Source organism: Lampetra fluviatilis, chromosome 1 (assembly GCF_964198595.1).
Source record: "Lampetra fluviatilis chromosome 1, kcLamFluv1.1, whole genome shotgun sequence".
Classification (NCBI taxonomy): domain Eukaryota; kingdom Metazoa; phylum Chordata; class Hyperoartia; order Petromyzontiformes; family Petromyzontidae; genus Lampetra; species Lampetra fluviatilis.
The window spans coordinates 4,913,886-5,057,639 of NC_136275.1; the positions used below are offsets into that span (position 1 = coordinate 4,913,886).

At 51.5% G+C, this 143,754-nt stretch overlaps 3 protein-coding genes, 1 long non-coding RNA gene and 1 other non-coding gene across 8 annotated transcripts; 4 read left to right on the forward strand and 1 right to left on the reverse strand.

Annotated features, from left to right (window-relative positions):
- Nucleotides 1-10,087: 10,087 nt before the first annotated feature.
- LOC144955621 (vasoactive intestinal polypeptide receptor-like) lies at nt 10,088-55,176 on the forward strand. 4 transcript variants are annotated; one of them, XM_078885820.1, is made up of 13 exons: nt 10,088-10,399; nt 12,381-12,510; nt 25,550-25,651; nt 30,098-30,201; nt 31,497-31,594; nt 32,482-32,614; nt 38,724-38,877; nt 40,482-40,542; nt 49,008-49,077; nt 49,946-50,037; nt 51,481-51,619; nt 54,313-54,354; nt 54,886-55,176. In XM_078885820.1, the coding sequence occupies exons 2-13, from the start codon at nt 12,414-12,416 to the stop codon at nt 55,129-55,131; spliced, it is 1,338 nt and encodes a 445-aa protein (XP_078741946.1). In that variant the 5' UTR covers nt 10,088-10,399; nt 12,381-12,413; the 3' UTR covers nt 55,132-55,176. The 4 variants fall into 4 exon arrangements, with proteins under 4 accessions (XP_078741946.1, XP_078741997.1, XP_078742033.1 ...); XM_078885871.1 differs by having other exon boundaries at nt 12,403-12,510; XM_078885907.1 differs by having other exon boundaries at nt 12,406-12,510.
- Nucleotides 55,177-67,567: 12,391 nt separating this feature from the next.
- LOC144930981 (uncharacterized) lies at nt 67,568-72,672 on the reverse strand. The gene is made up of 4 exons (XR_013636482.1): nt 72,654-72,672; nt 70,482-70,562; nt 69,668-69,742; nt 67,568-68,020 (listed from the first exon to the last, which is right to left on the reverse strand). It is a non-coding gene; the product is annotated as an uncharacterized LOC144930981 (long non-coding RNA).
- A 132-nt stretch (nt 72,673-72,804) lies between these two features.
- On the forward strand, nt 72,805-84,440 carry LOC144930976 (uncharacterized). Its single transcript, XM_078854802.1, has 7 exons — nt 72,805-73,061; nt 73,996-74,054; nt 74,677-74,804; nt 77,551-77,702; nt 79,051-79,146; nt 79,621-79,800; nt 83,677-84,440. The coding sequence occupies exons 1-7, from the start codon at nt 73,017-73,019 to the stop codon at nt 84,232-84,234; spliced, it is 1,218 nt and encodes a 405-aa protein (XP_078710928.1). The 5' UTR covers nt 72,805-73,016; the 3' UTR covers nt 84,235-84,440.
- Nucleotides 84,441-90,947: 6,507 nt separating this feature from the next.
- MALRD1 (MAM and LDL receptor class A domain containing 1) lies at nt 90,948-143,047 on the forward strand. The gene is made up of 29 exons (XM_078885929.1): nt 90,948-91,116; nt 95,499-95,636; nt 97,215-97,373; nt 99,127-99,232; nt 100,300-100,417; nt 101,470-101,719; nt 102,806-102,993; nt 103,577-103,810; nt 104,911-104,998; nt 105,973-106,146; nt 106,589-106,757; nt 107,904-108,060; nt 109,043-109,153; nt 109,892-110,105; nt 112,011-112,264; nt 112,458-112,911; nt 113,366-113,617; nt 116,214-116,371; nt 117,056-117,239; nt 131,184-131,309; nt 131,984-132,145; nt 134,060-134,217; nt 134,786-134,987; nt 136,589-136,840; nt 138,296-138,362; nt 138,973-139,070; nt 139,824-139,914; nt 141,886-141,958; nt 142,649-143,047. The coding sequence occupies exons 1-29, from the start codon at nt 90,978-90,980 to the stop codon at nt 142,835-142,837; spliced, it is 4,965 nt and encodes a 1,654-aa protein (XP_078742055.1). The 5' UTR covers nt 90,948-90,977; the 3' UTR covers nt 142,838-143,047.
- TRNAG-CCC (transfer RNA glycine (anticodon CCC)) lies at nt 126,596-126,668 on the forward strand. Its single transcript has one exon. It is a non-coding gene; the product is annotated as a tRNA-Gly (tRNA).
- Nucleotides 143,048-143,754: the final 707 nt, after the last annotated feature.

The following is a 143,754-nucleotide window of genomic DNA, read 5'->3' on the forward strand; positions in this document are numbered from 1 at the left end:
CCCCGCTCCCGCGTCGCCCCCTTCCTCTGTTCGTTCCCGTTCTGACCACGTGTCGTTCGTCTCCACCCCTATTTAATACCCGGGTCACGTGGTACGTTTCCGCCAATCCTCGTTAGCCTGCATCGAATCTTCCAGGCTCCCTCGTCAGCTCCCGGGACCACGCCCCTGACTAATCTCCCCATTGGCTGTGGCCAAAGCCAGCAGAACCAATCCTTATAGCTGTCACCTTTCCATCACGTCAGGGCCATGCCCCCAGGCTTCCCCCCATTGGCTGTTAACCAGGACCGGCAGAGCCAATCACCATGACGAGTTGTGATACGTCAGTGAGCCGGATATATCCTCATATTACACGTGCATGGGGGAGCGGTGATGCAGTGGTTAGCGCACTGCACTACGAGCCCGGCGACTCCCGGCCAACGGATAACACGAGTGGCGAGTGACATCTTAACATTAGTCGTGGGCCTCCTCTAAGTCGACTCAGCCTTACACGAGTACTCAGAGCGATGTGTGAGCATCAGCACTGGGGAGATAATGTTCACCGTGCTGCAAATATTACCGCCGCGTGCGCCATTCCGGATGTAATAGGCGCTCGCTAACAGCACGTGTCCTTGTGTACATATACGCACATCTATAATAGAGGGGGTGTGGGTTGGGTTAGATAATATTGGTCGCGAAAGCCTACGTGTTAAACTGACTAACCTCTGCGGGCGCGATACTTTTCTTCAAACGAGAATATTGGAGAAACTCTGAATCAAGCGGATGAAGCTGATGTCTTCGCTGGCAATTCGTCAAAAGATGCAGAGATTCGTATGGATATTATTGGTCGCGAAAGCCTATGTGGTATATACGCTCGTGTTTGTCGTTACGTGTATCTGTTCACGCGAATATCTTATACAGAATCCTTGCGTATAAACCACGCTTGGTTTTTATTAGATGTTTTTTTGGCGATGCTATATAAATTCAAATGACAGCGCGCTAAAGTTATTGCACCTCCCGCCCCAGACTTGCATCTCCACTGTGATCTAATTAAGCTTGGCGGCGGTCTGTGAGGACGATTCCCCATTGATTGAACAAAAGCTATCTTCCTGCTGCTGCTGCTGCTGCCGCTCCACCTGCTCCTCCTCACTCTCATTCACACGGGGGTTCAATCGGATGCCATCCCATTCTCACCTCCGGTTATACTGGTAGGAACCTCCTGGTTACACCAGCCCACAGGGGGTGATTGTGTCCGTTCGTCCGTCGTGCATCCAAAAATGGGAGGGGTGGGGCTGGGTGGAGAAGGGAGGGTGGGGAGGGGCTGGGTGGGGAGGGGAGGGGCTGGGTGGGGAGGGTGGGGCTGGGTGGGGAAGGGAGGGTGGGGAGGGGCTGGTGGGGAGGGTGGGGAGGGGCTGGGTGGGGGATGGGAGGGGTGGGGCTGGGTGGGGAGGGGCTGGTCACCCCGTGGTGCCCTTATAAAACTCAACGTTTATCCTACTCCTGTGCAAATACCCCACTGGGATATTTGCACAGGGTTGGTGTACGGTGATTTTTCTGCAATATTTTGCTGTCTTTTTTTGGATTTTCTGTTTGCGCATAGTCACTTTAAGATGATTTCAAGTTCATGTTTTTGTTTGTTGCGGTTGCGCCCGATTCAAGAGCCGAATGACTCACAGGGCTATACCTAATAAATGAACTTTGAACTTTGAACGCCGGCTTGTGCCCGCCCTCACAGTCGGGCATATTTGCGCAATACACCACGCCGCCGTTGACCCTGGCCATTGACCGAGCAACCCAACGTTCCTACCAGCTCCCTCCGCAGGAATGTGTTTTCCACAGCTATCTGTGGGGAGAAAAAAAGGAAACTGCCGGCCGTCCGTCGCGTGCAACGCGCGAGGTCACGAGGAACATTTCGGATTTTCTGAATTTTTTTTTCTTTTGTTTCAATGCCAATTTGTGATCTTGATTTTCAGATGAAATTCCCCCATCGCGCAATTGTACACGTGAACGCCACCTTCGTGCTGACAAAAGTGACGTCACTCGACGTCGTGTGACTTCCGTCGAAGAAAGAGGAAGTTGCGCAACAATCTTAATAAGTGACTTTCCTAAAGCGCCCTCAAACAATCGTTGTCAGGGCGCTACGCATGTAGAGGCGGGAATGGTTTAACGTCGACCAAGGATAGAAGAAGTGAGAAAGATGTTTGAAAAGAACTCGACAGAGAGAAATCTATTTTAAGCAGATACACGTTTTTTTGTTACACCCCTCCCCCCCCATTCCTGGTGACGTCATTGCTTTCCGAAACAAACCAAAATTTATTCGCCAAGCATCTCGTTTCGTGCCGATGCCCGACTCTCGGGTTTCTGCAGATCCATTCGTAAATCGCGCCATCCGTTGATGTGCATGGTCACATGAACCCCCCCACTCCCCATCTCCGATTAGCACGTTTGGCTACGTACGGTGCAAAAGAAGTTCAACATACATGCATTATCCGTCAATCAACCGCTGAATGATTCCATTCCACAACTGCACTCCCAGCGCCTCTGCATCTCACGGGCGTTACGTGAGAGAGCGGTGGCGCAGTGGTTAGCCCGCGACCTGCGCTCACGAACCCTGGCACCGCGAGTTCGATTCCCGCTCACGGCCAACAGTGGTTGACGAATATCCAGACCGGTCCCGCGCCTCGCCTAGGTCCACTCAGCATTATGTGGGATGCAAGTGTGATGCGTTAAGCATCGCTAATGGGGGAAACAGCGGCGGCGGCGGCGGTGGTGGGAGGGGTGGACTACGCCCAGATCACTTCCCGCGTGCGCTGCTCTCCGGCCTTCAGCGGTGCTCGCTCGCAGTCCGTGTAAGGCGACACGGGGAGTGGATCTTTGTGCTGCGTGCGTAAAGGGTAGGAAAATGAGACGTGTAGGAGGGTCTATTTCTCGTCTCCTGTGATGTCTCGGTGAGGCATTGGCCACCTAAATCCTGGTCGACTGGGTCCGTGTACCCCCTGCCTGGCACGCTTCTTTTTCTCTTTACGACGAGTGAGATTTGCGGTTATTCCTCGGCGAGATTAATCCCGCGCGGATGAATGATGCCTCTTTGTGAGTCATGCCCAGGGTGTGAGTCGTGGAGAAGGCCATGAAGAAGACGCATAAACTCCTTCACCCCCCTTAACTCCCCCCCCCACCCTATCGCCCCATATCCTCTGGAGTTTACGACGCTCCGGAGAGGACACATTGTTGCTCGGTGTCGATAAAGTCATCCTCATATGGGCGCAACCCCAACCTGATTGTAAGACGCACCACCTTGAAATTAGTTTCAAAACTGCAGGAGAAAGCTGCGTCTCTTATTATGGAAAAGACGGTCACCCTGCCTCAGAGGTCGCAACCGGGTACCCGATACCCGTACCCTACCCGATACTCGGCTACCTGTACCCGGCCGGGTACGGGTACGGGTACCCATTTTGCGACCCTGGTGCGGCCGGGTACGGGTACGGGTAAGGAATCAAAACCCGTTTGCGACCTCTGCCCTGCCTCCCCTGCCCCCCCCCCCCCACGCACCCGACTCGCCCGAACCACTCCTCGTCCACGCACGGTTGGTCACACCCGCTCATCCAGCGCTTAGGAGGCGAGGGTTGGTGGATCACGTACAGATACGGGAGACTGCAAAACGCGCTTGGCTGCGAGGTGGTGGCCAGCAGATAGCAGCGCCGCAATTGGGTGTCGTGAACCTGTATGTGCGGACACTTTGTGAGTGTCAGTTGAACACGAAGGCTTTCGCGACTAATAGTGTCCGTAATCAAGTTTTTTTTGGGGTTAGATCGTGTACATATAAATGTGTGGTTAAACCCGCCGCCACCCGACACAGCCAATTAGTGAGGTTTGTCACGTAAACAGAAAAATCAAGGGTTGCCACGTAAACAAAACATGCCCATGTTTTAGTAAGTAACTAATTGGCATTTTTTATTTAAGTGACAAACCTTACTAATTAGCTGTGTCGGGTGATACTGGGTTTTTTTAGTGTTATCCCATCATTTGCGTGGTCAGTTTTCTCGGGATTTCCGGTTTCCTCCTACATGTAAACACTCATTCATTGGCCGATGACACCTTCATGTACAGAGGCCCGCAGAGCTTGAGCAATTGTTGGTAGCGCCGACTCACCAAGTGCTCGTCTGTGGTCCCTCCTCGCGCCTCTGAGTCGTCCTCTCGACGAGAGTGAGCGAACACCGTGCACGTTATACATTGGAATAATTATTATTCCACTTATGCCACATGATCTCGCCCTGGTTACTTTCTTTTTGCCAGATCCTCTCGTTGTGGACACTGACTCGTCACCACCACTGGCTTAAGGTCTTCCCATCGTTTTTTGCAGTTGATAAGTCCTACAAAGAAACATATTTTTTGGTCTCATCAACACCTTGTTACGAAGTTGACACGTCTATTAAGGGACATCGTTACATTCTGATCATCGTCATCACCATCTCATTTCTGGGTGCCACTCACGTCCCGTGTCAGTCATCTGCCCTCTTCCATCCTGGCCACGAGTCCCACCTATCGCACCCTCCTCATTCTGAAGGCATCTACGAAAGTTATTTGCCATGTTAGGTTCAAAACTTTAAAATAATTTGCCCCTTTCATTCCAGGAAATTCCTATCATCCATCGCATGCTATATATTCAAAGATCATATGCTTTCAGTTAGATGCTTGAGTGGCGTGAATTTCACGTTATGTAATATTCAGACAATTTTTTTTTACATTCATGATGCTGTGGGACACATCGTTAAATGACGGCGGTGTTAAAATATTTTCGGCTCATGTTTATCCGCCTCTGCCAAGAACAGCCACGGCAGATTTACCGTCGCTTGTGTTTTGGGGGCTCTATTCCTTCCTCGTCTTGATTTATTCGTCGAAATGTGTTTTGGCCATTGCGTCAAGGGTGGAATGCGGACCCCGAAAAGTGAAACGTCCTCTTGAGCCCTTCGTCTTTGGAGAGCCGTGTAAGCTAAAACGCGACACAACGCCGATGCAATGGGCGGCCCCTTTGGCACTCTGCTGGATGAAGCCGACCGGAAGTGGTCGAAATTAATAATTTCGGTCGGATCGCCCACATCGGGGAATTAAATTAGAAAACAAATAAACGTTTCATCAATCAACCCCGCGGGGAGACCTTCCCGAACAGCAGCAGCAGCAATTTTAAAATCGAACAAAACTCTGCACTCGTTTCTAGATTCTGGGTCTCATCAGAAGCGTCAGGTTTGTGTTGCAAATGCTGCTGTTGCTGCCGTTGCAGTGTTGGCCAGAACACTCCACCTCAACGCCCGGGCCCCCACTTCATGAAAAATAAAGCTATTTGATATAAAAATAAACATAACTCAATCTACGCTGTTGTGGAAAATTACGGGTAATTGACTTTGTTAATCATTATTGTCTGCATTCGTCGCTGCCAGACTGATCAGTTTGTTTTTTCACGAAAGCGACTGCTATTGACACGTGCGTTCTGTGTGTAAAATGCAAAACACAAAACACCCGTTTTGTTTGATCGTGTGGACTCCCACTGCTGCATTTCGTCACTAAGAGGAAGCCAACGGGGGGCCGGCCTCTTGCTATTGCATGGAGCATAGGTCACTTGCGGAGAGCTCAGATGTTGCCCAGTGATATCTTGTATCAGCAGCAAGGGTTTCACAATGCCCTGCCGCGTGGACTATTTGTCTCCTCGTGAAACCGATAACACAATCAGGATAAACTTGGGAGGGAGGGGGTAATGACGCAAATAACATCACAATCTGGCAGCCCCGTCAACAGCAACCCTCTTCATAGCAGACCTCATCATAGCAGCCCCGTTCCCCAACAGCTCCCTCCACAACAGTCCCCTCCACAACAGCCCCCTCCACAGGTGTTTAAACGTGAACCCCCTCCTCCCCACTACAACCCCTACCCTCAACCCCCACCCACCCCACGCCCCAGTCACGCATTCTCACGGATCAATTCGCTACCAATGCAGCCCCCGACCCTCGCCCTTTTCGCAGAAACGTCTCTCTTTTATCCGCCGGCTCGATAACTCGTTTCGCAACCGCCTGCTTAACCTCCTCCTCGTAGTGCTACCTACTATGGGAGAGAGAGGGAGGTTCCGATTGGCTCTCTCACAGGCGAGTTATTCCCCACGGTGGCTAGGAGATGTTAACTACCTCGCCTGGCATACAAGAGGTCGTGGGTCCGATCCCGACCCTGACGCCTGCTGCTGTATATTTGGAGTTTGCGTGTCTCTCTCGCTGTGGTCGCGTGGATCATTCTCCGGATCCTCTGGTCTTTGCCTCCACAGTTAGAATCAACATCACGCGTTTAGAGTATCTGGCTCCTGATTTCCATTTCCACGTGATACGCCACTTGGCTGAGCTCTCATTTGTGGTCGGGTTGCTTCTGAAAAAGAGCTGTTTAGCATATTGGGCCTCATCTGGTAAAACACGACAGCGCGCTGCCAATTAAAAAAAAAACAGCGAATGGGGACGCGACAATCGGCGGCGTTGCGGGCAGGAGGTGTAATTGCGATGTCACTTAATTGAATATTTCCATTTTTTCTGCCTAATTGGCCGGGCGAGTAGAGTAGTGATGTAATGCAAGCCAATTATGTAATCGCCCCTTTCCTCGACGCTCAATGTCCCCAACTCCTGATTAACCTTGGAGCCCGGCTTCGAGGAGGAAGAGGAGGCGACTGGCCGCCTCGATCCCAGCGCCACGAACGAGAGACGACCTGCAACTGAACGAGAACGGATGAGGAGGGGGGAGGTGAGTGAGGTGGTGGTGGGAGGGGTGGGTGGGTGGAGTGGTGGGGGAGGTGAGTGAGGTGGTGGGAGGGGTGGGTGAGGTGATGGGAGGGGTGGTGGGAGGGGTGGGTGGGACGGGTGGTGGGACGGGTGGAGGAGTGGTGGGAGGGGTGGAGGGATGGTGGGAGGGGTAGGAGTGGTGGGTGGGTGGGGGATCGCACTGAAAAACAAACACCAGCTCTAGATTTGAAGCTTTCGTGACTGCAAGGATTCATACTCTTTGTTTTTTTCGGTAAATTCACGTAGGTATAAAATTTAAATTAAATTAATGAAAACAACTAAATTAAATCACGACGTTTCGGGCGCAACACAAGCGTCCTTCTTCAGGTGAAGACAAGGTAGCGAAAGCACAACCGCTTAAGTGTGAGTATAAACACCAACTCCACAAATCGTGTGATGATGCTGCTGCTGCGGTGGAAGAAGTGGTGGTGCAAACGCACACGTGACAACACATTCGTCAATAACACTGCCGCCGCGAATAGGGGCAACGTGTCATAGGTAACGTTTCGGGAAACGACCCTTCTTCAGCAGCGCCAATCATCGCCTCGGCACTCCGCATCTGCCCCCGCCCCGCCCTCTATCCCCCCACCTCCCATCCCCCCTCCACCCCCTTAGGGTCGCGTTGGGCTTAAGTGGGCAGAGAACCCATGGAGAGCAGGAGGGGGATACTCTCGATTCGACCTCACCGCGATTGTTGCATTGTGACAATTCGCTGTTGCTGATCCTTTCAATAATACAACAATAATAGACTGCAGCAGCTGAGTTTTAGGATTCCGATATTAGGAATCCGCTGGAGCTATGCACTTGCAAATCTAAATTGTAAAACGCATTTCTTTAGAACGGATTGTTTGGCGTTTGGTTTGTTGGCCTTCCCCCGTAACCGCCGATTAGCACCGTTGGCTGCGTACGGTGCGATGAAAGTTCGACGTGCAGACGGAACATGCAATAGCTGCCATCGTGGCTGCGACATATTTGAGCCCCGCACTCAGCGGTGAGAGGGAGGGAGAATCGCAGGACGGTGGGGGTAGAGCGGGTGGACGGAGGGAGGGATGTGAAGATACAGGTGGAAGAGATGAATGGGAGGGAGGGATGACGAGAGGGGGGATGGAGGGATGACGAGAGGAGGGAGGGAGGGATGTGAAGATACAGGTGGAAGAGATGAATGGGAAGGAGGGATTACGAGAGGGGGGAGGGAGGGATGACAAGAGGAGGGAGGGAGGGATGTGAAGATACAGGTGGAAGAGATGAATGGGAGGGAGGGATGACGAGAGGAGCGAGGGAGGGATGTGAAGATACAGGTGGAAGAGATGAATGGGAGGAAGGGATGACGAGAGGGGGGAGGGAGGGATGACGAGAGGGGGGAGGGAGGGATGACGAGAGGAGGGAGTGAGGGATGACGAGAGGGGGAGGGAGGGATGGCGAGAGGGGGGAGGGATGACGAGAGGGGGGAGGGGGGATGACGAGAGGGGGGAGGGGGATGACGAGAGGGGGGAGGGAGGGATGGCGAGAGGGGGAGGGAGGATGACGAGAGGGGGAGGGAGGGATGGCGAGAGGGGGAGGGAGGGATGGCGAGAGGGGGAGGGAGGGATGACGAGAGGGGGAGGGAGGGATGGCGAGAGGGGGAGGGAGGGATGGCGAGAGGGGGAGGGGGGATGACGAGAGGGGGAAGGGGGGATGGCGAGAGGGGGAGGGAGGGATGACGAGAGGGGGAGGGAGGGATGACGAGAGGGGGAGGGAGGGATGGCGAGAGGGGGAGGGAGGGATGGCGAGAGGGGGAGGGAGGGATGACGAGAGGGGGAGGGAGGGATGGCGAGAGGGGGGAGGGGGGATGACGAGAGGGGGAGGGAGGGATGGCGAGAGGGGGGAGGGGGGATGACGAGAGGGGGAGGGAGGGATGGCTAGAGGGGGGAGGGGGGATGGCGAGAGGGGGAGGGAGGGATGGCGAGAGGGGGAGGGAGGGATGGCGAGAGGGGGGAGGGAGGGATGACGGGAGGGGGGAGGGAGGATGACGAGAGGGCGGAGGGGGGATGGCGAGAGGGGGAGGGATGACGGGAGGGGGGAGGGAGGATGACGAGAGGGCGGAGGGGGGATGGCGAGAGGGGGGAGGGAGGGATGACGAGAGGGGGGAGGGAGGGATGACGAGAGGGGGGAGGGGGGATGATGAGAGGGGGGATGACGAGAGGGGGAGGGAGGGATGGCGAGAGGGGGAAGGAGGATGACGAGAGGGGGGATGACGAGCGGGGGGAGGGGGAGAGTGGGGAGGGTGACCGATGGATTTGACGCAGCTGACCGCTCTGTAAACCTCGCACTCCCTCGGGGTCCGGGGTTCCCGCTCCCCTCGCCTTGTCTCCCTGAGAATCTTGAAAACGCAACCGAGGTCGTGAGCGCCAGGGACGTGCGGTTGCTCGCTGCTCACCGCGTGTTTCTCTCCATACATATACTTCAGTGCACCGATCTCTCTCCCTCTGTATCGATTTGTGCTTCCCCGTGTGTGTATCTATGCATATATGTGTGTGTGCCCGTGTGTTTCTCTTCCCGCCTGTCTCTGCGTATCTCTCTCCATCTGTGCGTCTCTCTGCTCACGAAGACTACATCGAGCGCTCTCGGTCCACGCTCCCTTCTCTGTCGTTCACTCAACCACGTCCCCACCGCTCTCCAACTTCTCCCCACGTCTCCATCATAATTCTCATCGTCATTCAGTCCCCTTCATTTCATCATTATAATTCTCCATTCGTATTCCTCTTGCATTTCATCTCGATCCCTCCCCCGTCTCCTTCGCCCTCCCCCTACACCACCACCACCACCACCCCACCTCTCTCCTCGGGAAAGTCGAGCGCGCTCAGAACGGTCTCCGGTGTACACGTGTGTGTGTCCTGCACACCGCTCGTGAGATCAGCCGGGCCGAGTCGCTCCCCCTGGCGGACGGACTGTGAACCCCGGCGGGCTGGCTGGCTGGCTGGCGTGCTCGCGTGCGTGCGGGAGGAGAGTGAGCGTCATTCGAGAGAGAGTGGCACTCGAGTAGAGCGGTGAACGTGGAGGGGAAGTGGTGTTCGGGGAGAGAGAGCGAGCGAGCGCGGTGGAGAGAGAGAGAGTGTGGGGGAGGGTGAATTAGGATCGTGGTGTTTACTGAGAGTGGTGGCGCGCGTCGATCGAGTGGTGTCGGGGGAGTTGTGGTGGTGGACGTGAGCAGTGGAACACGTGGAGGGGGAGCGGCGCGCGCGTGGAGAGAGACGGAGTTGTGCTGACGGGTAGTGATGAACTAGGGGGCGGAGGGGGGGGGTAGTGGTGGACCAGGTGGGGAGTGATGCGGAGTGGTGAGCGGCAAACTCGCATCCGTGGTGTTTAAAGGGAGTGGCGCGCGAGCGTCTGGGGGGGGTAGTGGTAATCGGGCTGAGATATGGAGAGTGGGGAGCGTTGAAGGAAGGGCGCAGTTGAAATCGGATCGTGATGAACTAGGGGAGTGGTGCACGGGGTGGTGAACTCGGTTAGCTGTGTACACGGGGGAGCGATACGCGTGGAGACGAAAGATAGACGCGAGAAAAGTGGTACCCGTGGAGAGAAGAGGTACCCGTGGAGAAGAGCGAGACGCGGAGAGAGCCGAGTGCACTGCAGAGGTGAGCGTTTTCTTGCGATATGGCGATACGATCATTGTCACCGTCACCGTGACGGCTATTGTCATCGTCACCATGACCATGCGTGTTCTCTAATGTGTACTGCCTTCTCGTGCGTACTGCGTGCCCCCCCCCCACGGTCATGCCGTTGGTCTGTGCGCTCTCTGCTTATCTGTACTGACATGCGTCGCGCTGCTGCTCATCATCATCATCAGCTGTTCCGCGTACTTTGAACTTCATCGTCGTGGTCATCATCGTGGTCATATGATAACTACCGTGATCATCATCTGCTGTTATGTCTGCTCAACATGATCATCATTTCATCATTCTTTCTCACCATCATCTGCTGCTCTCTCTCTCATTTCCTTCTGAGCTGACGAAATTTCATTCGTACCGTTTGTATATGGGCACTATTAGGAATGACGCGACAACCTTTTCCATGGATCAAACTCATCATAATCGTCTGCTATGCCGCGTGCTACTGTCAAATTTATCATCATCCGTGTTATCATCTGTCGACTCAAGTATTATTAGCAAAAGCATCAATTGCGTCTGCCCGTAGCGCTGCACAACCCATAGATGGCAACACGTAGCATTATTTACATGGCGAATAAAGATGATTATGATAACCTTTTAAAAGATCATCATCACCATCTACTATTTGGCGAAACCATCCTCAAATCGAGTCGTGAGTCTCCGCGAGGCTTTCCTGGTTAAATACGCGTAATAATAGTAGTAATTAATGTAATTGTGTGTTCAGTATCACAGCTGCTATCTTCATCTGAGCTTCTGTGTGCCCTATGATCATCATCTTTTACATCTGGATTGAAAACTTCCCCTGCACCTCCGATTAGCACGGTTGGTGGCTACGTAGGGGTGCGAAAAGAGTCGACACACGTGCATCGTTATCATCGTAGCCAGGCTGCTGGGCCACAACCCTGGACCGCCGCATCCACTGCACAAACCATGGCAGAAGCAGCAGATGCGGATGCCTGATTATGATGTGGATACTTGATGATGATGATGAAGATACTGGATGATGATGATGATGATACTTGGTGATGATAATGTAGATATTTGGTGATGATGATGCAAATACTTGTTGCTGATGAGGATACCTGGTGATGATGATGATGCGGATACTTATTGATAATGATGCTGCTGCTGCAATAATTGATAATTTAAAACTGTCCTGCATGCGACTGTGTTCACCGACACAACTGCGAATGAGGCATCGTCACAGCGAGGATTCACAACTCCGCTACCCCTGACGCAATCATCCGGCTCAACTCCCTCCCTCCATGTAAATTACATCTGTTGCTCATCCATCACACGACAGAGAAAGACGGAGATCCATAGAGTCACACTGAGACTCGTAGACTCGCACAAAGCGACACGTAGACTAACGTAGATATCTACATGAAGGAGGCATCATCACAGCGATGCATTCCTCTATTCCGGACGCAATCGTCTGGTTGAACCACCTCCATGCAAAACTACAGTTGTTGCTTAACATCAACATCAGCCGTAAGAAGATCACATTATCATCATCATCGTCGCTGTCATCGCTAACATCGGCGATTGCTTGTGCTCTCTGCTCCTTCTCACGATCATCATCATCATCATCATTATCTGCGTTCCTGAGTGCTATCTGCTGTGAGTTTTCTGAGCCGTAAAAAGATCACATCATCACCATCGCCATCATCTGTGGTCCCTAGTGCTCTCTGCTCCTTCTCACAATCATCATCATTATCTGCGCTCCTGAGTGCTATATGCTTTGAGTTTTCTGAGCCGTTAAAAGATCACATCATCATCATCATCACCATCGCCTGCGGTTACATTGTTTTCTCTGCCCCGTCTCACGACTATCATCATAAAAATCAGCATTTATGACCACCACCACCATCATCATCGCCACCATCATCCGTTGTCCGCACTGCCCGCTCAGCTATTCCGCGCCGCGCTCCGTTCACCATCCCGGTAGCGGTAGCGGTGTCTCCCCACAGAAGCAGTCGCCATGTACCCCGAGTGCGAGACGAAATTGATGCTGGAGCTGGCCATGGAGTCGTGCCTCCAGCAGCTGCGCCACGAGTGGAACGCCACTCGAGGGCACGGTACGGACACGCGCTCAACAAACACTCGGCTCGATCAAGTAATTTCGGTGCTTGTTACATGAAAAAGACTTCACTGTGTGTGTGCTTGTTTGTGTTTTTGTATCGTTTGTTGTTGTAACGTTCTGACCTGCCCCGACTGGACACCTGTGGAAAAAGAGCTTCATAGCTCATCGGATTTCTGCAGCATAAATAACTATTCTGATTCTGAACAGATCACGTGCTATTGCTGTTGCTGCTGCTGCTGCTAACGCGGTGTGATCGATAGCACATCGGTCACCGGTTCGATTTGATCTCTTGGCGCGGCAGGTGAAACAATAATGCGAGTATCTTGAACGCCCCCTCCCTCCCTCCCCTCCCCCGCACCCCGCTCCCTCCGCCTTTATAAATGAGTTCACCACAGTTAGTGGGCAAATCGGCGAGTTACGTGTGATCGGGGTTACGTGTTGGCTACCTACGGTACGAAATAAGTTCAACATACACGCACACCTAGTCCAAGCTCTTGCAAGAGGTTTGCCCATTGTGGAAGATTATGGCAAAGTACAGTCGAGAGGAAGCTCTCCAGAGCCCTCGACTGGAGGACTCTTCTGCTAGCAGGGGTGTGAGCGAGACATTGCAGGGCCTGCTCCTTTACCCTTTGTTCCGCAACACAAACGGACACCGTGCTGCGCGTCCTTGTCACTCTTTTATCGCTGCCGTTCTCATCGATTTCACGTCTCGACGCCATCGCAAACGCCGTGGACATTGACCCACTTGCCCCCCCCCCCCACCTGGTCAATGCCGGCTCAAGTAGCGTTGTCTCTCTCGCAAAGTCGCCTCCCCCTTAATTCTAGATTTGTCACAGGCTATACGGGGGATCTTTGTCTTTTTCTTGCCGGTCATCTTAGTCAAGTCAACTCATTGGCACATGGCCAGCGAGCCTTCGACAGACACTTCACGTGGCCTCGAAGTGCACCTTGCCTGGCACAAGCGCCGTGGTGGCGTCCGCGCCACTTAGCGGCGAACGGGACCCTGTAGTTGTTTGTGACCTGTGTCTGTGCTACGATGTCTTTGCTGTGCGCCTGCTGCGCCGTGTCTGCTGTGCTGTTCCTCGTGCTGTCCGTGCCGCTATCGCTTTGCCTTATTTGGCTGCAAGCCCGGCGCTTCGCAACTGAACCGAGATCGAAAACTCGACAGGATTCGTTGCCGGTGATTCACTCTTCCGGTAATTAGCTGAATTGGTAAGATTTTGGGTCACGATTAAAGAATCGATTAATGTGATTTCTATCGGACTCTGATAACTATGCTAACGTAACGTAAGGCGCCGTGGTGGCAATGAGATGTCACCTCCCTCGCCTGGTATGCAGGAGGTCGTGGGTTCAATCCCGACTCTGACGCCTGCTGCTGTATATTTTGAGTTTGCTTGTCTCTCTCTCCTCGTGGTCGTGTGGTTTTTTCTCCGGGTCCTCCGCTTTTTAAATCCTTTATATTAAGATCACTTGCTTGCGCGCTTACGACCGTGCAAATTTTCGGTCGTTTTTTAACCCACTTCCCGTGATCCAATCGAGCTGACATTTTGCACACAGACTCGTTGTGCGTGACGATTTATTTTCGTGAAAATTTTTTTTCCAAAATGTTACACTTTTTAGGATTTTTTTTTAATATTCAATTACCAATTGCTTAATGGTGGCAGGCAATCATCTGACCCATAGGTGGCAGCCATCTCAAGCCAGAGGACGAGAGGACTCTAGCCGCCCGTTTCAAAGACCAATGTGGGCTGGGTTGTGGCCCATTGAACACGCATATAAAGGATTTATAGTGAAAATCTTTGTTTTTACGGGTTAATTTTTTTCCCTCCACATTTAGAATCAACATCACGCGTTAAGAGTATTTGGCTGCTATAAGTTTCCACGTGATAAAAAAACCGTTTCGTTGAGCAATAATTTCGGATGGCCGGTTCGCTTCTGAAAGAGAGCTATAGAGGTCAATCGGCTTTACCCGTTCAAATAAAAATCGTCGAGTTCATAGTTTATTATACATCAGGAGCTCACAACTGAGTCTCACGACTTTTCCCATGGAGGATCTCGCTCGCGTCCTTCTGTGGGAAGTCGACACGCGGGCGCGATCTGGACGGGGGAACGTCTGTGCCCTGCAGTGGGAGTTTTTGATATCGCACGCTTGGAGGCGAAAGGGTTGGTGAATCGCGGACGGATTTGTTAAAATTCGCAAACCCCCGTGGGCCGCTGCTACGCGGCCACGTGACGGCAGCGGAATCGCATTGTGGACCGCGAACCCGTCTGCGCGGACCTCGTGTGAGTCACGGCATTATTGGGGTCATCCAGTTTCCTGCCACGTGGAGCAAACCGGCATTGTCTCAAACATCCCAGTGCCGGACCGTCCCGAGAATGAGCCACGCGATTGAGTGAAACTCTCCTGAATCAATATCACCATTGGCAGTAGGGGTCGGCACGGTTTGGCTCAAACCACCAAACCGCGGTTTGAACCGAACCAAATCGGTTTGGTTTGGCTCTGTTTGAACTGGTTCGGTTTGGTTTGGGGCTACGAAAACCGACTCGGTTTAGCTCGGACAGGGTGGAACCGGCTCAAACTAGTTTGGTTCAAGCCAACTTAAGAGGTTTGGTTTAGCTTAGTTTGGTTTGGTTTTGGTTTGGTTTGGTTCAGTCGTCGCTGGTTTGGTTTGGATTGCTCAATTTGAAACCAGTTTGAGTCGGTTCAAACCGTGCCGACCCCTAATTGGCAGTACTCACTGACATTATTTGCGTACGGTCGAGAGGGTGTTTGGTCTACTCTTCTACGCAGGCCAACGCGAGACCTGCCGATCGACTCTGCCGTGGTGCACCCATTAACACGACCGTCGTGACACCAACAGGGCAGTTTCGCGCACGTGTAAATGTTCGCGCGCAAGGCGAAGCGCGCTTTGGAGAGAGAGCGAGAGAGAGCGAGAGAGATGGGGAGCATAATGAAGGCGATGACGCCGTCAGACGCCTTCTCGCCTCCCCTCGCCACCCCAAATAGGAATTCTCTGGACTCGACTCTCGACTTTGAGAAGTCCCAGACGCCAGGGATGTTTGCGTATCGCGTCTCGCCCACCAGCTTCCCGTCTGCGCTGCGCTCTGCAGCAACGCGTGGCGATCTCTAGCGTGGGCACGCCCTGCGATCACGGCCTCGCTCCTCCTCCTCCTCCTCTCTCTCTTTTTTTACGATCAGTGGAAACAAGAAGATGCTCGGTGTATTCGGCACTTTGTTTCGTTCATCATTTCGTCATTTTTTTTACTTAGCTTTATGTAAACCCCCACCTCTCGCTCACTCTCTCGCTCACTCTCTCGGTCACTCTCTCGCTCACTCTCTCGGTCACTCTCTCGCTCACTCTCTCGGTCACTCTCTCTCTCTCTCTCGCTCTCTCTCTCTCTCGCTCGCTCGCGTCAGTGTCAGCCCTGTTCATATTTGCTGGGCTCGTGAACAGCGTCGGCTCGTCTGAGACTTTATTTGACATTCGCATTCCATTTGGACCGCGCCTGTTCGAGGCTAAACTCGTAATTTCTCCCTCCGCTGTCGCCAGAGTGGCGAGCTGCCTTCCACCTGCTGTTAAATACCACGCTCAATGCCTCCAGCCCTCCTCCCCTGCCCCCACACCTCTGCCTGTAACCCAACCGCCTCGTTCTTAAGACAGGTATAGTATATTGACACGAGGTTTTGGCTGGCTGCCGAACTGCCTGGCTGACTGGATGCTTGGAGAGAGGGAGGGAGGGACACGTCCAGAGGACATGCGCGTTGTTCGTCTCTCTTATATATATCTTCTCGCGATTTCTGCGCAGTGTCTTGTTACGCAGTCGCGTCTATTCGCTATGTAAATCCACATCGTGTTGCGCGTACAGGTCTGTGCATGCCGTTGTTTGTGTATTTAGGCAGTGCCTGTTATAATCCGCTGTTGAACCTCGGGTGTCCGTGGAAAGCAGAGGCTTATGGGTAGAAATCGGCGACACAGAGCGACCCGCACGCTCAAAGGCTCGCCCCTTCCTCGTGCCCTGGATCTTCCCGTCCGTGGGAGGCTCCTCGATTCCCAGACTCGGCTTGGTGACGAGTGGCCGCGTGAACTACCAATTGCCCTTGCCGTTTTAGCCCAGGCACGGTGCGATGGCGATGTGGTTAGAGCACTGCACGATGAACCCAGCTTTTCCGGGAGTTCAATTCCTGGTCGAGGCCAACTAACTAAACTAGCATCAGTGTGCAAGTGACAATAATCGTGAAATCTGAGCCCGTGCTGATGTATGATCAAATGAAGTACGGTCAAACGACACCGCGTGGGGCAATGCCTTCATCAAGCCGTGGTTCGATCGAGGGGCTGTATTGCAGTGCGGGTTGTGTGTGTGTGTTAATTTGCGCGTGTTAGTAGCAGTCGTGTAACTGTTAGCGCACTGCACTACGACCCCGGCAGTACGAGTTAGATTGCCGCTCAACGCCAATAAGAGCGACGATAATCTGAATCGGTAATGGGCATCCCCTAGGTCGACTCAGCCTCAAATGAGTACCTGATGCGGTGTGTAAATATCACCGCGTGGCGTTGGCCACCTTGTGCGCCGTGCCGGCCTTCATAGGTGCTACTCGCTAACAGCACTTGCCCCAATAGTCTGTGTCGGGCTATACGGGGGATCTTTGTCTTTCCTCAAATTTAGCATTCTCAGGAAGAACGTAATCAACCAGATAGGGTGTTGACTGTTATGTTATCCGACTCTCTGTTGTATTACATTACATTTCTAAGTATACTAGATTTGTGTTTCTATTTAATTTATACCTGATGATGATTTCTTGTGTTGCAATAGAAACGTCGTATGCTAGTATTTAATCTAATTTATTATTTTATCTTTATACGTGACTTTACCGAAAGAACCAAATAATAATTCCTGCAGTCACGAAAGCTCCAAATTGAATCTTTGTCTTTGTTTGAAGCACTAAGTGTAATTGGCTCGCAACGCTGTGCTACGAACCCGGGGAACCGCGAGCTCAGTGCCCATCAGCGTTGAATATCTGAACCGGTCCTGGGCTTTCACGAAGGTCGACTCAGCCTTAAACGAATACCTGGTGTGGTCGGTGTGCGTAAACATTACAACAGCGGTCGGCCCGAGCGTGACATCTTCTACTTGCCCCCCTCCCCTCCTCGTGTATCGTGCCCAGCCTTCACAGATGCTCGCTCAAGGCAACTTGCTCCAACAAGTCTGTGAAGGCTATAGGGTGGTGGTTATGGTGGTTATGGTGGTGGTGGGCGGGGGAGGTCTTTACCTTTGTCTTTGTGCATTGCGCAATGCACGTTTATTCCTCCAATAATACATAAAGCATCGAAGGAAACCGAGAAGCGACTTTCACGATCGAGCACGCCACCACTCTCTGCCACCGACCATTTGGTCTCCCACGAAGCTCATGGTCCACCCTAAACCACACGCTTGTCGCCGATATTCAAATATGCTCAAAATGCCCCCCCCCCCAATATATTGCTATAAAAAATTGCGATACTATGTAAATAAAAACAATAATTTGCTAAACCTTGGCCACAATATCTGGACTTGTCTTCATATAAATCAATGCATAGATTTATGTTTATATGATTGTGGTTGTGGTTGTACTTTATTAATCCCTAATCTCTGCCATTACATACAATAAAACAAGAAATGGTAAAAAAAAAACAGAGCAATCTAATACAATACACTATTAGACATTATTGTAAAAAATAAAAAATAAAAGTCCATCCAATGTGTTAGTGAATTTTTTGATATTTTAGACAGAAAAATTTTCAATTTTGCTATTTTTACGGGTTGGGACCCCCAGACACCCTGGAAGATTTGGTCCCCCCCCAATGTTGACTCCATGGCTACGGCTACGGCCTTGCTTGTCGCACAAACCGAACATGTAAAACCCTCCAGTCGTGTCCTACTGCCGTCACCCAGAGCAGAGACCGTGCAACGCGTGACGACGCAATGCCCCGATCCACAAACACCGAGGAGGTGACGTCACAGCGACGATACACTCCTCCTGCTACAACTCGTGACGCGGCCGTCGTTTGGCTTGAGACTGACTACCTGCACGTGACAGTGCAAGTCGTTTGTTCTGCATCTAACAGCAGCAGCAGCAGCAGTACGTAAGAAGAAGACGAAGGAGAGCGATCGTCCACGCTTCGCCGCACACCGGTGTCGCCATCGGGCGTCTTCGATTGGGAGCGGGAAGATTGTGGAGGGGGGGGGGCTGGAGATGGGGGGGGGGGTGGTGGGAGAGGGGGGGGGGGTGGTGGGAGAGGGGGGTGGTGGGAGGGGGGGGAGAGGGGGGGGGGTGGTGGGAGAGGGGGGGTGGTGGGAGGGGGGGGGAGAGGTGGGGTGGTGGGAGAGGGGGGGTGGCGGGAGAGGGGGGTTAGTGAGAGAGGGGGGGTGGGAGAGGGGGGTGGTGGGAGAGGGGGGTGGTGGGAGGGGGGGGAGAGGGGGGGGAGAGGGGGTGGCTGGAGACGGGGGTAGGAGAGGGGCGGGGTGGCTGGAGGGGTAGTGGAAAGAGTGGGGAGTGGGACGAGGGGGGAGTGGGAAAGGAGGGGGGGGTCGTTAGTTCCGTTTAGCACACAAAGAAGAAGAATGAGACACTTTTTCGTGTTTTGTCTTTCACCGAAGTAGTTTCGAGAGCCGCATCACACACGCAGAGAGGGCTACGTGTGCACAAACAAAGCAGGTATACAGCAGGTTACAAACAAATTAGGACTTCCATAATATAGGGGGGGTTTTTTTTGGGAGTTAGATCGCGTAAAAATGAATGTGTCGTTAAACCCGCCACCACCCGACGCAGCCAATTAGTAAGGTTCGTCGCGTAAACTGAACATACCAATTGGGAACTACGTCAGTACTTCCGGTGTGTGTTTGGACGGTAAACACACAACATGAACAACTCGAGTACTGTGACGTTTCGCTCGTGATGACAACAACCAGCTTCATCAGGCGACGAGCTGCAATGTGAAGAAGACCTCCTCTTCCGGTCTTTAATCGAACAATGGTGATGTATTTACACCATTGGATCCGCATTTGCCAGTAAAAAAATTATGATAATTGTTTTTTTTTTACCCTTCCATCTGGCAACAAAACTGACGCATTTTTTTGCATTATGGCTGCAGGTATTGTGGTCTATGCAAACATGACTCCATGTAAAAAAAGGCGTCAGTTTTGTTGCCAGATAGAAGGGTAAAAAAACAATTATCATATTTTTTTACTGGCAAATGAGGTTCCAATGGTGTAAATGCTTACCCCGAGCTCTCATACTCTGATGGTGCATTGTCTTTGAGTTGTGCGCCTTTTAGCATCATCTGGTCCAACCCATGTGAGAATAGGCTCTAAGGAAAGCTGTCTCGGGTGTGGACCAATCAACTTCAATGACAGTGCATACATTATCAGAGTTATGTTTTTTGTTTGCATTATGGCTGCAGGTATTGTGGTCTATGCAAACATGACTCCTTGTAAAAAAGGTGTCAGTTTTGTTGCCAGATAGAAGGGTAAAAAAACAATAATCAATGGTGATGTAATCAATGTTAGCCATGCAGGTGCGAAGACCAGAGGGGGGAGGTTAATGTAGTTATAATTTAGCTGCGTTTTGCTAATTGCCTTTGAATCTCTGCATCTTTTTAAATCCTTTATATTAAGTTAACTTGCTTGCTTGCTTGCGTGCTTACGACCGTGCAAATCTTTCGGTCATGTTTTAACCCACTTCCCGTGATCCAATCGAGCTGACATTTTGCACACAGACTCGTTGTGCGTGACAATTTATTTTCGTAAAAAAATGTTCCAAAATTTTCAACATTTTAGGAATTTTTTTTTATATTTAATTACCAATTGCTTAATGGTGGCAGGCAATCATCTGACCCATAGGTGGCAGCCATCTCAAGCCAGAGGACGAGAGGACTCTAGCCGCCCGTTTCAAAGACCAATGTGGGCTGGGTTGTGGCCCATATAAAGGATTTATAGTGAAAAACTTTGTTTTTACGGGTTAATTTTTTTTTGTTTCGTTTAATTTAACCTATCGTGAACGAAACTACATCACCAGCAATGCTGTTGTTGTTCTCTGCGCTTTGTTGCACCACGAACGACGGCGTCATCGAGCGGGCAGAGCGGTTTAGTCTTAAAAGGCGCGGAGGATCGAGTGTGATCTCGGAAGCTAAGCAAGCTGAGCCTGGTTAGTGGCTGCATGATTGACCACTGGGGCTTGCCAGGCGTTGTAGATGTGGGTTGGGCGCCGAGGTGTTGCCAAGAGATGGCGGCGGTGGTGGTGGTGGTGGGATTAGCCGTGGCTGGGAATCGAACTTAGGTTGCCCTGTTCATAACATGGTTTGCTAACCACTGCGCCACCGCTCCACTCCAAATTAGCAATGGCGATGATGATTATCACAGTGGCCTAATCGCCCTGCCTGTGCGCAAATGCGTTTTATCTCAGAAATCTAAGTGGGTTTTGAGCCTGGTTAGTGGCTGAATGGGTGACTACCGCGGCTTGCCAGGTGTTGTAGGCGTGGGGTGTCCAGGTATGGCCGGAACACGGTAGTGTTTAGGGTCACTCCTCTCGTATCCATGGGGGGTTTTCCCCAGGGATCTTCGGTTTCCTGCCACGGTGGCGAGATGTTAACTACCTCGCCTGGTATACAGGATGTTGTGGGTTCGATCCCGACCCTAACGTCTTTATATTTGGAGTTTGCATGTTCTCCCCGTGGTCGTGTGGATTCCTTTCACATTTAGAGGCATGCGTTTAGAGTATTTGGTTGTTATAAGTGTCCACACGTGCTTGCGAAAAAATAATAAACTAACGGAAATTGACCTTTGGGAGGCCGGATATTGATTACGTGATCATAACTCTCCAAAAGGCAGGCGCAGCATTAACATTCGACATAAGCTGACACGGACACGTTAATACGGACACGGTACTGCTGTACACGCGTTTACGTAATGCATTGCCTCAGCTAGAGAATCAAGTCAACGTTAAACATTGACGGTGACAAGTGCAGTCGAGAATCAATCATGAGCTATGACACCGAGACGCCGCCCCGGATTTTCCCGTATCGGGTGATGCGTGTGTGCGATTCACCGCTAATTTGAATTTCAAGCCAATATTTGATGATGATGACGACGACGATGATGCTACTGGTGACGATGCTGGAAATGCAAATGATGATGCCGGTGATGATAATGGACTGTGGGTTGTATGAGTCTATGGGTTTAAGTGTGAGTTTATGGGTTTGTGTGTGATTATATCAGTTGATGTGTGAGTCCATGAGTGTATGTGTAAATGTATGGATTTATGTGTGAGTCTATGGGTTTATATTTGAGTCTATGGGTCCATGTTTGAGTCTATGATTTTATGTGTGAGTATATGGCTCTGTGTGTGTTTGTACGGATCTCTATATGAGTTTGTGCGTATATGGGTCTCCGTGTGAGTATGTGGGTTTATATGTGAGTGTGTAACTCTGTGAGTCTGCGGGTCTTTATGTGAGCGTATGGGTGCGAGTGTGTGTGTCTCTGTGTGGGAGTGCGTGGGTCTCCGTGTGAGAAAGCGCTGATGATGAAGCCACTGCGTGTGCATTCCACGACTCGTTGAACCCACAGGGAACGCGTTGCTATCACCCGGGGGAGCAGAAACGCCGGCGTGGACTTTGTAGCCGCTTCTCTGGCCGTGTCTCGTTGCCCCGCGCCCTTGCTCCCACGTACAGCACACGTCCAAGCCCCTTTGCCAATCCACTGCTGGGGCAGTTCGACTTCCAACGCCGTGCGGGACGTGGAGGGTCATATGACCATACTTCACCACGCTGGTCAATGGGAGTCTTGGGGGTTCCCGTCGCACCTCTCGTCACACCCCCCCCCCCTTCCACCCCCCCGCGAGGAGCAAATCATCCAATCAGCGGAGAGCTCCAACTCTTCGGAGTCCCCGGCCTCAAGCACGGAACTCAATAAATAAATGCGGGTTTTGCGAACTTGGAGAGCGTAGAGTCACATTATAGCAATGGGGGCAAGCTGCACGGCACTCTGCTGCCCAGAGCGTCGGCCCGCAGCGTTGTGCCAATGAGAGCGGTGCTCTTCATTGCAAGACCCCCGGGGGTCACTGTCGCGGCCCCTGGTGGTATCTCGTGCGGCTCCCAAACATCATCGTGCTGCTGTCAAACCCCCAATGGTGTCAAATGTGCGGCGGCCCTCACCAACGATCAGAGGTGTGGACTCGAGTCATGTGACTTGGACTCGAGTCAGACTCGAGTCATGAATTTGATGACTTGCGACTCGACTTGGACTTGCATAACAATGACTTTGTCCCACCTATGAGATGTGGACTCGAGTCATGTGACTTGGACTCGAGTCAGACTCGAGTCATGAATTTGATGACTTGCGACTCGACTTGGACTTGCATAACAATGACTTTGTCCCACCTATGAGATGTGGACTCGAGTCATGTGACTTGGACTCGAGTCAGACTCGAGTCATGAATTTGATGACTTGCGACTCGACTTGGACTTGCATAACAATGACTTTGTCCCACCTATGAGATGTGGACTCGAGTCATGTGACTTGGACTCGAGTCAGACTCGAGTCATGAATTTGATGACTTGCGACTCGACTTGGACTTGCATAACAATGACTTTGTCCCACCTATGAGATGTGGACTCGAGTCATGTGACTTGGACTCGAGTCAGACTCGAGTCATGAATTTGATGACTTGCGACTCGACTTGGACTTGCATAACAATGACTTTGTCCCACCTATGAGATGTGGACTCGAGTCATGTGACTTGGACTCGAGTCAGACTCGAGTCATGAATTTGATGACTTGCGACTCGACTTGGACTTGCATAACAATGACTTTGTCCCACCTATGAGATGTGGACTCGAGTCATGTGACTTGGACTCGAGTCAGACTCGAGTCATGAATTTGATGACTTGCGACTCGACTTGGACTTGCATAACAATGACTTTGTCCCACCTATGAGATGTGGACTCGAGTCATGTGACTTGGACTCGAGTCAGACTCGAGTCATGAATTTGATGACTTGCGACTCGACTTGGACTTGCATAACAATGACTTTGTCCCACCTCTGCCAACGATGATGTCTCATTGCCGAAAGTGGGCCCCCCCCCCCCCTCTGAAAACTAGTGAACAACACCGCATTAGTAGAGACTCGCGTTTGTCAAGTGAAGTTTCATTCGCATGGGAACTTTGAATTAATTGGACATGGTTGATGCTTGCTTGATGTACTGGACAAGTTAGCAAATTAAGTCCTGCACCCTATGCGTCTTTCGGGAAGAATCGGGTGCACTCGCCCACGCTCAGTAATGGATCTGGCCAAACATTCCTAATGCAGGACCCTCCTGAACAGTGTCTTTCCAGCAGGCGTCTTCACTCAGTGGGACGTCATTGGTTCTCGTCTGCTGCCCCTATTGCTCGCCCCCCCCCACCCTCTGCGTCTCCCAGTCACCGTTAAACTCCGGGCTCAAGACCCGCATCATCTCCTCTGCCTACAGCAGTGCCTGACCCTCTCTAAAAAAGTCAAAAAGCCTGCCCACTGTTTTCGTACAGGGTCTTGAGATGCAGTGTCATTTATACGCTACATACATCCACAGTTTGATTTGTAACTGAAAATTGCAGCTTTTACATTAGTATCAAGCCCGTGAATGACACATATCAACACATATCAACAGAATCGTTTTTTTAGACTGCAGGAATCCAATGAGCCTTGAACCTCTTACTCACAGATGTCACGTCACTCATACGCTGTGTTTGCCAGCTGCTGTTATTGGGAAGGCCTGTGATCACAATGCCTGCAATGCGCCCGATCTCTTCAGATGTCGGAAGCTAAGCTGGTTTGAGCCTGGTGATCGCCATACATTATGAACACGTGGTGTAGGCGGTGATGGCTGACTGCCTGTGATCCAGCACTGTGGAAGAAGCAGCGAGGGTTAGTGGATCACCGCGCTGATGGTGTGAAACTCCCTTCCCGTGGGCATCGAGGAGGAGCCGTACCCAGGCTCTCCAGGAGAAGGCCGTACAGCGAGTGGACTAATCGCCATATGTTTCCATCTGTACGGGGATAGAGTTTTGCTCCGTCGCGCGCACATGCTTTTTCTCCAGGTGCTCTGGTTTCATCCCCCACGTGTATAACAAACACTCATCATCGTTATTTGGGTGAAAACATATTTCATTAAAAAAAAAAAACAATTTGGCAGCAGGACCCTTTTTGAAATAATAGTCCTACGACCAAGTGTGGCTCTCCTGGATAAATAAGTAAAACCAATAAAAATGCTCCAACGTCTACGCTACCAGACTTCACCAACCCACGCGGAGCAAAGTGGTGAAGTATGGTCAAACATCCCCCGCGAGCCGCACGGCGTGGCGAGGCCCCGGACAAAGGCGCTGCGTACATTGGAGGGGACCGCTCCGTGAGTTGCAGGATTGCCGTGAAAACGGGCTCGCAATTTAGACTCCCTCGATATCAACGCAAATCGCCATCGTAAAACGCCGAGTGTAAATCACGCACTCGGTTCTGCTGAACACATCGCCGTCCGCCTGGCAGCTGCTGTTCTTCGGGAAGATTTGCGCGGTTGGCTACGTACGGTGCGAAAGAAGTTTGACGTGCATACACACGGGGGGGGGGGCGGAATGGGGGGTGCCTGGAGGCGGTGACCATGTGTGCTGTTACAAGCTTCCAATAATAACTCCTAACAACCACGACTGCACATTTCGACTTAAAGCTTTCGTGACTGCAGGGATTCATCTTCTTGGTTCTTTCGGTAAAGTCACGTATAAGGGAAGTAATACAATAATAAAAATAAAACATAATTAAATAATTCTCACGACGTTTCGGCCACAACGCAACCAAGAAGATACGACTGCACATTTAATGATGGCGCTGTGTGTTGCTGGCCGCTTGACGTTTTCCCCCCACCCCCTCCGCCCCCCCCCCTCCGCCTCCTCCACACCCCCTCCGCCCCCTCCTCCCCCCCGCCACCCCCTCCGCCCCCTCCGCCCCCCCCCCCTCCGCCCCCTTTGCCCCACAGGCTGCCCTGGAGAGTGGGACCGATTGATATGCCTCCCGCCAGCAGCGCTGGGGGAGTCGGTGAACCTCACTTGCCCCGACATCCCCATCTTCACAAAGAGGGGTGCGGCGCGCATGAGGTTACCACTACGTCCCGGTTCGTCCGGGACAGTCCCCCCCGGTGGTTTCAGAAAGACTGCTTGCTACCTTCCCCCGACGAAGATCTGTTTTGAAAGTCAAGATTTTATCGCCGGTTCTCATACGTCTGGCTCCATCCATAGTCGACTCTAGAAGCGGGCTAAAGGGCGGGGCTATCCGAACAGTGGGCGGAGTTACCTGGATGGGCCGGGCTACGTGGGTGGGCGGGGCTACCCGGGTAATGGGAGGGGCTACCAGGGTAATGGGCGGGGCTATCTGGGTAATGGGCGGGGCTACTTGGGTAATGGGCGGGGCTACCTGGGTAGTGGGCGGGGTTATCTGCGTAGTGGGAGGGGCTGCCCGCCCACCTTGTGATGAGCCTCCAAGAAACGTGGCGGCAGCCTTAGTTGAGCAGCCATTTCTCCTGCCTCCAGTTATTTGTGGATAACAAACTCCACCTGTACACTTCCTCCTCAGCCACCAGACACGAACCGACACTGCGAGCATGATCTGTCACCACGGTTCGATTACCTATGATGTCCTCAGACGCCCCCCCACCCACCCCTCCACCCACCCGCACCCTCCCTCATCCATCCTACCCTCCACAGCACAAAGTCAATTAATCAGACCAGAAATTGGTACCGCCCGCCTGAGGTGGCAAAACGTTAGTGCTCCTGTTTTAATATTGCCATTAAAAATGCATTACTGGATGTAATAGCCTTTTCAGTAAATCATCGGCAGCAGCAGCAGCAGTTTTGTCATCAATATTATCAGTAGCTGTTTCATCAACAACAGCATTATCAGCAGCAGCAGCAGCTACACTAAGGAAACAAATGTGGCCATGGGTGGTCCTGACCACACCAACCCTAAAGGACCTTTGTCAGCCTTAATCATCATCAGAATCATCAATCATCATCATTAGACGCTGCCTATCCACTGCTGGGTGAAGTAAGGCCTCTTCTCACGCGCTCGCCATCACTCACGGCCTCATAAAGCCACAATCCATCTCGCTCCTGCGCGCCAGCTGATCCGATTGCTCCATCTCCGCTGCTATCGTACCCTCTTGGGCATTCAGTAGCCTCCACAAGTAAATCTCATCTCGGGTTGATCATCGCGATCCATGCATGGACAGAGAGCCCGTCGGTGTCATTTGTTTCCATGTTCCTCTCTGTATTGTGACAGTGTGCTCAAGTAGTTCCACCTCGTTCTGGCAACAATCTCTTAAGTCGTCGTCGTCAAGCGATTCTCTGTTAAGTCTTCCTCTCTTTCCAGTTCCTTGTATTTTTCCGAACAGCACACGTTGAATTCTCCTGTTGTTGTCCATCACTGCCTGCATCACCAGGTCTTGTTCTGTATGCAACCTTTATTATGCTTTTACGTTGGTCACTCTTTGGGTCAAGCTTAGATGCAGTATCCTTCTGTAGCAATGCATCTAAGGTTAGAGACGTTTAAAGCAAGAAGAAGAAAAACAATACTAAGGCGCTAAGATGTGCAACATCAGTTATCAACTCAACATTGACCACCAAAGCAGAAAACTCACGAAACACTCTAACCTAACCGCTCATCCACTCCCTCTCCTAAACGTCCTCCGCCACTCGTCATTCATGACCAAGTCACCCTGGACGTGACTCTCTCACAAGCTTAGCAGGTTGGAGCCTGGTGAACACTTGGATGAGAGAAGAGACTATCAGGGAATACCACGTGTTGTAGGTCAACGCTGCCCGGTTGAAGTATAGGAAGTCGCAGCATAGCAAGGTCGGTTCGTGAGCTCCGTCCAAACAGAACTTGTTATTCAAGTGACACCCCCCCCCCCCCCCCCGAATGCGCCGTGGTTTTTTTTCCTCCCACACGAAGCCAAACCCCCTCGCTTTTTTTTACGGAACAGGCCAAACATCGCAATGCGGGAAAACTCTCCTGACAAAACGAGTCTTGAGACTTTACTGCGTATACGAAGCGCAATAGTAATTACAACGTCAAAGTCCTCTTTGAACGCGACACGTTCCGTGCGCTACTGGAATTGCGCGCTTAGCTTCCCCGTGGGATGAGTGTTTTACTCCGCTCTTCGTGAGGAATCGAATGGGGAGGCTCGTGGTTGAACGTGGGACGTTATCCCTGCGCGTTTTGGCAGCGGCTTCTGAGCATGGAATGGTCGCGCCAGAGGTCGCAAACGGGTTTTGATTCCTTACCCGTACCCGGCCGCACCAGGGTCGCAAACGGGTACCCGTACCCGGCCGTACCCGTACCCTACCCGTACCCGGCCGGGTACGGGTAGGGTACGGGTATTGGGTACCTGATTGCGACCTCTGGGATGAAGCCATGTTGCAGGCGCGGGTGGGTTGATTCTATGAACTTGAATTGTGAGAATAGACAAGACGTTGGGAAATGAGTGACAAACGGTTACTCACCAGTGACTCACGGTCTACCCGTACCCGTACCCGGCCGCACCAGGGTCGCAAACGGGTACCCTACCCGGCCGGGTACGGGTAGCCGGGTATCGGTTAGGGTACGGGTATCGGGTACCCGGTTGCGACCTCTGGGTCGCTCACATTCGAGACGATTGTCGCCAAGGTTATTCACGCGCCTCGCCACTAACGAGCGACCCACGAGAGGCTGATCTGCCCCCAGCGTCTGACAGTTCAAGCAGAGTCTGACTCTGCTGATGAGACACTGCACGCTGAAACCGGGCCTTGCTTATAAATAGCTGATCGTTCAACCGGCACTGGTTCAAACAAGCCTGGCTCTGCTGATGAGACACCGATTGTTAAATAGATGTGTAAACATACTTTTATATGGTTTATGTTGAGAGACAGATACGTGAATGAGAGATGAAGTCTGATAATTATTCATACGTAGTTACGAGTGTGTGTCTCTCCAGCGCTGCCGCGGTGGTCCACTTTCTGCCCCACCTCCTTCCCCCCCCCCTTCTCTCTCCGCCTCCCCCCTTCTGCCGAGGCCTACTATATAACCTCGTGCCACGGCAGATCTCTCGCCTACTTCAGACGTTTTTTCTTGCTGTGGTTGTCCCACCTGATGACGATTGCTTGTGTTGCGATCGAAACATCGTGATCTATTTACACTGGTCAACAAAAAAAAACATTTTTTCTGGCCTGGACTTTTGCAGCTGTTTTAGACTAATTTCAGGGTGCTGATTCCAAATCTGATCTCAGATTTGCTCTATCACATCTCATTTTATGCTATCGGCATACCCCATTTTAATTGATTTTACCCGAAATTAACTCTGTCACTTATGATTGCAAGTTGTTGCGAGTCAGTGACTGCTTTAGTGTTAAAATATGATGCTGTATTTTTAGGATAGTGTGTTTATAATATAATTTTATGTGGATATCCACATTTATTTAATATTTTTCTTCTGCAGTTTTTTATTGAAAATGCAATATTTGATATCTCAAAAACCTGATGTGATTGACAAAAACTGATGCCAGATTTGGAATCAACACCCCAAAATTACCTTAAAACCGTTGGAATACCTTATGGCAGAAAAAGTGTGTTGACCAGTGTTATTTTTCTACCTACGTGACTTTACCGAAAGAACCAAAGAGTAAGCTAATTTCTCACATTGACATCACTAGCCCTTCCCACTTCTTTTATGACCCTTGGGCTACACCCATTTTAGACCTTTAAAACAGTCTGCCTCAGCAGCGTTCCCTCTTCTTTTTCCCTCCTGATGACGATCGCTTGTGTTGTTATCAAAACGTCGTTTTTTTGGTTTATTTTATTTTTATTAATTTGAACCCATCTACGTGACTTTACCGAAAGACCCAAATAATATTGGCTACATCAAGAAATTAGAACCGCTAAATATATGCCATCTGAGGGTGGTACCGACAAGTGAAACATTTGGGCTCGTGGGAGAGAGAGGTTGGGTGAACGCGGTGTGTCTATGATCAAATGCGAAGAGCGATCGTGTAGTGAGTGAATGGTTAGCGTACTGCGCTACTAATACGGAGTTCAATTCCCTCTCACAGCTAACATAGCTGCCAAATCGAGACTGTGTCTGTGTGAGATTGTGTGCGAGTGTGGTTGTGTTTCCTGGTGTGTGTCTGTATGGCCCAGTGTGTGTGGGGGGGGTGTGTGGAGCGGTGACGCAGTGGTTAGCGTGCAGCACCACGAATCCAGCAAACCCCAGTTCGATGTACGCTCACGGCTAACTCCCAGTAACAATTATCCAAAACCGGTCCTGGGCCTCCCCTTAGGCCGACTCAGCCTGAAATGCCTACCTGATGCGGCGTGTCAACATCAGCAATGGGGGGAAAACAAAGGCGGCCGGGCGTGGTATTGGTCACGCCCACCACCCTTCTCGTGTGCCATGCGGGCCTTCATAGGTGCCGACTCGCTAAAAGCACTTGCCCCAACGGTCCGTTAAAGGCTATACACGGAGACGGGGGTCTTTGTCTTTGCTCTCCGCGCGCAGGTGTGGTGACGCACACGTGCACGCGCGACGGATGGGACGATCCGCAGCCATCCTACATCCACGCGTGCGGCTACGTCTTCCATAACGAGGAAGGGCCCGACCGGGTGAGTACCCAGACTCTCACCCCCAGGTCCCTCCGTGGCAGAGCGCGAGAGAGAAAGGGAGGGAGCGCACACAGCCTCACTGGCAACTCCTCGCGATGAATCGAAACCACGGATCCTGAATCGCCGCCGACGCCGCCGCAACGAGGACGTCGAATGTAGCTACGCAGTGCTGAGCCTGGTGGATATAATCGGATGCCAGGTGTTGTCCGTAGGGCCGTCCATTGGGTCGCTGTCATTGGGGCCGTTGAGTGGGCCCTTGGTGGGCAAGGGTGCAGTTGTTGAGTCTGTCATCCGTTGGTTGCTCCACTCCACAGCCGCAAGTGGAAGTCTGTCGTTTATACTCCACAGTGGTTTAACATCCGTCCACACGCATCGTTCTCTGCCTTCGTTATCTTTATTTAGCTCGGAGCACTCAATGTTGATGATGTTGACGATGTTGATGCTAATTGCAGATGCGCCAGTTGTTCGAGGTTTGTTGCGCCTAGTTTTAACGAGCCACGCAACTCGAGTTGAACTCGAGTTGCCACCTCGGTAGCGAAGGTCCCATATTCCCTTTTTTTATCGACCGCAACTATTTGGGCCGCGATCCAAATGAATGATCCCCCCCCCTGCACGTCGGGACTTGCGCCAAGTCAACATTTGTCAACAAAATGTGACCGTCACAGGTGCTGCAGGTGGCATGAACGTGGCATTTTACGTCTGGGTGTAAAATTGTACGTTTAATGTTGTCAGCTACGTGGTCTGGATTTATTTCCGGGCAACGCGCCCGTTGGCCCGTCTCAAAGAGTCAAACGAACCACCTACACGATCGTGGCAACGCCACGGGAATGGGTTACCAACTCGATTTGCATCTTTGCCCTTTGATTGATGGGAGACATCGAACCAAATCAGACCAACTCGAGTGGTCTCAGGTTAACTGTTCCACGAAAACGATATAGAGATGCGCCCACAAAGACAAACACTGTGAGTGAGCACCTCACGAAAACCGGCACTGTGCACGAGGGGGTGCCGTGCCAGCATCACGCCCGACCGCCTTTGTCTCCCCAGTGGCGATGTTTACACTAGGGACTAATTGAGACTGATTCGATCTAAAATAGCCCAGGGCCGGTTCAGATACTCGTTACAGGTCGCCGGGTTCGTACCGCAGCGCGCTAACCGCTGCACTACCGTTCCCCCCACACACACAGCGATACACCCAAGCAGACCTGCCGTGCGGGGAGGTGATGTGCGGTGAGGTGTGTGGCAGGGCGGTGTGGTGACGTGAGGTGTGTTTGTTTGTGTTCTTGTGTTCGCAGCAAACTGACTACATGACGCTAAAGACAGCGTACACTGTGGGCTACAGCTCATCCCTCACGTCTCTGGCCCTCGCCATGCTCATCCTCTGTCTCTTTCGGTGAGTGTCCATGAACGTTGGGCAGCCCCCATCAGTATCATCATCAGCATCACCAGCATCATCATCGTCAGTCGCATCACCAGCACCATCATCAGCATCACCAGCATCATCAGCATCCGTAGCATCACAAGCATCATCAGCAGCATCACCAGCATCATTCATGTACATCACCAGCATCATCAGCATCATCAGCATCATCAGCAGCATTAGCATCATCAGCATCATCAGCATCATCAGCAGCATCAGCATCATCAGCATCACCAGCATCATCGGCTGCTCGCTCCGGCCACAAAACACTGATAATAATTCACGCAGAAAACTTTCGTAGCCAATTCCAGTTTCCCGTCAACTCGAGTCTTGGGAGAAATGAAGCCAACTTAGGCAACAACTTCGAGTCGACTCAAGTTGGCTGTCCCGTGGAAACGCGGTGAAGAATTCTCAATGGATTGATGACGATTTGTTGATTAAATGGGGGCGGGGGGGGGTGTAGAGGCGGTTAGGGTCAGGTATCTTTGCACACGGTGCTTGTGACAGGTCAGATGCACACCGAGGCCACGTGAGGTGTCGAAGGCGCACGCCGACAGGTCACGGGACAGACCCAGGCGCCGTGAATTGACTGACTGAGATGACTGGCAGATGCATGGGCACAATGACAAAGATCCCCCGTATAGCCTGTTGGGGCAAGTGCTGTTCGCAAGCAGCACCTGTGGAGGCCGGCACGGCACACGAAGGGGGTGGGTGACCAGCACCACACCCGGCCGCCTTTGTCTCCCGAGTGGCGATGTTTACACACGGCACCAGGTACTCACAATCAAATACGAACGAGAGAGTTGGACAGTGCATGTGCCTACTTGTGCGTGCATGTGCGTGTTTGTGCGCGCGCCCAGCAAGCTGCGCTGCACGCGCAACTACATCCACATGCACCTGTTCGCCTCGTTCATGCTGCGCGCCATCTTCGTGTTCATCAAGGACAGGGTCCTCTTCACGGGCGAAGCCATCGACAACTGCGCCCCTGCGCCGGTGAGCAAACGCGCTTTCCTCTCCCCACTCTACCCTCTACCCACTCTACCCTCTACCCACTCTACCCTCTACCCACTCTACCCACTCTCCCCCCTCTCCCGGCTCTCTGCGGCTATCACGGCCCTCCGTGGTTTCTGCGCCTTGAAACCGTCGACCCGAGTTCGATTCCCAACATCCGTGGAGAGTGATGTATGAATTGTCTCGGGTCTGCCAGAAGTCTACGGAGCCTTCAATGCGTAGCACGTGGTGCGGTGCGTGAACATCGGAAATAGGGAGACAAAGGCGGCCGGGCGGGCGTAGTGCTGGCCACCCCCCCCCCTCCCTCGTGCGCCGTGCCCGGCTACTCGCGAACACCGCTTGCCCCAAAAGTCTGCTCAGGACATACGGCACTTGGAGGGGGGGGGATCTTTGTCTTGGAGACTCTGTGTGTAGGGAGCGGCGGTGCTCGTGAGCAGCGCTAGGACCGTGCGGGCCGCGCGGGAAGGGATCTGTGTCAGGCGCGGATGCGTGCAGAGCGATGTCGCCTTCTCTCGGGGGGGGGGGGGGGGGTGATTGTGTTTTGTTGAAAGCTTCCACGTGGTCGTCACGCTTTCATTAAAACGCAGCCACTGCTGCAGCCGTCTCGTTTCCCCGGGCCGAGTTGAATTCTCCCCCCAGGGCGCCCGCCTCTGCACGGGCGCTCGTTAAAGCGCATTCGTACCGCACAAACGCCGCTATTTATTCCGTGCTGCCACGGAAGACGCGATCCATTAATCCCGTGTGCAGGCAATTGCGTCGTAAATTCACTTCCATGCACTTCGGCGTGCATGTGTGTGCGTGCGTGCGTGTGTTTGTGTGTTTAATTTTCGTTCGGGTACGCGTCAGTCCTGTTTAATGTTCCGCGGGGTTTATCGTTGAATCTCAATGTGATAATTAATCCAGGGGAAAGCGCAGATTAAGACATATGTACCAGGGCGGTCCTGCATCGGGATGTTTGGTCCGTTTTTTATATTAATAAAGAATGAGCTGTTTGCTTAGCGTGTGAGGGAACCGGAGAAAACCGAAACACACGAGGAAATAACACTCACAAGATCCGCACAGATGTGTTCACGAACCCCCCAATCTGCTGTACTGCCACCTATTGACCAGCTCCTTCCAATCCCAGAGAAAATGCAATTGGCGATCCTCCGCTTAATCACACTCGGCGCACTATTCATCACGTGAGACACACACACACGCACATACACACACATCACACTCTACGTCACGTGGGACCTATTTACCAATCATCGGGCGCGTGCGGCGTGTAACGACTTAATTTGTGTTCGGACACGATTGGTAAAGGTGGAAAATCTGGGAAATTCCACTACGGCGGTCTGCTCAGGGTTTTAGCGGGTTGCGCTCCACTGTTCCGTTGAGCGAATGACGTTCCTGCAAGAGCTCCCGGCACGAGGAGAAAAACGTCGGGCCTCGTGCCGAATGACACGCGGTGTCACACGCGGAATGTGTGTGAACCACTGGAACGCGAGGAAACGTGACGCTCGGGCACGGGCGTCAGGTCGGCCCACGCCTCGTCTCGGCCTCACAGCTGTCAGTTAAAAAACAAACCCAAAAAAAACAATATTTAGATTTTACCAGGTAAGGCCCGCTGAGCTGTATAGTTATTTTTAAGCAGCGACCTGGCCACAGATTACACACAGCTCAACGAAGTGGGCTCATCGTGAACAATCCACGCGACCACGCGGAGAGAGACATGCACACTTCAAATGTTACTCGCGTCAGGGTCGGGATGAAATCCCACATCCTCCTGAATACCAGACGAGGTAGTCAACGTCTCGCCACCGCGGCGGCGAGCCGTGGCTGTCACGTCATCTGGGAAGCCGTCCAGCCGAGAGCGCATGTTGGGAAATGATCGGTCCAAGGGGTAATGAAGTTCGTTGCGAACGGAGGTTATGCTGTGTCAATATTGTATTGACATTCATAGTAAATGGTGCTGGCTGGCCCACGCGTGTGGCAATAGACGTTGTGTACACGCACGTGCGTCCGTGTGTGTGTGTGTGTAGGTGTGATTAAGGTGCTCGCTAACAGCATTTGCCCCAACAATGTGTTATGGCTATATGGGGGAAGGGGGGGGGTTGTCTTCGTATGTTGGTGTTGCCCTGATTGGATGTGTGTATGACTGCCTTGGCGCGGTGCATAAACACCAGCACTGGGGAGACAAAGGCGGTCGGGCGAACAGCACTTACCCCGCCAGTCTGTCAAGGCTATACGGAGGATATTTGTCTTTGGATTTTTTGGCGCCCCGAGTGCAGTTCCCGCTTGGACTGGCCTGCCTACAATCCATCCAGGGTCTAATCAGACTGGATTGTGCAAGGCGCTCGCAGACGCTTGATGTATCTGGACACATTTCCTCCAGTGAGCTTCTTCGACAGGCGAGGTTGCGTTGGCTGCGTCATGAAGCATGCATGCATGCCCAGGACGCTTCCATTTTGCTAAGCACTGTATGATCTGGAACATAGATGGACCGATTGATTATGGGGGGACCTCGGAATGAGTGCAGTTGCCTATGACTAGCACCAGCAATGCCAAGATCAGGCTCTGTGGAGGAGGGTGATGAAGGACATTCACTTGGCATTTGGAGGCAGCCACCGTCCAGCAACAATGGAAGGTGGAGAAGCGACGCTCACAACAACGAGCAGAGCGCCGGGCGGCTAAAACAAAGCAAGTTGGCACGGTACGGGGCACAGCTGATGCATCTGCCAGTCATCTCAGTCAGCCAACCCATGGCACCTGCTGCGTCTGTCCCGTGGCCTCGTGTCAGCGAGCCTCAGACACTTCACGTGGCCTCAAAGTGCACCTGGCCTGGCACAGGCGCCTTGATATACGTCCCCACCACTTAGTGGCGAATGGTGGCTATTGTTGTTGTGCCTGTGGGGAGCGATAGTGCAGCTGCAAGACCCTAAGCAACATGCCAGGCCACCCAAATTCGATTCCCGCTCACGGCCAAAAGCAGCGACGATTACCTGAATCGGTCCTGGACCTCCCCGAGTTCAACTCAACCTCGAATGAGCACCACGTTGACGGTGTGTAAACATCGCCACTGGGGAGACAAAGACGGCCGGGCGTGGTGCTGCCCACCCGCCCCCTCGGTGCTCGCTCACAGCACTTGCCCCAACAGTCTGTAAAGGCTATACGGGTGAAGCTTTATCTTTGTATGTTGGTGTGGCCCTGATCGCACGTGGCTATGACTGCCTTGGCGCGTTAGGTAAACACCAGCACTGGGGAGACAAAGGCGGCCGGGCGCCGTGCCGGCCTTCATAGGTGCTCGCTCACAGCACTTGCCCCAACAGTCTGTAAAGGCTACACGGGGGTTATTTGTCTTTATTTTTTAATCCTTTATATTAAGTTCGCTTGCTTGCTTGCTTGCGTGCTTGCTTGTGTAATGTAGTAACTTGACGGGAGACGACCTTACGGGTAGCACACTCTTTATTAACACCAACTTATATTACACGAGTGGCTAACTGCAGCCTAACCCACGGGGTTCCCCTGGCTACACCCACACGGGCTCTTACGCCCCGTAGCTTCTCGGAACCCACCCGGCTGGGGTGTCCGTCTCGACTCTGGGTCCCACAGCCTCGTCCCACATGGACGTCAGACCACGGGTCCCACAGTCTCGCCTCCGAGCCACACAGGGCCCAGGCCCTTACAAGGACAGCGGGACTAGGGGTCTCAGGGCCCTACCTCTTCAACTCCGTCTTCGATCTTCAACTGGTTTAACAATTCCCCGAGTGCTCCCGCGCGTCCCCCTTTATAGTCCCTCATGCGGACGTCGCTGAGTGCACCCACCCCAGTTGACCAATCACTGCGCGCTGCCCACGATCCTATTTCCCACCTTGTGTCAGCGCGCACAACCACGCACCCCGCGCCGCCCCGTGATCTCTCACTGTCGGCGCGCGTCAACACCACCACTACACTTGCTTGCGTGCTTGCTTGCTTGCTTACGACCGTGCAAATCTTTCGGTCGTTTTTTAACCCACTTCCCGTGATCCAATCGAGCTGACATTTTCCACACAGACTCGTTGTGCGAGACAATTAATGTTCGTGAAAAAAAATTCCCAAAATTTTACACTTTTTAGGCAAAAAAATGTATTTTACATATATTCAAATAGAACTCATTCATGGCTTTGGCTGAACGTCACAGTGTAGGAGACCAGAGCGTAACCCCTCCACAGGCCGTGGCAGAGTAGCGCAGTTGGTAGCGCCCTCGCTTCCCATGCCAAAGGTCGCGGGATCGATCCCCGCGTCCTCCACAGGCGAATATATTTTTAAATCCTTTATATTAAGTTCGCTGCCACGCATATAAAGGATCTATAGTGAAAAACGTTGTTTTTACGGGTTATACTTATTACGTATGTACCGAGCCTGGCGCGTAGCTTAGATTGGATAACTCGAGACAATAGCTGACGTTTGTACTTTGTTAGAACCAGAGCTGGAGAGAGAATGAGAGCGGCTGGTAAATGTGGAGGTGGCGTGACTCGATATTTCACTCAAATAGAGGGTGGAAGAGTACTAAGGGGGGGGGGGGGGGGGGTGGGAGAAACACGGCCTTTGGTCCTTTAAATTAATTACGTGTTTAATTGCTACATTTCAGCACCGCGCACGCACGAAACGAGAACGCGTCCTTGCTGCTCATGGTATTCATGGGCCCACTTGTGGTTGAGTGAGGTCCGTGCGTGTGTGTCTGGCGACGTGAGTTCGATTCCCGCTCACGGCGATTATATTTGAAACGGTGTTGGGACTCCCCCTAGTTCGACCCACCCGTAAATGAGTACCTTGGGCGTGTGTGTGCGCTGCGTAAATATCAGCGATGGGCAAACAGAGGCGGGTCGGGTGAGCGTTAGCCATTCCACCGGTGCTCGTGTATCATGCCAGCCTGCATAGGTGTTCGTCAATAGCACTTGCATCAAACTATCTGATAAAAGGCTATAGATGATGATCATTGTCTTGGTTGTGTATCTGAGCGTAGCCACCATGAATGAGGGGCCTGGTGTGGTGTGAGGGTCGGTTCTGGCACTGACAACGCTACCAACGTCACGTGGCACGAGTTGTACCAATAATCAGGCTCGTGGAGCGTTGTCGCAACTTAATTTTGTTTCGTTCATTTCATTCATTACACGGGTGATTCCGTTTAGCCACGTGTCAGGCTGATTTACACGGGAGATCCGTGGTGCCGCGGTGCACAGCAGAAACAACATCAACAAACGATTTAAAAAAAAACCCATCAACATTGCACAGGAGGAGTACGGCAGCAGGATCCTTAAGGGATATCGCACAACTCACAAACGAGGTGTTTAATGGTTATAAGCGAAACACGCGCGAACCGAAAACGTGAAATGAGCGTCAAAGGCGCCAACAAATAAGAAGTTAGGTATATGCGAAAGTAAGCGCTCTGTTTTGGTCTAAATGGGGACGCTGAGAGTTGTGCTCGTACGGAGAAGAGTCAGGCGCCGTGGTCGCCAGATGTTAACTACCTCGCCTGGTATACAAGAGGTCGTGGGTTCGATCCCGACCCTGACGCCTGCTGTTTTGTTTGTATGTTTCTCTCCCCGTGGTCGTGTTGATTGTCTTGTGGTTGTTGTTGTTGTTGTTGTTTGACTTGCATCCCACTGGGATTTTTGCACACAGCGTTGGTGTACGGTGCTTTTTCTGCAATATTTTGCTGTCTTTTCTTGGATTTTCTGTTTGCACTTAGTCACAAAGTCACTTTAAGATGTTTTCTTGTTCATTTTGTTGTTGTTGCGGTTGCACCCGATTCAAGAGCCGAATGGCTCACAGGGCTATACCTAATAAATGAACTTGAACTTGATTATTCACCGGGTTTACCGGTTTTCCCCTCCACATGCTATAAATGTTCACGTGGTGATGAAGCCACTTGGCTGAGTTATCATTTGTGACCTGGTCGCTGCTGAAAAAGAGCTATATATCTCAATGGGCCCTTACCCGGTATAATAAAAATAAAAGTAGTGCTGTTTGTGGACGTGGAGAAACTCCGAGCGTGGGGGGACGCGAGGAGTGGCGATGGCGAAACCATGGATCCTGCGTTCCGTGTCTCTCGGTCTGCTCGCCGCAGGCCACGTGCAAGGTCGTCATGGTGTTCTTCCAGTACTGCATCATGGCCAACTTCAGCTGGCTGCTGGTGGAGGGCCTCTACCTCCACACGCTCCTCCTCGTCTCCTTCTTCTCCGAGAGGAAGTACTTTTACTCGTACATCATCATCGGCTGGGGTGAGTGAGCCAGTGTGACTTCTGTAAACAAAAAAAAATGTATTTTCAGCTCACGTATATATATGGGTTTTTTTTATCTGTAAATATCAAGATGAATATTTCACAATATCTGATGAAGGGGGAACTAAATTGGTATGCAATGTCTTGGTGCATTTTTACGCAACTTACAACATCCAGGACTGCTAATGTCCAGGGAAGACTTTCAGACTCCCCAGGGACAGGTGATAACCTTAAGCCTGACCCAAACTCGTCAGATCTTGACAGATGCCTAGGGTTGAGTCTGGGCATTGCTACTCCAAAAGTGAGGACGATCCATGGAAAAGCTAGGGCACGTGGCAACCCCAGTAACACAAATAAACTATATATATAAAAAAAAAATTATTTTACCAGTTAAGGCCCACTGAGCAAGCTTTAAAGCCCTTTTTCCAAAGCAATCGGGACACAAATGAGAGTTAAATGCTCTAAACATGCGTAGATTGTTCGCCAAGAGCATGGATATTACACTTTGATTTTTGTTTTGTTTTGCTCGCTATTCGTAATGGGAGTTCGGTCATCATCATTATCATCATCATAGGCCGTGACCAATTCACAGCTGGATGATGAAGGGCACACCAAGCCGTCGTCTCCTCGCACGACCCCTCGTGATCTCACGATCCGCCTAGCAAAGTGCACGCGAGCCGATGTCATCGCTCCATCTCCGTGGTCGCCATTCCCCCCACCCCCCGCCCCCCCCCCAGGCACCATTCCCATCCGCAAATGTGTTTAGTACGAGTCCCGCCCTATCCCTCTCCAGCCAAATCTAACCCCTCCCCCCAACACCCCGCCCCCCCCGTCCCCATGCTCCCCTTCCTCCGTGCCATCCTGTCGCCTGACATCACACCTTGCCAGTATGTTCGCGAGAATATTTTCAGAGTCTTTTAAATCGTTGCAACGTGTTTTTTTTTTTTAAATCGTAGCTTTTCCCCCTCGCTCGTATTACAATTATGCTGTCACGAGATGAACGCATTCCAGTTGGACATTCTCACAGCCAGCAGCGTACCATCGCACGAGTTTAAACATTTAAATGAATAACGCCTCCCTCCCAAATGTGTCTAGCCACGTCAAGAAAAGCGGCTTATTTTCCACACGGCCTCCTGGGAGTGCGTCTTCGCAGCATTGGTTCAATATAAGAAAACTCTAGAGGTTTAGCAGCAGCATTGCTTCAATGCAAGCAAACTCTAGAAAGTTAGCAAAGTAGAGTTTGCTTGTATTGAATCGATGCTACTTTTACGATGCATTCTCAGGAGGCTATGTGCAACCATCGGGTTGTGTATATACGTATTTAAAAAAAAAACGTTAGATTTTTTTATGCGGGGAGACAGATATGGAAAGGGGACATTATGCTCTGAACTGTAATGGGCTCATCAACCACACGAGGTGTGGGCCTCTCCTTTTACAGCTTCTCATCTGCTCTTGACAGCGCGTGTGCCATTAGCCTTCCTCCCCGAGCGCCGTGAGGGGTCTCTCCTACGGGGAGTGGTGGGGGGTAAACAAGCGAAGCGGTAATTACGAATAAATAGCCATCTCAATATCGGTGTTGCTGCTGCCGTGTGCGTGGGCGGCAGGGACGCCGGCCGTGTTCGTGGTGGTGTGGACCGTCTGCCGCGTCGTCTACGAGGACACTGGGTAGGCAGCCTCACACGTCCCCACCTGCAAAGACAAACGATGCCCCCCCCCTCCCCCTCCTCCTCGTATCACCTTGAACAGACTGTTGCAAGATACGACTGTGGAACCCCGTCCCCTCCTTTCTCCCGACTCACTTTTACTAAAGTAGCTCCTCCCGATGGGGTTTTAACCCGTGTACAATGATGTGTTAGGCTATAACCACATTTGTTATATTTCGATTTAAAGCTTTCGTGACTGCAGGGATTCATCTTCTTGGTTCTTTCGGTCAAGTCACGTAGAATGGAAATAATAAAATAATGAAAATAAAACATTATAAATTATTTTATTATGCTTTATTTTTTTTATAAAATAATAAAATAAAACATAATAAAATATTTTATTATGTTTTATTTTTATTACTTTATTATTTCCATTCTACGTGACTTTACCGAAAGAACCAAGAAGACACATTTGTTATTTTAGATGCACGGTGTATTGGGTTTAGGGGAAGGCAGTCTCACAGTGACAGCATTAATACAAAACGTGTAAATGTACAATACTGACAATTAGGTTATCGTGGGGCTTTGTATCATGCCGGCCCCATCGGTCGAGGATCTCCTCAAAGGGAGTGGGATCGCAGAAACTTGCTGCTGCTCTATTGATACGATGGCCAAGATGCGTTAATCGGGATGGGTCCATGATAGACCGCAGGTTATTTTTGTTATGAATGCTTTTTTTTGCGTAACAATTTGTTGGCTTGCTCATCTGTTGATTCTGGGCCCTCTTGTGGCCGACTGGGCCCCTATGCGTCGCATAACGCTGCAGAATAACCCCCCCGCCCTCCCCCCATAGTTGCGCACGTGCTGAGCGAGTGCTGTTATAAATGAGTAGCGTCTGTGAGGACCGGCCAACACCACAGTCGGCCCGTCGCCTTTGTCTCCCCTGCGCTGGCTTTTACTCATTCAGCACAAGCTACTCAGTGAAGGCTGCGCCGACCTAGGGGAGGCACATATCCGTTTCAGATACTCGCCACTGTTATTGGTCGTCAGCGGATCACAAACTCGGGTTGCCGCGTTCGTAGCACAGCGCGCTAACCGCTGCACTGCCGCTCCCCACACACACACACGCACGTGCATCCACACAAACGCACACACATCACACATCAGTTGGATGGATGAAAAATATTTCTTATCATCCCGCTCAAGACCAGGATAAATATTTAGACGTCCCCTAATTCTTTTTTTTTTCGAATAAGTGAGAAGGAGAAGATTTATTTGTGCAAACAAGCGAAGCCACTTTACATGCTTCTTGTTGGAAATCCTGGACGGAGCGGTGGTGCAGCGGTTAGCACACTACTCTAGGGCCTGATGGGACTGAGTTTAATGCCTGCTCACGGCTAACATCATTGGCGATTGATCCTGCTCCCACCCCACTCGTCTTTACCGATCTGCAATGGCCAGCGTGGTGAAGTATGGTCAAAAATCCTCCACGAACAACAGGTCAAAGGAAGACTTTCATCCAGCAGTGGAATGAAAAAGGGCCATAGTTGATAAGACTGGTCAACAAAAAAATCTGATCTCAGATTTGCTCTATCACATCTCATTTTTATGCTATCGGCATACCCCATTTTCATTGATTTTACCCGAAATTAACTCTGTCACTTATGATTGCAAGTTGTTGCGAGTCAGTGACTGCTTTAGTGCTAAAATATGGTGCTGTATTTATAGGATAGTGTGTTTATAATATAATTTTATGTAGATATCCACATTTATTTCATATTTTTCTTCTGCAGTTTTTATTGAAAATGCAATATTTGATATCTCAAAAACCTGATGTGATAGACAAAAACTGATGCCAGATTTGGAATCAGCACCCCCAAAATTTCCTTAAAACCGTTGGAATACCTTATGCCAGAAAAAGTGTGTTGACCAATGTTATTATTGATGCACGGCTATGTCACCAGACTCACGGAGTCTCAAGATTAATTTTCAGGAGGGTCCTGGATTTGGATGTTTGGCCAATGCCATTATCGAGCTTCGTGTGAGAGCAAACCACAGCACCCAGAGAAACCCCCACTGGTATAACGGGGACAACACAACTCAACGTCTCCACGCAGATCGATTCAAGAATGCATTCATGTACAGCCACTTCACGTAATGTGCCGTCTCAGTAGAACCCGACAACACCCGGTGTGTTCCCAGGCGGTCTCCAATCAAAGCGCTCATAATCAAGCTCGACCCGGCACGAGCTTCTGAGATGCGGTGAGACGTGGGGCCATAATCCAGTTTGGTCCCTCGCCGTCCGCTCTGGCTACTTTACTTGACGGTCCTCTGTCCAGGTCGACTGCAGTCGACGCAGAAAATATTCGGCGACAAACCTAAGCCCCGCGTATGAACTGCACGTGCAGTTGTAGGCCTCGCATTGCCAGGGCACGGAAGGCCTGCACATTTTAGACGTATGTTGGGCCAATTCCGGTTTAAACGGCATTCAAGGCTCTCTTGGTCGTAGGCCCGGGCTGGCGTGAGACACGTGACCGACGGTGAAGACGCGGCAGCAGCAGCAGCGGCTTTTGGGTTTGCCATCAAACAAAGACGGTCACTGCATCGTGCGTTTTCGGATGCGCATCTGCGGGCCGTCTGGAACGCTCTTACTGCCGATAATAGGAAGTCACTGGAGCTACGCACTTTTAAATCTGGATTGAAAACTAATTTCGTTTGGAACTGCGTTTTGCATTTAGTTTGTTGTCCTCCCCCCACAACTCCGATTAGCACGGTTGTCTACGCACGGTTGCAGAAGATGTTCAACATTATACGTACGTGCAAAGGAGCCGCTGCAGGGAGCATGCGTTTGGGGTGGATTCGGAAGGCTCTCGTATTCAGGCGGGGACAACAAGAAGAAGCACAAGCCAGAATGATAACGGACTTAAAAGCAAGTATCCATCTGCGGTATGAAAGAAATAAATGCGTAAATTACAAGAGCCCTCCTTCGATGGCCGACAACTGTTTTTGCCGGCGAGAGGCTTTTTGTTCCTTCGCTCAGGTGCAGCTCGTTAATTGTGGCAGAGTGGCCGCAGCTCCTCTCGTGTCCCTCTCTGTCTCGTTCCTCTGGAGCACTCTTGTTCTCAGAGAGCCACTCTCCCGTTTCACCCAGTTCTGCACGCACGCGCGCGCGCAAAAAGACAAAGATCCCCCGTATAGATTTAACAGAATGTTGGGGCAAGTGCTGTGAGCGAGGCTGGCACGTCACACGAGGGGATGGGTGGTCAGCACCACGCCCTACCGCCTTTGTTTCCCAAGTGGCGATGTTTACACACCGCACCATGTACTCAATTAAGGCTGAGTTGACCTGGGGGGGGGGGGAGGTCAGAACTGGTTCAGATAGTCATTACTGGTGTTGGCCGTGAGCGGGAATCGAATTCGGGTCGCTGAATTCGCAGTTCGGCGCGCTAACCACTTCGGCGTACACACACACACACGCGCGTGCGCATAACTCAGGTACAAGACCGAATCACCGTGTACGTTGTTGCTTTATTTTGGCATCAGTTTGAGAATAAATTACCGGGCGGGCAGATCAAAAACAATCAGCGCGCGTTCGTATACAAAAGAGTCCCCGGGAAGAGCTGGCAAGGCGGATGGTGCTGTGGAGAGAGCGGCCACCTCGACTCCCAGCCGCCACGGCCAGCAACAAACAGCACTATTGAGGGCGTAATGTGTAACAGTTGATACGTCTATTGAATGGAGCGAGGTAATAAAAAGAACTTGGAATGAGAGACGACGCGGGAGGGAATTCCAACGCGTAGGGGGGTTGCGAGGAGAGTGACATGAAGCTCGTTGACCTGCAGCGATGCGTCGAGGAGGTTGAGAGATGAAAAAGCCCTCCACTTGCCTGAGAGAAAACCTGGCTTGCCTGACACCAACATCAGCGTAACCTTCTCAGCGTGGCGGTGATCACCGCAGCGGGCATTAGCAGCCGTTGGTTGATGCTGGGGTGGGGGGGGCAAGGCGGCTGCGGGGGGTGGGGGTGGAAGCAGCGCGTTATTGTGTCGGTGAGCGGCACGCCGTGCGGACAGCGCTAAATGTCAGCAGCGTCAGTGGCGTTCTGCCTCCCACGCGAATCTCACCCGAGCCGGGGTGACGCCGCCTGCCTGCCCGCTCGCTCGCTCGCTGCTCAGGGCGCTCCCTGTCGCTGGTGTCCAAGCGGTAGTGCCAATTAACGCGAGCGCACCGGCAGTGACGCTCTCGGACGGGAGATTGGGATTGGGGGCCGGGGGGGGGTAATCAAGGTGACCTCTGCGCGACGGCGGTAAATATCGCCACGCGGTGTCGAGTGATGACATTTATTTGGATAATAAGTTGGGGGTCGACGGTCGTGGCGGTGTGCCACAGAACGGCTGTCGGGGGGCACAAATGTGGCTCTTCGTGGTTGGGCGCGAGGAACCTGCGGGTGGAGTGATGGTACAGAGGTTCGCGTACGGGGGTTTTAAACCAGGCGGGCTCAAGTTCGATTCCCGATTCAGGGCGAACGTCGTTGGCGAGCGAAAGCAGAACCGGCTCCTACCCTCCTGTCTGATTTCCCCCTGCCAGGATTGAACGAGCGTGGTGGAAGTATGGTAACAAAAAAAGACAACACCATTGGAACCTCATTTGCCAGTAAAAAAATTATGATAATTGTTTTACCCTTCTATCTGGCAACAAAACTGACACCTTTTTTTACAACTTCAAGGACAGTGCATATATTGTCAGAGTTATGTTTTTATTTGTATTATGGCTGCAGGTATTGTGGTCTATGCAAACATGACTCCGTGTAAAAAAAGGTGTCAGTTTTGTTGCCACATAGAAGGGTAAAAAAACAATTATCAAAAAAGACAACTCCATGACCAATGCAGCGCAGGGAGGCCTTGATCTGTTTGGTGGAATTTGCTGGAATGTACTGCATTCGTATATAAGGAGAGGCAACTTTCTGCGTGTAACGATGACTGGGGCTGTATGGACACCAAGTGTTCGTTGGCGGGATGATTAAATGCGGAACGGGATCAAGGCTGTGAAATAGAGAGGCGAGAGATTTGTTTTATATGATTTAGCGAAAGCTTTAACACGTGACTGGCATACAGTTAGAGTGCCAGATACGCAATGCAAACACATTCCTGCGGAGGGAGCTGGTAGGAACGTTGGGTTGCTCGGTCAATGGCCAGGGTCAACGGCGGCGTGGTGTATTCCCCAAATATGGCCGACTGTGAGGGCGGGCACAAGCCGGCGTGAGTAGGTTAAACGTTTAAGGGCACCACGGGGTGACCAGCCCCTCTCCACCCATCCCCACCCCACCCAGCCTCACCCCTCCCACCCCCACCCAGCCCCACCCTCCCCACCCGGCCCCTCCCCATCTTCCCCACCCAGCCCCTCCCCACCCTCCCCTCTCCTCCCAGCCCCACCCCTCCCATTTTTGAATGCACAACGGACGGACGGACACAATAATCCCCTGTGGGCTGGTGGAACCAGGTGGTTCCTACGAGTACGAAACTTTGCCCCATTGTCTCAATTGCCGCGCCGGGAGCTCGAACCCCAGCGAGGACGAGACTGCAAGTACGGAGTTGCGAACCGCGACTCCGTGGCGGCAACACTGCTGAGCAATAATAATAACAACAACAACAATGCAACACAGAGCTCACAAACGGGTTTTGATTCCTTACCCGTACCCGTACCCGGCCGCACCAGGGTCGCAAACGGGTATCGGGTACCTGATTGCGACCTCTGGGATGAAGCCACGTTGCAGGCGCGGGTGGGTTGATTCTAGGAACTTGAATTGTGAGAAGAGACAAGACGTTGGGAAATGAGTGACAAACAGTTACTCATCAGTGACTCACGGCCTACCCGGCTACTCGTACCCGGCCGCACCAGGGTTGCAAACGGGTACCCGTACCCGTACCCGGCCGGGTACGGGTAGCCGGGTATCGGGTAGGGTACGGGTATCGGGTACCCGGTTGCGACCTCTGATGCAGCATCGTCCTCTGTTTATCCCGGCGAAGGTCCCTGGCTCCTGGCACGTTGGGCCAGTGCCATTAATGCGGGGCCTGTGTTAACGATCGGTTGGTTAAAAATCAATGGAAATATTTACGTGCGAGAAAATTAATTATAAGCACCGACAAAGAAAATGAGCGATGGCATTCGGAAATATTGCAACGCGAAACAAAATAGCAACAGGTAGAATTCACGGGATCGGAATCTTTATGTAGACTGGGGGAGGAATCCGATGTCCCTGTATTGGGGCAGGTCAGCAAGTTATAACAGCAAACAATACCCCCAAAAAAAACAACAGGTTTATCAAGCTTGGGCAAGGCAGAACAAAAAAACAATAACAAAGCGGTCTCAGACCACAGCAAGATAACACCACAGCAGAAGTCCCTTAATAAAACGGCAGATTAACAATGAGCTATCGATCCGCCCGAGGGCGATACGGAACAGCCAACAATAGAAGGCCGACTGGCTAATTTTGAATGGAACGGGCAATATATGTATTGCTGTGGCGAGATGTTATCTGCCTCGCCTGGTATACAGGAAGTCGTCGGTTCGATCCCGACCCCTGACGCCTGCTGTATATTTGGAGTTTGCATGTCTTCTCCGTGGTCGCGTTGATTTTTCTCCGGGTCCCACGGTTTGTTTCCTTCACATTTAGAATCAACGTGCGTTTGATATATTTGGCTGCTATAAATTCCAACATCATAGGCCACTTCGTTGAGCTATCATTTGTGGCCAGGTCGCCTCTGAAAAAGAGCTATGTAGCTGAGTGGGCTTTACCTGGTAAAATAAATAAAAAATTGTTTAGATTAGTAGTAGGTTTTTACCCTTTAAACTGGTACAAAACTGACACCTTTATACAAGGCATCATGTTTGCAATAACCACAACACAAGCAGTAAAAATGCCAACAAAAATAAACAACTCTAATAATGATAATAATATGCACTGTCCTTGAAGTTGATTAGTCCACACCCGAGACAGCTTTCCTTAGAGCCTAGTCTTTTGGCGTCATCTGGTCCAACACCAATGGAGACTAGGCTCTAAGGAAAGCTGTCTCGGGTGTGGACCAATCAACTTCAAGGACAGTGCATATTATTATCATTATCAGAGTTGTTTCTTTTTGTTTGCATTTTGACTGCTTGTGTTGTGGTTATTGCAAACATGATGCCTTGTATAAAGGTATCAGTTTTGTACCAGTTTAAAGGGTAAAAACCTACTACTATATTTTGCCAGCGGTAAAGGAGGTCTCATAGTGTTAATTGTTTAGATTAGTTGTATAGGTAATTATAAAATGACTAAAGCAGGACTGTGTAGACATCATTGAGTAGGAAACCTTCTTCGGAAGGCTCATGAAGCCCTTGGTCTTGTGCAGATCCGATGTTATTCCGCGTGATTGATTTCAAATTGGCCCCGAGGGGGTTTTGCTGTAATTTTTCAAGTTGGTTAACCCCATGCATTCGCATTCATTTTAGTTCCTCAAAAGGTTTATGGCCAATTTGTCAATGTTATTGTCATGTAACCTTTACGACCGTCTTTATGGTTCAGGCGATACCTCATTTGTCAATGTTTGCCGTTTTGCGGTGTGTTGAGGCTTGTACAGAGACACCGTATACGCAACAAAGACCCCCCCCCACTTCTCCCTCACCGTGTAGCCATGCAGACTTGGGGCAAACGTTGTCAATGAACACCTAGTAAGGCCGGAACGGTGCTTTAAGGGAGATGGTTTGGCTGTAATTGGTTCTCAAGTGCTGATGTTCACAAATCGCAATTAGGGAATAACATTTTAGGCTGAGTCGACTTAGGAGGTGGTCAAGGGCAGATTCTGATACCACGCTGCTACTGACTCGATTATTTTTGGCTTCTGTTGAATTTTGTTTCAACAGAGTACAGTACCTGACCATTGCCTGACCCAACATGTTTGCGAGAAATAAATGCATGACAAATGAACATCAATATTTTAACCAATTGTCCATTTTGTGAGGTATCCTAACCGGCAAGCGAATATAAATACAATTAACGGACGCTCTGCACGCGTGACGTAATGTGTTCGCGCTCACTGGTTACTCTTGGAAACGGCATTGTTGACGACCAATGAGTTTGGAAAGGTCTTTTATATCGTTGTAGGTTACCATGTGGTTGACATTTTATCGTAGTTTTCTTTTTATAGTGCCAAGTTCATACCTAATTATTCACCAATGACTTTCATCTACGGCATAATTTCGCACATTTATAAATCAACTCACCTAGCCCCCCCCCCGGGACATTTCCACGTAACCCCCCAGGGGGGGAGGGGGGGGTCCGCGCCCCCCCCCCCCCCCGATTGAGAACCACTGCCCTCAAGTGCGTACCCTGAATCGTAACAATCCGCGGAATCTTAGGAGCGTGGCGGTGAGCAGCTCCATGTTCACGTGACCCGTCGTCATCCTCGACGCGTCGGGTAGCCCTCTGTGGACAGCGTGATTCTGCGACCGCAGGTGCTGGGACAACAAGGGCAACCTGGTGCTGTGGTGGATCATCAAGGGGCCCATCTTGCTGTCCATCCTCGTACGTACCTCGGCTCGAGCGAACGCGCGCGCACACACTTTGCTATCCCGCGCGTGTGCACACGCACACACACACGTCTAGTCAGGAGGTCACGAATGCGTGACCTCTTGTGACAGCGTTCGCATAAACTGCTCTTGCTGCCGTACACCGGCGTCTCGAGTGATTTGTGTGATCCACGGATCATTGGGGTGGGTGGGTGGTGGAGGGGGGGAGGTTTGGCAGCGCCGTTCTTTCGTGGGTCGCAATCCACTTCGACCGTGCACGTCAACACACACACACACACGCGCGCACAGAGTATAACCATTCTTCCCCAACATCCTCTTTTCTTCTGGAGTGTTCGTTTTGTCCACTCGTGCGGAGTATGCGCTCCTCATCCTCTCTGTCTTCGCTCACTCCTGTCCTGGAACATCGTCTCCACGTCCCTTACACAACAGTCCTGCGGATGTACATCTCCGGGTTATGCACGTGCAGCCACCGCTAGCTGCCAGGCCTGATTCCCATTCCCGGTGATCCTGCTGCTGCATTCGTGTTCGCCACCTCGTTGTCCGTTGTGGTTCCCTCTCTTCCCGCGGCAAGCTCTTCATCTTCATAACGCGCATCAAGTGACCATAACGTCACGTGATCGTCGCTGCAGCGAATCTCCCACACGTTCTGAGGAGAGGGCTGCGTTGGAGATGTTTGGCCCAATTCCATTCGTAAGCCGCTGCGCTTCGCGCGGGAGACAGCAACGGAGAGCAGCCAGAGAATTTTTAACATCGCCACGCGTGCCGCCACATTTAGACACGTGCGTGTAGGGGACCCACGCCCATGGGTCTCACGCGCGCGGGTGACTAACGCGTTTGACGCGCGGGGACTGCTGTGTCGGCAGATCAACTTCATGTTCTTCATCGGCATCATCCGCATTCTGGTGAAGAAGCTTTGCTCTCCAGACGTGGGCGGCAGCAGCAGCAGCCACTACAAGTAAGCGACTCGCACAGACGAATAACACCCCGTGTCGCCTTCGACAGACCGCTGGGGCAGGTGCCGTTAGCGAGCACCGATAAAGTTCGCCACGGCGCGCACAGAGAGCTGGTGTGGTCCTAACCGCGCCCGGCTGCCTTTGTCTCCCCAGTACCAATACACAATCAAAACTGGCGTTCGTTACGCAGCAACTGTGACGTCACCACAGCGCCTGTGCCAGGCTAGGTGCACACCGAGGCTGTCACGTGAGAGTGTTGAAGGCTCACTGGCAGGAGGTCACGGGACAGACCCACGTGTTATGGGCTGACTGACTGATGACTCAGACACACGTACACGCACATACAGACATATGCACTGATACATGGCAACACGCACTCAAACATGCAAACACAACCCGCAGTTACACAACTGCATGCCAGGTAACATCACCGCCGTGTAGACTTAGCACGAGGGGGTGGGTGGCCAGCACCACGCCCGGCCGCATTTGTCTCCCTAGTGGCAATGTTTAGGGGCCGTCCATAAATGACGTCACGCACCTAGGGGGGGGGGTCAGACATTTGTGACAATGTGTGACGAAGTGGGGGGGGGGGGGTCAAAAATCGTCCAAAATCGTGTGACGTCATTTATGGACGGCCCGTTACACACCGCACCAGGTACTGAGTCGACCTAGGAGAAGCCCATGACCGATTTAGATAATCGTCACTGGTGTTGGCCATGAGCGGGGAATCGAACTCGGGTCGCCGGGTTTGTAGCGCAGTGCGCTAACCGCTGCACTACCGCTCCCCGTTGCCCCCCAAATCGCCGCCGCGTGTGTGACAGCGCCCTCACTGGCCACCAGTGGGAGCGGTGGCGCAGTGGTTAGCGCGCCGGGCTACGAACGCGGTTGACCAGAGTTCGATTGCCTCTCACAGCCAACGCCAGTAACAAATATCTGAACCGGTCATCGGTCTCCCCGAGGTCAACTCAGCCTCAAATGAGTATCCGGGTGCGGTGTGTAAACATCGCCACCGGGGAGACAAAGGCGGTCGGGCGTGGTGCTGGCCACCCACGCCCTCGAGTACCGTTCCGGCCTTAATAGGTGCTCGCTAATAGCACTTGCCCCAACAGTATGTTAAATCTATACGGGGGATATTTGCGTGGAATCTGTGTGTATGTTCACGTACAATCACGCGCGCGCGTGTGTTCACGCGTATTTTACACACGTTCACCTGAATGTTCACGTGCATGTGTGTATTGTCACATCTCCACGTGCGTGCGTGCCTGCACGTTCACTCGCGCGCAACGTGCGTGTGCTCGTACGTTCACAAATGTCCACGCGTGCGTTCACGCGTGTGCGTTCACGCATGTGCGGCGGCCTTCGTGCCGCTACTCGGCAACGTGTTGGCTACACGGCGCGGTGGGAGGGGTGGGAGATCTTTGTGATCGTTGTCCGTGGCTGCGCAGGCGCCTAGCCAAGTCGACGCTGCTGCTCATCCCGCTGTTCGGAGTCCACTACATCGTGTTCGCCTTCTTCCCGGACGAGGCGAGCGAGCTGGCGACGCGCGTGCGCCTCTACTTCGAGCTGGCGCTCGGGTCATTCCAGGTGGGGGATGGAGGGGGGGGAGCAGGGGGGGCTCGAAGTGGGGGGGCTCGAAGGGGGGGGGGGCTCGGAGCGAGCGGCCGGGGGGGGATAGCCTTGGGTCGGGAATCGAATTCCTGTTTATTGCCCGGCATGCGAACGGCTGAGCCACCGCTCCACCACAATCTGTTTAATAACAAATTAGGGCATAGATGGTGGGAGTGATGGAGGGAGGTCGGTCAGACGGATGGATGGAGGGAGAGATAGACTGATGGACAGACGAGCAGACAGACGGACAGCAGTATCGGCAGAGGAACGGAGAGCGTGCCTCAGCGCCCGTTAAGCTCACCGGCGCGAGGTGAGCTTGAACAGGTGGGAGGGAAGGTGAGAAGTGGTGAGGGTGGGTGTGTGGGAGGGAGGGGGAGGGAGGGATGGATGGAGGCAAGCGATTTGGCTAGAGGCAAATGAGTTGATCGACATTGAGTGACATTTGCTGACCTCAATTTTGGCAGAGCGCGTGTGTCTATTCGAGGGTTTTATATATTTCTTTGGAACAGCAGAAGTGTATTGGGACAGGCATTGCATTATCTTTGCCATGTGTTTTAATGGAATATAGGTATGTGGGGCGGTAGGGGGTTGTTGGTCTATGATTGCCTGTGGTAGGGTCAGAGTTCAGAAGAGATGTGAAGTTCAAAAAGTTTTCTTTTCACAAGCATGTTCAGCACGGATAGAATCATTGAAGTCGTTAAGGCAACACGAGTGTGACGATGTTAACCCCTATTCTGCAGGCCAGTCATCCCCCTTGGCTCTTTCTGCATTCTGAAGATGGGCCATTGCCCAAAACGTCGTCCTATAATAGTATCTGCACTTATGTTACATCATCATCAACAGTAACAGCAGCTATGATTTATCCACTGCTGGATGAAGGCCTCACCTGAGCAGGCACCAGAAGAACGGGAGACACAGCAGAGCCTCACCATTCTGGCGAATTGCCCGATGATGCTGGATGCAATTACCAGCGAAACGTCGTACTCAAATTGTAAATGTTGTGGTTTCACGCTTCAACACACCGGTGGGCTTAATGAACTATTTGTCTTTTGTCAACGTGACAATTTTTTTACTGATTGGCCATGTCGGGTGGTGGAGGGTTACGACACATTTATTAATAACGCGATCTAAACCCAAAAACGTTGATTATGAATAATATTGGTCGCGAAAGCCTGACACGTGTTAAACTCAGCAGGGAGCCGTCGCGCTAAATGCGCCGAGTCTGAGACGAACTGGCGAAGTTTTAACTGTGGGTCAGGCGCTCTCACACAATGCTATTGGCCCTACCAGCCAAACAGGGGAATCTTTGGCCAGGCCATTGACCACTTCTAGAGCCACTGTGAACTCTGGACATTCAACGCGAGATTGGTTATCACAAGTGGCCAAGTCGTTTCTGAAAAAGAAGCGAATAGCTCACTGGGCTTAACTTGGTAAGATTTAACGTAGTTTTTTTTTTTCTTTCGTATATATGTTTTAAGCGATTACTTTACCTTTCTTATACGTTGCACTCGTAATCATGTTTCCATTTTGTTTGTTGTTGTAACGTTCTGACCTGCCCCTACTGGACATCTGCGAAAAATTGCTTTATAGCTCAAACGGATTCCTCCAGTATGAAAAAAAATATTCTGAGATGCAATCCATCACACATCAACTGAAGCCATTTCCTGGCCAACTAATCTGAACTTAGACTTACAAGTCCTGGACAACTGGATTTGTTGTACCGGGTGAGAACTCCCAGAGACCAGGATAGAGTCTCGTTTGCAAGAGTGACATGGGCTGTCACCAACATGACAATAGCGATTGAAAGGAAAAAAAGTACAGCATCGGTGTATTGTATGGTAGTCGGGTAGAAGCAGTTCTTTAACGTCAATATGCTCAATTCCTCTGTTGATAACTCCTTTGTCAAGGTGCTCTGCTCGTCCCGCCCAGCTTAAAATGCGCTGCCAAGCTTAGCAGTGTTCATTAGGACGCTGTCTTTCCGACAGCTCTGTTCTTCACCTGAGGACGGCTGCTTGTGTTGTGGCCGAAACGTTGTGAGAATTATTTTATTATGTTTTATTTTTATTATTTTATTATTTCCCTTCTACGTGACTTTTCCGAAAGATCCAAGAATATGAATCCCTGCAGTCACGAAAGCTTTAAATCGAATAAAGTACAGAAATGAAGCAATTAGAAGTCTGAGCCAAAGCGACTGCATTTCGGGGAACAAAACATGGAAACACTACACGAGCGTGTGGATGTTAAATGGAGAAATGCCCTCGAATGAAACTTTGAAATGAGCAAATGTCTTCTTGGTTCTTTCGGTAAAGTCACGTAGAATGGAAATAATAAAATAATAAAAATAAAACATTTTAAAAAATGTCTTCTCGACAGACCTGTTCTCCACCTGAGGACGGCTGCTTGCGTTGTGGCCGAAACGTCGTGAGAATTATTTTATTATGTTTTATTTTTATTATTTTATTATTTCCATTCTACGTGACTTTACCAAAAAGAACCAAGAAGATGAATCTCTGCAGTCACGAAAGCTTTAAATCGAAATTTGAACAAATGTCGTTTGCAGCCCATGCGTAGCGCAGCGAAATTGCCCTTTGCCCCCCCACCCCCCCCCCCCCCCACGGTCTCAACGCAGCATTACGACCGAGTGACCCGTCACTGTTGTCTATCCGCAGGGGTTTGTGGTCGCGATTCTCTACTGCTTCCTCAATGGAGAGGTGAGGTGGATCGCCCCCCCCCCGCCCCCCATTCGATTGGTCCGGGCGTCCAGGCGCGGGGGCAGGAGGACGCGGGGACAAGGAGTGGGGACAGGGAGGCGCGTGGGTACAGGGGTGACGACATGCAGACACTGGGCACAACCTCTGTGCTTGCGAATTTTCTTTAGGGGGTGGGCGGGGGGGCAGGGAGAGACTGCGGAGTACACTAGCTAGTCAGGCACTGGGCCCACCCCTAAGCCCAAGGACCTATCCAATTAGACCCACAACTATCCCTCAACGAGAAACAACCAAACGCTAACCCCTAACAGACTGCCTCAGGAACCCCTATCGACAGCCCTAACCCTGACCACGTGAACCAACGACGCACCGACACCAGACCTCACGAAGTTCCCATCCACCGTCCCCAAAAACACCAGACCCTCCTAACGGAAGCCCCGCGGGAGTTCGGTCGAATCCGCGAAGTTCAATCGGCGCGGTTGAATCGGTGTCACCCAATGCCCCCCCCCCCCCCCCCACGTTGTGGCCGTGCAGGTGCAGGGCGAACTGCGGCGCAAGTGGCGGCGTTGGCACGTGCAGCGCTTCCTGGAGCGCGGCGGGCGCCACCGCCACCGCCACCAGCACCATCAGCAGCAGCGCCACCAGCAGCAGCACTCCTCCTTCATGATGAGCAACGGCACGAGCAGCGGCGGCCTCACCACCCACATGTCCCTGCTGCACAAGTCCAGCCCCGGCGGGGAGCGGGCCTCCAGCTCGCGCGACGAGTCCACCATCATCTGAGATGAGAAGTCCACCTTCATCTGAGATTAGTCCACCTTCATCTGAGATTAGTCCACTATCATCTGAGATTAGTTCACCTTCATCTGAGATTAGTCCACCATCATCTGAGACGAGAAGTCCACCATCATCTGAGATGAGAAGTCCACCTTCATCTGAGATGAGAAGTCCACCATCATCCGAGATGAGGAGTCCACCATCATCTGAGACGAGAAGTCCACCATTATCTGAGATTAGTCCACCATCATCTGAGACGAGAAGTCCACCTTCATCTGAGACGAGAAGTCCACCTTCATCTGAGACGAGAAGTCCACCTTCATCTGAGACGAGAAGTCCACCATCATCTGAGATTAGTCCACCATCATCTGAGATGAGAAATCCACCTTCATCTGAGATGAGAAATCCACCTTCACCTGAGACGAGAAGTCCACCTTCACCTGAGATGAGAAGTCCACCTTCATCTGAGACGAGAAGTCCACCATCATCTGAGACGAGAAGTCCACCATTATCTGAGATTAGTCCACCATCATCTGAGACGAGAAGTCCACCTTCATCTGAGACGAGAAGTCCACCTTCATCTGAGACGAGAAGTCCACCTTCATCTGAGACGAGAAGTCCACCATCATCTGAGATTAGTCCACCATCATCTGAGATGAGAAATCCACCTTCATCTGAGATGAGAAATCCACCTTCACCTGAGACGAGAAGTCCACCTTCACCTGAGATGAGAAGTCCACCATCATCTGAGACGAGAAGTCCACCTTCATCTGAGACGAGAAGTCCACCTTCATCTGAGACGAGAAGTCCACCATCATCTGAGATTAGTCCACAATCATCTGAGATGAGAAATCCACCTTCATCTGAGATGAGAAATCCACCTTCACCTGAGACGAGAAGTCCACCTTCACCTAAGATGAGAAGTCCACCTTCATCTGAGACGAGAAGTCCACCTTCACCTTAGATGAGAAGTCCACCTTCATCTGAGACGAGAAGTCCACCATCATCTGAGATTAGTCCACCATCATCTGAGATGAGAAATCCACCTTCATCTGAGATGAGAAATCCACCTTCACCTGAGACGAGAAGTCCACCTTCACCTGAGATGAGAAGTCCACCTTCATCTGAGACGAGAAGTCCACCTTCACCTTAGATGAGAAGTCCACCTTCATCTGAGATGAGAAGTCCACCTTCATCTGAGATGAGAAGTCCACCTTCATCTGAGATGAGAAGTCCACCTTCACCTGAGACGAGAAGTCCACCTTCATCTGAGACGAGAAGTCCACCTTCATCTGAGATGAGAATTCCACCTTCATCTGAGACGAGAAGTCCACCATTATCTGAGACGAGAAGTCCACCCTCATCTGAGATGAGAAGTCCACCTTCACCTTAGATGAGAAGTCCACCTTCATCTGAGACGAGAAGTCCACCTTCATCTGAGATGAGAAGTCCACCTTCACCTTAATTGAGAAGTCCACCTTCATCTGAGACGAGAAGTCCACCATCATCTGAGATTAGTCCACCATCATCTGAGATTAGTCCACCTTCATCTGAGACGAGAAGTCCACCTTCATCTGAGACGAGAAGTCCACCTTCATCTGAGATGAGAAGTCCACCTTCATCTGAGATGAGAAGTCCACCTTCATCTGAGACGAGAAGTCCACCATCACTTGAGACGAGAAGTCCACCATAATCTGAGATGAGAAGTCCACCTTCATCTGAGATTAGTCCACCATCATCTGAGAGAAGTCCACCATCATATGAGATTAGTCCACCTTCACCTGAGACGAGAAGTCCACCATCACATGGGACGAGGATGGGTTCACCACCATCTGAGCGGAGGTGACGAATTCACTATCGTTAAACCGTCGTCTTGAGCGAGTGGGGGCTGAGTCCACCGTCGAATGCGAACAGTCCACCCTCGTCTGAGGGATTGAGGCAAGTGTGCCACCATCCGAGCGTTTGCGATAAGTCCGCTATTGTGCTGAGTGAGCAAGACGAGTCCACCTCCATGTGAGTGAGGTCCGCTTGGAGGTCGTTCCCTCGCCGTGCCGTTGCCGGGTTGACATCCGGGCGAGGAAGTTTGAGAAGAAGGGCGCTCCTGATCTTGGGGTCGGGTCACGCACCAACCCGCCCGTATTCATGGACTTGAGTCGCAATGGCTGGAGCTGACCTGGTTGAGAGGTCAACTGGATGACAGCTCGTCTGGTGGAGTGGTCAGCTGGATGAGAGCTCATTTGGTTGAGAGATTGTCTGGATGAGAGATCGTCTGGATGAGTGCTCATCTGGATGAGTGCTCACCTGGATGAAAGATTACCTGGATGACAGAATTCCTGGTTTAGAGCTCACCTAGTTGAGATCCCATCTGGTTGAGAGATCGTCTGGATGAGATCTCACCTTGATAAGAGGTCACCCGAATTAAATATCACCTGGTTGAAAACCATGTGATACTCAACGGCGCGACATGAGTGATAGATTTCAGGTCATCACGGTCACATTTGGGCGACTTCTTAAATTCCACTATCATGGAAGAGGTGGTCGCGAAGTGCAGCCCGGTCTGTGTGTTCGAGATGAGGAGGCAGATCGTCGATCTCCCGATTGAGCTCACCTGGTGAAGACAATCGAGTCGTGTGTATTGTTGTTGTTGTTGTCTATTGCACGCTGTGTCAGGAAGTGCACCAGCAGTGGTGTTGATAGGCGCCCATGACGCTTCGGATGGCGTGACAATTCGAGCCTTTCAGCCCTCAACAGTTGGGAGTAGGGCTGAACGATTTGGGGACTATCTAATTGCGATGTTTCTGACATTGCAATTGCGATTTGATTTGCGATTACAATTTTTTTAAGTCAAGCTTCAGTTCAATATTCACTGTGTAATAGATTTAAAACATGTGATGATGGAGCATTACTACACGATACCATCGAAATATTAACTGCTCTATATATTATAATGCAATGATGAGAACTTGAAAGATATGAATTGCTTCCAACATGTATTTATTAAAATGTTTTAATTGAAACAGAACAATCACACATAGAACAATTGTTAATTTAAAAAAAAGTTACTATAATAATTCCAATAAGAAAGTAATAGGACTTTTCAAATCGCAAAAAACCTCAGCCTTTGCGATTTACTCATCGCATTGTTTCACAATTGCGATTTCGATTTGAAATCGATTCATCGTTCAGCCCGAGTTGGGAGCATCGGTCCTGTGTTGTGCTGCCCTCTGTTGGCGGGGTGCAGACAGTGGATGGGAGGTTTCGGTGGGGGGGGGGAGGGTTCAGTGGAAAATTGAGCAGTGTCTGTGGAGGAAGGAGTGGAGGTGGAGGAAGGAGCAGTGGATGAGAAGGAGGGAGGATTGGAGGTGGAGGAGGTAAAAGTGTAAGTGGAGGGAGGAGTGGTGGTGAAGAATCAGCACAATGAGAGCCGCCGTGAAGATTCAAGGCGAAGAGAACTCGGGAACAGTTCCCTCTAACGAGCCGTGCCTCGCTGGGGTTCCCATCAGCCGAGAGATGGAGACTGGAAGTCATTCGTCCACGATTCCACGGCTTGCTTAGCAGCTCAATCCGAGGGCCTCTACCACCACAGGACCAGCAGTCCCGTCTCTGCGTGTGTGTGCGTGTGTTTGATTGCTATACCCAAACAAGGGAGAAATTGTCAAACGTGAGAGAGGCTGTTTACATTCGAACTCGACCGTGTACGTTGAGGGATCTTTGCGAAGCATTTGCACTTCGAGAACGAGTTAGCGGCGGTGTTCGGACTACGACGACGAAGGTTACGCCACCGTGCGCATTGATTGGTGTTCGCATGAACACAATGTGCAGCTGCCATGATGACGATGATGGAGTGAATACGTCACGCACACTACCATGGACAGCGGTGTGCAGACGAAGGCACCTCATGCTACCCGTGTATATATATAATACATATCAAATATTATTCTCATTTTACGTTTAAAAAAAAAAAGGAATAATCCTTTGCTCGAGTTTGGATTTTTCAGAGTCGCTGACCCGGGCCTCGCATCGAGGTCGGCAAGGGTTGGTGGAACACGAGGGAGATCGCCAAACACTTGGGGCAAGTGCTGTTGGCGAGCTCCTATTAAGGCCGCAACAGAAACGTGAGAGAGTGGTGTGCGTGGTGCGTGTGTGTGTGTGGCCAAAGCGGAGCGGTTAGCGCGCTTGTGCTATGAACCTGGCGACCCGGGTTCGATTCCCGCTCACGGCTAACACCAGTGACGATTATCTGAACCGGTCCCGGGCTTCCCCTAGGTCGACTCAGCCTCAAATGAGTACCTGGTGCGGTGTGCAAACATCGCCACTAGGGAGACAAAGGCGGTCGGGCGTGGTGTTGGCCACCCACCCCCTCGTGTACCGTTCCGGCTTTCATAGGTGCTCGCTAACAGCTCTTGCCCCTACAGTATGTTAAGGCTATACGGAGGATCTTTGTGGTCAAAGCCACGCCCGATCGCCTACGTCTCAACCCACCAACGTCGTCCACGCAGCAACAGCCGCCATTGGCCACGAGGTGGCGGTGACGTCATCACGTGCCAGGCCAGGTGCACTCCGAGGCCACGTGGGAGCGTCGATGACTCGCTGCTGGCAGGGGGTCACGGGACAGACCCGGGTGCCGTGTATTGGCCGAGATGACTGGTGGATGCGCCACCAGTACACGTACACAATCACGCACAAACACACAAATACTGCAACAGGTAAACATGTTGGGCTGAGTCGACCTCGGGGAGGACCACGTTCCGCTTGGTTACCAATCGCTGCAGTGCTGTCAGTGGTTGAAGCAGTGTGCGAACCACACACACACACCTCAAGACACATACCCCCCCCCCCCCCCGTACTGTTTAGCCTTTAACATGCTCTTGGGGCAAATATTGTCAGCGAGAACATATTAAGGCCGGCACGGCGCGCGTGCTGTGACCATCACCACAGCAGACCATCTTTCTCTCCCCTGTGCTGGCTTTTCAACACCGCACCAGGTCCTCATTTAAGGCTGAGTCTACCTCGAAGAGACCCAGGACCGGTACAGTTATTACTCGCCACTGATTGTAGCCATGGCCTGGAACCGAACTCAGAGTTGATGGCGCAGAGCCCTAACCACAGTTGCCCATTCATTGACACCACACAAGTGGCGGGACGTCACCACAGCGCTCGTGCCAGGCTATGTGCACGTTAAGGCCACGTGGAGTGTCGAGCGCCCGCTGGCAGGAGGTCACTGGACAGACCCTGGTGCCATGGTTTTGACTGACTGAGATGACTGACTGGTCGATGCACCACCTGGGCCTCCTAATGTGCCAACTTGCTGTGCCAACTTGCTGCGCGCGCACAAATACGTGTGCATTATTATCGAGTGGAGTTGTACATTTGTACACGTGTAGTGCCATTGTATCGCTTCGCCTATACTCGTGTGTTTCGTGGCATGCGCCGGGTGTGAGTGCATTGTATCTCATACCCTGCCCGGTGGTGTAAGTCCGTGCTCGGTAAGAACCATTTCGTCAGGTAGCCTCAATAATGTATAATGATCATTTACTGCCCTCCCTTCGTCAAGGCACTGCACGTGTCTCGGGCAAGCAGATTGTCTGACCATACATCGCCGCGTTGGTCGGTGCCGGTTGGTGAAAGGAGGCCAGGAACCGGTGCAGATATGACTCGCCATTGATTTAAGCCGTCGGTGGGAATCGAACTCAGGTCGCGGGGTATATCATCAAGTGCGCTAACCACTGCGCCACTGGCCATTAACTTATGGGGTTTTGATGGGCTGAGAACCTGGGTGTCATCCGCCCACGATGAAACCGGGTCCTAAAATGTAGCGGAGTTGATGATCATTTATTTCAGCCTGGTCACCAACGATTGCAAAGACAAAATACAAAGATTCCCCGTATAGACTTTACAGACTGTTGGGACAAGTGCTGTTAACGAGCACCTATGAAGGCCGGCACAACAAACGAGGTTGCCAGCACCACGCCCGGCCGCCTTTGTCTCCCTAGTGGCGATGTTCACACATCACACCAGGTACTCATTTGAGGCTGAGTAGACAAAGGGTAGGGCCCAGGACCGGTTCAGATAATCGTCACTGGTGTTGGCCGTGAGCGGGAATCGAACTCGGGACGCCGGTTTCGTAGCGCAGCACGCTAACCGCTACACCACCGATCCTCTACACACACACAAAACCCACAACCATCGTGTTAAACGCGGTACAACCCAGCTATGAGGGTCATAAGGTTCTGATTTGACAGCAATACGAATTCTCTCTGTAGGGCAGGCAGATAGAAGTTGTGCCCCTGGCAAGGATTGAGCGGTCTATCCTCATCCTTCGTATGGCTGCTGTTGGTGGAGAGCAGTGTTCTTCTCTCATTTTCATAGGGGGACGGGGGCACATTCGCCTGGCCACAAATGATGGCTTTTCACGTGGAAATGTTTTGAAGCCAAATAACTCTTCACGCATATTTATAAATGTGGAGGGGAAAAAACCGGAGGACCCGGAGAAAAATCCACGCGACCATTGGGAAGAGAGAGAGAGACACGCAAACTCCAAAATATACAGGTGTCGGCGTTGGAATCGAACCCACGACGTCTTGGCATAGCAGGCGAGGTAGTTAACATCTCGCCACCGTGACCACCTTTTGTCGTGGGCCGCACGTCAGAAGAGTGAAACCACAACATGTTGTGGTTTCACTCTTCAACACTTCACTCTTCAACACACCGGTGGGCTAAAGCAGTGAACTATTTGTCTTTTGTTAACGTGAAACTTTTTTGCTGATTGGCCGTGTCGAGTGGTGGAGGGTTACGACACATTTATAAATAACGCGATCTAAACCCAAAAACGTTGATTATAAACAAAACTCAGTCTGCGCGGTCGTCAGAACATCTCACCGCATGCAGTATCAGCCTTGCCCCTGCGTCCCATGGCGATGTAAGCGAGTGACTCGAAACTACATTCACTCTACATCAGTGGCTTGTAAAGAGCAATTGCGTTGTACATATTAAATTGTAAATAGTTCAGTGGATTTGCTATTAACTTATTGAGTGTTCACTAAATGTGCTGGGTGTTGATAATGCGTGAATGTAATACCGACGTTGTAATGTTGTGTGCTCATTGGTACGGTAATAAGTGATCGGGGCTAGGTAGGGGGTGTTGACAGCCAAAGGGTTAGGGAACCACTTCTGTAACACAAGGTCGTGCACTGCTCGCTGCTGCGGGAGTCCTGAATGGAACTGTGTCCGTCTCGTGTCTCGTGACGTCGGCGGCACGTGTACAATTACATTGGAAGAGAAACTGAAACATTTTTAAACAAACAATAATAATAAAGAAAATATCAATTACTTTCGTGCGCTTCCATCGCATGTTTGGTTCGCGTCCCCGTCGCGGTTGGTACAGCCTGGCAGCTGTCGCCTCGTAAATGCATCAACGTAGCCCAACCATCTCCGGATAGGGGAACTCTGGGATGAACTCAATTTAACACGTAGCAGGCTTTCGCAAAAAAATATTATTCATAATATAGGTTTTTGGGTCAGATCGCGATATTTATAAATGTGACGTAACCCTCCACCACCCGACACGGCCAAACAGTAGAAAATGTGTCACGTTTTTCAAAGGACAAAATAATTCACATCTTTAGCCCACCGGTGTGCTGAAGAGAGGATCAACAGCATTTAAAAATTTGAGTAGTACCACGTTTCGCTGATAATTACAATCAGCTTCATCGGGCAAGAATGGTGAAGCTCTCCTGTTGCTTCCGGTCTTAAATAGAGCAGCATCATAACTTCGTGGAGAATTCAGGTTGCGTGCAAACGCCAACATCAAGAAATCGCGCCGTCATTAAATTGCGAGCGATATTTGCTGCACGTATTAATCGACGCCGAGCCTCCGTGACAAAATCACTTTGAATGCGCCCGATCTCGTCAGATCTGAGAAGCTGGATCTGGGCTGAGCCTGGAAGGGCGAGCGGCCAGCGTGTACAAACATGTTGCCGCAGGGCTTGCCGGGATCATGGCAGCGTTGTACTGCATTTCTATGCTGCCCGCCGCTTAACCCGCGGTGACCAGCGTGGTGAAGTATGGTGACAATATTTCCCCCACCACGACCCGTATGGCGTGTGGGAGCCCTTATCAAGCCCAGCAGTGGACCGCTTCGTCATGCCATTGCGAACTGTACATGGCACTTCGATAATCCTCTTACGAGGGCACGCCGCACGGCTCGCGGCGAACGCGGTCGAGAGGGCGACCACCGTCGGGGAAATGGAGCGCCCGAATCGGGAGGTAGAAACCTCTGATGTGACACTTCTCCCTTATCACGCATGCGATGGGCGCCGCGATGGCGAGAAGTTAACTACCTCGCCTGCTATAGAGGAGAGCCCTGGGTTCGATCCCGACTCTGATGCGTGTATGTTTGTTTTTTCTCTCCGGGTCATCCGGTTTTTCCCTCCACATTTATAAACATGCGTTAAGAGTATTTGGCTGATATACATTTCCGCGTGATGAGCCACATCTTTGAGCTAATGTTTGTAGCCAGGTCGCTCCTGAAAACGAGCTACATAGCTGAGTGGGCCTTAACTGGTGAAATAAAAGGGTTTTTTAGATCGACACTGACATTTCTTAACGGCTTGACTGATCAGGTGTATATTCTTGGTTCTTTCGGTAAAGTCACGTAGAAGGGAAATAATAAAATAATAAAAATATAAAACAATAAACATTTTTATAGTTTAATATTTTGTTACCGAAAGAACCAAGAATATGAATCCCTGCAGTCACGAAAGCTTTAAATCAAAATTTGATCAGGTGTAGTTTGTTTCACCGGGGTGAGGTCGCGAGAGAACAAGGGTTAGTCTCATTCGCCAGAGCCGACTGTGTTCCATACGGTTTGAGTCACTTGCCCGTGTTCTTTATTAAAAAAAAATACATAATACAGAGGAGCTCAATTCGTGTGGACCGTCTCATCTTGGGGTGCAGGCCGGACACCACGTGGTGGCCAAACTGGAGCGCCACCGACTCCTCCGCGGGACCAACGAGAGCGAATTCTGCAATAAACGTTTCAAAGTTACTTGGCTATCGCATACATACATGTGTGACGACTCCAGGAGACACTGATCTTGTGTTTAGCTTTATTGAAGACACGTTCACTTAATTCTAGATTTGAAGCTTTCGTGACTGCAAGGATTCATCCTCTTAGTTCTTTCGGTAAAGTCACGTAGGTAAAAAATTAAATTAAATTTAATAAAAAAAATTTAAAAAATCACGACGTTTCGGAGGCAACACAAGTCTCCGTCATCAGGTGGGACCGTCACAGCCAGATTTGCTGCATCAAGTGAGGCAGGGATTCAAGATGCAAGCTCTTAAATACAAGTTAAGGGGAAGGAGAGGGGTGGGGGAGCTTATCAGAATGTGGTAGCCAATGAATGGGACGTATCGGGGGGGGGCGGGGCTAAAAGAGAGCACGAGGTGCTCGTAGGCGTCGACGTGGACGTGTTTGTGCGCAAGTCCCTGTTGGTGCACATGATGACGTTTTGGAAGGGGGGGGGCTAAAGAGAGCACGGGGTGCAACGTGTACGTGGACATTCCTGTGCACAAGCACCTGTTGGTGCACATGATAGAAGAGAACGAAAATGCCCATGTTTATACCAGTGTTGGCTGACAATAAAGAGAGTACTGTTAAACGCTGGGGATGTTAACACTCGTTCACTTGACAGGCGAAGACCCCGACTCCAACAGCGTCCGCGAGCCTCTCCTCTCGACCCCTTGAATCCTCCGCGTGGCCTCTCGACCCCTTGAATCCTCCGCGTGGCCACGACCCTTCTCTAGAAGCTTCTCGATGGCCCTCGGTCCCTGATCCGCACCTGCTCCCTTCTATCACTTGGCCGCAGCCCCTATTCTCGATCCTTCTCGTAGACCCCAGGTCGTTCCCCTGTCTGTCCATTACCCCTTGTGGCCCCAAGTCTCTTCCTTTGCTAATTCCGCTGTCATTACCCCCTGTGACCGCTAGTCCCCTGTAATGTCTTTAACACAGAAAGTCCCTGTTTATCGAGCATGTACAAACATCACGAAATGTTTCACACCTCATCTCGTATAGATGTCTTTTTTATGCACATTGGTCCGCGAATTAATTTAATGATACCAAGAATTTACAAATAAAAAATCTTGCTTTCATGATGAAGGTGACGATGCGTTCTCGTCGAGTTGCTGTGGTTGTCCCAACGCAAATCGGGTCCTTACAGAGTTGCCCCCCACCCCGCCCCACCGCGTAATCTTCCACGGGAGCAATAGGAAAGGGATTGTGCATGTCAACCTAATGAGCGGTGACATCCTGCGGCCGTGTGGAGCAGCAACTGTAACATCATCAGCAGCTTAGAAGAGATTAGAACGGGCAAACCACCCAGCCCCGTGCCCTCAGCCACACACTCACCACCCCCCATCACCATCCTCGCCCTCTACCACCACCATCACCAGCACCACCACTCCATCATCAGCGGCCACGCAAATCCAGGCCACGTTGGACAGCAGGAGGAAGGGAAGAGACAGCGGTCGATCTGTCCGTCCGTCCCTCTCGCCGCACGCCTCCTGGTGTAGCTGGAGCATCGAGGGACTTTGTTCTCGTCACGAGGTTGAAGAGCGTCGCTGCGGGGTGGCCGCGTGCATGTCTGAGCAGCGCGCCATGCCACCTGGTTCTACAGAGCTGCACGCGCAGGTACACGCAAGGGCCCGCGCGCCTCCTGCGCTCACGTGCGTGGAGCCAGGGGACTCCCTCGGTGGCGTCGTCAGAGCGATTTTACAGCGTAACGCGGAGGTGTCTAAGTAGCGGTTGGGCTCTCGCGACCGAGGGGTTAGATCGCGGAGTATAAATGCGTCGGTGAAACCAGCCACCATCCGACACAGCCAAGAGGTAAGGTTTTTCACGAAAATAAAATGTTATAGGTATCTATTGTAATTTATGTGCCTACATTAACCACGCCCGCCCGCCTCGTGTCTTCGCACCTGATTGGTTCATACTGACAACATCACATTTTGTTGGTTCTTTCGTAAAGTCACGTAGAAGGGAAATAATAAAATATAAAAAATAAAATATAATAAAAAAAATAATTCTCACGACGTTTCGGCCACAACGCAAGCAGCCGTCCTCAGACCTGTTCTTCACCTGAGGACGGCTGCTTGCGTTGTGGCCGAAACGTCGTGAGAATTATTTTATTATATTATGTTTTATTTTTATTATTTTATTATTTCCCTTCTACGTGGGGAGGGCGGTGGGGGGGCGGTGGGGTGCGGTGGGGGGGGCGGTGGGGGGGCGGTGGGGGGGGCGGTGGGGGGGCGGGCAAATTTCAATTGAATAACTCGTTGTGAGATGGTGTAGGCGATACAGAGAAGAGGTCGAGATGTCGTGAGATGAGAGACATTTCTTTGACAGAAATGTCGTGAGATGAAAGGTGTAAATGAAAGATAAATATGAGGTGAGATGACAGGAGAGAGATGCAGGCGAGACAGATATGTAGTGAAGACAGTGAGGTGTGGACAACAGGTGGGCGACGTGAGGTGAGAGAGAAGCAAACACGGAGCCACATGCGGCCGTCTGGAACGCTCTTCCTTCCAATGTTAGGAATCCACTGGAGATTGACAAAAAACTCATTTCTTCAGAACTACTTTTTGTGGTTAGTTTGTTGTCCTTCCCCGCACCTCCGATTGGCACGATCGACTGCATACGGTCGCGAAAGAAATTAACCAAACATACATACCTAATATGGAGGTAATAACAAGTAAGTACTGTACATTTATAATCACGCAACACTCATAACCCGGGTTAGCACGAGTGCGCATTCCCACGGACGACGTTGATCAATTAATCGATGCGTCGTCATCATCTACCGTGTCATGTGAGGCCTTAGGGCAGGAGTGGGGAACCTTTTTTCTGCCAAGGGCCATTTGGACATTTATAACATCATTCGCGGGTCATACAAAATTATCAACTTAAAGATTAGCCTATTATATTTGGTGAAACATTTAATTAACTCACCTCTAATGTGATGGCTGGAACTGCCAATTGATTTTGCGAGCCTTTACGGCCCGCGGGCCGGACGTTCCCCACCCCTGCCTTAGGGTGTTGCCCGTGTTAACACAGCCGCTTGCAGGGAACCCGGTCGAGTTGAATCATTTTGTGATTTTCAAGATGTCTTTTTTTTTATTCCGTCTCATTTACCGTCCACTTTTGTTATCGGCGTGTCACGTGGTCATAAGACAACACGCATTTCCATTCACAAACCTCCCAGCAGAGCCGAATCGGGGCAATTGCCCCGGGCCCCGCGCTTTGGGGGGAGGGGGGGAGGTGGGAGGGGCTTGCGCTTCGACATCACGGTGTCAGATGTAATACTTTCAGTTAGTAGTAGTAGTAATAGGATTTTACCCTTTCAACTGGTACAAAAACTGACACCTTTATACAAGGCATCATGTTTGCAATAACCACAACACAAGCAGTCAAAATGCAAACAAAAAGAAACAACTCTTCTTGGTTCTTTCTTTCGGTAAAGAAGATTAATCCCTGCATTCACGAAAGCTTTAAATCGAAAAAGAAACAACTCTGATAATGATAATGATATGCACTGTCCTTGAAGTTGATTGGTCCACACCCGAGACAGCTTTTCTTAGAGCCTAGTCTCCATTGGTGTTGGACCAGATGACGCCAAAAGGCGTATAAAGGTGTCAGTTTTTGTACCAGTTGAAAGGGTAAAAACCTATCACTATATTTTGCCACTGGTAAAGGAGATGTCTCATAGTGTAAATACTTTCAGTTTAGTTTGGAAGCGTCGAGAGACCCACACAGCGTGACTTGCCCCGGGCCCCGCACCCCCTCTCTGGACGGCCCTGCCTCCCAGTGAGCAGTGCACGACCACGTGCCCCAGAACGGCTCCTGAAAGCGACGTCGTGGAACCGACATGAGGTCCCTTCAATTGCCTCCCGTCACCGCGAGGTGGTGCTGCGCATGCGCCCCAGCTGCAGAGGCGTTAGTCACCTCTGGCGATACATTTAATTTCGTGATTCGGCGACGCTGCTGCTGCTGATGCGTTAGCCAGCGGGTACACCAAGCACGCGTAGATGACTCGTTGGAACTGCCTGTAGAGGAAAACAATGTAATCGACGACGTTTCGGGCGGTGGCCCTTAGTTGTTACTCATTCTGTTTAGGGGGTTAACATTTGTCCGACGTATTATTGATTATTTCGGTAAAGTCACGTAGATAGAAAACAAAACAATGAAAATATAAATAAATAAAAAATTCATACAATTTCAATCATAAATTGAATGTAATAAAAGCTTTAATTCTTAAAAAAAAATTCTATCTACGTGACTTTACCGAAAGAACCAAAGACATGAATTCCCGCAGTCAGGAAAGTTTTAAGTAAAAATTTGTCTGACGTTTGTTAAACACTGAACGTCTATATGATGGCCCTCCCCTCGTACAATAAGCAGTCTCCATTCAGTTGCTCTCTCGAAGCCTCACCTCTTCTCTATCGCCCATTATCTCCCCTTCCCTCGCCCCTCTACTCCTTCCCGTCCCTCCCATATAGCCCATCCGTGATCCGCAAGTTCCCCTCCATCGCTGCTGTTACTCATGCCTCACTACTCGTGGCACGCCACTCTCCATCTCCATCATTCCATTCTGTGTCACACGTTTTGTAAACTATACCAAGCGCCTTGCGTGAAGGCGCTTTTCTTTTCAATGTACAGAATTAAAGAATGCATTTAGGCAGGAGGAATCCGATGGGCGATTAAGCTCGTTTTCGCAGATGTCCAGTAGGGGCAGGTCAGAACGTGGCAACAACAAACAGTACAAAAACACGATGGGAGTGCAAAGTATAGGAAAGGTAAACAATTCACTTAAAAAAATGGGAAAAAAATTAAACTAAACTTTTTTATCGTACAAGATAAAGCCAAACTGCTGTATCAACTCATTTTTCTCAGAAGCGACAGGCCACAAATGATAACTCGACGAAGTGGCTCATCACGTGAATAATGCACGGCAGCAAACCACTCTAAACGATCGACTACATGCATGTTAGAAGGCCACGTGAGAGCATTGATGGGCGTCGCTCGCGACGTTTTCATCGTCCACTCACACAGCCACGCGTGTCAATGTGTTCGTGGACTGAGTGCGTTGGATTGAGGCGCTCGTTGTCTGCGCGCAGGCGTCCGTGGACTCGTACAGCGGCCGCCAGGCGCTGCTGCTGGAGCTCGCCAAGTGCAAGGACAGATCGACCCAACAGGAAGAGGAGGAGCGCTACGCTCACGTCCAGCTCAACAACGCCAGGGTGGGTCCCAGAGTGGTGGGGAGGGTCATGTGGGTGGTGGTAGGGGGGAGGGAGATTACGGTCAAGGTCACGCGGCCAGGGCCATAGGGATCCCTGTGTGCCGTGTCGGCTTTCATAGGTGCCCGCGAACAGCACTTGCCCCAATAGTCTGTTGAACGTTATACGGGTGGTATTTGTCTTGTGTATGTGTGTGTACGTGTGTTCGTACATGGGGTAGGAAAAGCCGATCGCGTTCTCCGTGCGCACGAACCTGAGTTTTTATGGCGCCATCGTGGAGGACGTCCCCGCACCAGGACACGCGGTCTCCTTCGAGCCGCAGGACTTCCTGCACGTCACAGAGGCGAGACGCGGCACCCAGCTTTCGTCGATCTATCCACCCGCCAACCCATCCATTCATCGATCCGTTCACCTAGAAGATCTTATCCCATTCGTGCCTTCCCCTATCTCCCTGTCCATCCTTCCACCAATATTTAAACTTTTCCATCCATTCACCGATTCGCTCATCTCGACACCCATTCATCCACCCATCCATCCATCCACGTATCCATCCGTCCACTCATCCGTCTACCAATACACCTACCCACCATTACACCCAACCAGCTATCCATCCACCCATCCATCCACTCAACTATCCATTGGACTATTTTATCCATCTACCCATGCGTCCACCCATTCACCCATCCTGCCATTCACCTCTCCATCAGTGATGATGATAATATTATTTGTATGATTACACTGCAGGGGATGATGGACGTGCACGTAATTGATGACTATGTCTGTTAAACTTCTTTCACACCGTACGTAGCCAACAGTGCTAATCGGAGGTGCGAGGAAGGACGATAAACTAAAGACAAAAAAGCAGTTCTGAAGAAATGTACTTTCAATCTAGATTTAAAAGTATATAGCTCCAATGTCTTCCTAATATTGGAAGGAAGAGCGTTCCAGATGGCCGCAGAAGCGCATCTGAAAGCGCGCGATCGTCTTCATGATGATGATGATGCTGCCGAAGTTGCCAATGCTGTCGTTGTTCTTCGCTGTCCGTCGCGATGCAGAAGTACACTCACGATTGGTGGATCGGCCGCATGGTGCGGGAGGATAGCGAGCTGGGCTTCATCCCGAGCCCCGGCAAACTCGCGCAGATCAACCTGGAGCAGGAGCAGCGAGCCCGGCACGCGCGCCTCTACCCTGGGTCAGCGATCATCATCATCGTCAGCAGCAGCGATCATCATCATCAGCAGCGATCATCATCATCATCATCATCAGGCCCGGACTGGTTATAGGGCAGGCCAGGAAAACAAACTTTGGGTCGGTCCATTCCGAGGGCCGGTGGGCCGGTCTATATAGGAAAATTGCAAGTGTGATCAGAGTCAAATATATATATATATAATGACCTCTAATGTGTACGCTTCATTGCTTATTTACGCTCTCGGTGGACATTCAGTCCCCATATTCGGCAGCCCGAAAGATTCTTCCTCACTGGCCCATTTGTTTTTTGGACCCAACCCAAATGGGCCAGTGAGATCGCATGGCAATTTCGGCCGGTGTCTTTACAAATGCCTGGGCCGATTTTGCGTCCTAGTCCGTCACTGATCATCGTCATCATCGTCATCATCAAGCGCAGCTCCATCACTGACACCAGTAACAGCCCTCAGCATCACCACCACCTGCCCGATGCTTCATGCCATCGTGCCATCGACGCGCATGTGAGTCACACGTCACCTGTACGTGTGTGTGTTGACCTTATACTCTTAGGTTTTTTTCGGTAAAGTCACGTAGGTAAAAATAAATAATAATAAAAATAATAGTTACAGTAAATCTAGCTGTGACGGTCCCACCTGATGACGGAGACTTGTGTTGCCTCCGAAACGTCGTGATTTATTATTTTTATTTCTATATTTTACCTACATGACTTTAACACGTAGGCTTTCGCGATCAATATTATTCATAATCAACGTTTTTGGGTTTAGATCGCGTTATTTATAAATGTGACACATTTATAAATAACGCGATCTAAACCCAAAAACGTTGACTACGTGACTTTACCGAAATAACCTAAGAGTATGAATCCTTGCAGTCACGAAAGCTTCAAATCAAGAATGTGTTGAACTTCTCTCTTTGTGTTGCTGTGTCTCCCTTCCCCACTGAGTGGTGGACGATCACCACGTCCAACTCATCCTCTCCGTGTGTAAATGTGTCTGCCTGTGTGTCTCCATATCTCTCTCTCTCTCCATGTCTCTTCGTTCCAGCCTCTTCCACGTCTCTGCATATCTCCCCACTCAAACATTGAGATGGCTCTGTGGTCCATCTCAACCCTCCCCTACCCACTGCCCCCCATCCCTTCACAACTCCCTGTGCCCCCCCCCCCCACGCCGCACCCCCCACACAGATCTGCTGGCGCTTCCGGAGAGCCCGCACGCCCCCTACCCTTCCACAGTGAGTCCTCGGTGCTGTTGAACTTGACATTGAGTTTTCTTTCGTTCAAACAATGTTTGTCTACGTCTTGTACGATTGGTGTCAAGTTGTCGCGAGGCGAAGACATGCCCCCATTCCAGAGGTCGCAACCGGGTACCCGATACCCGTACCCTACCCGATACCCGGCTACCCGTACCCAGCCGGGTACGGGTACGGATTGCCGTTTGCGACCCTGGTGCGGCCGGGTACGGGTACGGGTAGGATGTGAGTCACTGGTGAGTAGCCGTTTGTCACTCATTTCGGGTAGCGTACGGGTACGGGTAGGGAACGGGTACTCGTATCCGGCCGGGTATGGGTACGGGTACCCATTTGCGACCCTGGTGCGGCCGGGTACGGGTAAGGAATCAAAACCCGTTTGCGACCTCTGCCCCATTTTGAACTTCGTCAGAAAGCAGCGCATCACCCCGCACGAGAGAGGCGCCTCTCCGTGCGTGTTTATAATCTGGTGAGCGCCCGTGGGGACCGAGCGTCTCTTTGCCGAGAGAACCCAGCGCAGACCGAACAACAGTGAATCACAAGCAGCTGCACAAACAAGTACGATCTCTTGCACAACGCTAGCAGCGGCTAGGGCCATCGACTCGCTGCTCTAGAGAACCCAGTTTCACAAACTCTGTCGATTCAACTCGCCTGTCGCCGACCGCGTCCCCTCGTCTCTCCCTGACCCTGTCCTCTCTCTCCTCTCTCCCTGCTCGCACAAGCGCAGTGAAGCACAAGCAGAAGCTGGTAAGCAGCGTGCAGCACCACGGCCCGAACGCGGCCTGTACCGGCAGCGCCAACCTCCGCTCCCGCCGCGGTGTTGGCAAGCCCTCATCCGGCAGTGGATTGGCAAAGGGATGATGATAATGATGAGGGTGGTGATGATCAGGGATTCATTTCTCTCAATATTTTCCGTGTCTCTTGTCGTCTAAAGTCGGCTGCACGTGTCGAGTGGGTACAGCCATAGCGAGACGTATACTGAACGTGGTGTGCCGGGTGCTGCATCTTTATTTTTTTTCTGGGGATGGCAACCTGTGTGTGTTGCGTTCCCACGCGTAACCCCCCCCACCCACCCATCCAACCCCTTCGCTTGCCCCCGTCACCGCGGCCGACAGCTCGAGGGACAGCTGGCCTACGACGTGGTGCCGTCCATGCGGCCCGTGGTGTTCGTGGGGCCGTCGCTCAAGGGCTACCAGGTGGGTTGTTGGTCCGCCGTCAATAGGCGCGACCTCTGTGACGCGGGTGGTGACGCGGGCGGTGACGTGGCCAGTGACGCGGGCAGTGACGCAGAGCGGTCAGGGCCGAGATGGGGGGGGGGATAGACGTCGACGTGGGTTTCTTTCCCGCGGCGTTCGTTTGGAAGGGGAAATGATGCTTCCGCGGAAATTTGGCAACGTACTGATGTGCACACCAGCGGGTGTACAGGTGTGTGCACACGTGTGTGCGTACACATGTGTGTTTGTAAAGGTAGGCGTGCTAGCGTGAGCGCAGGGGGTGCCTTGCCCCCCCCCCCCCCCCCCCACCTAGTTGCCAAAGCTACAAGTTGGGTGCTGCCTTGAAAACCACCACAGTGTAAAAAAAACGCTTATTCAAAACGCGGTAAAACATTTTTTACAAAAATCGTACATTTACGCCCCACTTTTATGTAATCCCAAAAACTTTCTACGGAGCCGTAGTGGCCGCATTATGCGAAGACGGAGCGCCCCATGCAGCGTTAAATGTTCGAGACCGTGAGCGTCACGATGATGCGATTAGGCGAGAGGAGCCGCGATATACAATCGCCTCTGGGCGCGACCGTGCGAGACAAATCAAATAACGCAGCCCCACCTCGACCAATCGTCGCACCGCCGTGACTTGATAATGTCGCCTCGAGATGCGACCACTGGAGCAAGCAGAGCAGCGGTCGCGTCTGAGATGGGGACAAACGTCGAGGCGAGTTTCTTCCTGTGGTCATTTAGAAGGGAATTCTACTCCCGCGGGAATTATGCTACGGTACTGATGTGTATACCAGTGCGTGTACAGGTATGTTTACAGGTGTGCGTACATGTGGGTGTACAGATGTTTTTACAGGTGTACGTGCATGTGTGTTTACGGGTAAATGGCCGAGTTCGAATTTGTCTCTCCGTGCAGGTGACGGATATGATGCAGAAAGCACTCTTCGACTTCCTGAAGCGCAGGTTTGATGGAAGGTCAGCTCCACTCGTCTGCGCGACGTTGTTACATCCTCTGATGTAGTTTTGTAAATTGAATTGTAGAAAAGTGTTAAAAAACGAGAACCCCAGCTCTTATCTTGTGGCTACACGCCGCGGCTGTGCGTCGCGGGCTGCCGACGTGAGTTGCAAACTGAATTAAGGAGATGGTCATATAAACAACAACAAAATAACAACTTTAATATGTGTATAGCATCTGCATGGCACTTTACATTCGGCTAGATTGGGGGAGCGGGGTCAGGGCAGCGAAACACGTGGGGGAGATGAGACACGAACAACACCAAAAACAAAGATCCGTCTATAAAGGCCGGCGCGGCAAACACGGACATGGGGTGGCCAACACCACACCCGGCCGCCTTTGTCTCCCCAGTGCTGATGTTTACACGCACCGCAACCAAGGCTGAGTCACCCTCGGAGAGGCTCAGATAATCGTCACTGGTGTTGGTAGCCGTGAGCGGGAATCAAACTCGTAGCGTAGCGCGCCAACAACTACACTACCGCTCCCCCCCATCCCCACCACTCCCCCACACGCATGCAGAAACTTGCACCTCCAGCTGAGATGCGTGCGTGCGTGCGCCTCCGCTTGTGCCGCCGCTGGCAGGATCAACATCACGCGCGTGACCGCCGACATCTCCCTGGCGAAGCGCTCGGTGATGAGCAACCCGAACAAGCACGCCATGCTGGTGGAGCGCTCCAACGCCAAGCCGGGCACGGGGGTGGCGCTCCAGCGTAAGAGTGTGGCTGTAGCCGATCTCAATCCTTGCTCCATCCAGAACTCACCACCCCCACCCCCCCCGGATACCCCGCCCCCTCGGACCTGATCAGTGGATCAATCAAAACATGATTTTCGTAAAGCGCCTTTCACGATCCAATTGTCACAGAGAGCTTCGGCGGATGGACGCTTTAAAAAAAAAACGTACCTAACATTACTCTTTGGTTCTTTCGGTAAAGTCACGTATAAAGATAAAATAATAAATTAAATACTAGCATACGACGTTTCGATTGCAACACAAGCAATCATCATCAGGTATAAATGAAATAGAAACACAAATCTAGTATACTTAGAAATGTAATGTAATACAACAGAGAGTCGGATAACATTACAGTCAACACTCTACCTGGTTGATTACATTACGTCAAAAGCAATGAACATTTTACACAGCGCAATACTTCGACTTAAAACAACAACAACAACAACCGATTATCAACCCCACTCCCCGACCGTCAAATAGTGGTGTCAAGTTCACAGACAGATCGACCCAGAGAAACTTGTGTCAGACCGAAGATATGGGTCTTCAGCAACCGTTTAAATGTCCACAGACTACAGGAGCAGCTTCCCTTATGGCAATGGGGAGGTCGTTCCACAGCCTTGGAGCCACACAATATATTGAGCGCCCTTCCAATTTAACGCATCTACTACGATTTTTTGACTATTTATATTTTACCAGGTAAGGACCGATAGTAGGTTTTTACCCTTTTAACTGGTACAAAACTGACACCTTTATTCAAGGCATCATGTTTGCAATGACCACAACACAAGTAGTCAAAAAAGCAAACAAAAAGAAGCAACTCTGATAAGGATGATAATATGCACTGTCCTTGAAGTTGATTGGCCCACACCCGAGACGGCTTTCTTTAGAGCCTAGTCCCCATTGGTGTAGGGCCAGATGACACCAGAAGGCGTACAACTCAAACACAGTGCAATATCAGAGTATTGAGAGCTCGGGGTAAGCATTTACACTATGAGATCTCTTTTACCAGTGGCAAAATATGATAGTAGGTTTTTACCCTTTTAACTGGTACAAAACTGACATATTATCATCCTTATCAGAGTTGCTTCTTTTTGTTTGCTTTTTTGACTACTTGTGTTGTGGTCATTGCAAACATGATGCCTTGAATAAAGGTGTCAGTTTTGTACCAGTTAAAAGGGTAAAAACCTACTATCATATTTTGCCACTGGTAAAAGAGATCTCATACAGGTAAGGGCCATTGAGCTATATAGCTCCTTTTCAGAAGCGACCTGGCTAACACAACTGACAGCTCGACGAAGTGGCTTATCACGTGGAAATGTATAGCAGCCAAATACTTACACGCGTGCTTCAAAATGTGGAGGGAAATACCCGAGGACCCGGCGGAAAAAATCACGTGACCACAGGGAGGAACGCGCACACTCCAAATATACAGCTGCAGCCGTCAGGTTCGAGATCGAACCCACCATCATCACGGTTGAAATTATGTCTGTGTTTGTATATTTGTATGGCTTCGTGTACAAATATACAAACACAGACATAATTTCAACCGTGATGATGGGTACAAACTCAGTAATCACTGGAAAGATGTTATTAACCACGCAAAAAAGACTTAATTACACTTTTTGGACCATCTTATCTGACAGGCACTATTTTAATTTACTTCACCGAGTGTTAACATCCACAGTGTTTAACAGTAATCTCTTCATTGTTCTTTGATCACCGCTCGCCACGTTTCCATTCATTGTGTTGAGCACTACGTGATGTCTTTGATCACCGCTCGCCCTCCGTCCCGGCGCGTCTCCATTCATTGTGTTGAGCACTGCGTGCAGTCTTTGATCGCCGCTCGCCCTCCGTCCCGACACGTCTCCATTCATTGTGTTGAGCACTGCGTGCAGTCTTTGATCACCGCTCCTCCTCCCTCCCGATACGTTTCCATTCATTGGCTACCACAGCCTGATAAGCTCTCCCCCCCTCTCCACCTCCCTTCAACTTGCTTATAAGGGATTACATCTTGAATCATTGCTTCACTTGATGCAGCTAATTCGGCTGTGACGGTCCCACCTGATGACGGAGACTTGTGTTGCCTCCGAAACGTCGTGAATTTTATTTTGTTTTGTTTTATTTTACTTTCATTAATTTTAATGTTTTTACCTACGTGACTTTACCGAAAAAACCTGAGAATATGAATCATTGCAGTCACGAAAGCTTCAAATCTAAAATGAAAAATAAGTGATTTTTATTTTATTTTTTATTAATTTTAATTGCATTTTTTACCTACGTGACTTTACCGAAAGAACTAAGAGTATGAATCCTTGCAGTCACGAATGCTTCAAATCTAGAATTAAGAGGCGATGTTTGTGCTAACTTCTATGTGTGTATGCGTGCGCGTGTGTGTGTATGTGACCGTGTCGTGCCGCTGGCTGTCTGCGGCTGCGTCACAACAGATGTGCTGGGTAAGTCCCACCGTGTGTAGGGAGCGACAGGTAGCGGTTAGTTGACTGCGCTACAAACCCGACAACCCGCCACATCGGTGCAGACACACCCCACATGTCTCCCCCCCACCACGGCTTCCTGCCCCCCCCCCACTTATCCCAATCGTCTTCTTGGTGGAACCTCAGCATCGAATCTTCGAGCTGACATACTTTGTGACGACACTGCCCCGCCCACCATCCTCTCCGCCCTCCCCCCCCACCCACCTACCCACCCGCGCGTTGGCACCGCAGCGGAGGTGCAGGGCGAGGTGGAGCGAATCTTCGAGCTGGCGCGCACCCTGCAGTTCGTGGTGCTGGACGCGGACACCATCAACCACCCCACGCAGCTGGCGCACACCAACATTGCGCCCCTCATCGTCTACATCAAGATCTCCTCCCCAATGGTGACGCCGTCACGGATTCACTTCGCGGTCCTTGTGGTTCCAGAAGTGGCTGAATGCGCAGGATTTGGGGGAGGGGTTGGCAGAGGTGGCTCAGAGGCAGAGGCGTCCCTAGGGTACACGGCGAGTCGGGGTCGACCGTCCCGTGCCCCGCGCTTTGAGGGGCCCCGTGCTTCGAGGTCACGGTGTCAGATGTAATACTCCCGGTTTAGTTTGAAGGCGTCGGTGGGCCCCACACAGTGTGAGTTACCACAGGACTCGCACCCCTCCTTTGGCCGGCCCTGCCCAGAGGTCAGAGGTCAGAGCTCTGAGCAGGCACCGCTGAAAGCCTGGGTTTGAATCCAGGTTTCGGCCGCCAATGACTGCGCATAAAGCCATGGCGTTCGATTGGGTTCCGCAGTTCATTTGAATGAAGTCCAGATCTCAGAATTGTAAAAATCGGTCTGACTGTCATGCGATGTGCGTGGCTCTCGGTGGCAAAGCAGCGGGGAAGCTTCTGCCCCCCGACTGTGTGCGGACCAGAGGTCACTCGAAGGGATCTTAGAAGTGGCTCCGTAAGATCCGCGAGACATCTCAACGGTGCACCGTCCCATGACACGATGGCGTAAATAAAACAATTTTGTTACTCAACTGACACGTGTGTTTTTATTCTTTGGGTCTTTCGGTAAAGTCACGTAGATGATGACGACCGCCTGTGTTGCGATCGAAACGTCATAGTTTTCTGTTATTTTGTTACTTTGACTTTGCCGAAAGACCCAAAGAATATGAATTGCTGCAGTCACGAAAGCCTTAAGTCAAGATTTGACACGTTTGTTGATTGTCAATATAATTAAATTCACAATGGTTACAGCTCGTAAAGATGTATAATACAAAAGCGTCTAAAATCAGAAACGCCGTGTTATTGGTAAGTCAAAAATATTTCATTCTAGTACCCGATGAATGTGCCACGGTGGCCGGATGTTAAATACGCGTGCTATATATTTGGAGTTAGCTTGTCTCTCTCCCCGTGGTGGCGTGGATTTTCTCCAGGTTTAGAAACGTGCGCTCAGAGTATTTGGCTGATATAAATGCCCATATGACAAGCCACTTCGTTGAGTTATCATTTGTGGCCAGGTCACTTCTGAAAAAGAACTACATAGCTCAATGGACATTACCCAGAACAATAAAAAAATAGTTTAAAAGTTGTTTTTGTTTTATGCGGCTGAGAGGTTTGCAGCGTCGGATCAATATTGCTGGCAGGTCAGTTAAAAAGTGTCCGGCAGGCCTCATGCGGCCGCGAACTGTGTCAGAGCAGCGGCTGCAGGAAGGGCCGCTGCGAGGGGCTGCGTGAACCCATCTGTGTGGACCGCAGGTTCTCACGAGGCTCATCAAGGCGCAAGGGAAGTCGCAGAGGAAACACCTTGCCGTGCAGCTCGTGGCCGCAGAGAAGCTGTCCCAGTGTCCGACAGTGAGCGCACGTCATGGGCGTAGCGTGCATCACACAGCAGACACCATCACACTCCATCACACAGCACACACACACACAGCACACACCATCACACACCCACACAGCACACACCATCACACACCATCACACACACCATCACACACCATCACGCACCCACACAGCACACACCATCACACACCATTACGCACCCACACAGCACACACCCACACAGCACACACCATCACACACCTACACAGCACACACCATCACACACCATCACACACCTACACAGCACACACCATCACACCCCAATACAGACGCCCCCACGTAGCATACGTCCACATAGCTCACACCAGCACCCCCCCCCCCCCCCACGTAGACAGCATACACCAAGTCCAGCATCCGTCACATCGCGCACGCCCCACCAACGATTCGAGTCGTTCCTGCGACTCCTCTAACGGGAACACCCATCGCCGCCGCCGCTTGCTTCCGCAGAGCACGTTCGACGTGGTGCTCGATCAGAACCAGCTGAGCGAGGCGAGCGAGTACTTGGCCGAGTTCCTCGAGTCCTACTGGAGGGCTACTCACCCCGAGAGCCTCTGCCGCAGCGTCCCCATGCCGACCTCGCTCTCCGCGGCCTGCCCAGACACCTCGCTCCAAGCAGCCGCACTCAAGGTTCCCCGTTTGCGGCGGTTGCCACCTGTCCGAGTTTCACCTGTTTTCTCACTCGGCTGGTATACGCAGGAGGTCGTGGGTTCGACACCGAGACTGACGCCCGCTGTATATTTGGAGTGTGCGTGCCTCTGTCCCCGTGGTCGTGTGGATTTTTCTTCTTTGAGGCCAGGTCGCTTCTGAAAAAAGAGCTATGTAGATAATTGGGCCTAACAAGGTAAATACATAAAAATTTCGATTTAAAGCTTTCGTGACTGCAGGGATTCATCTTCTTGGTTCTTTCGGTAAAGTCACGTAGAAGAGAAATAATAAAAAAATAAAATAAAATACATTTATGTTTTATTTTTATTATTTTATTATTTCCATTCTACGTGACTTTACCGAAAGAACCAAGAAGATGGATACATAAAAAGTTTAGTACTTTTTGGTTTTTTCGGTAAAGTCACGTAGGTAAAAAATAAAATTTATTAAAATGAAAACAACTAAATTAAATCACGACGTTTCGGAAGCAACACAAGCCTCCGTCTTCAGGTGGAACCGCCACAGCAAAATTGCTGTCGTGAATGAAGAGAGCTGTTTATATAACCATGATTCCATCTGAAGACGAAGGCTTGCATTGCTTCCGAAACGTCGTGGTTTAATTTAGTTGTTTTCATTTTAATTTATTTTATTATATATTTTTTACCTACGTGACTTTACCGAAAAAACCAAAAAGTATGGATCCTTGCAGTCACGAAAATCTAAAAGTAAAAAAGTTTAGTGTTAAATCAGAACAATGGAAATTGGCGTATCTGTGCGGCTCGCAGCAGCAAAAGGAGTTGTTTATATCGAGATCTGGCGCCACTGGTCTTGTGTTGGATTATAAACTATTAAACTATGAACTCATTACAGTGGACAGGCCAGCAGCCAGGGAGTTGACGCGTCTTCTTGCCAACGACGACCATCTCAATACCCATCATCAGCCAAGACCTCGACGATGCTGTTGTCACCATCCTAGAATCTCTCCCAGATCTGGAAGAACGCTGGCGAACAGTGTGGAACAATGCCGATGTCCTGAACAAGCACCTCGCAAACATCGTAACACCTCCTAAACTAAACAAGTTGATTTGACCAGGTCATGTCCACTGAGTTGTGTAGCTCTTTTTCAGAAGCGACCTGGCCACAAATGACAGCTCAACGAAGCGGCTTATCACGTGGACATTTCTAGCAGCAACCAACTACTGTCTGAACGTGTGATGATTCTAAATGTAGAGGTATGAAGCGCAGCACCCGGAGAAAAATCCACGCGACCACGTGGGAGAGAGAGCACACGCAACCCAGACAGTCCGGGAATTGGCTTCTGTGTCCGGCTGGAAGCAGCAGCAGTTGATTCGTAGTGAGATCTGGCACCGCCCGTCTTGTGTTGAACCACATAATTACAGGACACGGCAGAGGTTTGGTGGGACTAGGCTGAGTGAGAAGTATGTCCGGGTTTAATCTGTGGCAGCCCTAGTCCCCAGTTGCTGAAGCGTGGGCCCCGGAATGCCCAAATGCGCCGAGTGACCAGCAACAAACGGCACTATTGAAGGTGCAATAGATGAGATGAGAGTCAGTATACGTTTCCAGAATTGAGCGAGGTGTTTAGGACATCGAAAGAGAGAGACCGTCGGAGGGAATGTGGGTGGTCTCCCCAAATTAGCCCCCCCCCACCCCCCACTGTCTTGGGTTGCCAACTCCTTAAATGAACATAAAGTCGACAAACGCGTCTCACGTCGCGAGATGTTACGACACGAAATAGGCCTTCGACAAGGTATGAGAGTAGGTGAAGGGGAGGGAAGTCAGGTGAGACCGGAGGGGCAGGAGAGTGCGTGGAGGGGAGTCGAGTGAGATGAGATGTGAGAGGTAGGAGAGTGTGTGGAGTGGAGTGAGATGAGAGGGGAGAGGTAGGAGAGTGCGTGGAGGGGAGTGAGATGAGAGGGGAGAGATAGGGGAGTGCATAGAGGGGAGTAGAGTTAGATAAAAGGGGAGAGGTAGGAGAGTGCGTGGAGGGGAGTAGAGTGAGATGAGGGGGGAGAGGTAGGAGAGTGCGTGTAGGGGAGTAGAGTGAGATGAGAGGTAGGAGAGTGCGTGGAGGGGAGTAGAGTGAGATGAGAGGGGAGAGGCAGGAGAGTGCGTGGAGGGGAGTAGAGTGAGATGAGGGGGGAGAGGTAGGAGAGTGCGTGGAGCGGAGTAGAGTGAGATGAGAGGGGAGAGGCAGGAGAGTGCGTAGAGGGGAGTAGAGTGAGATGAGAGAGGGGAGGTAGGAGAGTGCGTGTAGGGGAGTAGAGTGAGATGAGAGGGGAGAGGTAGGAGAGTGGGTGGAGGGGAGTAGAGTGAGATGAGAGGGGAGAGGTAGGAGAGTGCGTGGAGGGGAGTAGAGTGAGATGAGAAGGGAGAGGCAGGAGAGTGCGTGGAGGGGAGTCGAGCGTGCTGAGAAATGAGTCAGTAGCGAGTCGATTTTCCACCTCGTTCCACTGTGTGGCGCTGTTCAGTAAAAAAAATCACTTTCCATGTAAACACGCAACGTTAACCTCACGAGCAAACCCCGTAATGAAAACATTTTAACGAGTACAAAGGGATTTCTATCAACACGAATACAAATGTAGCGTCGCGTTCTCTTGTGTCTGGCGCGCCTCTCAGTCCGCTCCCCACGTGACTCGTGCAGCTGCAGCTGCTGCTGATGCCCGTAGGCTTTGCGGCGCAGCTGGCGGACTTGAATGTTCGCGTTCTTGAATGTTCGCGTTCTCTCCGTGACGTTACTTCGTATTTTTATTAAATCCTTAATATTAAGTTCACTTGCATGCTTGCTTGCGTGCTTGCTTGCTTGCTTAGGACCGTGCAAATCTTTCGGTCGTTTTTTATCCCACTTCCCGTGATCCAATCGAGCTGCCATTTTGCACACAGTCTCGTTGTGCTTGACAATTAATTTTTGTGAAAATTTTTCCAAAGTTTTACACTGTTTAGGGAAATGTTTTTTTAATATTTAATTACCAATTGCTTAATTGTGGCAGACAATCATCTGACCTATAGGTGGCAGCCATCTCAAGCCAGAGGACGAGAGGACTGTAGCTGCCCGTTTCATGATGACGCAAATGTTGACTAACCACATGGCATGAAATCCCTGCCCCCACGCTGTACAATGGAGACTATTTATAGAGCAGTTAAATTGAAGCCGCCAGGTTCTTGAAAGTGGTAAAACGGGTCAACGCTAGTGCCCTCGGGAATATACGGGGCATGTCAAGAGGTGATCTTTCATTTTTAAATCCTTTATATTAACTTCACTTGCTTGCTTGCTTACTCAAGAAAAACAGAAATGAATAATAAAATGAAACCGATGCTACGCATATAAAGGATTTATAGTGAAAAACTTTGTTTTTACGGGTTAATTTTTAGTAGATGAAGGCACTTAGTTTGTAATTTGTAAATGTGAAGTCATGTAGAAGGGAAATAATAAAATAATACGAATAAAACATAATAAAATACAATTCTCACCAATTATTTTATTGTTTTATTATTTCCCTTCTACGTGACTTTACCGAAAGAACCAAGAAGATGATTCCCTGCAGTCACGAAAGCTTTAAATCGAAATTCATAAATGTGTTTATATATAATAATGTTACAGCCCCTCTATCAAATCCACAATTGAAGGTCTCATCTTACGCCGTGGCGGTCATGGGGGGGGGGGGGGAGTGTTTGGCCATACTTCACCGCGCTGGTCAGTGCGGGTTGATGAACTGGATGTAGTTCCCAGAGCTGGTTCAAATATAACTCGAGTTTGAGAAACCCAAATATCTTGAAAACAAACACCCACCCCACCACCGATCGCTGCCCCCCCCCCCCCCCTGTATCCTTCTCTGGCAGGCGCTTATCTTCTCTCGAACCACCACGAATTCGGTGGAGGAGACCTGCATGGGGGAGGGTGAGAGCGAAAGCCCCGGCGGGAAGGGGGCCCACGAGGAGACCCCCCCATCCGCTCAGGCGCCTGCGGATGACGACGCCGGAGATGGTGGGGACCCCCCCGAGCCAAACCCCTCGGCCGAGCCAGGATCAGCGGGCGGCGAGGAGAGCGAGGGGGCCAAGGGCAAAGAGGAGGGGGCCGAGGAGTCTCATGGGAAGGCGGCGAATGACGCAGAGGAACAGAATCAGAATCAGCAGCAGCAGCAAGATTCACAGGGGCGGCAGGAGGAGGAGGCGAAGCAGCTGCAGCCGCAGCAGCAGAAGAGAAAGAAGAGATTGACACGTGCACAGTCGGGATCGGTGGATGAGACTCAGCCGACGGAGGGGAAGAGCCGAATCAGACGCAACGGGGACTGTGGCCAGCAGCAGCAGCAACAGCAGCAACAGCAGCAGCAACAGCAGCAACAGCAGCAGCAGCAGCAGCAACAGCAGCAACAGCAGCAAGGTCAAGGCGATGCCTAGACGCAGAGGATGGAGGCGGAGGAGGACGGGTTTCGAGATCGCGTGGGAGTCGAGCGGAGAGGGCTTGCGCGCTGCTGACAAGGACAGAGGCCTGCGGTAGTGTTGGTGGGGTCGCAAAGGTGGCTCAGCGGGTTCGACATTGCCGTGGCGAAGTGCTGTGTCCAGCACCATCGAGTGTCCCGAGGATAGACGGATTTTTTTGGGGGGGGGGGGGGGGGAGTTTTTTTGTCATCGGTGATTAATCTGCGTTCGCGAGCGTAGTAGCGGTGAGCTTGATGGTCAAGCTCAAGTTCATTTCAAGTTAATTTATTCAAGTTCATTTATTAGGTATAGCCCTGTGAGCCATTCGGCTCTTGAATCGGGTGCAACCGCAACAAACAAAAAACAAAAACATGAACAAAAAAACATCTGAAAGTGAATATGTGACTAAGTGCAAACAGAAAATCCAAGAAAAGACAGCAAAATATTACAGAAAAAAACACCGTACACCAACGCTGTGGTCGACAGCCCTTTATCGCCAATGATGGCTTCACAGACCCCATCGTCTGGAATGATCGTTTCACTTGATGTTTAGGATAGGCAGTGTGGCTCATGCTGACCCAACCTGGCCAGTATTTCACTACTCCCCACCCCACCCCGCTCCAGATGTCAAGGTTGGCTCGACTCGTGGGATACACGGAGTTACTGCTTTTCTGGTAGTTTATACAATTTTTTCTGGATTATAGTTTGAAGCATGGGTTCAGTGGCGCGTCTTATACTCCGGTAGGTGTGTGTGTGTGACCAGATGTGTACAACTACATTTGACACCGGGCACAAGTTCGAAGTCCGTCTTACTTTCCGGAGCATCTTACGCGAATCTGGAGAATGCGATTGAATCTCTCAGTGTTTGTTTCCAGCCTCCACGACACTTTTTTCTGGCTGCTGAACCAAGCAAGGGCCTTGGGATTCATCCACCGAGTGTCTATAACCACGACCAGGAAATTTGCATCGATACATCGAGATAAACAACAAATAAAAATACGTGCATCGTCGAATCGTGAGAATGACCGTCGCGTCATGCGAATCGCACGTTAATGTTCCATCGAGGCCGATGTAGCTCATCTACGTGAAAAGAGAAACATTACACACGAGGGAGTGGAAACGAGATAAACAACAACATAATTGCACCGTGGCGTATTGTTACGGGACTGTTGGAACGATACCCAACGGGCGGGGTTAGTGTTGAGCGATGGGTTCACATCACTGTGTAGGGGGGGGGGGGTCAGACATTTGTGACGATGTGTGACGAGGGAGGGGGGGTTTGAGAAATGTGACGTCACATCAAAATGCGCAACTTTAAATAAATATAGACAACACGTTCTACTTAATTAAATTGACTTTTTGATGTTTTCTCCTACAACATCAGAGTGCAGCAGCGCCACATTAAATACGCACTACAATGACACTAGTTTAAAGCGATTTTAGGCATGTTTAATTTTCCAAAATGTAAATATGGTTTGGGGGGGCAGAGCTTTGTGACGTCATATTTGAGAGGGGGGTCTAACTTTTTGTGACGCCGTGTGACGAGAGGAGGGGTCAAAAATCGTCCAAAATTGCGTGACATCATTTATGGACGGCCCCTCACGTGTGCACTGGTTTTTCTTATAGTACTCTGTGTCGATGCACGGTCGCTGTACATGAATCGGTGACACACGGTACCACACAAAGATAAAGACAAAGATCCCCCGTATAGCCTTAACAGACTGTAGGGGCAAGTGCTGTTAGCGAGCAACTATGAAGGCCGGCACGCCACACGAGGGGGTGGGTGGCCAACACCACACCTTTGTCTCCCCAGTGGCGATGTTTACACATCGCACCAGGTACTCATTTGAGGCCGAGTCGACCTAGGGGAGGCCCAGGACCGGTTCAGATAATCGTCACCGATGATGGCCGTGAGCGGGAATCGAACCCGGGTCGCCAGGTTTGTAGCGCAGCGCGCTAACCGCTACACTACCGCTCTCCACGCACACTCTCTGCATCATCCGCGGGTGGCGAATTAGCCAACCGCGCTTGCTTGGAGCTTGGCGCAACGCGCGCTGGCTCCCATTGGCTGCTGCCCACGTCGCCGTCACGGGTCGTCAAGTCGCTCGGAGGCCACGTGGCGCAGCACGCGTCGACTCGTCGTCGAGCGATCAACGATACCACACGGACGACGACTTCCTGCTACGTTTTCTCCAACCCTTCTACGTCGGCAATAATTATCGTACAGCCCCAATTGTGTGTGTGTTTTGCATCGTCCTGGGAGCGGTTGTGTAGCGGTTAGCGCGCTGCGCTACGAACCTGGCGACCCGGGTTCGATTCCCACTCAACGGCCAATACCAGTGACGGTTATCTGAACCGGTCCTGGGCCTATCCTAGGTCGACTGAGCCTGAAATGAGTACCTGGTGGCGGTGTGTAAACATCGCCGCTCGGAAGACAAAGGCGGCCGGCGTAGTGTAGGCCACCTGCCTCCTGGCGTGCCGGCCTTCATAGGTACTCGCTAACAGCACTTGCCCCTACAGTCTGTTAAGGCTATACGGGGGTTCTTTGTATTTTTTCATCCTTCGTGTTTTTAATTGATCCCAAGCCACTCCTTCACCCCAGCTAATTGAGAACCGACTGTATTTGATGGATTACATATATATACAACATTGCTCAACATTTCTCTATTTGCTGTAGATCGCTCTTCATGAACTATTGTAGGTAAAAAAAAACAACCTGCTGTTGTAATAAATGCGGTAACTAAAATGAACCAAAGTCCCTCTACGAGTCTACGTAACCGGGAGAATAAATTAACTTTTATTTCGCGTATCAGTGTTGAGTCCGCGACTCCGGTAGTCGAGTCTGAGGGCGCAGATTTCGCTCCACTGGTTGGTTGGTTCCTCAGGGGAGGCGGGGTCAGGGGGGGGGCGGTTACTGAAGGGCGGGCTCGAGGGGAAACACGAATCCAATCGCCCCCCCCCCTGAATAAACCGACTGACTCATCCAGAACAAAACATGTAACTGTAATGTACATGTAACGCATTATACTGGTAGGAACGAAGTGGACCAGACCACCAATAGATTAATGTGTCCGTCCGTCTATCCGACAAGATGGCCGCCCGCTCCCCCTGCAATCTGTGAACTAAACAAGATGGCCGTCGCTTCCGGCGCCTCACGGCGAAACTTTAAACTTCGCTTCAAATTTACTTTACTGAAACGCAGCACGTTTTTTTAACACAGAGACAAGATACATTTATTAACACAGAGACGAGATACATTTAATCGCCTTATTTGTGCACGAAAAGCACGGTGCGAGGCCTAGTGCGGCAGGCTTCGCGAGGCCTAGTGCGGCAGGCTTTGCGAGGCCTACTGTGGAAAAGGCATCGCGAGGCCTACTGCAGAGAAGGCTTCGCGAGGCCTACTGCAGGGAAGGCTTCGCGAGGCCTACTGCAGAGAAGGCTTCGCGAGGCCTAGTGCAGAAGGCTTCGCTAGGTCTACTGCAGAGAAGGCTTCGCGAGGCCTAGTCCAGCAGGCTTCGCGAGGCCTAGTGCGGCAGGCTTCGCGAGGCCTAGTGCGGGAGGCTTCGCGAGGCCTAGTGCAGAAGGTGGTGGTCAATTAATCTCAGATGTGATCGTTTGGAAATGAAAGACTACGAGTCTTTAAATCTCACAGCGTTTCTTGTCAAAACAAACACTTTTAATTAACGTTACACTAGAATACAGTCATTTTTTCTTTAACTCCTCTATACCCGGTCGATATCCCTGTACCGGTACTAAGTATTATTCCTACCAGCCCACCCCGCAGGGTCCTGTTTTGGTGATGCTACTGCGTTGTCAGTGCACCAAAAGCACAAATAATGTATGTTAAGCTCAACACATTCGTCAATAACACTCTGACATTGCAATGCCAAATGATAGATACAAGGCGGCGTTTCGGGCAACGCCCCTTATTCATAGCGCATAGAGAGGTCAGAGCGACAGAGTGGATAATGCGATTTAGATACTTGTTTGACTTCATGGGGCCTAAATTTTGATTTAAAGCTTTCGTGACTGCAGGGAATCATATTCTTGGTTCTTTCGGTAAAGTCACGTAGAAGGGAAACAATGAAATCATACAAATATAAATTAATAAAATGATCACGACGTTTCGACTGCAACACAAGCAATCGTCATCAGGTGTGAAAACACAGCAAGAAAATTTGAAAAATTGCTCGTGTTGCAGTCGAAACGTCGTGAGAATTTTATTGTTTTATATTTGTATTATTTTATTGTTCCCTTCTACGTGACTTTACCGACATAACCAAGAATAGCATGGGCCTGATGAGGATTACGTTTGATAAATGTTTCGGATCACCAGTTTTTTTTAATTTTGGCAATGGTGACCTCACGCCAGCTACGCAATGACATGGAGCGCTTCCGTATTGTGGCATCGCGTGTCGATCTGTCTTCACACAACGTCCTGGTGTTTAATGTACCTCGTATGGCAACGCCAAACGTGCACCGGTGCCAATGGCGAAGCCAGGATTTTCAGGTGGGGGGGGGTGGAAACCCCTCCAGCAATGAAAAATTATAGGAGTTGTTGGTAAGTAAGGAGTTGTTAGTAAGTAAGGTCTTACACCATTGAAACCTCATTTGCCAGAAGAAAAAATGTGATAATAGATTTTTTTACCCTTTTATCTGGCAACAAAACTGACACCTTTTTTACAAGGAGTCATGTTTGCATAGACCACAAAACCTGCAGTCGTAATGCAAACAAAAAACATAACTGTGATAATGTATGCACTGTCCTTGAAGTTGATTGGTCCACACCCGAGACAGCTTTACTTAGAGCCTAGTCTCACATGGTGTTGGACCAGATGACGCCAAAAGGCGTTTTGTTGCCAGATAAAAGGGTAAAAAATAAATGATCAAGTAAGGACTTGACCCTTGCTTTTAATTCGACGCGTGTGTGGCGATGGCGCAGCCATCGATCGAGGGTAGAATTCGAACCGCGTTGTGTGATCGGCATCGCGCTCGCTGAAGGTGTTTGCCTTCAGGGAAGTCGTGTACTGTATACGCAACTGCGCACAATTCTGTGAGTCACTTATACCTGCTTTGCCGTTACTTATTGCCAATTATGGACTCAGACTATTGCCCTATCATCTCATAGAGTCCCTGGCACGTAATAATATGCTACACAGTGGCAGTGGGGGTCGCAAAATGCCGATTTATTACTAATAAACCCCAATGATCCGATCGAAATTAGGGATTTCGATCAGGATCATGGGGGGGGCACGTGCCACCCCCCCCACTGACTCCACCAGTGACCGGTGCCGTGTTAGTCCTGAGTCTTTAACTCCAGATCCCGGGTAGGTGGGTGGGGGTGTTGATGGGTGGCGCTACATCGGAGTTGATAAGCGATAAACCGCACGCGAGGAAGGTACAACCCACACGGCGGCATGGGTCGTCACGTGATACGTGCTCTCTCGTTTCTCAGTTACAAAGTGGAGTCGGCAGCCCTCCAATAGCCGGCTCACGTCGCTGCTGGCGGAAGGGCCTCCGACGAGATGGAGCTCTCGGGGGAAGTTGGTTTTCTGTTCGACTAAAGATGATAAAAATTAAAGTTTATTTTATTTTACCCCCTGAGCTGCACAGCTCCTTTTCAGAAGCGACCTGGCCACAAATGATAGGTCAAGAAAGTGGTTTGCCATCGCGCGGACATTAATTAGCAGCCAAATGCTCTAAACGCGTGATGTTGACTCTAAATGTGGAGGGAAAAACTGCATGACCACGGGGGAGAAAGACGCGCAGACTCCAAATTTACAGCAGGCGTCAGAGTCGGATTCGAACCCACGCCCTCCTGTTTACCAGGCGAGGTATTTCACGTCTCCCCACCGTGGCCCACACTTTACCCCACCACACGCTATCTGCCAATCGATAGAGTCGGCGGGGGTAGGGATTTAAGAAACTTATCACCGGGGGATAGAATCGAACCGGTGACCTCTGGATTGTAAGTCCATTGTTGCTCAACATTACGCCTGCAGAGCTCGTTCCGTTTCAGAGTAAACCAAACATGTTTTTAATGTCAACATGTACATTCAGGATTTGCGACAAAACGGTAACCGGTTTCCAACCACCCCGTCCCCTATTCCTCCATGCGATGAGCGCGAATGCGACGTGAACACCCCGTCGTATCCACTAAAGCACGCTGCGTAAACACGATCATTGTGGCACACACGAACCCCATGCTGCACGGGTGAAGAATTCAACAGCTCTCACTCGCACCGCGGGGCTTCGCTATCTCATCTAAGATTACACTGCTATGGCTCCGTGCAAGGGATTCAAAGCTCTGTCAATGTCACCCCGTGGTTGATCATTAACCAACCACCACCGTCACCATCACCGCCACCACGCACCACCCACCCACCCACGCCCACGGCACACCGAGTGAATGTTCCCCACGGTTAGATCCGACTGCAGTTGTTTAACCGACCGCAAGCATTCTGCTTCCCCAGGTGGCAGTAACAGCAGGTGTAGGCGTCCATGTCGGGCGTCATGGGCAGACACGGTGCAGGCGAGGGACACGGGGAGGGCTCTTTCGTCGCGTGAATGCTCCTCGTCTCCCCGCTGAGACGGCACTCGGGCGCCGTCTGTGTCTCTCTCGAAGAAGAAGACGTTGAGAGAGAAGCTTCTGAAGAGACATCGTCCACAGAGCTGCCCGGCGGTGGGTGGGGGTTGTGGTTGGTGGTGGTGGCCAGGACGCCATGAAGCGGATGGTGGTGGTTTGCTTGCTGCTGGCTGCCGCTACCTCTCTGCAGGCAAGGAGCCTCCCTCCGTCTCATCCTCCGCCTCTTCCCTGGACCCCTGAGCGATGGAGCAGCACAACCCCTCAACAGCAGAATGGTATCCCTTCTCTGCCCCACCCCCTGTCCCCCGTGACCCCCCCGTGACCCCCTCCCCCCGTGCCCCGTGACCCCCCCGTGACCCACCTCGTGACCCCCCCCGTGACCTCACCCCGTGAGCCCCCCCGCGACCCCCCCCCCCGTGACCCACCCCGTGACCCCCACCGTAACCCACCCCGTGACCCCCCCCCCGTGACTCCACCCCGTGACCCCCCTCCCCCACTCCTGTCTGACCCCCCCCCCCCGTCCACCCCTCAACACGACGCCATCAACGTGATGAGCCGGGCTGTGGAGCCGCACGCGGCTCTTTCAGACTCAGGGGTCTCCAACCAGAGATCGCAAACGGGTTTTGATTCCTTACCCTTACCCGTACCCGGCCGCACCAGGGTAGCAAACGGGTACCCGTACCCTACCCGGTTACCCGTAACCGGCCAGGTATCGGGTAGGGTACAGGTACGGTTACCCGTTTGCGACCTCTGGGATGAAGCCACGTTGCAGGCGCGGGTGGGTTGATTCTAGGAATTTGAATTGTGAGAAGAGACAAGACGTTGGGAAATGAGTGACAAACAGTAACTCACCAGTGGCTCACGGCCTACCCGTACCCGGCCGCACCAGGGTCGCAAACGGGTACCCGGGCCGGGTACGGGTATCGGGTAGGGTACGGATATCGGGTATCCGGTTGCGACCTCTGTCCCCAACCCCCGGGCCGCGGACCGGTACCAGCCCGTGGCCTGTTAGGAACCGGGCTGCACAGCAGCAGCAGGAGGTGAGAGCGGTGAGTCCGCGCGTGGAACTCGCCCCCATTGTTTTATTATTCACCACTTCCGTCCTCGCCTCTTTCCCGCACTGTGCACCTGTCTCAGTCACGGTTTTGGTAAGCCCGCAAGCTGCTAAGCCCTAGCCACAATGAGTACAAAACAAACGTCGCTGGAGAGCTTCATTGAAAAGGGGGAAAGACCCAATGATGACCCTCCCCCACCCCCTGGACCGTGAAAAAAATGTCTTCCACGAAACTGCTGCTTTAAGTGACTGCTTCGTGACGGATTCGCCGTCTCGTATTCACCACCATAATGCATTGCGGCTCTTGTTCATATTGCGGTGTTTCTTTTAATTATCAATTTGGAACAAAATCATTGCCTCCATAAATGACGTCACGCGATTTTGGCCGATTTTTGACCTCCCCCCCCCCTTGTCACACGGCGTCACAAAAAGTCACACCCCCCTCAAATATGACGTCACAAAGCTTTGCCCCTTCCCCCCAAAACCATATTTCCATTTTGAAAATAAAACATGCTTCAAATCGCTTTAAACTATTGTCATTGTAGTGCGCATTTAATGTGTCGCTGCACTCTGATGTTGTAGGAGAAACACGTCTTAAAAAGGAGGCGTTGGAAAGCTGAAATTTAGCATGAAATTAACTTGAAAATATTCAACGTCTAACTAAAACTGCAGATGTTCAGAATATTATATTGAAACTCTCTTATAATTATAAAATATTGAAAGTAATCAAATCTATAAAAAATACTTTCAACTTTGTAGTAGAACGAAGCAAAATGGAGAGTACAATTATACCAATCACATATTCATTTCGCAAAATGAAAAGCCGTGGTAGAATCATTAGAATCAAAATGTTTAATAACAATCATTCAAAATTTTTACAAAATTCATGCTTCTCCATTCTCCCATGGAGAAGCAAAATGCTCCTTCAGAGAATAAATAAAAGGTGACCTTAGTAAATTTCAATAATTAAATAGTTAATAATGAAAATTAATCAAAATTAGTGTTGCTATAACAATTCTATTTAAGTAATATTTATTTAAAGTTGCGCATATTGGCCTCCCCCGCAGTCGGCTACCGCAGGCCTCGTCCGTCTCCTGGCGCTTCTCCTTTGTCGACACCCTTTCCCGTCGATCTTCCTCTTTCATTTTCTCAATTCGTAGCGAAAGGATCTGGTAGCCCGCATCAACTGAAAAACCAGGGCCAAGTTTTCCCCAAATTGTGTACCGTTTTTTACTACCACTTTTCCGTCATTAAGGAGCTTGCCGTTGTATCGTACTGTATATAACTTGGCTGTTATTGGAGATACAATGCTGTATCATATATCTGAGAGGCTGATTTCGGGTTCCATGCTGCCTGGTCATGTACATTGAAATAGTTCATTTTTTATCGATAATCGATTTTTTCCCCTTTTGACAATCTTTTCAAGCATCGTGGTAACCGCTTTTTTTGCTTTAGCGTCACAATTCTTCAGAAACTGCCTGCAAAAACGAATTGTCCAAACACCGATTTTAATTTTCGATTGGGCATACCCCCCTCCGCCAAGACCTCCAGATAATAATAGTTTAAAAAAACATCTTCAACCCAAGTTTTGAGAGTCTTAACTGTAGCATATATAAACTGGATTATAGCCGTGCCAGAATTCAGCTGCAATAATAGTGTAACAGCCTTTTGTTAACCCACTGCTGTATGAACGCTTCTCATCTACGCTGGTCTAATTCGGATTGATGTAGGGAGAAGGTCGAGGAGGCCCTTCTAGAACATCAGAATTAACGTCCATTAGACGTTAATTCTGGCCTCAATAACGTACCAGTTGCCGTGAAAAAAGTTTGCTGTCATTACAGTGGACAGGCCAGCAGCAAGGGAGTTGACGAGTCTTCTTGCCAACACCAACCACCTCAATGCCTAGATTTGAAGCTTTCGTGACTGCAAGGATTCATATTCTTAGGTTTTTTCGGTAAAGTCACGTAGGTACATCAGCCGCACCTTAACAACTCTTGGAACCTCCGAGTTCAACCAGTCTACACAACAAAGGCTCATTCCTAACAGCGTGCTTCAGCCGCACCGAACCTCACAATAATAATATCCAGGGCCTACCTTGGCTCCTCCCATCCTCAACCAGTATATATACAAGGACTGTTTTCTTGGAATTTCTCTTACTTGATACAGCTATCGTGCTGTGACGGTTCCACCTGAAGACGGAAGCTTGTGTTGCCTCAGAAACGTCGTGATTTTTATTTTATTTTTTATTTTACTTTTATAATTTTAATGTTTTACCTACGTGACTTTACCTAAAAACCTAAGAATATGAATACACCTCAATACCCATCATCAGCCAAGACTCCGACGATGCACCTCGCCACCAACCCCCTTCTGGGGATGGCGCTGTTGTCAACCATCCTAGAATCTCACTCAGATCTGAAAGAATGCTGGTGAACAGTGTGGAACAATGCCGACGTCCAGAATGAACACCTCGCAAACATAGTTACACCCCCTAAACTAGGTTTATTTTACCAGGTAAGGCCCACTGGGCTATGTAGCTCTTTTTCAAAAGGGACCTGGCCATAATTGATAGCTCAACGAAGTGGCTTATCATGTGGACATTTATAGCAGCAGACCAATATTCTAAACGCATGCTTCTAAATGTGGAGGGAAAAACTGGAGAACTCAGATAAAGGCCATGCGACCAAGGGGAGCGAGAATATGCAAACTCCAGAAATAGAGGCGTAAGGGTCAGGATCTAAACCACAACCTCCTGCATACCAGGCGAGGTAGTTAACATCTCGCCACCACAGCGCCCTGGCTTTGACATTCCTCCTCCTCAGAGACACTGGTGGTCTAATGATCAGAACATCTACGGGCCGATCTGCCATCTTCATAAATGGAACATGAAAGGCAAGCGACTGTGGCTTGTTGTTGCGACCGCACCATGCTATGAAACCAGTCCCATGAGTTAGATTCCTCCCAGTCACGGCGAACATCAGTGGCAAGCGATACCCAAACCGGTCCCGGGCCTCCACTTTTACCAACTCACAACATTGACGAACGTGGTGAAGAATGGTAAAAAAAAACTACGACCAGCATGGCCGTGAGGAGTCCATCTGGCAGAGAATTCACAAAGTGCAGTCGTACTGTGTTGTGGGCTGTGTGTCTCACTGGCATGGCCACTGTTGTGGTGGTTCTCTTGCGTTGACGCCATTGCATCGTGGAGGCCACTCTTCGATCTTCCATTAACATGCTAATCCCTCACATTAACATAGCCACTTCCGTACCCTCGTCGAGGAGGCCGCTCTCCTATCTTACAGTTACATGCCAATTTCTCACATTAACATCACTAGACCCGGCCACATCTTTATGACCCTTGAGCTACACCCATTTCAGACCTTTAAGAATAGTCTGCCTCAGCAGCAGACCATGCTTTCTCACTTGATGATGGGCGCTTGTGTTGCGCCCGAAACGTCGTGATTTATCTTATTTTATACCTACGTGACTTTACCGAAAGAACCAATGAGTATGCAGTCGTACGTTATTGTGTTATTTTTATCCTCATTGTTAAATATATGAACAGAAAATGGAACACCTCATTGCTGCACGTAACATTTGCAGAGAGCATGGGGGGCTCGACACCCCCCTCGGAAGAGGAGGAGCATCGAGGAGGTGAGTTTGAAGACCTCGTGACCTGCTGCAACCTCTCCCCACAACAAGACCATCATCCATCCTTGAGCTACGACACGACCAACTGTGGTAAGCCTAGAGTGAGCCTGTGGTAACCCTATAGACCAGGGGTCGGCAACCAAAATAACAAGAAGAGCCATTTCTTTCCAATTCGGTACAAAATTCAGTATTTCAAGAGCCGCAATGCATCTGAGTACATACTGTACATACGTACATATCGTCAAGAAGCAGCCCGTAAAGAGCCGCATGTATAAAGTTTTTTTTTTTTACACAACCCACGACATTTTGTGATTGCATAATTTCAGCACGGGTTCAACACAAGCAAACTGTAAAAAAAAAAAATTCAGTGCCTACCTTGGTTCCTCCCACCCTCAACCAGTATATATACAAGGACTGTTTTCTTTGAATTTCTCTCACTTGATACAGCTATCGTGCTGTGACGGTTCCACCTGAAGACGGAAGCTTGTGTTGCCTCCGAAACGTCGTGATTTTTATTTTATTTTTATTTTACTTTTATTATTTTTTTTATTTTTTACCTACGTGATTTTACCGAAAAACCTAAGAATATGAAACTGTAGAACGGCTTTGACATTCAATGTCTCGTCAGCAGCCAAGCTCGTTTGAAACAGTGCTGGTGAACTGCCAGGTGTGAACTCGAGTCGGCTTAAGCTGGACGTCCCATGAAGCCTGGGGTTCGGCAACAATATACACAGGGTGGTCGTGTAGTGGTTCGCATGCTGCGCTCCGAACCCGGTGACCCAAGTGTGATTCCCGCTCGTGGTCCACGCCAGTGACGATTATCCGAACTGATCCTGGGCCTTCTCCTAGGTCAGGGGTCGGCAACCAAAAATAAGAAGAGCCATTTTTTTTTTCGAATTCGTAAAAAAAAACGGTATGTATTGAAAGACGCAATGCACCGTGTGGTGAATGCGAGATGGTGATCGTCAATAAATAATGTTACGAAGCTGTCCATAAAGAGCCGCATGCGACTCCAGAGCCACAGGTTGTCGACCCCTGCACTAGGTCAACTCAGCCTCAAAATGAGTACCCAGTGCGGTGTGTAAACATCGCCACCATGGAGACAAAGGTGGCCAGGCATGGTGCTAGCCACCCACCCCCTCGTGTGCCGAGCTGGCCTTCATAGATGCTCGCCACGGTGGCAAGCATCTATGAAGGCCGGCGCCATGGTGGCGAGATTTTAACTACCTTACCTGGTATAAAGAAGGTCGTGGGTTCGATCCCAACCCTAACATCTGTATATTTGGAGTTTGCATGTTCCCTCTCCCCGTGGTCACGTGGATTTTTCTCTGGGTCCTCCGGATTTTTCCTCCACATTTAGGATCAACATCACACGTTTTGAGTATTTGGCTGCTATAAATTTCCACATGATGAGCCACTTTGTTGAGCTATCATTTGTGGCCAGGTCGCTTCTGAAAAAAGAGCTATATAGCTCAGTGGGCATTGCCTGGTAAAATAAAAAAGTAATAAAAATAGTACTTGTCCCAACAGTCTGCCAAGGAATTTCCTCTGATTCAAGAGCCGAATGGCTCACAGGGCTATACCTAATAAATGAACTTGAACTTGAAGGCTACATGGGGGAATCTTAACCTGCGTCTCTGCGTGATTGTGTTCCGTGTCCCCCGGAAGCGCTGGAGTGCAGCCTGGAGGATTCGCGTGGGTGGTGCGGCTGGGAAGGGGGCCAGTCCAAGGAGAGCTTCGCCTGGACCAGGGAGACGTGGGACCAGCTCGACCCCCGCGTCCGCAACATGAGCCCTCTGCTGGACCACACCACCAACTCGAGCGCAGGTGGCGTCACGCACAGGAGGGGCGGCTCGCCGCCAACGCTCGGAGGAATTTCCTCTGATCCCCCGGCCCTTTTACCTACCCGCAAGTCCAGTCATCTTCGACCCCAGTCGATTCACCACCAATCCGCACCCCCCACCCCGCCGCCACCCCGCCACCATGCAAATGTTCCCCGACCCGTGACCTGGCACCTGTGCCCCCTGCGCAGGTGCACCGCCTGCGCACTTTGTGATAGCCATGCCATCGGATCTGCCGATGGAATTCTTCCCGTTGTCCGCGGGGTGATAGGGAATGTCTCGAGGGGGGAGGGGGCTCTCTGCCACTCGTGAGGAATTTGTCCTGTTACCCCGTGCTTGTCTGTGGGTAACCACGTTTATCCCTGGGTAACCACGTTTATCCCTGGGTAACCGCGTGGAATGTCATCAGGGGTGAATCGATACACCTTCAGCTTATCCAAGTGTAGGGACTTCGGTACGAGAAGTGTGACGATTCCTAGGATTTGTCTCCTACTATCGAAGATTTTAATGCCGGTTCGCTGCGCAAATATACATGCAACAACTTCACTTAAGATCTACCCTGTTTCTGTTCAATAACTTTCGGTATGTCACAATTCCCCAAGTTAACCGCTGTGGTGGTAACAGCGCCTCCATTGTCACCGTTGATAACGGTGTTGATGTTGTTGAAGTATCACATTTTTGTTGTCGAGTGAAACTAGGCCAGCGAGTGTCATTGGAGAAAGTCGTCGCTAGAAATCCATATCCGCTTGCAGTTCGCTCCCGTTACATCCGGACAAACACACGGCCCAAATTGACTTTACACGCAACGCAAACCAAACAGAAGCAACCGATTCTCGCGGGCACCGACAACGCCGCGCGCCCGCACCGTGCCGTCACGTGCCGAGAACCGATTGTAACCGACCGATAAATGCGTCACCCCTCGCCAAATAATAATAACAACAATAACACCCTCATCGTAAAAGCTCAATGCTTGGCCTCGGTAGGAAATGAGCGGAAATTTGATGGCGCGGAGGCCGGCACCAAGGTTCGCCGATAAGAGGCGCGGCGACGGCACGGAAGGGGGGAACGCAGCTCCTCGGTGACCTTTATACTCCGCCCCGCCACCTGACCCTGGCACAGCCAGACACTGCCATTGAACCACATGGACCCCCCCCCCACCACCATTGCCCGTTGTCCCCCCCCCCCCCACACCTTTCCCCAAGTGGTGAATGTGGCTATAGATAATAATAATAATAATCATGTATCTTGTTTGCCCAGACCTTGAGCTCAAACCCTAGATGCGTGTTGATCGCCTGTCTCAACGGTTGTTCGGTCTCAACCCTGCTTGGCCTCCGAGATCTGAGAATATTCTGAATGATTTTGTCATTGGCAGCTTTAAATATACTGCGTCTCCAAGTGGGAATGACATGAATATGTAATTGTGCATATATGTTTTAATGTTTAGTTGGTCACCCCCCGCCCCCACCACTAACATACACCAAGGTTACACTCCTTTGATCTGGTGAATTTGCACTCAGAATTTCGAGGACACGATTTTTCTGAGCCTTAAATAAGCACCTGGTGCGATGTGTAACCATCGCCACTTGGGGAGACGAAGGCAGCCAGGCGTGGTTCTGGGCACAACACCGCCGTGCGAGACGTGCCGGCCTTCATAGGCGCTCACTCACAGCACTTGCCCCAGCAGTACGTTAAGCCTACCTGGTCGGTGGGGGTGGGGGACCTTTGTTTGTGTTCCCCAGGCCACATGCTGGTGGTGATCATGAACGGGACCTCCGGCAATCGGGTGGCAGAGCTCAGGAGCCCGTGCCTACACAGCGCTGGACCCAACTGCGCTGTCTCCTTCTGGTATGGAGCGGAGAGAGAAACTGCCCATCGCAGCGCAGGGAGAGGGAGAAGTCGGCATCACCCCACCAAACACTCTCATCACCCACCAGCGCCACCCCAACAAACACTCTCACCACCAACCAGCACCAGCAAACACTCTCACCACACACCAGCACTACCCCAACAAACACTCTCACCACCTACCTCCACCACCAAACACTCTCAACACCAACCGCCACCACCTCACAAAACACTCTCACCACTCACCACCACCACACCACCAAACACTCTCACCACCCACCACCACCACCCAACCAAACACTCTCACCACCCACCACCACCACTCCACCAAACACTCTCACCACCCACCACCACCCCACCAAACACTCCCACCACCCACCACCCCACCAAACACTCTCATCACCCACCACCACCACCCCACGAAACACTCTCACCACTCACCAGCACCACCCCACCAAACACTCTCCCCACCCACCACCACCACCACCACCCCAACAAATACTCTCAACACCTACCGCCACCACCTCACAAAACACTCTCACCACTCACCAGCACCACCCCACGAAACACTCTCACCACCCACCAGCACCACCCCACGAAACACTCTCACCACTCACCACCACCACCCCACCAAACACTCTCATCACCCACCACCACCCCACGAAACACTCTCACCACTCACCAGCACCACCCCACGAAACACTCTCACCACCCACCAGCACCACCCCACGAAACACTCTCACCACCCACCACCACCACCCCACCAAACACTCTCACCACCCACCACCACCACCCCATCAAACACTTTCACCACTCACCACCACCACCCCACCAAACACTCTCACCACCCACCACCACCACCCCGCCAAACACTCCCACCATCCACCGTCACCACTCCACCAAACACTCTCACCACCCACCAGCACCACTCACCGTCATCACTCCACCAAACACTCTCACCACCCACCGCCACCACTCCACTGTCGTTATATTAGAATCGCACTGCGTGCTCTTTCCAAGGACGTCCTCCAGCTGCTCGCTGACCATGCCGCTGTGTGCCCTTCCAGGTATTACAGGCACGGGCCCTTTGTAGGCCCCATGGAGCTGTGGCTGAGCGAGGACAAGAGCGAGACGTTGCTGTGGTACGAGCCGTATGAGCAGCCTGGCAGCTGGCTCCACGCACAGGTATGGTCTGGTCTCCGTGGCATTATCGTCATCATTATTGTCATCCTTTTCATTACCGTAGTCATCATTGTTATCATCATTCTGATCAGCAGCATCATTTTCGCTTTCATCATCGCCATTGTCATCATCATTCTCGTCATCGTCAGTGTCATCGCTGTCATCAGAGTGAGCCGCCCCGCACATCCGATTTAGCACGGTTGTGGCTACGTATGGTGTGAAATAAGTTCAGCATACACACAGCAGCATCACACCATCGGTAGTACAGTCTGTTCTCCTATTGCGCAGTACCTGCATTACCCAAAAACGCCGCGTTATGGAAAAATCGCGTTATAATAAATGATATATCATACAACACAGTCCGCGATAATACACAAGATGCGTATGCAGGCCGAACAAAGACTGAGGCGCGTGGGTCGCATCTCGAAGCATCCAGAAGCATCCCAATGCCTTGGGTGATGCTAAGCCGTGGCAGCCATACAACCACGTATTCCTTCTCGCTCGACATAGTTCCGTTCGCTCAATCGCGTTATATCCAATTCACATTCCGCGTTCTATAAACAAAAATGCGTTCATCTTCTTGGTTCTTTCGGTAAAGTCACGTAGAATGGAAATAATAAAATAATTAAAATTAAACATAGTAAAATAATTCTCACGACGTTTCGGCCACGTTTCGGCCACAACGCACGACTGCTTGCGTTGTGGCCGAAACGTCGTGAGAATTGTATTTTATTATATTTTATTTTTATTATTTAATTATTTCCATTCTACGTGACTTTACCGAAAGAACCAAGAAGATAAATCCCTGCAGTCACGAAAGCTTTAAATCGAAAAATGCGTTCCCTAATACATTAATCACGATACATCCAGTTCGCATTATATATATTTTGGGGTAGTGGAGCAAAGTGGTGGGGCAGGGGGTTGGGGTGCACGTTGTCCACCTCCAGCTGAACCTGCACTGACTTCCCGCTGCCTCTCCCTCCCCTCCCCTCCCCCTCCCTCCCCTCCCCCTCCCTCCCTCCTCTCCCTCCCTCCCATCCCCTCCCCTCCGTCAGGTGTGGCTGGGCCGACGGGCCGGTCCCTTCCGCGTGTCCCTGCGCAAGTTGGAACTCGGCAGGTACGTGGGCGCCATGGCCGTGGACGACCTGGCGCTCGTGGGGTGCGCCCTGCCACCTCCCAAGGCCGAGTGTCCCGCGACGGAGCCGCCGGCGTTCCACTGCTCGCGGAGCGGCGCCTGCGTCGACGCGTGCCTGCGCTGCGACCTCACCGACCACTGCGGTGACGGCTCCGACGAGGAGGACTGCGGTGAGGGCGGGCGGCCGTCACCCGGAGCGTGTCCGCTGCTTCGTCCCTCTGTGGCGGCACGTGCGGGAAAATGCACGCGCGCGGAGATCGGCCCGCAGAAGTAGACGTGGCGGAACTGCTTCCGAGGGCCCTTCGAGTGATCTCTCTTATAAAAAAAAAAATATTTTTTGTTTTACCAGGTAAGGCCCCCTGAGCTGTGCGGCCCTTTTGCAGAAGTGACCTGGCCATGACATGTTATAGCTTAATGAAGCGGCTTATCACGTGACAATTTAGAGCAGCTAAATACTCTCAAACAATGTTCTCTAATGTTCATGGGGGGGGGGGCACTTTCACTGACAAGACATCAGTGTGAGGGCCACCACACCGCCTGCAAGACAAACCAGTGCAATTAAGTTTTAGAGGTGCATCTGAATGCGTGCGATTCGGTAACTGTTATTGTTCGATGGCTCGCCAAAAGCTGCTGCTGTGAGGATGACTGGAGTTCGTTTGATGGCTTATGCTCCTTGACAAGAGGTTCATGTTCATTGACAGATGATCATAATGGCAGCGAGGATTATGATGATGATTACAGTGATGATGATGATAATGGTGATGACGACGGTGATGATGATGATGATGACAGTGATGATGATGATGACAGTGGTAATGATGTTGGTGATGAAGATGGTGATGATGGTGATGACGGTGATGATGATGATGATGACGGTGGTGATGACGGTGATGACGATGATGATGACGACGACGATGATGATGGTGATGATGACGGTGTCGATAATAATGATGGTGATGACGGCGGTGATGACGGCGGTGATGATGACGATGATGACGGTGATGATGACAGTGATGATGACAGTGATGATGATGATGACAGTGATGACGATGGTGACGGTGGTGATGATGATGGTGATGATGGTGATGATGATGACGGTGATGATGATGATGGTGATGATGATGACGGTGATGATGATGACGGTGATGATGATGACGGTGGTGATGATGACGGTGGCGATAATGATGGTGATGACGGCGGTGATGACGGCGGTGATGATGACGACGATGATGATGGTGACGATGGCTCGCGTGCAGATTGGACGCAGCAGTGCGACTTCGAGTCGGGCCTGTGCGACTGGCAGCAGGCGAGCGACGACGAGGACGACTTCGACTGGACGCTGCAGCGCGGCCCCTCGAGCACACCGCTCACGGGGCCCTACACAGACCACACGCTCGGCACCGGCGCCGGCACCTACCTCTACATCGAGGCCTCCGAGCCCCAGGTGCGCGCTCCGAAGCCGTGGGGGGGCGAGCGGCAGACTCGCCACGGACTCCTCTTGCGCTCTCTTGTTTGTAGACATTCATAATCCACATGAATGTGAAGGCGACTGTCTTCTTTTTCGATTTAAAGCTTTCGTGACTGCAGGAATTCATCTTCTTGTTTCTTTCGGTAAAGTCACTAGAATGGAAATAATAAAATAATAAAAAATTAAACATAATAAAATTATTCTCACGACGTTTCGGCCACAACGCAAGCAGCCGTCCTCAGGTGGAGAAAAGGTCTGTCGAGAAGACTTTACCGAAAGAACCAAGAAGACTGTCTTCTTTTGAGGGGGAGGGGTGAATGCTGAATTATTTATATTTAATGAATTGAATATATGGGGTTTTTTTTTTGCTTACGACTCTCCTTCTGGACGTGACATCCTGCCAGCCAGCCAGTCAGCCAGTCAGTCAGCAAAACTTAAAAAAAAAAATAGTATGAAGAATAGTACGGTGCAAAAGAAATTCAACACACACGGCTACAATATTCGAAAAGTATCTGAAAGAGATGCCCCCCCCCCATCCTGCCCCACCCCCCTCCCCCAGGCGTTTGGCGACCGCGCGGTGCTGATGAGCCGGGCGTTCGGGCCGGTGTCCGAGTCGGCGGGCTGCTCCCTGCGCTTGCACTACCACATGTGGGGGCGCAACGTCTACCGCTTGGCCGTCTACCGCCGCTCGCACCGCAACGGCCGCGGGCAACTGCTGTGGGTGCGCTACGGCAACCGCGGCGACCGCTGGGCGCGCGACAACGTGACGCTCGCCGCCACGCAGCCCTTCCAGGTGCGCGCGCTGCGTGCCACGTGCGTCACGGGGGGAGGGGGGGGTGGGGCGGGTGATTTTTTTGTTGGTTCAATATTTTCATCAACAGTCGCGGAGAAGCGTCCCGACTCAACCGACTTTTCTCTCCGCCTGATGAAGGCCGCTTGTGTTGCGATCGAAACGTCGTGGTTTGTTTTATTATTTAAAAAAAAAATTATTATTTTTTTCTTTTATTTTCTATCTACGTGACTTTGCCTAAAGAACCAAGAATATGAATTCCTGCAGTCACGAAAGTTTTAAGTCAAAATTCAACCGAATCGTTTATAGGGGTTGGCAAATAGAAGATATCACGACGGGGGAAAGATGAAGATTTTTCATGTGGGGGGGGGGGAAGGGGGGACAGGATAGAGGAATTCATATTCTTTGGGTCATTTGGTAAAGTCACGAAGATAGGTTCAAAGAAATTAAGAAAAAAATAACAAAAAGAACAACGACATTTCGATCACAACAAAAGCGATCGTCATCCACTTTCCATCTGATGACGATCACTTGTGTTGTGATCGAAACGTCGTAGTTTTTTCTTATTTTGTTTGCTATTTTCTTTGAACCTATCTACGTGACTTTACCGACAGACCCAAAGACTACGAATTCCTGCAGTCACGAAACCTTTAAGTCAAGGGTAGGGGAAGTATAGCTAGCCTAATGAGGGACATTTGGGGTAGCAGTGTGGGTGGAACTGGGAGAAAGGGCAAGAGTGGGTGGGGGGGAGATGCTTTGACGTTTGAGGCTGAACAAAATGCGAAGGGTGACCTGTTGGGTGCGTGGAGATCTCCGTGCTGTGTGCCGTGCGCTCGTGCTCCTACAGGGGGGAGCGGTGGTGCAGCAGTTTGCGTGCTGCGCGAAGAAACCCCGTCCACCCGAGTTCGATTCCCGCTAATGACCAATAACAGTGCCGGTTCCTAGGCCTCCCCTAGGTAGATGCAGCCTTAAATGAGCACCTGGTGCGGTTTGTAACCAATCAGCGGTCGGGCGTAGTGTTTGGCCACCCACCCCCTCATGTGTCGTGCCAACATTATGTTGAAGGTGGGGTCTTTGTGCCTTGTGTGGGTGTGTGGGTGCAGGTGCTGATTGAGGGAGTAGTTGGCGATGACTACCACAGTGACATTGCCATCGATGACCTGTCCTTCATCAACTGCCCCCTCTTCGATGGTGAGAAATGGGAGACGCACACGGCGGGCTTGATCTGCGGCAGACATTTCACGAGCATGCAGCCCTTGTTTGGCGCCTTCCGGTCTTGCAATGATAATACTAATGTTTAGCGATTATTCACCAAAGCCACTTTGAAAACTCGCTGTTGGATGAAGGCCTCCTCCGTCGTTGGGGTTCGTTGAGCGTGCTTCGCCCGAGCTGTCCTGTTCAGTGCGGGTTCGTGAAGGTGGGGAATCGTTTACGATTTCGCTCGCCACCGATGTTTAGCCGTGGCCGGGATTCAATCACGTGCCGCTCGCGTCACGGGGTAGCACGTTAACCACTGCACCACTGCTCCACTTTCCCGCGATATTTATTTTTGGTTACGACGGCAAGCCTCACAAACAGTTGTCTAAACAGCTGGCACGTTCAGCACGCCAAGGGGTACCTGAAGAAGACAGTGCAGGGCCCCACAAGCTACGATCATTGAATTTCAGCGCTAGGGGCCCGTCCATAAATGACGTCACGCGATTTTGGACGATTTTGGACCACCCTCCCCCCTCATCACACGGCATCACAAAAAATCAGACCCCCCCCTCAAATATGACGTCACAAAGCTCTGCCCCCCCCGACCCCCCAAAACCATATTTCCATTTTGAAAATAAAACATGCTTCAAATCGCTTTAAACTATTGTCATCGTAGTGCGTGTTTAATGTGGCGCTGCACTCTGATGTTGTAGAAGTGTTGTTATAACAATTAGTGTTGTTATACCAATTCTATATTTATTAAAAGTTGCGCATTTTTACGTGACGTCAAACTTCGCAAACCCCCCCCCCCTCGTCACACATCGTCACAAATGTCTGACCCCCCCCTTCCCCAGGTGGACGGCCCCCTATCCGCGCCCATATCACGCACAAACAAAATCGTTTTTTGCCAAACACCCCGCTCTATCTGTAGGCGACCCTCTCTCTCTCTCTTTTGCGCTCGCTCGCAGGGGAGTTGCCACTGCTCGTGACCCCGACGAACCCCGTCGCCTCGTCCACGCTGCTGCCCAACGACTGCTCCGAGGGCGAGTTCGTGTGCCGCTCGGACGCCGCCTGCCTCTCCCCGGGCGCGCGCTGCAACTTCCGCGAAGACTGCGCCGACGGCAGCGACGAGGCTCGCTGCGGTACGCGGTGGGGTTGGGGTGGTGGGGCGGTTGGGGCGGGGGCGGCGGGGGCAGGGGGTGGGGGCGAGTGGGAGTTGGGGCGGATTCGCGAGCATGTTCGGTGGCAGGACCCGTACGCGATGTGGAGCGACGGTGGTACGGGACGCAGAGGGCGACCGGTGTTGGCCGTGCGCTGACGAGGCTTTGGCACGCACGGTCGCGAAGCCAAAAACTCACGGGCCGCCAGAGCGCACGGCGGAACCCCCCCCACCCACCACCCACCCCCTCGACCCTTGTGCAGAAGCCATACGGGTCGTCGTGTTTTGGTCCGTCGATGACTTTGCTGTGGTGCGGCGGCATTACCCGGGTTTGTGCTAGCCGTGCCGGCTACGCCGAAATTGGTGCCGCTGAGAGGTCGGGAGTAACCGTTCTCTCCCGCCGGTGCACGTCACCCGACCCGCAGTGCTGCCGCAGTGCGGGTTCACCGATGGGGTCATGTGCTTCTGGACCGTCCTCCGGGACATTGCCGGTGGCGGCAGCAACGAAGAGGACGGGTTCAGCTGGAGCCTGGGACAGGGAGCAACAGTTTACCCCACGGAGTCCGGCCACAGACCCACCGTCGACCACACCACGTACGTGCCGTGCCCACTGCCGCCACCATATTGCAACCACCGCGACCACGAAAACACCACCGCCACCACTGTCACCGGCGCAAAAACGCCAACACGGCCACCACCACAAAAACACCACCACCATACCACCAAAATACCACCAGCACCACAAAAACACTATAACCACCACTGCATGATGCTCATACCTCCGTTTATTAAAAAAAAAACTGTTGATTCAATAATACGTATTTCTTGGAAATGAAAATCGGTAAAAACGTGCCCACGTCTCCACCACCAACGGCCGTGATGAGGCACTGCAGCCAATCCCACCAGGCCCCATGCCAACCACCGCACGCCCCTGGGCACATGCACCCACCAATCACAGCTGCCCAACTGCACGACTTGACATTGGCACCCCTCCTGAGTGCCAGCAACCTGCCACCGCCTACGTCGCCTCTACGCCTCAAGCTGGCGCTGCCAGGGCCCCCAGCCAAGTGCCAGCGCTGGGTCCCCCCCACCCCCCTCCCTCCCCCCCCACACCCTCCCTCCCCCACCACACCCTCCCTCCCCCACCACCCCCTCCCTCCCCCACCACCCCCTCCCTCCCCCATCACCCCCTCCCTCCCCACACCCTCCTTCCCCCCCCACCCCCTCTCTCCCCCACCACCCCCTCCCTCCCCCACCACCCCCTCCCTCCCCCACCACCCCCTCCCTCCCCCATCACCCCCTCCCTCCCCACACCCTCCTTCCCCCCCACCCCCTCTCTCCCCCACCACCCCCTCCCTTCCCCACCACCCCCTCCCTCCCCCACCACCCCATCCCTCCCCCATCACACCCTCCCTCCCCCACCACCCCTTCCCTCCCCACCCACACCCTCCCTCCCCCACCACCCCCTCCCCCCCCACACCCTCCCTCCCCCCCACACCCTCCCTCCCCCACCACCCCCACCCTCCCCCCCCACACCCTCCCTCCCCCCCCACCCCCTCCCTCCCCCCCACACCCTCCCTCCCCCACCACCCCCACCCCCTCCGCCTTCCCCTCTTTTCATAGCCGGTTACCTGCGCCTCTCCTGCCCGTGGACTGCGGTGTGGTTGCATCACCTGCGCACTCGATAGCTGCCCCCCACTGCGTACCCTAGCGGCCTGCCCGTGCTGTTTGTGGCGGCAGGGGCGATGCGGAGGGCTGGTACCTGTATGCGGACAGCTCGAGTGGGAAGTTCTGGGAGGCGTCGGACCTCGTGACGCCCACGATCGGTCGTTCGGGACCGAATTGTCACCTGGTCTTCTGGTACCACATGGAGGGAGTGAGCATTGGCCTGCTGCAGGTATCCACACCGCACGTGCATTGCAGGCTCCTGCCGACCGCACGAGGCACACGAGGCAGGCGACGATTCTCCACCACGGTTATCTGAGGGGTTGTCACAAATCGACCCGGCCTCGTCCATGTAGTTTCTTTTTTTCCGTCTCGGTTTTGTGCCTTTTTGGTGAATCCACGGACGAAGAAGTCACGATGTTGAGTCTCATCGTGATGCAGAATTGTGACAATTTATGAAGTCGTGGGAGAGAGGGGTCATTCTTTTGCAGCATACATAGCCAACCGTTCTAATCGGAGGTGTGGGGACAAAATTTTTACACAAAATCAGTTCTAAAGAAATTCGTTTTCAATCTCGGTGATTTAAAGGTCCATAGCTCTTGTGGCTTCCTGATATCGGAAGGAAGTAAACGGTACCATGCCTTCTCCGTAGCCTTGTGGGCAGCACTTAGAGAAAGGCTTCTGCCTGAACGTTCTTTGTGGTAATCATCGCAGTAGACCCTTCATCATTCGCCTTTGTCGTGCACATCGATCACCACAAGCACGTTGGCAGGCATGCGAGCGCATTCACAGAAAACACTACGAGCAACGTTCAGTAGACTGCCTGTGTAAGATTGGCCGATGGGCGAATAATAGACGTGCTTCAGTAATGATGGCTTTTTTCGTGTTGTGACTGAATGCTCTCACGAGATTTCTGACTGAGCGTTCCAGCAGAACGGTCCAATCGATTATTCTGGCTGACCCTTGCTAACGTAACGTTCCTACTCAATATTCCAAATCAACATGCCCACCAAAACATTCCGACTGAACGCTCTGACCTAATGCTCCGACCGAACGCTCTGACCCTACGTTCCGACTGAATCATCTGACCCATTGTTTTGTCCAAACTTTCGCTTGGAATATTCCGACCGAACGTTTTGACCGAACGCTCTGACCCAATGCTTCCTACCTAAACGTTCTGACGCGAACGTTCCGTACCGCGTCCCCGTGCCCAGGTGCTCGTGTCCTCCATGAACGTGACGTACCCTCTGTGGATGAAGAACGGTGACCAGGGCGCCGGCTGGAGGCACACGCGGGTGCTCCTGGGCGTGCGCGTCCGCTTCCAGGCATGTTCCCGCCCGCCCCGTACACGCTGTTTGACCATTTTTACTTCGCCTCGTCGGCCAGCAGGAGTTGGTGAAGGAGGGGGTTGCACAGATGTGGCAGCGTAGAAATACGACACGACAGGGTAGCATTGTCTTCACTGCCCTCCGCCGCCCGGAGCGTAGGCCCACGGTCTTCCCTCGTTCATTTGCGAGCGATAAGTTCCGGAGATGCTCGTGGACAGGAAATTTCACCGATAGTGGTGTTCGCCCTACCAAAGCTACCCTTGAAATGGATTTCGTTTAGAAAGTACGTAAATAATCAAGCTCATCACTTTCTCATCACTTTATCTCATTCTCGCATCACCATTCTCTCTCGTCACTTTATCGCATCACTTTCTTTCTTTCTCTCTCTCTGTCAACGCAGCGGCTGCAAGGAGTTCCAGTTCCGATTTGGGGATAGCAAAAATCTAAAGACACTTTAACGGAAAGATAATAAACAATTCATCGGATATGGCGGGGAATGGGTCACTATCGAATGTCTTGGTGACGACAAAATGTACAACAGTCAAAACTGCGTTGTTAAAGAAAGACGAGGAGGGGAAAAAAAACAAAGTCACGCAGTTTATTCTTCTACTTTGAAAGGTTGCCAGACTGGCCTAGCGTTGTAACCCCATAACTCCACACGCCGCTCCTGCCCCCACAAACCTTGCACCTCTGTCCTTGACCCTCAGCTCCCCCCCCCCCCCACCGTGTCGCCAGGTCATAGTGCGCGTGCGGAAGGGCGTGGGCTACCTTGGCGACCTCGCCATCGACGACTTGGAGTTCTCGGACTGTGCTCCGCCTGAGCCCGGCACGCAGCCCTGCTCGGCGGTCGACTTCCCGTGCCACAACGGGCTCTGCGTGCCGGCGAGCAGCCTCTGCGACTTCAACAACGACTGCATTGACAATTCGGACGAGACGACACAGATCTGTGGTGAGCGGCGGCGGTGGTGGCGGTGGCGGTGGTGGCGGTGGTGGTGGTGATGGTCGTGGCGGTGGTGGCAGTGGTGGTGGTGGCGGTGGTGGCGGTGGCGGTGGTGGCGGCAGTGGTGGTCAGCCGGGGCCGGGAGGCCGGGTCAGAGGGAGAGAGGGAGCAAGTAGAGCGATGACCGATATTATCCGGAATGTGCCTAGAACGCTTGCGTTTTCGTGGCATCTTGATTTCTCTGAAACTACTTTTTTTACAATTTTTATTTTGAGAGGTAAGACCGACTGAGCTATGTATATCTTTTTCAGAAGTGACCCTGCCACAAATGATAGCGCAACGAAGTGGCCGATCATCATGTGGACATTTATCGCAGCCAAATACTCTAAACGCGTGCTGTTGATTCTAAACGTGGAGGGAGAAGCCGGAGGACCCAGAGGAAATTCCATGTGACCACAAGGAGAGAGAGAGAGAGAAACGTGCAAACTCCAATTATACAGCAGTCGGGATCGAACCCACGACCTCCTGTATACCAGGGGGGGGGGTGGTAGTTAACATCTCGCCACTGTCAATAGCAGCACAGGAATGTACTCGAGTGGGTGAAAAAATTAAGCGCTGAGACTAAAAGAGATGAAAGGCACTGAGGACCGGTAACTCCAAGGTGGACGGGTGGTTCGGGGGGGGGGGGGGGGGGGTGGGTCCGGCTGCTCACCGGCACCGCTGAGATCGCCGAGGGACGGGTAAAACGGAGTGACCGCACAAGCAGCCCGAGGCGGGAGATTCGAACTTAACGAAGCCACCCGCTGCAAAGGTCAAAGAGATGCCGAGCCAGCGGCGCTGGCATGCGGGGTCTGAAAGCGGGGGCCGCCATCAGTGACGAGTCGCCAACCGGGCGACTCGTCACTGCAGAATCCCATCACGTCAAAATGTCGCCGTTTGTGTACGTGCGTGCACGCTCACGTGCTTGCATACTTAGGTATGCGTGCGAGCGTTTGTTTTTGTCGTGCGCGTGCATGCGGGGGAGCGGAAGCCGAGTGGCTAGCGAGCTGCACCTCAGAATCTTCAGAATCTTCAGAATCTTTGTTTATGTTGGGGTGTGAAGCTCTTTTTCACAGGTGTCAAGTAGGAACCCGGCAACCCGAGTTCGATTCCGCTCACAGCTAAAAACGGTGGCGAATATTTTAACCGGTCCCAGGCCTCCTCTAGGTCGACTCCACCTTAAAATGAGTACACACACTGCGGTGCATAGTAAGCATCAGCATTGGGGAGACAAAGGCTGGCTGGCAGGCGAGGTGCTGGCCACCACCACCACCCCCCGTCACGTGCCGCACTGGCCTATCCAGGTGCTCGCTTACAGCACTTAAACCGTGACGCGAACTCCGGTCATCCTCGCAGCGGCGACTTTTGACTAACCGTGGAACAAAGACGGTCACCGCATCGCGCGTGTTCGGACGCACTTCTGTGGCCGTCTGGAACGGTCTTCCTTTCGATATTAGGAGGCCACTGGGAGCTATGCACTTGTGGGGGTGTCAGGGGAAGGATTCCCACCAATATGAGGGGGAGTGGGACGGTGACAGGAGAAAGGGGAGGAGCAGGTGAGGAGATATAAGGGAGAGAACGGGCGGGAAGAGGGGTTCGTTGGCGGGAACGAGATTGGGACGGCTGGGGACAGGTGTGGATGGGAGGAAAGGAATAAAAGACAAACCCCCTGCAACCAAATCTAGATTTTAAAAACTAATTTCTTTTTTCTGTTTTTTGTTATTTAGTTTGTTGTCCTTCCCCCCCCCCCCCCCCACACCTTCGATTAGCACGGTTGGCTAAGTACGATGCAAAAAGAAGGTCAACGTACATACTTTCCCCAACAGTCTGTGAAGGCTTTACACGGACACCTTTGTCTTTGTGCGGGCCACACAGCGGGCTACCCCGGCCACTGCAACTTCGAGTTCGACCTGTGCACGTGGCGCCAGTGGTACGACGCTGACGACGCCGACTGGACGCTGAGCTCGGGCAGCTCCCCGCTGGGCGGTGGGGGGCCGATGCCCACGGACCACACGCTGCGCGACCCCCGCGGCCACTACCTCAGCCTGGAGAGCACCTTCCCACGCCTGCCGGGCCAGCTGGCACGCATCTCTGTGCCACCCATCAGCGCCGGCACGCACGATTGCAAGGTTTCTTTTTTGACGATCGTTGTTCCCCTTTCCACATACCCCCCTCTGAGCGACACCCTTTTCTGCAAGTGACGGACATGCGAAGAGCCTATAACAAAAAGAAAGACACGTATGCAAAGTTCCCCGACTGCATTTGTCATCGTGAGCGTACAATGATCTCTCTCGCGACGGCGTGTTGTGTGAACGTGTGCAGCTGCTGTTCCACTACTGCATGCTGGGTAAAGGCGTGGGCTCGCTGCGCATCTACCGCGCAGAGCTGGCCGGGTGGCTGGTGTCGGCGCTCGACGGGAATCCGCAGCTCTCCGGCAGAAAGCTGCGCCGGAGGCCCCTCTCCTCCTCCTTCTTCTCGGCCTCCTCTTCCTCCTCCTCGTCCGCATCCTCCTCGGCCGAAGCCCTCGACGGAGAGGACCTGGAGCTGCTGGTGGAGCAGGACCGCTGGCAGCTGCTCCTCAACCTGACGGACCAGCAAGAGGACGCGGTGTGGCAGCGCCAGGAGGTCATACTCGACGCGCCGCACCCCTTTTCCGTCATCATCGAGGGCCTCGTGGGCACGGGCAGCCGCACGGCCATCGCCCTCGACGACATCACCTTCAGCATGGAGTGCACTCCCGTCGTGGTGCCGCCGAACAACGGCTCCGGCGACCACGGTGAGCGGAGAAGCTCCTCCTCCTCCTCCTTCCGTGGAGATGCTAGCGGCACGGGCGAGCGAGATTACTGGGGGGGACCGCGACGCGCGGCGCCGGTTGTTGCTGTGCGTGTCCTCGCATTCACGCCGTGCAGCGGGGGAGGTGGCCGGCCGCTCGTGGGCCTCGGAGTGCTCGTCTGGCTCCGCCAAAGTCCTGGGTCCGTAGCCAGGGTTCAGATGCCCGTGACGAAATGTGGTGTCTTGACGGCGGTCAGTCGATGCTCCCAGCAACCCGGGCACCAAAAATAACCTCGTGAGTTTACACCGAGTTCCGTGCTTAATTTTCCTAAATTCCATCTCTGAAAATGTAAAATATCGGTTTGACTGTCATGGAACATGAATTTCCGATGTATGACCTCTGCGCCCCCCCCGCCGCCCCGCATCCCCACCCGCCTTCTCCCCCGGCCCCCTCCCAGACCACTGCGGGCGCGATCAGCGTCCCTGCGCGACGGGCGGCCGGTGCGTGCACGAGGAGCGGCTGTGCGACTTCCAAGCGGACTGCGAGGACGGCTCCGACGAGAGCGAGTGCGGCTCTGCGTGCACCTTCGAGCAGGGCGACACCTGCGGCTGGGAGAACTCGCAGTCCGACTGCTTCAATTGGGTCCTAGGCCGCGGCTCCCCGCACGGCCCGCGCCCCCCCGTGGACCACACGCTGGGCTCCGAGCAGGGTAGACAACACACGGCCGATGGCGATGGTGGTGGTGGAACCGGAGGCTTCGCTTGGCCGGCCACTACAGCTAGACCTACGTTGAGGTTTATCGGGGGCCCGTGGCTGGAATCTAAATAATGATTCATACTGGAGGAGTCCGATGAGCTAGAAAGCTGTGAGAATAGGTTTTCTCCTTTTTTCTGGTAACAAAACAGTTGTGTTGAGATGTTAAAACAGCAAACTGAAACCTCTGACAAAGGAAATCATGTCTGCATTAACCACAATACTTGTGGTCAGAATGCAAACAAAAAAACATACATAATATATGCATTGTCTTTGAAACTGATTGGTCCACACCAGAGACAGCTTCCTTTGAGCCTCGTCTCAAACGGTGTTAGACCAGAGGACGCCAAAAGGCGAACAGCACAAAGACAATTACACTATAAGAGTATTGTGGCCAGTTTTGTTGCCAGAAAAAAGGGGAAAGCCTATTCTCAGTTTTTGGTGCAGGCAAAGGAGGCCCCATGATGTAGCTATAAACCTATTTTTCACAGATGTCCATAATAATAATCGTACTCTTTGGTTTTTTTGGTAAAGTCACGTAGGTAGAAAATAAAATATACAGTAATTTTGCTGTGACGTTTCCACCTGAAGACGGAAGCTTGTGTTGCCTCCGAAACGTCGTGATTTAATTTAATTTTTTTTACCTACGTGACTTTACCGAAAAAAACAAAAGTATGGACCCTTGCAGTCACGAAAACTTCAAATCTATAAATAATAATCGTATTTATGGAGGGCATGAACAGCTGTCACAGGGGTCCCCCCCCCCCTCTGCCCACCTTTCTATAGTTTGGGATGTGATTTGGATTGCTGAGCACCTTGCATCGCATCTCAACTCAAACATTTGAAGGGGCACCCGCAATGGCAGCCATGCCTATGCGGCGGACGGTGACTCGGCCACAGCCTGTAAGCGGCCATTAGTCTGCCAGCAGAGGGCACATATGTAACATGACGCACGCACGCAAGTGGTTGTTTACTCTGTGTTCTTGAGTTTGGGGTTTTCAGTGCAATGTACGAAATTTTTAAACAGAAATTCGTACATCACACTGAAATACAATAGCGCATAGCTGGTAGTAATACACAGTGATGTTATTGGTTTAAATAACACATAGCACATAGAATGCATCGTCGTGCGCCAGTATTTCAGCCATTATAAAGCAGGATAGATAGATATTTTTTCTTTGAGGGGCCCTGAAAATGTTCGACCCTGGGCTGCATCCCCGAAAGCCCATGTGGTAATCCAGCCCTGGTGGTGGCGGTAGTGGCTGCGACGGCGGTAGTGGTGGCGGTGGTGGTGGCAGCGGTGGTGGCGGTGGTGACGGTGGTGGCAGCGATGGTGGCGGTGGTGACGGTGATAGTGGTGGCGGTGGTGGAACCAGAGCAGGCTTTGTCCCCACCGCCTGCTGTCCCCGCCCCGTGCTGAGGGCTCAGCCCCCTCCTCATCTCACATAGCATACTCAGGTTCATTAACATAATCTGGATCATCATCATCATCACTATCAGGGTAGTAGCATCAGTATAAGGAGCTGTATCAATCTCATCAGCTTCATTATGATAATCATCAGAGGCAGTCGTGTGTCCCTGCGTCCCACGCCGCGATCACCTCCCGACTCCGCAGCTTCCTGCAGAATGCGACTGCACGGGCTCCTTCGCAGGGCGAACATGAACATCCCGTGGCGACCGTAGCGCGGCGTTGGCGGTGAGGCAGTTGCGCAGCTGCTGAGAGTGCAGGTGGTGTAGCTGCACAGGCACTTGCCGCTGGCGTCCAGGTGCCGGGTTTTCCGAGCAGCCAGGGCCATGCTAACCGTGCTGCGGTGTCAAGGGGGTGTCGTCAAATCGACAGGCGCGGAAAATAGCTCCGTAGCTCATCGGATTCCCCCAGCCCTAAATTTTTTTTTAAAATTCGATTTAAAGCTTTCGTGACTGCAGGGATTCATCTTCTTGGTTCTTTCGGTAAAGTCACGTAGAATGGAAATAATTAAATAATAAAAATAAAACGTAATAAAATAATTCTCACGACGTTTCGGCCACAACGCAAGCAGCCGTCCTCAGGTGGAGAACAGGTCTGTCGAGAAGACATTTTTTTTATTTTATGTTTTATTTTTATTATTTTGAATATCAAGAGGACTTAGCATATTTATGGGAAATGCAGATATAAGATTAGTACTACTTGTGAAATGCATAATGCACGGGCATAATATGACTTTAAACCCCCTGCCAAACCTTCTACGCATTTCACAAGTAGTACTAATCGCATATCTGCATTTCCCATAAATATGCTAAATTCCTCTTGATATGCAAATTATTTTGTCAAGGCGCTCTTCCCCCCTCCATCCCAGCTGAAATAGACGCTCCAAGCCTGGGGTGTGTCATTCAGACTCTGTCTTCTCGACAGCTCTGTTCTCCACCTGAGGACGGCTGTTTGCGTTGTGGCCGAAACGTCGTGAGAATTATTTTATTCTGTTTTATTTTTATTATTGTATTATTTCCATTCTACATGACTTTACCGAAAGAACCAAGAAGATAAAAAAAAAAAATTCTTGATTCCGATTCAGGCCACTTCTTCTTCTTGGAGCCGACGCAGAGCGGGCGGCAGGGCGACAAGGGCCACCTGAAGAGCGGCGAGTTCCACCAGTCGAGCCGCCTCTGCACCCTCTCCTTCTGGTACTACATGTCCTCCGCCACCTCCGGCGGCCTGCGCGTCATTGTCAAGGTCCGTACACGCCGCTCCTTGGCTGGCTCGCCCACGCGCACGGTTCCATCATCGTAGATTTGAAGCTTTCGTGACTTGCAAGGATTCATATTCTTAGGTTTTTTCAGTAAATTCACGTAATTAAAGTAAAGTCACGTGATAAAAGTAAAATAAAAATAAAACATTTTGATTTTACTTTCATTAATTTTAAGTTACATTTTTTACCTACGTGACTTTACCGAAAAAACCTAAGAATATAGGTTCCATTTCGATTTAAAGCTTTCGTGACTGCAGGGATTCATCTTCTTGGTTCTTTCGGTAAAGTCACATAAAAGGGAAATAATAAAATAATAAAAATAAAACATAATAAAATAATTCTCACGACGTTTCGGCCACAACGCAAGCAGCCGTCCTCAGGTGAAGAACAGGTCTGTCAGGAAGACAGCGTCTGGGGTGTTTCATTCAGACGCTGTCTTCCCGACATACCTGTTCTTCACCTGAGGACGGCTGCTTGCGTTGTGGCCGAAACGTCGTGAGAATGATTTTCTTATGTTTTATTTTTATTATTTCCCTTCGACGTGACTTTACTGAAAGAACCAAGAAGATGAATATAGGTTCCATCATCGTTGTCGCATTCGTTCCGTCGTCGCGTTCGGTTCCATCGTTGTTGCGATCGGTCCCGTCATCGCGGCCTTCCCTTGGCAGACGGAGTACAACCTGATCGAAATGTGGAGGAGCCAGCCGAGCGAGCAGGTTGGGGTCTGGCGCCAGGCACTGGTGCCGCTCAAGCGCCTGCGAAACTTCGTGGTCATCTTGGAGGGAGTGCGCACGCACAACTACGCGGGCGGAACCGCCATCGACGACATCGACTTCCTGTACTGCTCGCCCGGTGAGCAACGGCGGCAGCGGCGGCGGTCGGGGAGAGCACGGAGTGGGATTATCGGCACGTAAAGTTGAAACTCGACTTAACGAGTCGGGAGTGAGCGGTTTCCGCCTGCTCATGCTCTTGTTTATAGCCCTCGGCAAGTCGTGGAAACTCCACATTCCTATACCCAGGCGAAGGGGGGGGCGTGAGTCTTTCCATAGCACAACCATAGGAATTTCCCACAAAGTGGTACTGATTTTGTTGACCCCGAGAGGAACTGGCATGATTCAGGTTGAGAGCCACTCGCTCTACCACGGAGCGACCAGGCGCTGTTAAGCTGACGTTACATGGCAGGAATCTGTCTTATTCTGGGAAGTTGCCAGATTTGGGCTACCCAGCACATGCCCCCAGTTCCAGAAGAGCCGTGGCGGTAACCCGAACGCACGACTACAGCACTCCTAGTGGTGAAACGATGAACTAGATGGGACGCGATGGTGGAAGCATTGAAATCGGCCTGAATCGCCGGCTGTCCGCTTGAAGCTCGCGCACATTGGAGTCTCGCACGCATCGGAGTCACGCACTCTGAACCTGAGCGCTCCAGATGTTCACGTAACTTGAGCAAGGCCGAGGTCAAACGTCATGTCAACTGTTATGTCCTGCGTTCATATGTATACACTCTTTGGTTCTTTCGGTAAAGTCACGTATAAAGAGAAAATAATAAATTAAACACTAGCATGCGATGTTTCGATTGCAACACAAGCAATCATCATCAGGTATAAATGAAATAGAGACGCAAATCTAGTATACTTAGCTGCATCTTTTTAAGAGCTTAAAAAATATCATCGATCTGAAAATTCTAAATTTCTGCTTCAGCCCTGAGCCAAATTAGGATACCTGAAAGGTCGCCAAGCAGTCTTGTCGGGTCAATCTTATCTGGGGAGATGAAGGTCGGACTGAACCTAATATCTGGGTGGTACCCTCCACTGCCAAACACAAAGCCGTCCAAATACAAAGCTGGGCAAGTATACGCTTGGTTGATCTGGTATCGAACGACGCTAAGTAGGCAAGTGCGTGGGTCCATCCCGCCACCGTGGGTGCCAGGGCGGTGGGATGTTCACTACCTTGCCTGGTATACAGGAGATCATGGGTTCGAACCTGACCATGTAACGCCGGTATATTTGGAGTTTGCGTGTTCTCTCCGTGGTCGCATGGATTTTTCCCTGGGTCCTCCGGTTGTTCCCCCCACATTTTTAAATATGCGTTTAGAATATTTGACTGCTATACATTTCCACGTGACGTAATATCTGGGTGGTCCCCTCCATTGCCAAACACAAAGCCGTCCAAATACAAAGCTGGGCATGTATACGCTTGGTTGATCTGGTATCGAACGACCCTAAGTAGGCAAGTACTTGGGTGGATACCATACCGCCACCGTGGTGCCCACCTCGCAGGCCAGACGATTTGGGAGTTTTACAATCTCTACGTTATCCATCAACCCTTGCCTCCATATCGAGACGAACAATGGAATGGCAGCCAATGGAGGCAACGAACGCGGTCAAGAAGACCAATCACCCATTCGATGGGCACCGCGGTGGTTAGATGTGAACTACCTCGCCTGGTATACAAGGAGGTTCGTGGGTTCGAACCCGAGCCTGACGCTGCTGTATATTTCGACGTTATCAACCAGCTTAAGTCATAATTGGCTATGATATTCTCATCCTACCACCATCCGAAGTTATTTGTGCTTCACGCCCATTTCAAACTTGCGCTTTCACAGCCACATCACGCGCCGACCCCTTGGTTGCGGCTCTGCGATCTGCCATTAACATGCTAATCTCTCTTTAACATGCTCATTTTCACCTGGCAGCCCTTTGATTGGTGGAAATTGAACCACCGCCAGGCTCGCTGCCGACCACTTACATTATCATTGGCTGGTGACATTTGGGCTACGCCCATTTAAAACCCTTATAAACAGTATCCCTTGGAAGCTAACCTGCCTTTTCCTGAAGACGACCGCTTACGTGACTTTACCGAAAGACCGAGGAATATCTATACATTTCGAGTTTGCATGTGCCCCTAGTGGTCGCATGGGTTTTTCTCGGAGGCCTCCGGTTGTTCCCTCCACATTTAGAATGAGCTCATACGTTTAGAGTGTTTGGCTGCTATAAATGCCCACATGATTAGCTACTTCATTGGGCTTCCATTTGTGGCCAGGCCGCTTCTGAAAATTAGCTACTGTATATAGCTCAGTGGGCCTTACCTGGTAAAATGAGAAATGGTTTAGTTTTTTTTAATTATAGTTCGTTAACCATCCTTGTATCGCGTTTCTTCAAAGCTACAACTACACTCTTTGGTTCTTTCGGTAAAGTCACGTAGGTATAAAAAAAAATGTAATCACGACGTTTCGGGCGCAACACAAGCGTCCGTCATCAGGTGGGACAACCACAGCAAGAAACAACTGCTGAAGTGGGCAAAAAAAAGCTACAACTGGCCATTAAATGCGGATCGATGCCGCGGATAGCGTGGCCGCGTGTGTTTGGAGAGCCGTTTGGTTTATATCCCCACTCGGGATGGTACGCCGATGAATCTTTAGTACAATGATATCGACCGCGTGCAGCGCCGTTGACGCTTTAAGCTTCCGCCCCAGTGTGGCTGCCAGGAAGGCGTCGGGAACGAACGTTGCCAGACAGAGCCGCCCGCGGATTTGAGATCGTACACAAGTTAAAGACATCAGAAGAGAAAGTGGACTTGGGCAGGGCACGTCGCTGGAAGGAATCGTGACCTATTTGTCAGCGTCTGCAGCTAATCGCTTGTGTGTCTATCGATGTGTTTTAAGATTCACATATTTCACGTAATGGGTTCAAGCATCGCCCCGGTAGCCACTTAGAGGCGCTTCCATTCTCTGCAGTGCAAAGAAAATGAATTGATTCTTGACTAAAATTACGATCCTATTTGAATCACCTGCGCGGGGTGGGTGGAAGGGGTTGTTTTGTGTGTCGGCAGATTGTTCATCTGATCCTTGAGGCTCTGGACCCAAAATTACTCCTCGGTGGCAATTGCTAACAATGGTATACTTCCAGACTTGTATCTCTAGATTACAAATGTGTATGATAGCAAGGTCATCGTGGTTTAGCCTTTTATTTGAAAAAATTTTGTTAAACAGGTACCAAAGTACGGTGGATAGATAACATCAATTGGGATAAAACTCAAATTATGTGGTATGAAACCTCCATGAAGGAGGAGGGGAGGGGGGGGCGGTGAAAATTAATGGGAAGCGAGTGTCTTAGAGGCCGTCCATAAATGACGTCACGCACCTGGGGGGGGGGGTCAGACATTTGTGACGATGTGTGACGAGGGGGGGTGTTGAGAAATGTGACGTCACATCAAAATGCGCAACTTAAAATAAATATAGACAACACGTTCTACTTAATTAAATATACTTTTTTATAAATGTTTTCTCCTACAACATCAGAGTGCAGCGGCACATTAAATACGCACTACAATGACAATAGTTTAAAGCGATTTGAAGGATTTTTTTTTTGGGGGGGGGGGGCAGAGCTTTGTGACGTAATATTTGATGGGGGGTCTGACTTTTTGCGACGCCGTGTGACGAGGGGGGGGGTCAAAAATCGTTCAAAATCGCGTGACGTCATTTATGGACGGCCCCCCTATTATCAACGAGTAATATTTACCGCTGAGCCTTGTGCCCACGGCGCATGCCCCACTCATGGGGGCTTCAGTTCTGGCTGAGAAGAAGCCCCTTGCAGAGTGGAGCTCCCCCGGGGCGTTGCGGAGTGCCGCGCGGCCTTCCCGACGGCACGTCTCGCTCGGCACGCCAAGAAGCTGCCGGCAACAGCGGAGCGACCCTCCGGCCCCGCGCCGAACAACCGGCGGCACGACCCAAAAACGCATCGGTGGGGATTGGAGTGTGGGGGTGGTGGTTGGGAGTAGGTGGGTTATTTATATTTTTAAAACCATCCCATACCCAGAGAAAATGACAAGTGCTGCGGCCAGCAACAAAAGCGTACAGTTTACGGAACACGATGTTCCTAATTTGTTGTAAATATCCGCGAGTGAACGGGTGGGGGGGGGGCGAGAGCCGCTGCGACGGCGATTCTCATGCGTCGCCCACGACGCGCAGTCCGCAGCCTGCTGGGAGGAGCGCTCTGCCCTGGCCAGACTGGCCACCTCTCGCCACGCTCCTCATTATTGACGGCTGGCCAGCCAGTGAGCCGGTCAGCCAGTCAGCAGGTCAGCCAGTCAGCCATTCAGCCAGTCGGCTGCAGAGGCGTAGCTAGGGGGGGGAGGCAGGGGGGTACACGTGTCCCCGGGCTCCAAGGTAAAGGGGCGCCAAAATGAGGCTTACAACGTTACATTATAACTTATTGCGGCGGGCGCGGCAGCCTGAAACGACTGCACAAATCTACACCTCAACCTAAAAGTTTATATATCCCGCCACACACAGCCTACATGTCATGTAATTACATTTTGGTATGTGATTAAACGGGGGGGGGGGGGGACGCGACAATTTTATAGTTCGTCCCCGGGCGCAAAATATCCTGGCTACGCCACTGGTCGGCTGGCGAGCTGGTCAGGCAGTCGGCCAGTCAGCCGATCAGCCAGCCAGCGAGGCAGTCAGCTAGCCGACCATTCAGTCAGCCAGCCAGACACGGAGTCAGGCAGTCGGCCATGCAGCCAGTCAGCCAGCCAGGCAGCCAGCCAGTCAGCCAGCCAGTGAGGCAGTCAGCCAGTCAACCATTCAGCCAGCCAGCCAACCAGCATCCCACTGACATCACATACACGTGTGCAAATATGCACACACGTGTAAACATATGTGCATACACGTACATATAAGCATGCATGTATATGTATTCACACATACACACATAAGCAACAGAGACAAAGACCCAGTGTTGTTAGCGAGCACCTAATGATACACATTGCACCTGGTACTCATTTAAGGCTGAGTCGACCTAGGGAAGGCTCAGGACGAGTCCTAATGTCGCACTCCACTGCTCTTAGCCAGTGTTAGGATTCCTTCTCAAGTTTCCTGGATTCACTGTGCCGTGCACTAACCACTGCACCGCCGCTCCCCACGTACAAAAAAACAAAGATCATCCAAATCGTCTTAACAGACTGTTGGGGCAAGTGCTGATGGCCCGGACAGCACAACAGGGGGGGGGGGGGGGTGAGTGGCCAGCACCACGCCCGACCGCCTTTGTCTCCTTAGTGGCGATGTTTGCACACTGCACCAGGTACTGATTTGAGGCCGAGTCAACCTAGGTGAGGCCCACGAGCAGTTTAGACAATCGCTATCATTCCTGTTGGTGGCCGCGAGCGGGAATCGAACTCAGGTGGCCGAGTTTCGTAGCGCGAGCGTGGCGCTAGCCGCTACACCACCACTCCCCCCCCCCCACACGCGTTGGACGGTGGAACTTGGGAGGGCGGATGGACGATGCTCCCGTTTCATTGTCCAAAAATAACATTCGATAACATTTGTGTCCATCCGCTAAAAAAACATCCTTCTGGACCCAACGGGCTCCTGCTTCCACTTTCCGAGTCTCATCAGCACGGCGTGGCTTCTTGCTCTGTGCGATCGTGAGCAGCGTTTGGGACCTTTCCTATACGTTGCACGCCTGTCACGTGTTTTCTAAAGAAGGCTGTCTCTGATGTAGAACAATCAGTTTCAAAGGCAATGCGTATATGATTCATTATCAGAGCATGTTTGTTTGCATGTTCGCCACAAGTAATGTGTGTGTTTAATGCAAACTTGATTCCTTTTAAAATATGTTTGAACATCTTAACACCTATTCTTAGTTCTTTCGGTAGTCACGTAGAAGGGAAATAATAAAATAATAAAAAATAAAACATTATAAAATTCTCACGACGTTTCCAGCTCTGTTCTTCACCTGAGGACGGCTGCTTGCGTTGTGGCCGAAACGTCGTTAGAATTTTATTGTTTTATTTTATTTTATTATTTCCCTTCTACGTGACTTTACCGAAAGAACCAAGAATATGAATCCCTGCAGTCACGAAAGCTTTAAATCGAAATCTTAACACCTGTTTTATTGCCGAAAGGGTAAGACCTATTCTTATTTTTCATACTTTGATACTGGCAACAAGGTCCCATGATATAGCTGTTATGTAACACATTCCTGCTCAGGGAGCTGGTAGGAACGTTGGGTTGCTCGGTCAATGGCCAGGGTCAACGGCGGCGTGGTGTATTCCGCAAATATGCCCGACTGTGAGGGCGGGCACAAGCCGGCGTGAGTAGGTTAAACGTTGAGTTTTATAAGGGCACCACGGAGTGACCAGCCCCTCCCCACCCAGCCCCACCCCTCCCACCCCCACCCAGCCCCTCCCCACACTCCCCACCCAGCCCCTCCCCAGCCTCCCATTTTTGGATACACGACGGACGAACGGACACAATAATCCCCTGTGGGCTGGTGGAACCAGGTGGTTTCTACCAGTGTTATTTGTTGTTATAACGTTCTGACCCGTGACCCTACTGGACACCTGTGAAAAGGAGCACGTTTCTATACATCTCATGGGATACCTGCAGTATAAATTGATATTGTGATTCTTCTGATTCTGAGCTGCCAAAAGGACATTGGGAAGGAAAGTCCCTAGACACAGAAAGAGGACCCACGGATGATGCAGCAGTGACGTCGCTTACACCGATGCATTCCAAAGTCCAGCAGTCACGTAACAGTGACATTACTAAAGCGCTCGCAAAAGTCAATTTAAAGGTCCTTTTTTATACATTCGCGATGCTTCAGACTGTTTGTGGAATAGCCCCGGACACACAGCCCAGGTTTGTATCGACAAGATATGAGCTGGTTTTTTGTTGTTGTTCAAAAAGAACGCATTTAATGCAACGGTCGCACATACACAATTGTTGCAGAGTTTGCAATGAAAACAATGCAGTGGATTGGGAGCATTGTAAACACAGCCACAGTTATGTGGCCCACACCCTCCACCACCACCACCACCACTGTCCCCCCTTCCTCCCCTCCACTTCAGTTCTCGCATGCCTCCCCATCCTCCCTCCCCCCCAATGCTGCCCCCACCCCACTTGTACTTTGGCAGCGTGAGCCTGTATTCATGAAGAAGAGATTTGGGGGTTTTTTCTGCCAATGCAACCATTAAAACATAGCTAGGCTGTGTTCACTGTCCAAGCAACAGCGAGGTGAAAAATGACCGTAGCTTTCAATTCGACATTCGTCATCATCGTCATGTACGTTGAACTTCTTTCGCACCACCGTACGTAGCCAAAGGTGGCTAATGGGAGGTGTGGGGGGAGGACAACAATCTAAACAGCAAAACGCAGTTCTAAATAAATCAGCTTTCGATCGAGATTTAAAACTGCATAGCTGACAATGGCGTCTTAAAATCGGAAGGAAGAGCGTTCCAGACAGCCGTAGAAGGCCATCTGAAAGTGCGCGATGCAGTGACCGTCCGTTCGATGGCCAGCCAGAAGCCGCTGCTGCAAGAATGATCGGAGCTCGCGTGATCGTTTACGCTCCTTGACGAGATCAGTACGGTATTGTGGTGCATTTGTGGCAGGCATCATCATCATTGTCATCGCAAGCCATTCTCTCTCCACTGCTGGATGAAGGCTTCGCTGGGCTTGCGCCGCCCCTCGCCGTACTTAATTATGAGTCTGTCCTTCGTGTCCCATCAGCACTTTGGGATCTCAAGATGCACACTTCCATGGCTCAGCTGCTCCTTCCACAGCTCTGTGGTGATATCTCTGTGGTGATATCTCTGTGGTGATATATCTGTGGTGATATCTCTGTGGTGTCTCTCGTCACCCCCTCAGGGTCCCTGCGAATCACTTGCACTCCTTGTACTTTCAAAATCAGCCGTCAAACCTCACCCTGGGTGATCTTCCCTTTGAACGAACTCCAAAGCCTCTTCTCCCCTCTCCCCTCTCCCCATGCTTCACCGATATTTGTCGTCGTTATTCCAGTTTTTTTTTCTTCGAAATCCTTCGATGGTCACAGCTGGCTTCCAGTTTTTCGTCGCGTTGCGTCCATGGTTTCAGCGCAGCCTCCAGGATGTCGCTAGACAATTCTTTTGATAATTACTTAAATTAAAAAACACGATGCACTACATTTAAGTTTACCAGGTAAGGCCCATTGAGCTCCGTAGCACCTTTTTCAGAAACGACCCGGCCACAAATGATAGCTCAACGAAGTCGCCTGTCATCATGTGTAAATTTACAACAGCCAAATACTGTGAACGCGTGATGTTGATTCTAAATGTAGAGGGAACAATCGGAGGACTCGGAGAAAAATCCACCCAACCATGGGGAGAGAGACACCACAAACTCCAAATATACAGCAGTTGTCAGAGTCGGAATCGAACCCACGACCTCCTGTACACCAGTCGAGGTCGTTAACATCTCGCCACCACGGCGCCCTTTTACCGAGACTATATTCATGAACGCTGCCATAGGCTGATCGTCAGCGCACTGGACATCCAATCTAGTGGTCGACGATTCGATTCCATCTCCCGGCGCGCAGTCGTCGACACAACGGTGGCGAGTTTCTTAAATCCCCACTCGTGGGCCTCTCTACACCCAGCCCGGTACGAATGGGCTCACTCTGGTTCGCCGATCGGCGGATCACGACGGGGAAAAGTTACAGGTACTCCAACCTCTTCTTCTCTTCAAAATACACTCTCTGAGCAGGGGAGGCCCTTCTGCCAGCAGTGGCAATTGCAGGGCCTGCGCCTCTACCTCACACCGAACGCGTGTTCCGAGGGATTATTGTTTTTTGCAACACGACAGCTTTGGTGTTCGTAAACACGTCCACAGTGCACGCTCGCCCTATGTGTTGGACCATTTAGTGGGGGTTTATTTTGAAGAAAAAAACTCTTCTGCGTGTGTATTTATTTTCCTGCCAAATCCACACATGTTTCTGTGGATGGACCCTGTATGGGAGTTGCACTGGTTCGTCTGGGTTTTTTTTTAATCCTTTATATTAAGTTCGCTTGCTTGCTTGCGTGCTTGCTTGCTTGCGTGCTTGCTTGCTTGCGTGCTTGCTTGCTTGCTTGCGTGCTTGCTTGCTTGCGTGCTTGCTTGCTTGCTTGCGTGCTTGCTTGCGTGCTTGCTTGCTTGCGTGCTTGCTTGCTTGCTGAGGACCGTGCAAATCTTTCGCTCGTTTTTTAACCCACTTCCCGTGATCCAATCGAGCTGACATTTTCCACACAGACTCGTTGTGACAGACATTCATGTTCGTGAAAAAAAATTCCCAAAATTTTACACTTTTTAGGCAAAAAAAAAATATTTTACATATATTCAAATATAACTCATTCATCGCTTTGGCTGAACGTCACAGTATAAGAGCCCAGAGCGTAACCCCTCCACAGGCCGTGGCGGAGTAGCGCAGTTGGTAGCGCCTTCGCTTCCCATGCCAAAGGCCGCGGGATCGATTCCCGCGTCCTCCACAGGCGAATATATTTTTAAATCCTTTATATTAAGTTCGCTGCCACGCATATGAAGGATTTATAGTGAAAAACGTTGTTTTTACGGGTTTACTTGTTCCGGTACTGTATTCGCTTTATTGGAAATGCCAATATCTAAAGAACCACAAGGCTGTGAGCGGTGGCGCAGTGGTTAGCGTGCCGTGCTACGAGCCCAGCGACGCGAGTTCGATTCCCGCTCACGGCGAGTCCTGGCTCGCTCATAGGTCTACTCAGCCTCAAATGAGTACCCAGTGCTGTGTGTAAACATCGCCACTAGGGAGACAAATGTGGCCAGACGTGGTGCTGGCCACCCCACCACCTCTTGCGCCATGCCGGCCTTCGTAGGTGCTGCTCGCTAACAGGACCTGTACCAACAGTCTGGAGATGTATGCAACAGTGGAGCGAAGCGAAGGAAGAAGCGGAAAGAGGGTCGTTGTAACCTGCAGTGTGGTGAGTGAGCGAGTGAGCCGAGTGCGTTGTTGCATACCTGCAGTGTGGTGGTCGAACAGAGTTTGGATGAGACGCGACAGTCAGCCTGCTAGCCCGAGGCCTCACCTCGAGCGAAGGCTTCGATTAGCGAAGTTTCATGGGAACAGAAGCGATAGAGGAGTGGTACGTGGGCAACCGACGACCAGTGAGGGAGTGATTGGTGTGATTTGGTGGGTGCTGGATCATCGGTCGAACTGACAGTCTTCCACTGCATTCTCTCACGTCGCAGCATGAGATCTCAAGAGCCCTTGACATGCGCTGCATGGTACTGTGTCCGTATCAGGGCGATGCAGTGGTCAGATGTTATTTTCTTCGCCTGGTATGCAGGAGGTCAGGGGTTCGACCCCGACCCTTGATGCCTGCTGTATGTTTGGAATTTGCATGTCTCGCTCCCCGTGGTCGTGTGGATTTTTTTTCTCCGGATCCTCTGGTTTTTTCCACCACATTTAAAATCAACATGCATGGACATCGTTTCGATGATTTGGCTGCTATACATTTCCACGTGATGAGCCACTTCGTTGAGCTATTATTTGTGACAGCCCGTCTGCTTCTGAAAAAGAAGCTGACGGCTCAGTTGGCCTTACCTGGTAAAATAAAAGTAGATTTATGTTTTAAGTCATTTGTTTACATTTCCTGTACTTTGCACTCCTATCGTGTTTTCGCAAATTTGTCGTCGTAACTTTCTGGCCCCGTGCCCCTACTGGGACATCTCTGACAAATAAGCCTCAGTTCATCGAGTTCGAGTTGCCAAACGTCAGCCTCGAAACCTTAATGACTTGGAGAAGAGCTGCAAAGAGGAGTGGGACAAAATCCCTCCTGAGATGTGTGCAAACCTGGTGGCCAACTACAAGAAACGTCTGACCTCTGTGATTGCCAACAAGGGTTTTGCCACCAAGTTCTCAGTCATGTTTTGCAGAGGGGTCAAATACTTATTTCCCTCATTAAAGTGCAAATCAATTTATAACATTTTTGACATGCGTTTGTCTGCATTTTTTGTTGTTATTCTGTCTCTCACTGTTCAAATTAACCTACCATTAAAATTATAGACTGATCATTTCTTTGTCAGTGGGCAAACGTACAAAATCAGCAGGGGATCAAATACTTTTTTCCCTCACTGTAGCTCATCGGATTCCTCCTTGCAGTCAAAGTAAAGATTCCGATTCTGATTCTGAGGTGGGCTGCGTGGCAACGGCGGAGCGTGCGAGGTGAGGCAACAGTCACGTGGCACCTCGGGGCCTGTGAGGGGTCACTGGATCATGCCCATTGCTGCACAATTAGTTTTTCTCTTTTATATATAAACAAAACTAGTTTTTTTGGTGTTAAGTTCCTCATTGAGAAGCGTTGTCGCATGTTTTCAGTGACACGGTATTTGGGACGTTTTTTTGTCCAGCACGCTTGTTCAAACCAATTGCGGTTATGAAAGTTAAGGCCCTCGCTAACGCATGCCCCCACGAGTGAACACTAAACATCGCAAGATATTTAGTCTAAATGAAAAGGTCTTCATGGTACTGTTAAATTCTAGATCCCCTTGCTAACATTTTACTCACAAAAGTGTCAAAATTGGGAGAGTTAATTCCTCCAAGACTCAAAACCTCACTCAGAGTTGAAAGCCCTTAATCCACGAGTCCTGAAAGTTCAGAGCGTGGCGAGCCACAAAGTTGCTTCGTGTTCACCGGTGGCGTCACTGTCGAGTGTGCAGGCGGTGCGACTGTGCCGGAGCCCAAAATGGGACGGAGGAGGACCCAGGCTGCCGGGTTACATCGAGCGGCAGGCAGTTGTTGGTTCACCAACTTGTCCCTTTGCCAGCCCTGCTACGCCACTTGTGCCCCCCCGCCCCCTAGAATTAGTCGCACCTGTCTATGCAAAACATAAGCGTTGATATATTAAAAAGATATCTCTCTCGCTCTGGATCCGTATGGCCATTGGCTCTGGGACTGGAGCCTTGTTTTTTTTTACTGAATCCCCAAATCACCCCCCCCCCGGTCGGATTTCAACGGAGCGAGAAACTCTCCCCCCAGCCCCCCATCACGCTGGCACGAACCCCCACAGTGCCCCACTCCCCCCGCTCCACACAGAGCGCCTCCTCCTCGTCTCCCCCTTCTGCTCGGCGAGTTTGGTAGAGATGGATCTTTTTTTTGTTGTGGGCGGAGGCGGGTGGTGGTGGTGGTTTGGTGGTGGTGGTGGTGTGGTGGTGGTTTAGTGGTGGGGGTGCGGTGGTGGGGGTGCGATGGTGGGGGTGCGGTGGTGGGGGTGCGGTGGTAAGCGCGCCTCGCTATCAACCCCCGGGGAGAGCGAGTTCGATTCCCGCTCACGGCCAACACCAGTGACGGTTATTTGAACCGGTCCTGGGCCTCCCCTAGGTCGTCTCAGCCTCAAATGTGTGCCTGGTGCGGTGTGTCAACATCGCCACTGGGGAGACAAAGGCGTGGTGCTGGCCACCCACCCCCCTCGTGTGCCGTGCCACCCTTCATATGAGCTCGCGAACAGCACTTGTCCCAACAGCATGTGCAGGCTATACGGGGGATCTTTGTCTTTGGAGGACGGGGATGGGGGCGGGGGGGGAGGCTTGGCACGAGGTGAGAGCCGCTCTCACAGAGCAGCGCTCCGTGTCAGCTGACGCTTGTTTATCAATTTGTGCCGGACGTTTATTTGTTTCAGCTGTCCATGCTGGCGCGTTCCACGTCTGTGTGTCTGCGCGGGCGGGCGCGCGCGCGGTTCCACGCGCGCTGCTCGGAACGATGACAGGGTCACGTGCGTTGTGCCGTGCGTGGCGATGATGGCAGCGGAGGTGTCAGGCTCGGTTGTCGGGCGTCAGAAATCTTGCACAACGCAGGGCGCGATCGAGCCAAACTTCACATGCGCTGCAGATTTACACACTAAACACACGCACAATGACAAAGATCCTCCGTATAGCCTCGGCGGTACTTACGTATGTGTGTTGGAATAATCAGAGGTGCGGGGGAAGGACAACAAACTGAGCACTAAAAGCAGTTTTTTTTTAAAAATTCGTTTTCAATCTTCATCATTCACAAGTGTTTAGATTCGAGTGGCTTTCTAGTATCGAAAGGAAGAGGGTTTCTGGACAGCAGCAGAAGCGCATCTGAAAGTGGGCGATGCAGTGACCATCTTTGTGAGGATGACCAGAGTTTGCATGATGGTTTATGCTCCATGATTAGATCAGCAAAGTATTGTGGTTCATTTATGGCAAGCACTTTGCATGTGATGAGTGCGACCTTACAGACTGTTGGGACAAGTGCTGTTAGCGAGCACACGAGGGGGTGGGTGGCCAGCACAATTCCCAGATGCCTTTGTCTCCCGAGTGGCGATGTTTACCCATCGCACCAAGTACTCATTTGAGTCTGAGTCGACCTAGGGGAGGCGCAGGACCAGTTCACATATTCGTCACTAGTGTTGTTGGGTGTGAGTGGGAATCGTAATCGTGCCGCCAGGCTCGGAGCGCAACGCGCAAACCACCACACTCCCGATCCCCGCACACGCACAACCTTGCACATGCGCACGCGAATGCACACAAAGACACGCACACATGCATACACAATGATGTCAATTGCAGAGATGGAGCGATCATTAACATCTGCTCGTGCACAGGTGCTAGACGGATTGCTCCATTACAGGATCGTGAGAGATCGCGATGGCTTGGGGTTGGGAGGCCTTCATCCAGCAGTGGATTGATCATGGCCGATGATACCGATGATGCCGAGGATGGTACTGATGATGCCGATGCCAATGCTGTTGGTGCTGATGATGGTGCTGCTCTTGACGTTGATACTGAAGATGCTGATGCCTATGATGTCGATGATACCGGTGGTGCCAATGATGAAGGTGGTGATAATGATGACTGTGGTGATAATGACGAAGGTGGTGCCAATGATGAAGGTGGTGCCAATGATGAAGGTGGTGATAATGATGAAGCTGGTGATAATGATGAAGGTGATGCCAATCGTGAAGGTGGTAAATAATGATGGCTGCGTTGCACTGCCGTCCTAACAGAGGACGGCGCGGGCTCGTGCCTGCTGAGCACCGACTTCCACTGCGCCAACGGGCAGTGCGTCGAGCCACGCATCACCTGCGACTACAAGGACGACTGCGGTGACAACTCGGACGAGGTGGACTGCGGTGAGACGCGCTTTGCCGGCCGCGTGATGCCTGCGGCCTTGCCGGCGCGGGAATCAGCCAATTGGTGCCACCACCGCCAGCACCGCCACCACCGCCACCACCACCGCCAGCACTGCCACCACCGCCACCACCACCACCGCCACCACCGCCTCCGCCACCACCGCCACCACCACCGCCACCACCACCGCCACCACCACCGCCACCACCGCCACCACCGCTGCCACCATCGCCACCACCGCCACCACCGCCACCACCGCCACCACCGCTGCCCGAGAGGATGCGATGAGTCGATCGCCATTCACGCACTAATATGAAGCCCCTGTGCGATTTGCCCGCCAGCGAAATACATTCTGCCGACGTTGGTGGCGACAGAAAGCTCCCATCAGGGGGAAAGTTCAGTAATTTAGGGGTGTTTGGCGGCTGTAAATCTCCACTCGATGATAATCCACTTCGTTGCGCTTTCATTCTCTGTTACGCAATTTTTTATGAACTTATCCTCAGCGTTTGAATTAACACCGTGTTCGGGTCGTAACCGTGTGGCGTTCGGCGCGACGTCCGACGTTTCGCTCCACGAGCCTCAGTTTCCCAAAGAAGCTCCACCGGCACGTGCGAGAGAGCGCGAAAATGTCGCGTGGCCGCGCTCACCCTCCGCCCTTGTCTCTCGTGGCCGTCAGTGAGCGTTGCCGGCAGCTGCGACTTCAACGAGCGTGGAGGCGAGGAGGAGAACGATGTGTGGTGCGGCTGGAGGAACAGGGAGGAGGATAGCGACTTCACCTGGGTACTGGAGCCACGCGGCGTTTCGCACGGATCGGGCCCAACCGAAGACCACACTCCCAGTGAGACGAGAGGGGGGGGGGGCAGGGGGGGCGGGTGGGGGGGCGGGTGGGGGGTCTTCGTTGTTTCTTAGAGTGCCACGCGGTCAAGTCGTCGCTAAAGTCACTGCCCGGCGGACGAGCACGGTCGACCCCGCAGCCAGGACAGGCGGCCCACGGAGCGTCGAGAGGGGATGGAACGTCACCACGTGCGGCGTGAGGGTCGTCGGGCAGAAGGGGACTCTTCCTTTGAAGCCTCCCACAGGCAGCAGAGCTCCGCTTCGTGTCAGTGGACAGACCCGCAGGATTGAGAGCAAACGGAAAGTGTTTATATTCGTATGTATCAGAACCACCATTTGTATTTAGACTGGAGGAATCCAATGGGCTACGAAGCGCTTTTTGTTGCAACAACAACAACAACGTTGGGTTCTTCAGTCATAGCGTCGTGAGAGTGCCTTGGTGCACGAGCGGGATGAGTCATCAGACCGCGTGTCACGACCACGTCCTGGGAACGTTCTGACTCACATCGTGTAACACAGACCAATGTCACAAATGAAGCATGGCTTCCTTATTGTTGCGAAAACAAGGATTATAAAGTCTGAAAAGCTTATCACAGAAATTCGTAGACGTGGAATTCAATCCCTGCAGTCTAATTCCCTGATGTTATTCTTAGCTCACACTATAACTTCACGTTCATTTATGCCGCCTTGATGTGCGGTTCTTGAACTTGCGTTTTCAATACAAACAAAGCAATATTTAGTCTTTTTGAAATGTGTTTTTTTCCAATGTAGCTATCGGCACTCACAGAGATAGAGGGGAGTGAATCACTAGATATGTTAGAGAACAGCCCGCTGAAAGGGATATCACAGAACCGCTTCTGAGGTCCCGTCAGGTGACATTTCTGAAGCTGCAGACTCATACTGAATGGCAGTAAACCCCAGTATCTTTAAATGACAGTTCCAAATTACCCTCCGGCTTCCCCGAGTATCGTAACTCGAAAACGTCCTGGCTTTTAATCCGAGTAAGTTGATTGCACAAAAAAAACCCCGTCACTTTGAACTTGGCACGTCACTCAACTTGGATTCAATCCCAGCTCCCTTTACCAAAACGCAGGTCTGATCTGCCATGCGACGAACATTTCTCCACAGCGGCGCGAAGCGAGGAGAAGCGGCGTGGATGAGAGAGAGAGGTGGCTTTGAGAGGGCTCCCGGAAGCAGTTCTGTCATATCCACTTCCCGCGGGCCTGTTCTCTTCGACGCAGGGCCTAGCTCTGCGCCGCGAGAGCTCCAAGTTGGGAGGCTTCTCGGCCTCGGTAGCGCAGTCCCCCCAGAAGCTCAGCTGTGATTTGAGTCTGCTGGAGAGTGCTTGGATGATGGGTGGCCACCGTGCACAGAGCGGGCGTCTTGAGCTGTCACGGGGCCACGGGAGTGAGCGGCAGAGGGACAGTGCGGAAACATGAGTTTGTTGTGCTGTGCTGTGCTCCACGCATTCGACGGCCCTCACCCCGGCCCTCGCTGGCCGGCGGGAAATGCGGTAAACACGATCCCTACGACTCGCATGGTGCGGGGAGGTGGTCATCCAGCAGTGGATTGAGCGTGGTTGCTCATCGACAATGACGATGATTAATAGATGATGATGGTGATGATTGATGGACGATGAAGATGACGATGATTGGTAAATGATGATGATGATGATTAATAGATTATGGATGATGATGATAATGATTGATAGATGATGATGATGATAATGATGCTGGTGATTGGTAGATGATGATGATGCTGATGATTGATGATGACTGAAATATGATGATAGATAGATGATGGTGGGGATGATGATGATTAATTGATGATGTTTGACAGATTATAGATTTTGATGATTGGTGGATGATGACGACGATTGATGATGCTGACGATTGCGACGACGACGTATGGTCGGCAGACTTGAGCGGTGGCTTCCTGCGAGTGGACACGGCGGGGCGCAGCGTGGGCCAGCGCGCCGGCCTTGTGGCGCCCACCGTCTTCCCCGCGTCCTTCGGCCTGTGCCGCCTGCGCTTCTGGTTCTTCATGTCGGGCTCCGGGCACAAGGCTGCACTGAGGGTGAGCCCCTGCACGACAAACCGCATGGCAAACCGCGCGGCAAACCTTACGGCAACCTCAGAGCAACCGCACAGCACCTGCACGGCAACCGGACACTAGCAAACTTATCACTGCTGAGCTCAAGAGTGTGTGCGACGCCGTGGTGTGACGCACATGTGTGTGCGACACACGTGTGTGCGTGACACGGTAGTGCGACGCGTGACGTGGTGGTGTGACACGTGTGTGTGTGTGTGTGTGACGTGGTGGTGTGACGTGTGTGTGTGTGACGCGGTGGCGTGACGCGCGTGTGTGTGGGACGTGGTGGTGTGACGCACGTGTATGTGTGACGTGGTGGTGTGACGCGCGTGTGTGTGACGTGATGGTGTGACGTGTGTGTGTGACGTGGTGGTGTGACGCACGCGCGTGTGACGTGGTGGTGTGACGTGTGTGTGTGTGACGCGGTGGCATGACGCGCGTGTGTGTGGGACGTGGTGGTGGTGTGACGCACGTGTATGTATGACGTGGTGATGTGACGCGTGTGTGTGTGTGACGTGTGTGTGTGTGACGCGTGCGTGTGTGCGACGTGCAGGTTTACAGCCAGGGCGAGAGCGGCGCGCCCATCCTCATGTTCGTGGCGCGTGGGGACATGGGCACGCAGTGGAAGTACGCCAACATCGAGGTGTCGCACTCGGTGCCCTTCCGCGCCGTCTTCGAGGCGGAGACGGGCAGCGAGCAGCCGGTCTCCATCGCCCTGGACGACGTCTCCTTCACGCCGTCGTGCAACCTCACGGGTACGCCGTGAAACCACCGTCGCCGGCGGGCCCGCTCCGCGAACGTCTTTCCAACCCCCGGCATGAGAGGCTTGGTGAACGAGCCAGCGACCTCCGGACCGCGAGTCCATCGTGCTAACCACGGCACCGCGGCAGCGGTCCCTCGCATCACACTATGTTACAAAGAAAGTTTCTGCTGGCAGGCCGGCTGGTTGGCTAGAGGGAAGGACGGACCGATAGTCACGTTCATAGGACGTGAGCGTTGCTAGTAAATACAAAAACAAGTCGGGGTGAATTCCTGCTCAAATTAGTTTTGAAGCGGTGCCAATCTGCTGTTTACAGCCCTGAACCAGTTGTCGAAATTCTTCATCCCTATGGCACGTTCATTTTTATCGACCCCCCAGGAGATGTTGATTTGAGTCGACCCCCCCTCCAACCAGAGTTTGAAATGCCAACCTTGCAATTGCGAGCCACTCACTGCTGCTGCAGAGCCAACATACAGAACGCCATGATTATTATGATCATCACGCTTGTTTGCCCTACAGGAAAACCTCACAGAGTCTCATGACTCTTTTTCAGGAGGGTCCTGCCAAGTTTTCGCGGTGTCGCGGGGGGCGGGGGTAGTGGTGGGAGGGGAAGGTGCTGGTTGCTATGTAGATCCCAATTGAGTCATTTGCGGGTAGAATTTTTCTCATCTGAAAACAAATATTAAATTCAAATTGGTTTGAAGGTGCAGAACGACGCAAGTGTGTGCCTGTGCCGACTGTTCCGTTCACGTGGCAGGAAGGTTCGGAGCATGGGGGGGTGGACGCGGAATAGGTTCCATTGCTTACGCGCGCTGCTACCAAACTCCACCCAGTGACCTGCTCCCTCCACGCTCTCATCATTCTCGCTTCCCCACTGACGCCCGCGATAAATCTGTGCGAGACCCACCCCTGACTGCCGCCGAGTCTGTCGCAAACTCATGATCACCTTCGAAAAGTTTTTTATTCGTCTTCATGGCGAAATATAGGAGCAGGTCTCCCGCTCTCTACGCCGGTCCGGTTTGTGCGATTTCGTACCGTGTATGCGGCGAACGCCCCTCGTGTGCCTTGCCGGCCGTCATAGGTGCTCGCTAACACCGCTTGCCCCAACAGTCTGTGCAGGCTATATGGGGGATCTTTATCTTTGTTTGTCCTATTCCCACCCACGGCTGACGTCAGTGACGAATATCTGAACCCGTCTTGGGCTTCACCTAGGTCGACTCAGCCTAAAATGAGTACCTTGTATACTGTAAGGCGGCCGGGTGTGGTGCTTAGCTGCACGTGCACCGTGCACATCTGAAATGGTGCTCGCAAGCAGCAACCGCCTGTGTAGGCTACACGGGAAACGGAATTTGTGCGTGCATGTATGTGGGGAGCGGTGGCATAGTGGTTAGCGCCCTGCGCTAGTGAGTTCAATCCTCACTCATGGCCAACTCGGGAAGACAAGGGCGGCCAGGCACGGCACGCGAGCTGTACCGGACCTCATCGGCGCTCGCTCACATCACTTGCCCCAACTCTCTGTTACAGCCGTACGGCGGATCTTTTGTCATTGTCTATCTACGTGCATTATCCCACTTGCGCGCATGCGCACGCGTGCAGGCGCGATGTGCCCTGACAACTGGTACTGGTGCGGCGAGCACCAGCGCATGTGCCTGCCCTCGGAGCTGGTGTGCGACGGGCGGGAGGACTGCCCCGGCGGCAGCGACGAGGAGCGCTGCCCCACGCCGAGCCTGGACACGGGTTGCCCCCCGTCCACGTTCCTGTGCGGGAACGACTCCTGCGCCCCCGCGGCCCCCATTTGTTACGACGCGGCCGACTGCCTCGTCGGCCAAGGGGACGCGTTGGACTGCTGTGAGTGCCGTTGTCGTCGTCGTCGTCGTGGTGGTTCTGCTCGGGCCTGGATGTCCAGTGCTCATGTTGGAGTTGGCACCATCAGGGCGCCACGGTGTTGAGATGTTAAATACCTCGCCAGGTATAGAGGAGGTCGTGAGTTCAGTCCTGACCATAACACCTGTGTATTTGGAGTTTGCGGTGGCTCTCTCCCCGTGGCCGCGTGGATTTTTCTCCAGGTCCTCCGGTTTCCCCCTCCACATTTAGAAACGTGCGTTTAGAGTATTTGGCTGCTATAATTGTCCACGTGATGATAAGTCACTTTGTTGAGCTATCATTTGTGGCCAGGTCACTTTTAAAAAGTAACTATATAGCTCAGTGGGCCTTTCCTGGTGAAATTAAAAAAAAGTTTAGTATCGTTTTTTTAGTTTGTGTGTGCGTGTAATGCCATGACTGCTTCATATAGTTGAATTGTATTTGTGTATATATGTCTTAATTGATTGGTTTCCCTTTCCCATACCACTCCAATCATGTTTTTGCATTGCTGTTGTAACGTTCTTACCCGCCTCTACTGGACATCTGTGAAAAGAGCTTCATAGCTTATCGGATTCCTCCAGTGTACATAAATAATCTAATTCTGTGATCATCAAGTATATCCGTCCACATAATTTTCCATCACTATCATCATTCATTCATCATCATCCGCGTATCACGATCATCGTCCAATCTTTCTTTTCCTTGACTTCTAAAGCACAATTCCCAACACAGATGAAGCGTTGTGAAACATTGCGGGGGTTTCCGAACACCCACGACACCCGCCACCCGCCGCTGTGTTTCCAGGCCAATTGTGCACTCGCTGTTGACATCCTCGTAAAAAAAATACAAACTACAGTGCCCGTATGAAGCAGCCACACGTGGAGTGGCAGTTGGCTGTGACCAAACAAAGACAAAGATGATAATTGTGATAATTGGTTTTTTACCCTTTTATCTGGCAACAAAACTGACACTTTTTTACAAGGAGTCATGTTTGCAAAGACAAAGATCCCCCGTGTAGCCTTTAAGAGATCGCTGCAGCAATTGTTGTTAGCGGGCACCTATTAAGTCTCCCAACAGTGTCCCACCAATCTCCCACCGGTCTCCCACTGGTCTCTCACCAGTAGGTATGTATGTGTGTATGTTGAACTTCTTTCGCAACATACATCGCCAACCGTGCTAATTGGAGGTGCGGGAGAAGGACAACAAGCTAAACACAAAAACACGGTCCTCCCGCCCGTCTCTGGGACCGCCTCGATCTCCGTTGCCATGTCGGAGAGTTCCGCGTGGCACACACGTGTTGCGTGTTCCACGTGACACACACGTGTTGCATGTTCCTCGTGGCACACACACAGAGAGACATGTTGCGCACGCCGCTGTGCGTTCTGTACGGTCCGCCTGTTCCTTCTCTTAACCCGAACCGCGTGCTGTGATGACCGCCAGGGTGTTGGGACGTGGACTGCAGGAACGAGGGAGTCTGCGTTTTGAACGGAACAACTGGCATATGCCGGTGCGTATATCTGCCAGCAGTGCGCTGTGGAGGACACGTTTATCAACATTAATGCCCATCCCATGTACCGTATTCTACAAATTAGAGCCGCACCCCAACTCGTGCTCGGTTATCAATAAAGTAATTGAAATCTGGGCGCACATGCACACACATGCGCACGCACCCAACGGAATATAAGACGCACCCCTAACCTCATGCTTTAAAACACAGGGTCTGAAGCGCGTCATGATCCGGAGAATATGGTATTTATTTGAAAGAGAACGACCAGAGGTCGCAACCGGGTACCCGATACCCGTACCCTACCCGATACCCGGCTACCCGTACCCGGCCAGGTACGAGTACAGGTACCCGTTTGCGACCCTGGTGCGGCCGGGTACGGGTAGGCCGTGAGTCACTGGTGAGTAACCGTTTGTCACTCATTTCGGGTAGGGTACGGGTACGGGTAGGGAATGGGTACCCGTACCCGGCCGGGTACGGGTACCCATTTCGGACCCTGGTGCGGCCGGGTATGGGTAAGGAATCAAAACCCGTTTGCGACCTCTGAGAACGACTCAATATTCAAGGTCGTATTTCCCCCGCGCGTTTTTGTCTCCCGCTCCTCCCACGTCAGTTGCGCGCAAGGATGGCAGGGAGCGCACTGCCTGCTTCCGGACGCGGTGCACCCCTCGGTCAGACCTTCCCGCCAGAACCCCGCGTACTCCATCGAAGGTCGGCAGAGCGGACGGTGGCGGTAGCCGAGACTGCGTGTGACACCATTGGAACCTTATTTGCCAGTAGCAAAATATGATAATTAGTTTTTTACCCTTTTATCTGGCAACAAAACTGACACTTTTTTTTTACAAGGAGTCATGTTTGCATTGACCATAATACCTGCACTCGGAATGCAAACAAAAAACATAACCCTGATAATGTATGCACTGTCCTTGAAATTGATTGGTCCACATCCGAGCCTAGTCTCACATGGTGTTGGACCAGATGACGCCAAAAGGCCAACGGGCCCTGCGTCCTGCATCGCTACCGTGTGACGCTCCACCTTCCCGTTTGTTCTACGGAGGGTGGGGGCATTTGCTTATTCGGGGGGGGAAGGGATCGATGATGGGAGGTCCTTTGAGAAATTATTGGGGTCCTTTGAGAGATGCGCCAGAGATGACTCTTATACCTGGTGAGCGCGCCGCGCTGCGCACCTGGCGACCCGAGTTCGATTCCCGCTCACGGCCACCAACACCGGTGACAATAATCTGAACCCGTCCTGGGCCTCCCCTAGGTCGACTCAGCCTGAAATGAGTACCTGGCGCGGTGCGTAAACGTCGCCACTGCGGAAACAAAGGTGGCCGGGCGTGGTGCCGGCCACCCACCCCCTCGTGTGCCGTGCCGGTCTTCGTAGTTGCTCACTGACAGCACTCGCCCCAAAAGGTCAGTTGAGGCTCCACAGGAGATCTTTGTGTCGTGTCGTTGGTGCAGTGTGGGCCGCCGTGGTGATCGCCGCGGCTCTGCTGCTGCCCCTCGTGCTGCTCGCCGCCTTCATCCAGCAGCGGCGTCGCCTGCAGGCACTGTGAGGCCGCCCGCACTCCGCTCCTCCCTCGTTAGAGATGATCAGTTCATGAGCAGGGATACGTCGCAGCCGGATCCGGCCAGATGGGCGTCCTGAAAATAAAACGATTTTACCCCGCCGCCCCCCGGACACACCACATCCAGTCTCGCTATCACTACGGCTGTGACTACTGGCCACACGCCTACTACTCCAGTTTTCAAGACACCTGGGAAATGTTCAGTGAAAAATTAGTGCCTGTGAATCGAAATCAGAATCTGTGTTTTATACTGGAAGAAAATCCGATGAGCTATGAAGCTCTTTTCACAGATGTCCAGTTGGGGCGGGTCAGAACGTTACAACAACAAACAGTAGTGCAAAGGACAGGAGAGGTAAACAAATCACTTTAAAACAAATGGACAAATAAAACTCAGCTATTTTTACACGCTTTCTTCTAACTCTGTCTGTTGTTGTCGTTGTTGTTTTGCCCTCAAATCTTGTAACTCAATTTTAACCCACTTCCCAATGTGGTATCAACTGCAAACTTGGTATACTTACGTCATACTGATGACAATACTATATTCTATCATAACAAATATATTTTTAAACAATGTTATGTTTCGGCTTGGGTCTAATTGTCCACGGTCAACTGACTTTGGCTGTAATTGGCCACGGTCCCTTACGTTATGGCAAGCTTCGGGGCCATTCCTGGAGTCGTGCAGTTCTGCCATTACTAGTACATTTCATAAAAGCGTGTTTTAAAAAAAGTTTTTTTTTTAATATAACTTATTTATCTTACCAGGTAAAGCCCACTCAGCTATTAGTTTATTTTCAGAAGTAACCCTGCCACATATGATAGCCCAACGAAGTGGCTCATCATGTAATAATATAGACACATGCTTCCCAACAACGTGCGGTGCGATTCAACAATCAAATAGTTTTGTCTATATTTTAGTGACTATATATGTTTTACATGGTAGGTAATGCAGCAAGCAGCCTCTAGTGGCTACAGAGATCATGTGAACCCCATTACGTACAACAATACACTTGTGATTTGATGCATGTATCGTGCGATTCGAGACTCGATAATAACGATAGCTCAGTGGCTCATGGTGACCCTTGACTGGGTAGCACGTGGATTACTCCATATGGCCCCGCTACAGCATGCGGCTGATGCGATGTTCAAGGGTCTTCTGTATAATCATTATGATATTACGTTCTTAGAAAGTGCCGCGAAATCCAAAATCGCTATATTCAAATCAAGATTAAATACTTAAACTTCACCTAAATAAGGGAATTAGGTATACAGCAACCATCAATAAACACATCAGAGTTGAAATAAGTACTGTAATGTATGCCAAATAAACGAAATAATTTAAATAAACATGTAAAAAACCCCATCCAAAAAAACATTCCTAGACGATAAATAGTATCAATATTAGAGAGATGGGCAAAACACATCAGCCTTAGAAATCACTTGGGCAATTCCAATGCAGATACAAAGTACCAATTACTTTCAGGTGTGCAATTAAGATATCAGTCACAAACGTAATGGGAATACATATTTAAATGATACATAATTGAGACACTGTGTGCATATGTGGGTACATGTGCACGTGTGTGCTTGTGGGGAGCGGTAGTGTAGTGGTTAGCGCGCTGCACTACGGACCTGGCCACCCGAGTTCGATTCCCGCTCACGGCAAACACCAGTGACGATTATCTGAACCGGTCCTGGGCCTCCCCTAGGTCGACTCAGCCTTAAATGAGTACCTGGTGCGGTGTGTAAACATCGCCACTGGGGAGACAAAGGCGGTCGGGCGTGGTGCTGGCCACCCACCCCCTCGTGTACCGTTCCGGCCTTCATAGGTGCTACTCGCTAACGGCACTTGCCCCAACAGTCTGTTAAGGCTATACAGAGGATCTTTGTGTGCTTGTATGCACGTGCGTGTGTGCGTGCGTGTGTGCGTGTGTGCGTGTGTGCGTGTGCACGTACAGATCCAAACTCGACGATGATTCCTTCCCGATCATAAAACCAGACGGTTGGCCAAAGTCAGACCTCACCAAACTCGTAAGCGACACTCTCCTGCACTTCACCACGCGTTGCAATTGCAGTGTCAGCTGTTTCTTCTGCTATTTTTTTTTCTATGCAAGTTTTCTTTAAAATCATATTCAGCGTGCTTCGCATTTTGTTCTCCACCGAGTGACCTCGCCGCTGTCAGTACGTGGATTCCCCAATGGCGCATTCGAGGATTATAAAACGTGGGGGGGAGGGGGGCAGGGGGGGGGCAGGGCCCACTGTGAGGGTCGATCGGTCGGGAGGGTGAGCGGCTACCCAACAATGTCGGGGGGGGGGGGGACTTATGGGGGCTGAGCCCCCCCCACCGCCCTCCGCTGAAGGCTCAGCCCTCCCCCTAAATCTCCCTTCTCGTCAAAAACTCAAAAACTGTCAGCACAGAATTAACAGGGAGGGTGGGGGTCGGAGCTGCCCAGCATGATGGACGAGAAAGCACTCCGCGTCGACACTCGCTTTGTCTCGTTACCGACGTTTTGTCGTAAAGCTTCTCCAACGTTGACGGCGCCGTGCCCTCGGAGGGTCTGTGAGTGCCCTCCCTCCCCCCTTCACCCCCTCCCCCAGTCCAGCAAAGGTCCCCACCACAGCGGGGCAGGGCCGCGGCTCTCCCCGAGGTGCCCGTTCGACGCTTCGCAAACTTTGAATACTAACGTCATGACGGTCCGGTTTGTTTGTTTGTTCCGGCAGGCCCGATCACGGCGGCGCGGCACGCAGCCCTCGTCCTTCTGCAACCCGCTCTATCGCCGCCACTCAGACCCGACAGTGGGCACGGTCCCCGTGGGCCTGCCCGCGACGTCCCGTGGGCGGCCCGACCGCTATGCGCAGCTTTGCACGCTGCGCCAGGTCGGGTGGCCTCACGGGGAGTCCCACCTCTAGCTGGGGAGGAGTCCGGTTGCCACCTTGTCCGAGTTTTCCCAGGGTCGTCCTCTTTTAATTTGTTTTTTTTTTGGTTCAGGTAGCTGCTGTCCTGGGAAATGTGGAAGTCTTCTCGGGACATTTTTAATGACGTCCCTTGGTTGTGTTTTTTTTTTGTTTGAGCCATTTGCGAAATAATGAACCACCCATTACATTCAGTCCTCTCACGCTTCCGGGTGTTGTGAGATGTTTTCCTTCTCCATGCTGCGTCCTGGTACTCTAGGCAACCCCTCGTCTCAGCGTGGCGTCTTCCTGACGCCATCGGTGCTCCCCTCGTCTTGTCTCCACCCTCGGAGTTAGGTTAAGGGGTTGGGTTTATGTGTCTGGTTAAGCGCTCTGGTTAAGGCGTCTGGTTAAGCGGTCAGGTTAAACGGTCAGGTGAAGGGGTTAGGTTAAGGGGTCGGGTTAAGTGGTCGGTTTAAGTGGTCAGGTTAAGTGGTCATGTTAAGGGGTCAGGTTCGGGGTCAAGTTAAGGGGTCGGGCACGCCTTTGCGAGACCACGCACGCAGATGTAGGGTTGAAGGAGACCATTGTTGGTGTAGATGTGAGTGACGCCCACTGGAGCTGAGATGTGAGCAAGGCCCACTGGAGTTGAGATGTGAGTGAGGCCTACTGGAGTTGAGATGTGAGTGAGGCCCACTGGAGTTGAGATGTGAGTGAGGCCCAGTGGAGTTGAGATGTGAGTGAGGCCCACTGTAGTTGAGATGTGAGGGAGGCCCACTGGAGCTGAGATGTGAGTGAGGCCCACTGGAGTTGAGATGTGAGTGAGGCCCACTGGAGTTGAGATGTGAGTGAGGCCCACTGGAGTTGAGATGTGAGTGAGGCCCACTGGAGTTGAGATGTGAGTGAGGCCCACTGGAGTTGAGATGTGAGTGAGG

Coding starts and splice junctions, on each gene's coding strand:
- LOC144955621 (XM_078885820.1), top strand. CDS start 12,414: ATGTACCCCGAGTGCGAGACGAAATTGATGCTGGAGCTGGCCATGGAG. Junction 50,038..51,480: donor AGCAGCAGCAGCCACTACAA/GTAAGCGACTCG, acceptor GTGGCTGCGCAG/GCGCCTAGCCAAGTCGACGC. Junction 51,620..54,312: donor TGGCGCTCGGGTCATTCCAG/GTGGGGGATGGA, acceptor GTCTATCCGCAG/GGGTTTGTGGTCGCGATTCT.
- LOC144930976 (XM_078854802.1), top strand. CDS start 73,017: ATGCGGCCCGTGGTGTTCGTGGGGCCGTCGCTCAAGGGCTACCAG. Junction 74,805..77,550: donor CACGGGGGTGGCGCTCCAGC/GTAAGAGTGTGG, acceptor TTGGCACCGCAG/CGGAGGTGCAGGGCGAGGTG. Junction 79,801..83,676: donor TCCAAGCAGCCGCACTCAAG/GTTCCCCGTTTG, acceptor CTTCTCTGGCAG/GCGCTTATCTTCTCTCGAAC.
- MALRD1 (XM_078885929.1), top strand. CDS start 90,978: ATGAAGCGGATGGTGGTGGTTTGCTTGCTGCTGGCTGCCGCTACCTCT. Junction 106,147..106,588: donor CAGCGACGAGGCTCGCTGCG/GTACGCGGTGGG, acceptor CCCGACCCGCAG/TGCTGCCGCAGTGCGGGTTC. Junction 116,372..117,055: donor GCCTGCGCGTCATTGTCAAG/GTCCGTACACGC, acceptor TTCCCTTGGCAG/ACGGAGTACAACCTGATCGA.